General features: G+C 41.6%; 2 protein-coding genes, 1 long non-coding RNA gene, 1 other non-coding gene and 1 pseudogene across 5 annotated transcripts; 2 read left to right on the forward strand and 3 right to left on the reverse strand.

Moving 5' to 3' along the window:
• The first annotated feature begins 201 nt into the window (after positions 1 to 201).
• Positions 202 to 12,341, forward strand: Samd7 (sterile alpha motif domain containing 7). Its single transcript, XM_027392043.2, has 7 exons — positions 202 to 302; positions 1,859 to 1,983; positions 3,038 to 3,116; positions 4,645 to 5,234; positions 7,342 to 7,460; positions 10,686 to 10,796; positions 12,147 to 12,341. The coding sequence occupies exons 1-7, from the start codon at positions 202 to 204 to the stop codon at positions 12,339 to 12,341; spliced, it is 1,320 nt and encodes a 439-aa protein (XP_027247844.1).
• Positions 12,342 to 12,346: 5 nt separating this feature from the next.
• LOC118239465 lies at positions 12,347 to 40,691 on the reverse strand. Its single transcript, XR_004771655.1, has 3 exons — positions 40,567 to 40,691; positions 15,319 to 15,398; positions 12,347 to 12,660 (listed from the first exon to the last, which is right to left on the reverse strand). It is a non-coding gene; the product is annotated as an uncharacterized LOC118239465 (long non-coding RNA).
• A 91-nt stretch (positions 40,692 to 40,782) lies between these two features.
• Sec62 (SEC62 homolog, preprotein translocation factor) lies at positions 40,783 to 69,114 on the forward strand. 2 transcript variants are annotated; one of them, XM_027392045.2, is made up of 9 exons: positions 40,783 to 40,939; positions 47,441 to 47,549; positions 48,436 to 48,541; positions 58,610 to 58,814; positions 59,205 to 59,297; positions 61,102 to 61,162; positions 63,590 to 63,709; positions 67,556 to 67,987; positions 68,593 to 69,114. In XM_027392045.2, the coding sequence occupies exons 1-9, from the start codon at positions 40,904 to 40,906 to the stop codon at positions 68,709 to 68,711; spliced, it is 1,281 nt and encodes a 426-aa protein (XP_027247846.1). In that variant the 5' UTR covers positions 40,783 to 40,903; the 3' UTR covers positions 68,712 to 69,114. The 2 variants fall into 2 exon arrangements, with proteins under 2 accessions (XP_027247846.1, XP_027247845.1); XM_027392044.2 differs by having other exon boundaries at positions 67,556 to 69,114.
• Positions 55,077 to 55,182, reverse strand: LOC113833037. Its single transcript, XR_003480583.1, has one exon. It is a non-coding gene; the product is annotated as a U6 spliceosomal RNA (small nuclear RNA).
• A 6,605-nt stretch (positions 69,115 to 75,719) lies between the features above and the next one.
• On the reverse strand, positions 75,720 to 76,853 carry LOC100766889 (annotated as a pseudogene).
• Positions 76,854 to 140,480: the final 63,627 nt, after the last annotated feature.

Genomic DNA, 140,480 nt, shown 5'->3' on the forward strand with positions numbered 1-140,480 from the left:
AGACACAGGTCCCCAAAACACAAGGTGGGCAGCCTCCACACATTTCTCTTGAATGGGTACACACACACACACACAAACACACACACACACACACACACACACACACACACACACACACACACACAGAGGAAAATATTTTTCAGTAGGTATTTGTTAACGTACTTGTTTCTTTTTAGAACTCTGACAGAGTCAAGAAATCTGATGACAAACCCAGTGATGTCTGTGAACCCTCTATTGACAGCATCAGGACATCAGAGGATCCCACTGGTTCCCCCGCCATTTGGGCCTCCAATTGTGGACAGGTATTTCTTTCCAATGTAGTAGTTCAATCAGAAGAGAAAACGAACCACCGTTAGAGTTGGGATGATGTTAACATTAGATGAGAAAACAACATTGGGGTTATCTCAGTGAACTGTGCCATGACTCTTGGCGCTCTGCTGGTCTTACCTTCAAAACTTAAGGCTCTACTTTCCCTTTGAAGCTTTGTTTGACCCATTAATTGATAATAACTACACTTACTTGGAACGTGACTGGCAATATCAAGTGTAAATCTGCTAGGTTAGTCTTCTGAGGCTACCACAATAAAACACAAAAGACAACATGGTTGCCACATAGGTTCAGGGAACAGATGTTCAGGGCTGGAGACATGGCTCAGCTGTCAAAAGCACTGTCTGCTTTCCAGAGGATGGGATTCAGTTCCCAGCAACCACATGGCTGTAACTGCAGCCCCAGGGGATGCAGTGCCCTTTTCTGGCCTTCCTGACACTACACACACATGGTACACAGACATACATCAGACAAAATATCCATACACATATTATTTATTTAAGTAAAGAAAAAAAGGTCTCCATTTCTGGAAACTACAAGTCCAAAATCACATTTCTGCCCAGTTAGTTTCTGGTGAGTCCTGGATTATAGATGCTATCTCCTCACTATGTCCTCGAATGGCCATCCTCTGTGTGTACATACAGGGTGCCCTCCACAGTCCACTCCTCTCCTTAAGAGTGTCCTATCAGATTAAGGTTCCATACTAAGTCTATAACATGTAGATCCCCTGGATTGCTTGTCACTAAATCATTCTTTCAATATCAGGGAAATTATAAGCATTTGATTGTACATTTGGCAATATTCTAGCTTCACTTCTTTGGAATATTTTGACATTCTGAAGAGAAAATAAAACCCAGCATTCGTCCTTGTTCATGGAATGTGAACAATAAATAAGCTGTCCACTGAGGTGGCCAAACACTTACCCTAAATGGCAAATGCCACCAAGGGGCCATTAAATGCAAACAAACTGTGTGCTCAGAGCATAATGCCCCTTGTGAATAGTCCGACCATGGCATTAACTTGAGTGGGACTTTCCCCAAGATAGCCCTAGGCTATCGTGCTAGCTGTGGCCCTTCCTCCTCATCTTTCTCACCACACTTCTCCATTACCAGAGAGACTTCAGAGCATTTGAACTTCAGTTTCAACGGAGACCCAAGCAGCTATTAAAAAATCCAGCACCTAAATGAATTACTTACTTTTGTGTGGCTGAGACCACACTACCTGATCTTGGCTCACACTTTCAGAGGATTCTGTCTGTCACAGCAGGGGAGGCATACCTCAGCTGAATAATCATGGGGAATCAGAAAAGGGAGGGCACTCACAGATTCCCACGAGATCCCAGCCACCTCTCCTGCCCTCAATAACCCTCTTGAAATGCCCTAGTGAGCCTGTCAAGAAATGTGCCTCAAATTTCTAGATGATTCTAAATTCAACTAACTTAACAATGAACTTAGATCATCATACTGAGCAACAAAACTTTGTTTAATTCCAGCCATATCCTACCTATTTTATGTCTTTCTTTCCCTCCTAGAGATGTCTTGTCTTCCAGTATAGCTCCAGCTGACACAAGCCAGTTTTGTATACCTTCCCAATTTGGATCCTCTGTTGTCCCAAACGCAAATATGCCAAACCCACTGTCCAGTCACTTCTACTCAGGTATGAGCAATGAGTGTGTGGCGCCAGTGTGTGGAGCCGTGCGAACGGCAGCTATTTGAGTGTGCTGCTGATGCTCACCACTGGAGACCTGGGCAGTGGTTGCCCTTTGCAGTTTGTGCACCTGCTTTCTGGGTTGAGCTTGTGGTGGTACCACTCACTGTGTGAGCAAGATTGAGTTGCTTAACCCATCCAAGCACCAATTTAATCACAAATGAGGGCGGACTTGCAACATTACCATTTGTCTTATCTTTCATGTGAAGAACTGAGGGGTTTCAAAGAGAATTAATTATCTGAGGCTTAACTGCTTCAGGCAGTTTATGACTTGAGATGAGGGTAGAGTATAGCCCCATGGTAGAGCATTTGATTACATGCATGAGGACCTGGATTCAGTTCTCAGTACCCCTAAACCAAACCAAACTAATGAAACAGCATATGTTCTCATAAGTCATCGTGAGAATTTAGCTTTTATTCTGATTTCATTCTGGAGATGTTTAATACATGATAGCAGTCAGAATTTATATAGTTAAAATGTTGATGGATTTCAAATGTCTACATCATAAAAATAATAAAGATATGAGATAGTAGATGTATTATTATCTTGATTTAACCATTCTTCCAATGTAAGCAATGTAACCAAAACATCACATTGTGCCCTTAGAAATATATATATATATTGCCCTTAGAAATATATATATTGCAATATATATATATATATATATATATATATATATATATATGAGACAAGAAAAGACACATCAAGGAGGCATAGGCCTTTCTTTTCTGGTTTGAAGTATGACAGGAAAATGCCACCAGTCACGAGACTGACAATTCAAGAAAAAACTGAAATGTTATCTGCTGTTGATCTGGTGATGTTTATCAGGTTCTAACCAAACAGTGTAAGATCTGATACCATTTCCCCCATTCCAGTTCAGCTTAGGGGTTTCTGAAGATTCTGTTTTGAATTTTTTATAATTATTTTCAAATGCATGCTTCTAATTTGTTTGTGGGCTGGGATGGTTCTCTCTTTCCCTCCCTTTCCTCTCCCTCCCTCAAGGCTGGGGCATTTTACCACCTGAACCCATAAAGGCAGTGACCACAAGGAATGAGATGATGGAAAGGCATCATGCTGCCAGGTAACTTAATGATATTGTTAGATTTGTCTCTTACTCAATCCCAGGACCATTTGTTCATCTGAGTTGTTTGAAGTAAATTAACACATATAAATACAATAGAAGCACATAGGTGATATCATAAAGAACACATGCCATCTATACACACACATACTGATCATTTACAGAAAGGACTTTAGGTACATTATAGAATAAAGTATACAAGCTTTTTAATAATAGAAAGAAGCTTAAAAAGCAGACAGTGGGGACTGAGGATTAAAAAGTTTAGTGAGAATGCTTGCTGTACAAACATGAAGCCTTGAGGTCAGATCCTTGGTATCCAAGAACAAAGCTGGGTGTGACCACATGTGTTTTTAATTCCGGGGTAGAGGCAGGGGTCACTGATAAAGGGTTTGATGTCCAGCCAGTCTAGCAAAAAAATGGTGAGTTTTGATCTGAGTAAAAGACCGATCTTGAGGGAACAGGATAGTGAGATAGGAGGGCATAGGATAGGAGCACACCTGAGGTCCTCCTACAGCCTCTGCATGCATGTGCACACTTTCACTCAGGCACGCACCACACACAACACATGTAATACTGCCCCATGTGCACTCCACAAAGTGGAGCTAAGAGTGGATGGGTCTGCATATTCTATAACTTCCCGTCGACCCACAATTCAAACTCCTGGCTATGAATCCTCTGAAATTCCCACTAATGGCTTCACCCTTGCAGACAGGAGTGAAGCTCACCAACTCCTCTTCAGAGTATCACCAGAACCCAGGAAATCTCATGCCAACCCAACAAAGGTCTTCATCTGCAGTGGCCAGCAGCAAATAAAGGACATCTATAATGAATATGGTTTGGCCTCTGGGAGATGCAAGGGTCCAGGTGATCACAGACCAACAGGCAAAGGGAAGTGAGCAGAAGCAGGTCTCCCTTCCTTGCCCACCCATCCATGTGCAGTGACTTAGACCCATGAGGACAAGCACTAATTGCTTGAGTCCCATGATCACTGTGCTGAGGAATTAAACACCTTTATGAAGTTTAGTGTCTGGCAAGTAACTACCGCTGCTACATCACCCACTCACCTGCTAAGGCTCAGCACACAACAGGCAGCCCCTGTCGGACCTCAAGTTTGCATTGTGTCTCTCAAACAAACCGTCCACTTTCAGGCCTCCTTCCAAAGCCCACACTCCCTTTGCCTCTGAGGGGTTTCCTGTCTCCATCAAACAGGCTTCAGACAAACACTGTAAGCATAGGAAAAGCAAAGCGGGGAGCTTAGGGAAGGCAAGGCCTGTTAAAATTACATTTCTGGACCTCCAGGATGGCTCAGCAAATCAAGGTGCTTACTGCCAAGCCTGACCATCTAAGTTTGATCCCCAGCACACACAGTGGAAGGAAAGAACCAACTCCCTCATGTTGTCCTATGACCTCCACACATGCACGATGGTATGCAAGCACCTACCCCTGCACACTCAAAATAAATAAAGGTAAAAAAGTTCAATTTCTAATGATTCCTGGAGTCATGTAAACTATATAATTTTGGTTTTAGGACAGAAATGGAAATGTATTCTCTTTACCAGCAGAGGAGGATGGAAAGAGTTAATCCCAAGGGACTGACTGGCCTGGGGATGCCACTCCTTTATGGGTCTAGTTGCCTGGGTGGCCCTGCAGGCTTCCAAGGCAGGAGCACACTGCCTGCCAGTGATCTGCATTTACACAGAAGCACCCTCAGACACCTTCAGGGAAACCCTATTTTGCTGGCAACCAGACCACACTTCTCAGAATGCTGGGGCCAGAAATACCGACTCAGGAGAGGCTCGGTTTATCAGAAACCTCTGGAGAATGACATTGGGAGTTTCAAAAGTCAAGCAGAAGAAAAAAGCTCAGGCCAGATGCCTATGGCTCCCTACGAAGAGGAAGAGGATACCAAAGAACCAGAAATCGAGGTAGACAACAACCAGGAGTCAAGGGAAACTGATGAAAACCCAACCTCGGGCCTCACCAACCCCTGCGGAGAGCTCCAGGCAAGCCAGGCAAAGGCATGGGATGGAGGGAAGGAAGAGCCCTCTAAACAGGGCTGTGACGGCTGTGACGGGACGAACGGAGTTGGCCTGCCAGTGTCCATACTGCCTCTGCCAGGTAGGTGCCTGGAATCTAGGGCAGGTCCTCAGCAGCTCCAGGGTGACCAGGTCTTCCCATTATGGAGGGAACTGCTACAGCCATGCTTATTGTGGCCTTCATTCTCACTTGCAGACCCTTTGTCTATCTCTGTCTCTTACCTACATTTTTAAAAAGATGTATTTTTATTTTTATTGTATGTGTATTCCTGCATCATCTAGGAGACAATCTGTAATCCATAAGGTCAAGATATCCTTATTGAGATAAATACCAGCCAAACACAAGCCAGAGCAGCAAGAAGACCCACGGTCTTAAGAGTCCCTCCCCGTCATCATGACCTCACGGTGACCACGCCTTCACAGGCGTGGTCAGGCACACCTGTAGCCAGCCCTTAGGAGGCGTGGTTACAGTGTCTCCCTACAGTGTATGGGTGTTTTCCCTACATGTGTATATGTGCACCATATGTGTGTGCAGTGTTGGCAGAGACTAGAAAAGAACATTGGATACTCTGAAACTGGAACTACAGGTGGATGTGAGCTGCCTGGGATCCAAACCCAGGTCCTCTGCAAGAACAGCCAGGACTCTTAGCTGCTGAACCATCTTTCCTGTCCTTTCCACCTCCATTTTCTTAATCTTGTTTTAAATGACTTCTTGAAGTGACTTTATTATATCACTTCTCAAAAGTCATATTAGAAACACCAGTCTTGATATTGCTGTATAAAAACCAGACTGAGAGGATAAATATGAGAAAGTATAAAGATTATTAATTAAAATTTTAATTTAGTTGTGAATTTATTTAAGACAAAGTAGAGGGCTTTTTTGTTGTTTGGGGGATTTAGGGTTTTTGTTTTGCTTTGCTTTTTATTTGTTTATTTTTTACTTTTATGTTCATTGGTGTTTTGCCTGCATGTATGTTTGTATGAGGGTGTCAGATTCCTAGGAACTGGAGTTAAAGATAGTTGTGAGCTGCCATGTGGGTGCTGAGAATTGAACCTGGGTCCTCTGGAAGAGCAGCTAGGGCTCTTAACAGCTGAGCCACCTTTCCAGCTCCAAAGCCTTTTGTTTCAAAGTATAAATTCTATATCCCCTGTATCCAAGTATAGGAAAACTGACAAAAGTATAAATGATCAGTTTTGAAAGTAATGAACTATGGAGAAAATCTCATATTGGATAGCTCCCTAGAACTTATTTAGAAAAACAAACAAAACAGAGATTTGGTGTGTCCCTGATTGTTGTAGCTTCCTTTCTGTTGCTGTGATAAAATGGTTTGATCAAAAGTAACTTAAGGGAAGAGTCTATTCCAGTTACAGTTCTCAGTCACAGGCCACCACCCCGAGAAGTCAAAGTAAGAATTCAAATCAGGAACTTGAAGGCAGGAACTCAAGGCAGGAACTTGAAGGCAGGAACTCAAGGCAGGCACCTGCTTGCTATTCCACACAGCATTACTTCCATGAGGGAATTCACTTCACAGATAAGAAATGTGGCAGGAACCCTGAAGAATAGTGTTTGCTGTCCAGCAGGAAGGTTTATAATAACTGCCTTTTTTATATGGTTCACGACCACCTGCCTAGGGAATGGTAATGCCCACAGTGGGCTGGTCCCTCCCATATCAATTAACAATCAAAACAATCCCCCCATAGACCCACCCACATATAATCTGATATAGGCAATGTTTCCACTGAGATTCCCTTAGATAATTTTGTTTGTATAAACTTGATGTTAAAGTGAATGAGGGCACTGAGGTAGCCACCACACCAGCTGCTTCACTATGAAGTTCTGGGCTCCTGTTCAGGACATGATGGTCGCAAGAGACCAGAGAACATGACATAGTAGCATAAATATGAAAAATGAAGTTCACGGAGCCTTTCTGCCAGCACCTAGATATCATAGAGTGAATCTGGAACTTCTCTATTCACTTTGAGTTACATCACTGAAGAGAGGGGACACAAAACACCTGTGAGTGGGACTGAACATCTTCAGGGAGTTCAAAACTTGGTCCATATAAATGGAGCACTCTGTGGTGACAGATGTTAGTGAGTTCATAGAGCTAAACGCAAATCCGTGTTCTAAGCATCTCCTTCTGAATAGAAATTTCATATCACATAATAATTTTCTTTTCATGTTAAAGGAACACATGAACTGGTTGCACTTAGGGAAAACCATTCTTTGGCTGATATTCAGAAATGGACTGTAGATGATGTGCATAACTTCATCAGAAGTCTTCCAGGCTGTTCAGACTATGCCCAGGTAACTTTGTATTTTTGCAAAACTATGAAAGTTTGAAACTATTTAATGCACAGTAAGTTTTGTCAAACTTGTATTTTGCCCCTGGAAGGGATTCCTGCAAAAATCCCCACTTTATGACATTGTCTCTGATTGGAGAGATGTCTGTGACTGGTAGGCACAAATACCAGAGAAGCCCTGGGAAGCCACTATTTAGCTTAATTTTCACTCCTGTCTAGACTCATGAGAGGGTGACTCAGATGCTAAATATCCAGAAAGAATGAGAAATATTTACAACAGTACCTAAATAACAGAAATATGTACTTTATCCTAAAAGACAAAAGGGACTGAGGTGACAACTCAGTCAGCAGACTGTCATGCAGCAAAAGGACTTGAATTCAACCCCCAGAACAAACACACATAACACACACACACACACACACACACACACACAAGCCAGGCGTGCTGGTGCCTGCTTGTAACCTCAGCACTGGGGCTTGGGGTGGAAACAATGGATCCCTGGGGCTTGCTGGCCAGCTAGACTAGTCAGTCTACTTGGCAAGTTATAGGGCCGTAAGAAACCCTGGTTCAAACAACAAGTGGGTGTTATCTGAGGAATTAGATTCGAGGTTGTCTTCAGGGCCTCATGTGCATGCACACACATGAGCAAGGGACCAGGAATGACGCACAATCTGTCATTGCAGCACTTGAAAGCCTAAGGCAAGTAGATTATGAATTTGTGGCCATCCTGAGCTGTAGAGTGAGGACTTGCCTCCACAAATGAACAACAGTATTACATGTATGTTATGCTTCATATCAGTTGTGTCTTGGTGGGCACACAGAAGTCATACAAACATCAACACCTCAAACTTTGCTGGCTCATTGTCTGTCACCAACAGGGTATCAATAGTCCAAGAAATTGTACCACTTATTTCTGGAAGTTTCTCAAATGTATGTAGGATGACCACATTTTGGAGTCTTTGCGCTTTGAGCTACTGCATGTGACATCATCCGCAAGACCCAGCCGCCCAGCTGAACACCCACTGCTGCTCTCTGAGAAACAACTGTGCAGAAATGAGGAGATTCCAGTGCAATCTGGGTACACAGCCCGGAAGGACTGTTTCCCACATAGCTCTCACAGGGAACTTTGCCAGAAATGCCTCCTTGACTTTTATTCACAACCCCATGAGTTTTTGTTTGTTTGTTTGTTTGTTTGTTTTTTAAACTCCCAGGACAGGTCAGCTTTATACCCACTATCCTTCCCTCCATACCCTTGTGTGAATGAAATTTTTAAAATGTGTCTAAGGTCAGGTGTGATGGCATATGCCTGGAATCTCTACACTGGGAAGCTGAGGCACAAGGACTGAGTTCAAAGCTGGCCTCAGCTACGTAGTGGGACCCGCCCCCCCCACATCTGAAACAACCTTGAGAAAAATAGTTACATGAGAAGTTCATTCTTTAAATCACACATACTTTGTCAATGCTTTGCTGCTTCATACTTATTGTAATTTGTTGTTATATTCCCTAAGAAAGAAACTTTATCAAAAATAATAAAAGAAATAAAGAGATAACAGTGAGAAGATTTGTGTCTTAGCTGTTTAGGGATGACCAGAAAACACTTCAATAGTTTATTCTAAGTAAATATCTAGTTCAATGAACTTGGCATATAAAATATTCATCTCTAAAAATATCTGAAATGTGCACATTTACATCATAGACATGGCTCAATGTGCACCAATAAGAAGGGTACCCCAGGTCTAGCATATGCAAAGCCTTGTGTTCAATCCTCAGTACCACACAAACTCTAGCACACTGGTGTAAGCCTATAACCCCAGCACTGGGAAAGGGGAGGAAAGATTACCAGAATACCAGGGTCATCCTTGCTACATAGCCAGTTTTGTGGCCAGACTGGGCTATCTGAGACCCTGTCTCAAACAAAACAAACAAACAAACAAACAAAAACAAAAACCCCAGCCAAGAATAGCTATGCAGAAGCTTTAAGAACCTAGGGTGGTCGCTTCACAAAGGACTGGTGGACATTTCCGAATGTGGCTGAAATGTAAGCAGCACAAGCAACTAGAGCTGGAAGAGAGCCGTGTGTTTGGTACAGCACAGGCACCTAGAGAAGTGAGAAGGCAGGGTTAGGGGATGATGAGGAGCAGAACTCTGGAGACAGAAGAATGGCCAGGAATTGACAAAATAAACACAAGAGCATCCAACTGCATTTGATCCGTGGGGCTGTTGGAAGGAGAGGAGGGACAGTAGAGATGGAATGTGTATTTTCATTCCCATGAGTGTTTAGGGCTGGTGGTGGCCCACTTAAATGTTACTAGGACAGTAAAGAGAGATTGGAGACTAAAGAAGGGTTCCTACTGTGAGCCCCTACCATGGGGGCGGGGGAGGGGGTGCTGCAGCAAGCTCTTACTTTACTCGGAGAGGTGGGAAGAAGTATCCGATTTTAGGTTTAATTGTCCAGGTTTAGAGGGAATTCTACCTACTATTTTCTTTTCCTCTTCTTTCTAAATTAGAAGGTTGTCTGAAAATGAAGGGGAACCCTGTAAACTGTGACGTCTGAGGTGGGTGGAGAAGACTTAAAGAGAAAGCTCAGAAGAGCATGGAAAGAGTGTGAGGCAGGGAGGAGCTGGACACTGCGTTGAACCACTAGCACACATCTTCACACCACCTTCTCACCTGCATGGGTATCTACCTCAGCAGGCTTCCTAGCTTCTGGGAGAAAGGCATCGTGCACTGGCTGGAGTCAGAGCAGGCTTTGCTGGAAAGGCTGGTGGACAGCAATTACCCAGGATTTCCTTACCTCTTTCCACCATACGCTTAACTCAGAAGACAGAGGCACTGCAGCGTTGACCACATGAGGGGCCATGTTGTCTGTGATGGCTCCTCCCCCACCCCTTTACTACAACCATTTCCCCATTTATTGATTTACCCAGGGAGTACTTCCACAACGCTGCATCAGGGCTGCACAGTAAATGAGACATAGATGCTGCCCTCAGATAATTACTCCAGGTTGAAGTGAGTCCAGCAAACAGAACTACAGAGCATTCCACATATTAGACAACATGGCACTGGAGCCCAGACAAACCAGCAACCAAAGAGAGGTTTCTATGTCTCTGTGTCACCTTCATGCAGGCTTTTATATGCAAATACTCCAACACCAAACTATCTGCATATGAGACACAGGCTATACTACAAGACTCAGCAACTAGGCTAATGATTTTTGTGTTTCTTCAGGTATTTAAGGACCATGCAATTGACGGAGAAACACTGCCCCTTCTCACCGAGCAGCATCTTCGAGGCACCATGGGGCTGAAGTTAGGGCCAGCACTAAAAATTCAGTCTCAGGTATGGTGATGGCACATAATTTAGTATATAGCAATGATGAAAAGCCCAAGAGAAATGGGCCACATCATGGCATTGAAATATTAATATATAGAATACTTAATTAGCCTCCTTCTTAGCCTTTCCCCCTCTGTAACAGAGGATGTGGTAGAAGTGGGGAATCCTGAAAACACTTGATGAGTGTGTTACATATTTCTAGGTGTGATGGGAGGCAATAAATACAGCTAACATTGATACAGTATGGAACTATTTTTGAGTGACTCATTTTTCATTAGTGGGTCCCCATGTGATAGCTTTTCCTCCGTGAAAGCCATCGGAGTAGTCAGATCCCAGGTACCATTTGCCAACTGTGGAAGGCCCCATTAGTAGCAGTTGTCAATCAAAGAAACAGTCATGAAGTCATTGTCACTGGGAACCTAAGTAGCAGAGTTGGAAGGCTCTGGTTAACACTTGGGGATTCAGAGGGCAAACAAGGAAGGGTTTGCCATTGAATAAGTTAATAAGGTTTGGGTACCCAAGATGGAAGTTGAGGGAAATACCCATGATAGTGGGCACAAGAAAGAGTAAAGAACCACCCCACTGCCAGTACAGAGTCCTAGAGAAGAGTTCCGAGTTGGGCATGCAAGGGAAAGAGCAGGATCTGTGTATATATATATATATATATATTATATATATATATATTATGTGTGTGTGTGTGTGTGTGTGTGTGTGTGTGTGTATGTGTGTGTGTGTGTGTGTGTGTATCTGCATGTATACATGTATATATATGTGTGTGTGTGTGTATCTGTAGGTATATATGTGGAGAGAGAGAGAGAGAGAGAGAGAACAGGCAGCTTTGGAGTTTGAATTATGCAGATGTGGCCTGGTTTCCATCCAGGGCCAAGTTTATTGAAGCAAGAGCGGTGGAACCGCAGTATAGGGGCCCAACGGTTAGCATCAAGGTGTCCACTCCCACAGCAACCCCGTTTGTATCTCACTGGCAATCAGTTATGTGCTGGCATTATTTGGGGAATTTTGGCCTGGTCTAGAAGAAAAGCTGGTTGTCTTTTGGTGGAGGTGTGGTAGAGGGAAAGGAGGGATGGACCCAGAATGAAATTGACACAGGGCAGATGAACCAAAGCAGAACCAGAAGAGAAATGGAAATTTGGAGCCACCAGAAACCCAGTTTTCCAGCTGTAAGTATCACCTGACTCTGCAAAACAAACAAGGCCTTCCACATAGTAGAAGTGTGACCGCCTTCATCTATATAGATGTTCCATGTCTGAAATTACCTCAGCTTCTCTTACCCGTTAATGCAGGGTTAGTTATCAAAAGAATTCAGACTCAATTACTATAATTATTTTGTCTTCAAAGGTATCTCAGCATGTGGGAAATACATTCTGTAAGAAAATTCCTTCACTTCCCACCCATGCAAAGCAAGCATTTGATCAACCAGCAGGCACGTCACCTCTTTTGGATATTAATTCCTGGAGTGATGGTTTGAGCATTCCTTGTTCCCAGGATATAATGGTTCCTAAAAGAACTGAGACAGGTAGTATGAGAAATTAAAAATACTCAGTTTTCCAGAGTTTTCTAGAGTTGTAGATGTTACCAGCAATATGTGAGAGCTTCCTGGGGCCAGGTAGAAGACAAGGAGAATGACTTCTAGCATTGTCTTGGGAGGATCTCACCCAACAGGCTTCCTGCCAAGCTGGAGTGACCCAAGCACCAAGGTTCCGGAGATTCATCCTTAGACAAAGAAAATGCTAACAGGGATAAGAATACCTCTGTGAAAACACTCTGAAGAAGCTGAGAGCAGAAACTGAAAAGGAATTCCTTCTCCTCATTCCTTTCATCATCCAGTTTTGATGGGGACATAGGCTGTGATCTGAGGAGGCAGAAGAGAAAGGCAGAGAGAAGCTGACCACACACGCCCACCTTATAAGGGTGAGGTTAGGATTTGTTGGAGGGGTGGGGGAGAGTTATCTGCATGCAGCAGGCTGGAGCTAGCAAGAGGGGGTCATGATTGAGGTGACTGTATCTGCTCCATGTGGAGTCCCACTCTTTCACTTAATGTCTGGCAGAATGACTCTAAAAGGACATGGATAAAAATGATAACAGTTCAATCAAAGAGGCGACTAGCTGTCAGACATAGGAAAAGGTCTTATGTTGAATGTTTTGAATTGTAAACCATGAGAACATATCTATTTTTAAAATTCACAGTTCAAGTGAACGAACCCTAGCAGGAAGCCTTTCAGATAGCCACACTCCCATTGTTTAGTATGCTTGCCCTTGTGTAACCCTTGCCCTTAGAGTGGGCTGGACCAAAGAGCTCTTCCTAAGGAAGCAGAGATCACTCCTGTGGCTTCTGTCTGTTTTCTATGTTAGTTTCCATCTCTAAGCAGCCCTGGGTAGAGAGTTCCATGTGACTAACCTTGAAAATGGACACTTGGAAACGTGCAACAGCCTCGTGCCATTCGGGTATGTGAAAGTGCCATAAATCTTGGTCAGCTCACAAGACCCTGGTCCAGGCTCTCAGCCAAGCCTCTGTTGGTTCCTGATGACAGAACTACCATCGCAGATGTGCTGCTTTCAAATACTGTGTTTTGGTGTCGTTTCCCAGCCATGGGGAATTTAAACACACAAATTCAACTTAGCAACACAAAGAGCACACTACTGGACCCACTGATCTGCAAGGTGGAATTCCAAAGTCCTTTCCCCAGAATCCTTGCTGATTTAGTTGAATTTCGAAGCCTTTTTTTTTTCCCCATGACAACAATTTTTTTCTGGTATAAAACTATTTTATGACAATCCTATGTGCATGTGGACATTAGTGTGGGTTTAGACTTTGAAATTAGAAAGGAGTAGGCGAACAGAGATATAGAGGAGTTCAGTCAAGGACCATGCACATGTGTGACATGAGAGTGCAAAGAAGACCACAGGGAGTGGAGGGCATATGAGGGGATGAGGGGTTGGGGATGGGGGGATGAAAGATCAAAAAAACAGTCTTTGTTTAGAAATTTCATTATCAAACCTAATACTTTATATGCTAATTTTTTAATTAATTTTTAAAATCCTGTTATACCATCAAATACACTTGTAATTTTCTAGCTTTGTCTCTTGATCCCTTTGCTGAAGTTCATTCAGAAAAAGAAAACCCCCAAAATTTCAAAATTTTATTAATTTCAGTCTAGATGGCAATAAACTGGTGGATAACATGTATTAGGGTTTTGATTAAATGTAACTGGCAAAATACCTCAGTCTCTTTCCCTTTTTAATTCATCTAATCAATCCTCAATGTACAGGACTATCTGGACACACAACTTTCTATGATTCCCGGGTTTCAGAAGTTCCATGAAATGGCCACTGTGAGATAGCAGATAAGAGGTCAAAATGGATGCTTAATTGATACTCTCGAGTGGAAAAGGGATCACTGCTTCAATCCACAGCTTAAGTTTCTTATTCCTGCTGATGAGTCTGCCAGGTTGGAGATTTGAGCAGATGTGAGCCAGTGTTGTTCAGAGGAAAACACTCAGATATGCCAGCCATAGCCTACCACCACAAAAAGCACTGTGCTTAATTTTAGATCTGTGTGTTTAAAAAAGGAATCAAAGACGGTTACAGAAGTCTGCCTGGCTCTGGTGCCTCCTTATCAGAAAAGAGAGTGAAATAATCTGCCCAAGAAACTCCTTGTTCTCTTTCTAGCTAGAGTCTACTTTATATTTTTAAAAAGTTAGAATTATTTGTTTTAATTTTATGTGTAGGAGTATTTTGCCTACGTGTACATATGTACTCACAGGCATGGCTGTTGCACTTGGAGATCAGAAGCGGCCATCAGATCCCTGGAACTGGAGTTATGGGTGTTTGTCAACCACCATGTGGGTGCTGGGAACCAATCTGCTGTCCTCTACAAAAACAAGCTCTTAACCCCTGAGCCATCTCTCCAGCTCCTACTGGGTACTGTTTAATAAAAGGGATACTTCAGTGACTGGGATGATTTTGAAGAGTGAAAATTTCACTTGCATGATTGTATTACTCACTGTTCTATTTCTGTGAAGAGACACCATGTCCAAGGCAACTCTTATAAGGAAAGCATTTAATTGGGGACTGGCTTACAGTTTCAGAGGTTTAGTCCATTATCATCATAGCAGGGAGCATGGCAGTAGACAGGTGCTGGAGAAGTAGCTAAGAGTTCTACACCTGGGTCCACAAGCAGCAGGAAGAGAAACACTGGGCTTGGCTTGCATTTTTTGAAGCCTCAAAGCTCACCCTCAGTGATACTTCCTCCAACAAGGCCAAGTGTGTTAATCCTTCTCAAATAATTCCACTCTCTCATGACTATGCATTCAGATTCATGAGCTTATGGGGCCATTCTTATTTGAAACACCACAAGTGTCATACAGAATTTTTAAAATTTAAACATTGTATGACATTTTTGTCAGTCTATCTGTGTGCTCAACAAGGTGTGTGAGTGAAGGTCATAGGGCAGCTTGCATGAATCTTCTTCTACCCTGTGAATCTTGGAAATCAAAGTCAGTGTGTTCACCTGCTGAGCTGTCTCACTGGTCCTGGGAAACGTTTTTAATTCCTCCTCTGATGCTGTTTTGGTCTTGAGCAAACTCCACTCTGTAAGCATAAAATCAAAGCTAAATCACAATGATAGAAAACCTTTGTTTGAAAATCAATTACAATAAGAATTATTTAGTAAATAGGATATTAGGATTTATGGAATATTTTGCTCAGAGGAATTCAGTAAGTCCTTTTAAAAGCATCAGGGGCTTGCTGTGTAGGCTAGTCTGGTTCCAAACCCACAGTCCTTCCCCATTCGCAATCCTTCTGAAAGAGCCTGAGTTCTGGGGCTACAGGTGCACCCCATTACTTGCAGCAGCACACAGACATTTCACTACAAATATATTAAAGTTTTGTTTAGAGAGAGTTGGGGCCATTCACTGTTCTTGTCCAGCCTCTTCTCTGGAAGACGGATCCATCTTTCCACCCAAAGTCAAAGGTATCTGATGTGTCTGCTAGCAGCTGTGAGGTGTCATAGTGTGGCTGTGAGAAGCTAATTTCACCCGTAAAGGAGATGATTCACATGAACATCGCTGGCTGTCATTTTTAACGAGCTTGTAGGCTGTGCGAATACTTTTTAAAAATCACCTTTCTAAGTCTGGTGTGGGTGGCACAACCCTTTAATCCCAGCACTTGGGAGGCAGAGGCAGGAAGATCTCTGTGAGTTCGAGGCCAGCATGGTCTACAGAGTGAGTTCCAGGACAGCCTCCAAGCAATACAGAGAAATCCTTTCTCGAAAAACAAAACAAAACAAAATTACCTTTCTAGTAAATTTGGAATCTTTGGCTCATTCTCCAGTGATTTTTATTTTGAGAGTTGGAATTTTTTGAAGCATACAAAACTGATTGTTAAATTTAATTGAATGATTGTTTTATTCCTAGTGTTAAGAAGATATTCTCATCCAACATAATAAAGCAAGAGTTTCAAACTTTTCACTGCTTAAAAAAATATTATTATAGTCTTAGTTTAGATTAGCCCTTTGTCCTTGGTATGAAAGCAGGGAGACAAACTACAAAGTATACATTTCTATTTGTTTTCAAATTATTTGGGGGAAACATAACTGATACCTTTTCCCAAAACAGCTATCAAATTAAACTAATTGGTCTGGGGTTGGAATGTAGCTTAGTGGTAGAGTAGGCTTACTAAGCATACTCAAGACCCTCAGATGTTAGTACTTTAAAATGTTTTGGCAAACTTAAGCTAAATATTCTGCGGTAACTACTTGAATGTGTTGAAAGTCTCTTGCCAATGCTTTCAAAAATAACTGGGAAACCATTAGTATTGCAGGCCTACAATTGCAGTAGAGAATTACGGAGCCAAGATCTGAAGGCAGGTTTAAAGGAGTCCACAATTACCCAGATAAAGAATGAATAGGTATTTATATGGGGAGCACTCACACAATGATGGTAAATAACCACCCTGGTCTTCCTGCTCCTGGAGATGCACCCTCTGCTCTTCAGGATGCTCCAACCCAACCCAAGAGAGCACAAGCCAGCCCCTCCTCTTCCTTATAAGGGGTCATGTCCACACACCTGAAGCCATGGCCTAAGGTGTGGCCACTACCCCAAGTCCACTGGTGGAACAAGATGCCACCTACATCTCCCCCTTTTCTCTAAATAAGAGGGTTTTAAATACAAAAATTATATCCAACAATAGTATATCAAGTATTGTCCAGGAGAAAGAAAGGTAAGAACATACACAAATTTAGACCTACAACCAGCAAGAGCAACATTAAGTAAGAAATATATACTAAATGTTCAGTCCAAGGGTAATGGCATAAGACAGAGATTACTCCAATAGCTGTCCTATTCTGGAAAGTCTAAGTCTCATATCTAATATGCTCTAGCTAAGAGAGGACATTAGCTATGACTATCTGGTCTTCAACCTCATCAAAGACCTGAAAAGGAAAATAACATTAGTAGGGAAAGCAGGAAGTACAAGCGGGTGACTTCCAAAAGGTGCAAGAAATGACAGAAACAGCAGGCTACCTGGATAGTCACCTAAGGTCTTGCAGTAATGTCGGGACAACTGATCAGTGCAACTGGACAAGAATGAAAGCAGGACAAGTGCATTCTACCTTCTCCGAGCTCATGGTCTGGGAGACTCACTCATGTATCAGAGCATTTTTATTATAAGCAGGAATAGTCTCTCTCTCTCTCTCTCTCTCTCTCTCTCTCTCTCTCTCTCTCTCCCTCTCCTCTCTCTCCCTCCCTCCCTCTCTCCCTCTCCCTTTCTCTCTCCCTTTCTCTCTCTTTCTCTCTCTCTCTCTCTCTCTCTCTCTCTCTCTCTCTCTGTGTATGTGTATGTGTAGCTAAATCAAATTTAAGGAAGAGTATCAGATAGGCTCAAATCGTTTCTTCATCCATTCCCTCAGCCCCTTCTCAATTGTATAATAAATAATAAAATGTCCTTAGCCATCTCAGGCACCTCTCTGTGCTCCTTCTGAAACTGCAAGGCTTCTACACACTTTTTTTTTTTCTTTCACGGTTACACTACTATATAGAGAAATAGCCTGTTTCACCTCAGAAAGGGTGAGAAAGTCACAGAAAAGGTGACAAGGCAGTTGTTAGAAGAGTGTAAAACCCTTTCTTCTTAACTTACATCTCTCCATATCCCAGCTGAAAGCCTGTCTGGGGAGCATGCCTCACACCCTAGCCCCATAGCCACCCTGGGATCCTAGCTCACTGTGGTACTCCTGGCCAGGAGGCCTGAATCCTCACCAACATTGGGGACCCTGCTTTGTTTGTACAGAGTCCACCTTCACTGGGTGGCACTGAGGGTTGTCCACCGAGGACTCATGGGTCTGGGGCAGGGAAAGAAGCCTCCGGCAGTTGTGTATCAGTTTGTGCTTGGAGCAAAAGCTGCCTGGAGAGCCTTTTCTCTTCAGAGTTAGTATCTATCTCCAGCCTGTCGGTAGCCTGATCAGAAGCATCAAGAGAGTTGTGAAAGGACAAAAACCAAAGGAAAGACACGTAAAATGGGACCCTTGCTGACCACCGTTCACTTTCACCACCTGTAGCAACAGCAGAGCTAGGCAGTTGTATTACCTACCAACTAAATACACAAGTCTCTTAAACCATTCCAATCACCACAGCGAAAAAAGAGCACTGAACACCCTTACCCAGAGTTCATTCTGTTCTCATCCCCTGCCTTGGTTCATGGCTAAGGGGAGGGGGGCTTTTGGTGGCATGCCAGTGGAGAGGAGAAATCGCTTCAAATTCACCATTTCTAATTGTACCCCAGGACACCTGGCAGACACTGGTCATCCATTTTGCTTCCTGGCACCTCCCTTTTCCAGCCACGTCTTCCTGATGAATCCTTCTTGCAGATCTCCTAATTTAGGGTTCTGAATTCTCTCTGTATTTCCCTTGCAAGCAAACACTGTCCAAAGAGCTATCGCCCAGCGTGATTCTTAGGAGGCTCTCCAATCTCCCTCTGTGGAGGGATGTTTGTCCCCGTCCTCGTGGTCATTGCGTCTCCACGTTCTAGATTCAGAGTGTGCCATTTTGTGGTGTTTATACGGCAGTAGGAGACCCATCCTTTCTGTGAGATGGTTCAGCTTTCCTATAGTGCTCATCTCAGTAAGTCTTTTACTTTTGGCCCCATGGTCTGGAGAAATGTATGCAAATGGACTTAAAGGCATAGGATCTCTTTACTCGAGGGCATGAGCCTCTTCAGACACACTAAGATACACAATCTATGAACTTTTATTTATCATAGGGAATGAAGTGGCCTTTCTTTTGTAACTGTAAATCCAACCTGCTGCTTCTGTTGCCTTACGTTGGTCTTTGGATTTTCCATCTTGTCTTTCTAGGTTTTTCTTCCTGGAGTTATACTTCTGTTTAATCAAGAATCCTTTGCACAGAGTCTGCAAGACAGACTTTACTCTTGTGTTACGAACCAGAAATGTGTTTATCTCCCAAGATGGACTATGCATCTAGTACTTTGGAACAGTGACTACAAGTCCCCCAGGTTTTCTCTGAACCTTGGAAACATGGAAACTGTGGAGATCTCTGTCCATCTCCACGGGTCAGGCTGCTGATTTGCTCAGTGGTCAGTCTGTTCTATGACATTTTCATGAGTAAGCTAACCAGTTCTGCAGAGGCCACCGTGTTTGCTGGAGTCAGTTCAGAGGCAGTGAGTGCTCTGCTGTGTGCTTTAATACTGGAGCTTTGCTGCAGCTTTCTCTCACCTGTGAAACAGATATTCCCTAATATTTACAGAAAGCACCAGTGTGGGGTGAAAAGTAACAGTTGAGAAAGGTTCTCTGTTACTTCCAAGACTTCAACTGGTGGCCTCTAGTAATATCAACACTTGCTTTTCAGACATGTATGAGTGTAGGTCACCAAATAGCCGATGATGAAAAAAGTGGGGGCAGGGGGTTCCCTTCAAAGCAGAAAAAGAAATTTTACCTGAAGTGGCTTCTTTCTTTATGGATAAAATGATGGTCACAGTTAATTGCTGTGACACTGAAGCCACTGCCATGCCACAGTGTAACAGTGTTTCAGGATTCTGTGGCTGAAGCCACAGCCACAGTGCAACAATAATTTCAGGTCCTGTCACTGAAACCACCACCACAGTGTAACAGTGGCTCAGGGTCCTGACATGAAAGCCACCACCACAGTCTAACAGTGGTTTCAGGTCCTCTAAAACTTAGTCTCCCCTCTGTGGTCAGGTTGGTTGTCTGGGCTTGTCACAAAACCACTCATTTAATTGAGCAGGCAAATAGATAAGTATCCAAAGCCCAGGAACAGAATGAATCAATCAACATTCGTTAGTTCACATGGATGTGAGAGGAACATCTGCAATTTTGAAGCACAATTCTGAACATGACTAACATACAACATTTTCAGTCCTCAAAGAGTGTGTGTGTGTGTGTGTGTATATGTGATTATTCCAAGCCTGACGATTTTTCTAAAGGCATAATATTATGCTAAAGGCATAATACAAACATGGTTAGATTTTTTTTCCACCAACTCTATAGGCAAATGGCATCCACAGAAGTACTCAAACACTACTTACTATTCAAACTGCTTCCCTGCTTTTCAGAGAATGTACCTTTGTGTTGTTTGTTTCCTTTTGTGGTGTCTTTTTTTTTTTTTTTTTTTACAATATTTGAGACCAAATGCAGGACCTCACATATGCTAGGCAAGGGCTCTACCCCCCAAGATACTATGTCCCCAATCCTAAGAAGTTTACCAAATGAATAGTTTAATTGGCCTATTTCTTATGAGATACTAGTTACTAGCACCATAGATCATAAATTTGGGCTTTATTTTTTTAATTAGGATAAAGATAATATGAATTTTATTTAAAAACTGACAGGCATTAGCATATGAGTCTGGGCAGATGCTATAAAACATAGTAACTTTAAAGAGAGTATTTTGTTGTTGTTGTTTTTTTCAAGACAGGATTTCTCTGTGTAATTTTGTAGACCAGGCTGGCCTAGAACTCACAGAGAACTGCCTGCTTCTGCCTCCCAAGTGCTGGGATAAAGAGAGTATTTTTAATTTATGGTGTCAACTCTTGTCCTTCTGGTTGCTACCTACTAAGAGCAGCGACTGACTTTAAATTCTTTTGTACATTTTCAAAGTATCTAAAAAACCTAAATATTCAATAATTGGAACTGACAGAACAAGGTAAGGTGATCTTTATATGTTCTAATGATCATAAAGGTAATTTCTTTATAATTCATATCTAACATCCCACAGCCCTTTGTAAAGCAGTGTAGTAGGGTCTAGAGTAGTGGTGAATGTTGTCCATGGCCCTTCCTGGTCCTCCGCCCATCATGGTCACTGCCCATAAGGCTGATTTCACTAGACTATAGCAAACAGCCTCCCTTCCCCTGAATTCCACTCAGGGTCAGCCATGGGAACCAACAAAAGATCAAGTAAGAAGGAAGCATTAATTCCTTCATTCCCCTCTTCATCCTTCTTAGAGATTACAGCTCCAGCCAATGGTCTCCTGTGCTGACGGCTGCACTTTACCCAAGTCCTGGATTCTGGTAAATCAGTTTCTCTCCCCATCCTCTCACACCTAGGTCTGAGAAGGCTCCCAGCTACATCTTGACAATTTTCCTTGACCACCCCAACACCTGTGCAAGTGTGTGCCACTATATACTGCTGGAATCCTGCCTCAGATTGCAGTTAGGAAGGACTCAGGCTTAGATAACAAATAGTTTATTGAATCATGTAACTGAAAGATGCAGACATCTGGCTTCAAGTCAGTAGAGTAGCTTAAGTGATGTCCTCAAGGCTATTAGAACTGAAGGAGACTATCAATCAGACTGTCATTTTAATTATAATATCATTAAGTCTTCGTGCCCCTGATTTCAGCATAATCAGGTGTGACAGCAAGAGGCCGTTGGCAGACAGCAAGCTGCAAGTGACTTCAACAGCATTCAGGGCATGAAGCATCGAAACACCAACTACCTGCTTCCTGTGGGACTCGACACAGATGAGAAAAAGCGGAATGGTGCAAAGACACAGATGGAGAGGAGAGAAACCAATAGAAGGGACAGGGCCAGCCTGGGGGACAGCTGCAGCAGCAGAAGGGAAAGGAGCAGAAAAACTAAGTGAAGGTCTTTCTTGCCACTGGCAGTGCAGGCCTCAATGGATAACTGGAAATGGTTCTCCAAGAAAACCATGGAGCCAGCGGCAGTAGCCCGAAAAATGAAAAGCAGCCAGAGGAGCCAGTCCAAGAGGGCAAGAGGGGTTCAGAAATGTGAAGCTTGTGCTAGGGTGGAGGTCCTGTGTTCAGCCTGTGAGAGTGCTGGTGCCTGGACGCCACCCCAGTCACCACCACAGGTGCTCCCTGTTGCAGCTGCAAGAGCTAGAGAACATTTTGCAGTGCAGTCACTACCTGCAAGATGTCTGGTAAGATGCATGGGTGTGGCTGAAGCCAGAGTGCAGAAATGGTTTTGGAAGAGGAGAGAGCAATACAGGAGATATAAGATGCTATAAATGCTCGGGGTGCCCCTCCTGCTTCCCATTACATCTTCCTCCGAAGATTGTGGAGGAGCCCTAGAGAGCCACCCTTGCTTGGTAGCCAGATGCACCCTGTTACTACATGCTGATTTCCTCAGTATTTGTATTTGCAATAAAGAGGTGAATCCTCAAAAAAAAAAAAAAAAAAGGCAGATGACCCTTACAATGGGTGCTAAGTCCTCTTCTTGTCCAAGAGGTTACAGATCTGGCAAGACAAGTAACAAAAGGCAGTAACAATCTCTTTTATGAACATCCTAGTCATTGCCCAACTAGGGCTTCATGAAGCCACACCTTTAGACTAGAGGCCACCAAAACATAAAGGCCTCAGTCACAAGGACACAGATCACTGATATAATAGGCATTTTGGTCCATCAGTGATGTTATAGCTAAATATCTGAGTCTGGGTGATTGATAGACAATGAAATTTTCTTCTCGTGTTTCGAAGGGCTCTTTCTTTGCTTCTAAGACGGAGCCTTTTCTGTGTCCTTACAAGAATGGGCAGAGAGCAAAAAGGGCTAAACTCTTTCCCAGAAGACCTTCTGAGGGCATAAAGCCCATCTATGAAGGCAGAGCCCTCATGGCCAGGTTCTGTCAAGTTGGCAACCAATATTAACTATGCCTCCATGTTTCTCACTTGTGAAATGAAAGCCTATAATACCTCTAGCCATTATTGTCCCATGCCATATTTACCCATATACATACTTGTATATATGCATTTGTGTGTTTATTAATTATGAAGAAATGAGGCAAGGACATGAGTCTTGGTGCTACTATGACAAAGTCTGGTCTAGTTTGCATGTACTAAAATGTGAATATCTTACAGGGAACCCAGCCAGTGGTTTTCATGCCTACAAAAACTTTCTGCTATGTTGAGAAAATTAAAAGCAGAAAACTCAGCAAAGAAAAACAGAAAAAAAATAATAAGATACTCCTTTGTATCTGTGGCTTTAGTTGCTTCTAAGTCAGATTCTCCAGTTATGATGCTCAGACACAAGACTGGTGCACATATAAACTCACAGAGACTGTGGAACATGCCCAAGACCAGCCAGGGTCAAACCATGTAGGGTCCCAGCACTGAGAGGGAGAAATTGACACAGGTTCCTACTGGCAACCAAGAAGCTACCTGCAACTGATATCTGTTGGCAACAGGGAAATCAGTTTTCTCTAAAGGAATCTCACTGGGTATATTAGCCACAAGCCCAAGCCCAGGAGCAGCTGGCCAGCACAAAATGAACTCAGTGGTATTGTTTTATCTTTTTTTGGTGAACTTTTTGTTTCATTTTGCTTTGTTTGGGCTTTTGTTTTGGATTTATTTATTTATTTATTGGTTTTTCAAGACAGGGTTTCTCTGTGTGGCTTTGGAGCCTATCCTGGCACTGGCTCTGTAGACTAGGCTGGCCTCACAGAGATCTGCCTGCCTCTGCCTGCCAAGTGCTGGGATTAAAGGAATGCGCCACCGTGAGTTTTATTTTCACTTTTGTGCTTTTTGGTTTGTCTGGTTTTTCGCTTCTGTCTTTTTTTTTTTAGCGAGAGAGAGAGAAAGAAAGAACATGAGTTGGGTTGATATGGAGGCAGGGGGAATCCTGAATTGGGGGAGGGGAAATATGATAAAAATATTGTATGAAAAAATTTTCCAATTAAAAATTTTAACAACCAGGGCAGGCACAACCAGCAGCTGCTTGGTGCCATCCAGGTCTGATTTGGCAGAGGAAACAGGTGCTCCCCATCCCCAGACTTCTTGGTCTGGGCAGGCACAGTCAACCAGGAACCACCCCTCATCCAGTGCCACTGGCACAGGGTGGACCTAGCACCATCATACCAAGGGCCACCTGAGGTTTCTATGCCTGGGCAACGACAGAGAGGAAACAGCTCCATGTCATGCCTTGAGACTTGGACAATCAGGATTCAACCAAGCACCACCTGTGACCCAACTAAGAGCCCTGGCACTGGGTTGTTGGGTACCATTGTGGTGAGAGAGTACAGAGTGGGGAGGTAGGAGAGAGAGAGAGGTGGAATGGTCATGGGCTGGGAAGAGAGGCAGATCTGGAGGGGTGAGGGTGGTAAGGAACTGGCTGTACTTAATGACCTCCTGAGTCCAAGGTGATGTCCAGTCCTGGGCTAACATCCAGGGTCAATATGGGTAGCCTGTACAGCCTCCCAGGACCATGGTGACATCCTGGCCCAGGTTGCTGCCAAAGACCATGTATAGATCCATGGTCCAGCCATAGCCAGGGTCTGTGTTTGTAGCACAAATAATAGACACCCAGAGACAGATATTGGGGTTCAAGCTGAAGATCAGAAAAGTGGCCAAGTCACTAGAGAATTCTTTTTTTATTTAAATTATTTAATTCCTACTCATATTTACATATCTATCCTCTCCAATCCTCCAATGTTCCCCACTAACCCCCCAACCCATCCCCCAACTCCTCCCCAGGGATAGTGAGGCCCTCCACCGGTACCTTCAAAGTCTGTCATATCATTTGGGGGAGGGCCTAGGCCCTCCTTGCTGTATCTGGGCTGCAAGATACAGCCCATAGGGAATGGGCTCCCAAAGTCCATTTATGTTCTAGGGTTAAAGACTGGCTCCACTGTTAGAGATCCCATAGACTGTCTTGGCCTCCTAGCTGGCACCCACATTCAGAGGGCTTGGTTTGATCTAATGCTGTTTCCCCTGCTTTATGACTAGGGTCTCCATGCTCTCACTAGGTCAAGTCAACTGTTTCTGCAGGTTTCTGCAGCACTGTCTTGGCTCCTTTGCTCCTCCCTCCCTCTCCACAACCCCTAGAGAATTCTTACCTCAACCAAGGCACAGACAAAAGGATCAACCAAGGGGTGACCCTGACCTCAGGGTGACTGCAGACTGCAATTCTCTCCACCAAACCTCAGACTGCCCTGAGCTGCTGCCTTATATTGCTCTCTAGTACTGGGAGCATGCTGGGATCAAAGGTGTGAGCTCTGTTTCTCTTTTAGACTGATTCACTCTCATGTAGCCTAGTGTGGCCTTGAACTCACAAAGATCCATCTGCCTCTGTCTCCCAAATACTGGGATTAAAGGTGTGGCCACCACTGCCTGTCCTCTATGGCTAACTAGTGGCTTAGTGTGTGTGTGTGTGTGTGTGTGTGTGTGTGTGGTTAAGTAGTGACTTAGCTCTGCACTCTGATCTTCAGGCTAGCTTTATTAGATCATAAACATAGTATCACCACATGTGTTGATGTCCTTAACCCATTTTGCCCCAAGGGCCAGAGGGATGCCTTGGGTCTGAGTGGAAACCTGTGACCATGTTGGTGTCTGAGGGCCATAACCAGTGCTGTCAACTGGAGCCATGGTATTATCCAGATCAGGGCTATGCCTGACAGCCATGTCTGGGTCTGTGGCCCTGCCTCAGCCAAGGTCTGGGTTGATGTCTGTAGCTCCTGAGACCATCAAAGACCAAGTCAATGCTGAGGGTCTAGGCTGCCACCTGGGGCCATGTCGATGACCAAGGGCCATGCAGCCTTGGGGGCCATGCCTGTCCAAGTGGCCTGCACCAACACCATGGTGACATCCAGGCCCAGGCTGCTGCATAGGACCATGTCTGGGTCTGTGGTCCCACTATAGCCAGAATGTATACTGATGTCTGTGGCCCATGTTGCCACCAAAGACCACATAGATGCCTGGGGTCTGGGCCACAACCTATGGCCATGAGGATGTCCATAGAGCCATGCAGCAACATGCTGATCCGAGTAGCCTATGCTGTCACCTGGGGCCATGGTGTAGTCTGGACCAGGGCTGCTGCTGAGGCCATGACTGGGTCTGTAGCCCTACAGTAGCCAGAGTCTGAGTTAATGTCTGTGGCTCCTAAAACTACCTGAGACCACATCCGTGTCTGAGGACCATGCCACTGCCGAGTCATGCTGATTTAGTGTAGCCACCTGGGGTCATGGAGACATCTGGAGACTGGCTGCTGCCTAAGGCTATGTCTGGGTCTATGGTCATGCAGTGGCGAGGATCTGGGGTGGTGTCCATGGCTCCTGTTACCCCTGAGGACTGTGTGGATGCCCAGGGTCTGGTCAGTCACCTGAGACCATGTTTGTGCCTGAGAACCAAACCTGGGTCATACAGATCTGGGAGGCCTGTGCTGCCACTATGCTGTAGTGATGTCTGACCTGAACTGCTGCCAAGGGCCATTCTGGGTCCTTGGTCCTGCTGCAGCTCTGGTCTGTGATGATGTCCAAGGCCTGTGTTAGCACAGAGGCTCATAGGAGCAATGCTGTGCTGAGCCAGCCCTGCTCTTCACTGGCCCTGGGATGGCTGTCCCAACCCCTTATTGGTAATGGAACAGGAGAACTGGTCCTGCCTCCTCAGGGGAGACTTGGCCCACTCCACTAGGAATGATGACACCACCCTTCACCTCAGGCATGGACCTCACCTGTGAGCCAGTTCTGAGGGCATGAGAGCAGGAGTACTGACTCCTGGTTTTTTACCTGTCCTCCAGCATGTCATGCGCCCTCTAAGTCTCCTGGGGACCCCCACTTGTCTTCTTTCCAGCATCCTCTGTGTTTGGCCGTCCTCCCTATACGTCATGCCCTGCTAATGGCTGTTTAGCCATTTAGCTTTTTATTAAACCAATAAGAAGTCATCTTGGCAAAGACACATCTTCATAGTGTGCCAAAAGATTATTCCACAACAGATCCCATGATCCCCCTGAAGAGCATGACTCCATGACCTAAGGACTTCCTGCCAGCTCCATGTCTGAAGGTTCACGGTGTCTCCAATGCTATTGTCCTGGGGAACAAACCTTTAACAGGCGGGCCTGTGGAGGAAAATCTACCTGCAAATCACAGCATTCTTTATGATGATGATGATGAATATTAATAGGGTCTCACTAATTAGCTTTGGCTGCAACTTACTATGTAGACCAGGCTGGCCCTGAAAATCAGATATCTCCCTTCCTCTACCACCTAAATCCTGTGGTTAAGATGTAAGCTACCACACCTGACTGACATCCCACTTTAATAAATGAGAAATCATTTGATGGGTAGAAGGCCTTATGGTGCAAATAAGGACCTGAATCCAAAACCAGGAGTGTGCATGAGGTTCCGCAATCCCTGCATTCCTAGAGGAAGATGAGAAGCAGAGGCAGCAAACTGCAGATGCTCCTGGGCCAGCTTGCTTAGCGCATGCAGCAGGAGAGCAGCAAGACTGTCTCAAACACAGGCAAAGCATGGACTGTCCCCCAAGATGATTGTCCTCTGACCTCCACAAATCTGCCTGCATTCACTCGCTCCTGCACTCACACACAAAGGAACACACATTGTAAATGCATATTGCACATACACAAATATAGAAATAATAAAATTTGAAAAGAAATACACTCTTACTGCAGATGAGATTTAATGTCTCCTTCCTCTTCAGACCTTTTCCTTCCCGGTGATTCTATCTGTGCGAATAGCTACTTCAGCTGGGGCTCTCACAGAATGAATTAGCTAAAGATTATTTTAAGTAGCTATCTAAACCTTTTCCTTCTTCTTTCAAAAAGCTGCATAATATTCCATTTTGTGCCCCAACCATGGTTTATCTAACCATGGTTCTCTACTGGTAGACTTTTTTTCATCCTTTTATTTTTTTTAGGAATACGTACTTGCAAGTTCATAAAGGTAAAAGTACATCTGTAGGACAAGTTGCTGAAACTCATAGACTGGACCAAATGGGTTTATGCAATTACAGTTTTCACCTGCATCATAAAGTTGCATTCCATATAAATTGCACTAATGTAAATTCTGCCAGCAAGGTGAGTGTCCATTGCTCAGCACCCTCATCAACAATTCTACCAAAAGTATTGCTCTTCCTTATTCTGGTTATGACCGAGAGTCGTTGGTGCTGATAGACAGGACCATGTCAGAGTTTGGCTGTGAATTCCCTTACATAACAAGAAGTGCATTGCCTCCTAGAAAGCTCTGCCTGTGTCTCCTCCTCAGGTTGAAGCAGCAGGAACCTACCCCATGTCTATGCCCAACAAGATAGGAAGGAAGCCAATTTCAAACCCCGGTAAAGGAAGCTGACTGGAAAGCTACACAGCAAGAGCTATGATCCTCAACCAAGGACACAACAGACCACTGCCTCCTCACAGGCAACACCCACAGACTGAACAGTGTGGTCCCCCTTCAGTCTTTCCCCAGGCTTTCTATTAGCTCAGCCTAACCTGAAGCTAAAGGCAAGGCAGGCATTGATGCCTATAGTTCCCTGCATGCCAGCCACAGATGGAGAGGTCAAGAAAGGTCTTCATGGACTGCCCTCCAAAGACCAATGCCTTATTTCTTTGAAATCTGATCTCCAGATTCTTTACTTTGAGAGTCATGACTGTACAAGCTTCCCCTTGTAGATTTTTTTCCTGGTATGTGGCCACGGCCATTCATTTGCATAGAAGTTACAGTTGTTTGGGGGTCACTAATAAATATGTTAAAGTTCATAATTTAATTCTTGGATATAATTTATTAACACAGAATCATGAAGAAGAAAGAGGCATTAATACTCATTTGCACTAAGAACATTTTTATATTTGTACAATTCGTGAGTGCATGTGTGTGTATGTACAATTGTGTGTGTCATTCCCACTCACTAAGTTACACACAGAGGTATTAAAATGTTAAGGAGTTTATTTGAGCAAAGAACAATTCACAGATTGGGCAGCACCAGAACCGGAAGAGTGTCACCCTGCTGCCTTGGCACTGATAGTGAGCTTCACAAGCTGAAGGCAGAAACATGACAAAGAAAATATACTTAACTCTTTAGATAGAAAGACCCAGGCTGGAGGTCACTTGGCAGTTTCTTATTGGTGGTTTCTTGTTTCTTGTTACAGTTGTGATGGGCATCATTTGGGTTATGAAAACTTAATATTCTGGTGCCACTCTAGCTTGCAGGGCCTCTGACTTTTAAAAGTTTTGCATGGTATTGATGTCCAAATCTCAATAGCACTTCATTCCCCTTGCTCAACTATGTGTGAAAGGCCAGCTGTGTTTTGTATTTGTTTGTTTGTTTGTTTGTTTACCAATGTTCCTATTTCTGGAAAACTGCTAGAGTCTTCAAGGACCTTCCATGTCAGTCATGATCATTATTTGCCTTTCTGGTAGCTGGACTGTGCCTCTCCGAACTCAAGGGTAGTCCGTCTCACAGAGGAATACGTTGGAACTGAAGCGGCTCTGTGCCTGCAGCTTTCTCTGTGTATTATGGAATGGGGACTGACCTAGCATCCTACTGGTGTGGGGGTAGAAATAGCACAGGAATGCTGCCCTGGAGGCTAGTCATCCAAACAGCTAGCCTTTCCAAGTTAAAAGAGCATACTCTCTGATGGGTACCCAGTGGCGGTAGCACAGAGTACCCCCACAAGTTTGCTTGCATGTTCATATCAGACATGGTATTCGTGTCCCTCACTGAATGCAGTGTCTTTTTCTTGGAAGGATGTTTAGCTCTGGGTAAACATCTGTTGTATCAATATATTATGAAACCTATTATATCAATAGATACAAAATGATTCAAGTTTCTCTCCACAAAAACCACCCAAGCTCTTTCCGGGCCCTACCCAAAAAAGGAGGCAAAAACCATTCCTGTCATCACTGCGGACTGTACAGGTTGGGTGAAGTGAGAAGTTCAGTACAAATGTCACCATGGCAATTCTCATTCACAAATGGCTCCCAAGTGACCATCTTTAGGTCAAGCCAACATGCAATTTAATAGTAACTTAAATGAACAAATCAATAACTGTTAAAAATGACAACAACAGAAGATCAGCATTGGGCAAACCCCACAGTAATATTCCTGATGATGCTGAAGCTGGTAAAAGAATGATGAAAAGCAGAATGTCTCCATCATTCAGAGTATCCCTCACAAGATGCTTAGTCACCTCAGGGGAAACAGCTGTACAGTGATGCTAACTTATGAACAATGCCAGACAGGATGCCAGAGCAACTAGCATTCTAGAAAATAACTGCTGGATCCTCATTAAGGAGTTGAAGTCATGAATGACAAACTGAGCCATTCCACAGTAAAGGAGACCAGGGGTCCAAGATGACAGCATGCAGCTTAGGAGCTGTGGATGAGTTGTGAAAGGGCTGCAGAAGGACAACTGTCAATTTTTTAACGAGGGGCACGGATTAGTTAGAGATGCCATGATGATGGTATTTCTAGTTTTGAAATGGTGCAGTAATGATATAAGCTGCTTGAATCTGCAGAACCCATGTTTTCAAACCTCAAGAGCAGGTGGGAATTCATAACACTATTTTTGTAAATTTTTAACATTCTAAATAACTCTGAAAGTATTTCAAGTGAGAAAATTGTAAATGATTAAAATTGAATTTAAAAATTCAGCTGACCCAGATGTGGTGGCACACATCTTTAATCCCACTATAAGGTTGGCAGAGGCAGATCTCTGTGAGCTGGAAGCCCACTTGGTCAACGTAGAGAGTTTCAGGTAGTTGCTCTACAAAGTGAGACCCTCAAAAGGGAGGGGTCAGAAAAGAAGGAAGAAAGAGAAAAAAGTTCAGTTGAACAAAATTCACTTGCTACAATATTGCTTTATATAGAGTTTAAATACATATTGAGAGAAATACCTTTACTCTTTTAAAAAATATTTTAATTTTTTATTTTTGAGACTATAATAAAATTATGCCTTTTCCCCCTTTCCTTTCCTCTCCCCAAACCCTCCCATATATCCCTCCTTGCTCTCTTTCAAGTGTATGGCCTCTCTTTTCATTAATTGTTATTATAGGGCTGGAGAGATGGCTCAGCCATTAAAGGCTAGGCTCACAATCAAAAATTAATTGTTATTATATATGTATGTATACATATATACATACATATTTCCAAATGCTCAAAAGCAACCTGCTCAGTCTATATAATGTTACTTGTATGTATGTTCTCAGGGCTGACCATTTGGTGTTGGTTAAGTAGCTGGTGAGCTCTTTCCTGGAGAAGACCGTTTCTCCTGCTCTCAGTATTCCTAGTTGCCTGTAGTTCTTTGTGTGGGGTTGCGGCATGGAGGACTTTCCCCGTCCACTTTTCCATGTCTGTTGTTGTTGTCCTTGCTCAGCTCATTTTTAGGCAGTAATGTTGGAGAAATTTTATGGGTGCAAACTTCTGACATTCCTAGGAGACAGTCTCACAGCAAACTTCACCTCTTACAATCTCTCCATTTTCCCTAATGATTCCCGAGCCCTAGGTTTGAGAGTTGTGTTGTAGACACATTCCTGAGGATTGAGATCTACAACTCCGTATTTTGATTGGTTGTAGTTTTCTGTAATGGTCTCCATCTGTTGCAAAGAGAGTTTCTTTGATGAAGGATAGGGACTACTCTTGTTTGTGGGTGTAAGGACAAATATTTAGAATGTAGTTGGGGACTCTACCAGTTTAGTAAAGTGACAGATGTAGGTCTCCTTGAAGACACACAGCTTCACTAGGCCTAGGTAGGTGGCTAGGTTTCCAGTACCAGCTCTGATTTCCCTCTTGTTGAGTGGGTCTTAAATCCCATTAGAGAGCTGTTGGTTACAGTCAAGGTATGTGTGCCAACACTGCACTGTTAGGGTTACTGTGCCATGCTTGATCATTGTGATTCACAGGCATCACAGCTGGATAGGACTGTTGGTTGCTTCCCTCCTTTGTAAGTTTAGACTTAGCCTAGACAAGCAATCATTTCCTTTGGTTAATCATATGTTAAATTAAAAGGGAATTTTAAAAAGCATATTCTGAACTTTCAGCATTTATTTTCTTACCAAAAACTGAAAGTCAAGGTAACAACTATATATGAAAGTACTTTAACGATCTTGGTCTGTCCTAAAAGCAATGTGAATAGATTCCTATTTGTAACTACCATGTTCTAAGTACACTATCCTTCAAATTGTCGGTTCCCAGGAAGAAGGTATATAGGGGAGAAACTCTGTTATTTACCCAGTGATAAAAAACAAAATTCCAAGTCCCTTTCCTTAAGAGTTACAAGAAACTACTGGGATAGAGAGTTATTTACTTCTCTTGTAGAGGACCCAAATTTTGGTTCCCAACAGCACTGGGTGGTTCATAATTGCTTATAACTCCAGATCCAGGGAATCTGGCACTCTCTTGTAGCCTCCAGGGGACCTGCACTCATTACCATACACAAATACACACACAATTAGAAGCAAAATCCTTCAAGAGTTATATGACAGTACCAACTATTTCACTTCTCTGTTTTCCCTGAGGTATAACATTTCAAATGCATTGAGTTTTAATTTACCAGGGGAAGTGGAAAACATGCACAACCTAGAGGTAATGTATGGGCTAACTACAAAAACAAGTGGATCAACAAGAAGCAAAAACCATACATGCATGTAAGAATATAAGACAAAGAGCAGGAGAGATGGTCTTCAAGAGGACCCAGGTTCAATTCTTACCCAGCATCCACATGGGGGCTCACAGCCATCTTTAACTCTAGTTTCAGAGGATCCAATGTCCTCTTCTGGCCTTCACAAGTCCCATTCACACTTATGGTACAAAGATAAGTATGCAGGCAAAACACCCATACACATACAAATAAATTCTAAAAATAGAATATAAGACATCTTATTTTAGCAGTTTCCTAGATAGACCCTTGAGGGAAATACATGAATAACTAATAACTTAATTTGAGGGTAGATTACTAATTGCTAATTATAACAGTCTGCAGAAAATGATTTAGGTAACTAGACAAAACACCCCACCTGTTTTCTGCCCTGTTACTCTACACTCCTGAGATACACAAGGTGAACATCAGCACTTCGGCAGAAGTTGGGAAATCATCTAAGGACAATGGAAGGTGACAGGGTTACTCTCCACATGATGTCCAGCTGTAGACACCCTGGTTTTCTTGGTCCCCACAACTCCTAAGAACTCCATGCCAGTTGATCACCTCCCCTCTCTCTCCCCATATTATTGTAGATGTTTAGTTTGAATAGGAAAAAAGTCCTAGATTCTACTAACTTTTGAGGGCCAGTTGGCCTCTCTTTTCAAAGAAGTTTTCATGATTTAGGATTTCCAATTCTTGCCTCTCCTAAGTTTCTGGGTAGAAAACAGGCTGGGGTGGGGGTGTTTTCCACAGGTCTCTGTTCTCAGATAAGTTTGCACTGTGGGAGGTCAAGCAAAAAAACGACAGGTTCCTAGCCTCAGGAGCTTTACACAATGAAATCTTTCTTTAGCCAAACGGGACCTCTTAAAATGGTTCTCTCTAAATTCCATGAAGGATTACATAGACCGAAGACCTTGGGCAATAATAAAAGCATCCCAACAGAATTATTTCTGTTTTCTAAGAAAAAAAAAAACACAATTGACTGAAGTGCCAGAGGATATTTTCATCATTTCTTATTTTCCCACCAACACTCATTTAGCTGAGCCAGATGACAAGTAGGAAGTGGAAAGAAAAATATCAGAAATGCATGGTCATGAAAGAGAAATGCATAGACCTGAGAAGAGGACACAAGTGTGTTTAAGCTGCTAGTGTAACCCTAGGAGTGACGAAAGGTGGGAGGATCATCACTCTAAGAAATAAATCGTGCTGTTGGGAATAGAGGAGTGTAGCTGGCACTCGGCAGAAGGTGGAAAGTCTCGCTTACCTTCCCAGGCTGCCTTTAGACTTCCAGATCTGATAAATGCATTGAACAGATATCAGGAGGCTATCCAAATAATGAGCTGGTCAGCTACCTGCTGCTGATGACTAACAGGGTCTTTGAGTCTGGGTATTTCTCTGCCCGGGGTCCATCTTATCTTTGCGGGAGAAAGAACAACCTCAAAAGTGCTAGAGGCAGATTTCCAGTCTTGGCTTCCTGGTAGCTGGATCATGGCTTCCTAAGCCAGCATTGCTGTCTTGAATTCACTCACCAGCCTAGACTCCTCCCTGGGGTCTGACAGTCAGCCAAGCAGGCCCAGCCTGCTCCTTCAATCTCTACATGGTTTTGAAAGCACTCAGTTTCTTTCATTACATCTCTTTCTTGTTGAATACCTGTGCTAGTTTCTCTTTCTTTACCAATCTTAACAAATACAGAATAAAAAGTTACAAATCAATAGAAACCTATATGTAAATGAGAATATCACTAAGTTTTTAAATGATATTAAAACAACATAACAATTACTACTTCAGTGTGAAGAGACCAGCTCCCCTTTCGGCAGCCATAATGGCCAAACACATGCTTGTCTGACCTTGTCCTAGACACTAGAAAGTCAGATGCCTGCCTCGTGACAAGGAACCAATCAGAAGTTAGCTGGTGGCACTATGCTTTACGACCCTGGGTGTACTTTACAGACATTGCACACAGCAATGATGCACAGAGCATAGCAACCACCCTGGAAGGGCCTATGGGCCATAACATCCAGTTGACCAATCAACACAGGGCAAGCCCTCCAAGCCTGGAGGCACACCAATCGTGAGCCTGTGCGTACCCCTAGACACTCCCCTTACGCTGTCCTACAAGATCTCTCGGGAGCCCCTAGGAGTTGTCTTTGCTAGCCATCCACCATGGCGGGTGGGTGAAAGACCCGAGCTAACATGGGGTTAGCTCGTTAAAAAAAAACAATAAAGCCTCATGCAGTTTGCAGCAAGCTCTCGAATCCGCCTGGTGATTGGGGTGACCAATCGTGGCCTGGGACCCCGGATACCTGAGTTTTCCGGGGGGGGGGGGGTCTAACAAGTGAAGAGCACAAAATGATTTTGTGTATGTTCTTAATCTCTGCAAAAATGTGGTTAATATTACAGCTTTCAATGGTACATTTCATTGTGGATTTTTGTTTGTTTTTGTTTTGTTTTGTTTTGTTGTGACAGGGGTTCTGCATAGCCCTGGCTGTCCTGGAACTCATTATGTAGACTAGGCTGGCTTTGAACTCAGAGATCTGACTGCCTCTGCTTCCTGAGTGTTGGAATTAAAGGCATGTAGCATCTCTCCTGAATGTCATTTTTATTAGGAATTCAAAGAATCAACTATTTTAAATACGTAAATTAAACTTTCAGACAAAATTAGGCTTATTATAATTTACATTAGACTTGTTTTTGTTTTGACAACAGTATTATTAACAACATATTTCTTTTTTTTTGCTTGTTTGTTTCTCTGTTGTTTTTATTAACCATTCTGACCAAAAGCAACTTTGGGAGATAAAGGTTTATTTGGCTTACAAATTACAGTCCCTCATCAAGGAAAGCCATGGCAGGAACTCAAAGCAACAACATGGAGGCAGGGACTGAAACAGAGGAGGAATTGGACTTACTGACTTGCTCAGCTTTTATTATTTATTTATTTATTTGTGTGTGTGTGTGTGTGTGTGTGGAGAGAGAGAGAGGAGAGAGAGAGAGAGAAAGAGAGAGAGAGAGAGAGAGAGAGAGAGAGAGAGAGAGAGAGAGAGAGACTCACTATGTAGCTCTGGCTGCCCTGGAACACACCAGGCTGGTCTCTAACTCACAGAGATCTGCCAGATTTTGCTTCTCCAGTGCTGGGATTAAAGGCATGAGCCACCAAGTCCCTCTAGCTTTCTTTTTTTTATGGCCCAGGACCAACTGCCCAGGAACAGCACTGCCCACAGTAGGCTGGGCTGTCCCCCATCAATCATTAATAAAGATAAATGACCCTCACATATGCCCACTGGCCAATCTGATGGAGGCATTTCCTTGACTGAAGTTCCCTTTCCCCTGAGTAGTTTGTGCCAAGTTGACAAAAAGCTAATCAGCCTGCTTTATTTTGTTTTGTTTGTTTTGTCTTGTTTTGCTTTAATGGCAAAGGTGGCCATTGTTTACTTCAGGTCTTATACATATTTGTTGATCATATAAAATAGTCCCTGTGAAAGGATTTAAAACAAAAAACTAAGTTTTATCAGTTTCCAGATGCTCTAAACTGATCAAGGGGACGAATTTTTGTATTCACTTCTGCTTACTGAAATAGTATAGCCTAGGAACCTGAACTTTCCAATTCCCCTCTATTCTTTAGTCATCCAACAAAGAGGTCCAGACTGGAGAACTTTGCTTAGCAGAGCATGGTAATGAGTTTTTTTAACTTTCAAAAATATTTTCAACAAAATCAAGTCTAAAAAGTGAGATGTATCTATTCCCTTAAAGCTGAGGAAGTTTTGGGTTTCCGAGGAAATCCAACATGAAATGAGAGGGGCCAGAGACAAAAATAGGAAACAGGGCAGATGAGAAATCTGCCTGGAGATTTCTCTCTCCCTGGAGAGAGTGAACAGAGCAAGTGTGTAAGGGGAGGACCTAAAGTGACGGTCAGGGAACTGTGGGCATCCCAACATTGGCAGGATGAGTGGAAGAGGAAACCCAGAAGTATGAAAAAGAAATGACTAGAGAGGTAGGAAGAAAAGCAGAAGGCTGTGAGAGTGTCCAAGGAAAGAAAAAGATAGCTTGTGTTCTTAGATTTCAATACCATGCATGCTCTAGTGGTTTTCCCTGGCCCTCCTAGGTTCTATAACAAGGTTCTTTGACAAGAAAAAGGATTAGCAGAAGAAAATGCTGATCAGTCACAAAAGGTTAACAGAAAATAACTGAGAGCCTCACCATTCAGTTCCCAGCATGTGCTTCACTCATAAGGGGGGAAAGCAACCAGTAACTTGGAGATTTTATTATCATTTTAACAGAAAGATAAAATTATGGAGAATGGCTAGGTTAAGGGCAAGGAAACTTTAGAGGGTGGTAGCTGCATATGGGCTTAGATAGTCCTAAGAATGTAAGGTCTCATCTCATGTATGTGGACTCATCCCAGTGCTACCTCCAACACCAGTTAGATAAGGGATGTTTCCCTCGTTCCAGTACAGGGCAAGGGAAGGAGGCACTGTCAAGGCACATGTATGTCCTGATCTTATAGGTGGATAATGGAAAGGCAGAGAACTCTTCCATTGTCTGCTTTTTTTATAATTCTTTCAGGTCAAAACAGTCCTTATACCAAGATGGTATATTCTGTTTCTCATCTAGCCAGCTAAGCATCCACGTAATCCACTTTAGCTGTTCACTAGACTTCTCAACATCAGCACCCCATTCTCAGCAGCAAAGTCTTTTATACTTTTGTTTTAGGGAAAAAATGTAAGAAAGATAATGATACTCATTTGGGAGAGAAATGGCAGCCAAAGAGGAACAATACTATAAGGTGAGGACAAGAAATGGCTCAGAGGAATTCCTCACTACTATCATCAGTGGCATAAACACACTGAGCCATTGAAAATGAGTAATAGAGAGAAGAGGGGATGCAGAACTTTAACTCTTAGGTTATATGTACAAATATTCACCAATGTACATGTTTCTGAACACAATAGGGAGCTGTGTGGGGTGGTTAACCGAGTATAAAAGATGGCATGGTGTGCAGAGGGTAGTTAAGGACAATTAGGAGGCTGTCACAGTAATTGTTCAGTGAGTAACCATGATCTGATGAAGACAATGATAATGAAGAGAAGAATTACAAACATCCCAGTTGTACAATCTGTAGGTTGGTAAATGACTAACACTAAGACATGGTTGGGATACTTTCAAGGTTTCTAGCATGACTGAGTGGATAATGTAGTGATCAAAATTACAGATATGTAGTGAAGGGTAAAGGTGTTGCTGGGGAATGGGGATTTCTAGTGCAATACCCAGTGCAGACATCCAGAAGAAGGTTGGAAATACATATTCATGCAGGATGTTAGCATTAAAATGAAAGTGTGCCTGAGTCTCCAGAATATGCAAAGAGGAGAGAAACGAAAAATAAGGAAATTTCTACAGAATACTCTTTATTCAAAATCCTCGTGAACATAATTGTCTCAAATTTTGGATTTTTATGGGAAAACTGAATCTTTGTATATACATGAGCTCTATTGGTTTCAAATACATCTGGTATATATAATTAGAAATTAATGTTACACACTATTTCCAGTGTGCCTGCATTTTTCCTGCAACTCATTACTTAAAGTCAGATATGTTCTTTTCTACTTGTAGCATTATGCCAATATTCAAAATATTTGAGATTTTGAATGTTTGAATTAAGGATGACCGGCCTGAAATTGCAACACCATCTTGGCAAACAAAGCTCAGTATGTCTGCCTTGTAGGACTGAGAGGCAGATTTGCAAAAGTGCTAGAACTATGTCATTTCCTACTCCTCCACATTTTAGAAGATATCTGCCTAATGGGGAGAAATTTTAAAACCAAACAACGCAGGGTGTTTCATAAGGGGAGATAGGTATAGGTGAGGAGCCCCTTCTTCAGACCCATACTAAAAATGAGTATTCAAATTTCTCTCATCTAATTTTTGCCCTATCAACATAATTCTTGTACATTTCCTTGTCTCATCTAAACTGACCCTCTAAACACTTTTTAAAAAATTGACTACCACTACAACTGAAATACAAGTATTACTTTTCAAAGACAGTATACTGTTGCCTTGGTTGGAACAAAAGCGGGAAGGATGGGTTAAAGACATATTGTATCATAAAGGCCAAGATGGAGAATATGTGAACAATCAGTATTGTCAAATACCAAGTATGATGCTGGCTGAAAGAAAACACTAGACTTTGGAAATGAAATTTAATGGATGGGAGAGAGAAAGAAGAAAACAAATTGTGGTCTATAGTGCATGGCAAGGAGAACATGTGGACAGTAAATTAAATCTCTTCTGGAGGTAATAAAAGCCATAGTTTGAGAGGGAGCTCATAATGGTTAATCTTGGTTTTCTACTTGGTTGAATCTGGAGTCAACTAAGACAAGCCACTGGATACATCTACAAGGGATTTCTTTATCAGGTTTTTGAAATGGGAAGACCCACCCCAAATGTTGGTGGTACTTTTTTGTGGCAGCCCTTACAAAAGGAAGTAGAAGGATGCTTTTGCTTTTGCCCGCTTCCTTTGCTACCACTGGGAAGCTCACCTGCCCTATTGATGCTTCTGCTGCTGCATTCCTTGTTATCAGGGTGCAGATTCTTCCAGGTGCTAACATGTACAAACACCAACACATCTCTAGGAATCCTCCAGACTTTCAGGACCAGACTGGGATGCTTAGCTACACAGCCTCACAGACTGAGCAACCATGAGGGCTCTTATCCTCTCCAATGTGAGACAACCATTGTTGGACAACCCAAATGGTATTATGTAACCCGATGTAATAAATTCCCTTTTAATATATATTCAAGTGGTCTGTTCCTCTAGAAAACCCTGACGACACAAGGCCACAAAGGAATTTCCATTCCTTGTCATATATAGTACTAACCTAACCCTTTGTATTTAGTAAGCATTTAATCTGTATCAAGTCAAATAGCATGATTTCAGTTACAGATCAACTGTCCTATAAAAACAGTTCAGTGTCTTCCAAATAAAACAGCACAGAATAGAATCATCATTTGGGTAGGAAGAACTAGAAAAAAAAAAGGTATTTTATGTTCTAAGCACACACCCAACTTACAGATCACAGTGGGAAGGAAAAGTGGCTCCCTTGAGAATAGAATCGTATGGTTTTTAAAAACACCTTCAGCTATCTTACTTTACAAAAAGATCAGGCATCAAGTTGCAGCAATTCACCCTAATTATATATTAGTCATTATGTTAGACATAAGAAAGAGGACTTCAAGGATTTTGAAATTATGTGTTTACAATGCAAAAGTGAAAAAAGTCGACAACCATGTTTCATGTTTGTGGACAGAGAAAATGGATAAATTCAACTTACACACACCATGTGTACACATAAAGTGGGAATAAAGGACAAAAGAAAATTAAAATAATTAACAGACCTGAATGGTAGAATTAAACTGTATTGTCTTTACCTTATTTATATCTCCCAATTTTCTACAGCTACAATGGTTTGAAATGCCCAGTGTCATGGGAACTTGCATCTAAGCACGTCCCACCTATCTGACCACCTTCTGTTTGGTCCAGAAGGTCTAAAAATGACAACAGTCACCTAGTAAAACGCCAGACTAGAAGAGGTCTGCAGTCCCCTACATCTCAACTCAGCCTTGCTCTTCCATCTTAACTTCCTTCCCTGGGCTCTTCCTGACTTCTGGAGGCTGAAGATGACTTCTGAGGAGGCACCCGGGGAGTGGGATACATTCCCAGCTCTTGGAAATGAGCAGGGTAACCCACCCCTCACCCTGAGAAAGGGCTGTTGACCGAGGTCTCCACCTACACACTCATTACACGTGTTTCTATCTCTGACTCTGAGGATGTCCTTCACCAAACTCAAGAGAGGCGCAGCGGGCTGGCTGGGGCAGGAAGCGCCACAGGTGACGCTGTGGGCCCCTCAGGAAAGGCCTCACCCTCGACGGTGACTCTGAGGGGTGGGGCGGGGCATCTGCATTTAGAAGCCATCCAGGTGACTCCGACGTCCAGTCAGGGGAGAGCCTCTTCCCGGCCTGCAGCCCTGACCCTCTTCGCGACAGCCTCCGGGTGCCAGCCTCCACTGCCCGAGGCCACGCGGGCACGACCGGCCACCTCAGGGCCTCCCCTAGCCTGAGCGCGCGGCGGCGAGTTACATAACGGGCCGCGAGCCGCCGCGCTCTCGCGAGATTTACTCCACCATCACCTCTTCCTCCTCCTCCTCCTCCTCCCCCCCTCCTCGCTCCACGTCAGAAGGAACCGGGCGGAGCGGACAACATGGCGGAACGCAGGCGACACAAGAAGCGGATCCAGGTAGCTCGGCGGAGCCGTGGGGCCGGGGGGCTTGGACGCGCCGGGAGGCGGAGGGAGCGGGGAGGACGTCCCGACCGACCGGGCGGGCGACGGCAGGGTGTCCCTGCGGGGTCGCGGCGCCGGGACGGGCCTGAGGCGGGCGGTGCTGGCGGCCGCTCGGCCGCGGGGTCTGCGGAGCGGCGGGGGGAAGGAAGGGAGGGAGGGAGAGAGGAGGAGGAGGCGCGGCGCTCGGAGCCCCGCATTCCTGCGGCGGCGGCGGGCCCGGGCCTGCGCTGGGAGGCCGGCCTCCTCCGGAGCACGGACGCGGGGCTCCGGGACCTCCGGTCCCTTCCCGGTCCTTCCTGGCGCTCCCGAAATTCAGGCCACGGTAACTGGGGTAGGAGGCGGCGGAGGGCTGACCCGAGGCTCCGCAGCCGGGCTTTGTGCCCCCGGGACGGCGGGCAGCTGCCCCCGGCCGGCCTGCGGGCCCTTCCAGATGTTCCGTGGCGTCTGCCCTCCTTTCCCCATCTCCGTAGTTCTTGAACCGAATAGTCTACTTGACGCTTGCCGGCTCTCTTCCAGGCGACGCGATGTAAACAAACCCTGCCCCGTCGGTGCTGCAATGAGCTGGTGGCACCCAGAGCCTTTGACATGCCAGCTTGTCAGCCTCATGCCCTACATAGCATCCCTCCCTCGTCCATGTGAATGTATGTCACCTGTGCACGTCTTCCCCGCAGTCCTCCCCCCACCCCCCACAGTTGTCTGTTCTTTGTTTAATGTCAGTGTGGGGTAAACATCGATGTGAGTGAGGAGCGCCTCATGAGCTCACCCAGAAACCCAAAGGCTCGATTAAGTGACCGCCTGTAGTAAATTGTTAATCTATCTGTCACAGCTCATCCTTGTCTTTCTGTCCCTCGCTTAGGATGACTTTTCCTTTTTTTAAATTTAATATCTGTTTGTAAAGTTTTATTGATTCATTGGCCTGCGGGTCTTTTGAATTATGTAAGTTAAAACTTTTAAAAGTTGAAAAACTTAAAAAAAATACTGTAGGAAAGATACCGGTGTGTTCAGTAAGTTTGGAATTTGGCAGACATTGACCAAATAATTTTGAACAGAGTGCATAGGGAACTAGAGGCATATTCCAAGTTGACACAGGTCTTAACACCAAAGTGTCCAGACAATAGTAGAAGTTTCTAAGTATGCTATTCCTAGGCTTTTGAAATTTAGTAATGTGGTTTAACATAGATAGTTACTTTATGATAATTTGTATTGAATGTCAGATATGCATCGCCTGTACTCCTTATTTGTAATTACCCCCGGCAGTACAATTTTGTACATTTTTGCCCTTTAATACACATCATTTTACAGTTTTATCCGCTCTTCAATATTGTCATAAAGGTGATAGTAACTTTTTAAATAGCTGCTAGTATTTCAGTTATGAACTTAGGTTAAACAGAAAAGTAGGTAAAGAAGCTTTATGGTACCTTAAGGTAGTGGTCAAAAGCTGCAACTTAGTCATCTTGTACCTATTTGTACTCTAGCTCCACCAATTAGCAAGGACTTTGAAGTTTTGTTTTTTCACCTCAACTTCTGCATTTGTAAGAAGGATTGTTTACCTTGAAGAAAATTCTTTTTAAGGTTGTAGAGTTGGCATGAGAACATTAAGTAAATTAATGGCATTAAAAATTCTTGAAAATGCTTAGTGCATAACCTCTTTCTTGCCCTCCTTCACCAGAATAAAAAAATTAGGTTAGGTTATATTGGTTTTTGTTAAGCACTCCTTAATAAGCTTAAAAATAATTAACAGCCACCTATCCAGTAAATTAACCATTAGGCTATAAGTTATATGAAGTATGGCTATTTACTTTCTGTTTATTTGAGACTCTGAAAACTCAGCTTGGTATTGTGAAATTAAAATTTTTTCCCATCCTCCAACTTAATTTCTATATGGCAGTATAGAATGTTTGTGGAAGATATTACAGTACTACTTTCATACAGCCCAACACATATTTTTTGGTTGTGTGTACATGTGTGTCTATGTGTGGTTATGTGCGCATGGGTCCAGGTGCCAGTGTAGGCCAGAAAGGGGTGTCAGCTCCCAAGGAGCTAGAGTTACAGGCTTCCTGACAGTGTGTGCTAGCATACAAACCTAGGTCTTCTGGAAAAGCAGCCAGTGTTAACCTCAGAAACATTTCTTCAACCTCTTCCAACTGTCCTAGGAGGGAATTCCTCATTTTTATTCCTGTCAAGAACCAAAAACTCTAATATTGGCATTACCTGAGATAAAAAAAGATCGAATGTAATAACAGTTCAGAGTTTGTTACAGAAAAAAGTCTGTTCAAAGACTTTAAAGCAGAAGCATTTATATACTAACAGTTGAGCTTCCTGTTGTTACTTGATGTTTTTGTTTAGAAATGAGTTTTAAGTAGATTCTATTGACCTTGAATTATAGTGGCTTTTTGGGGAAGGGAGGGATATTCGATAGAACCACTTAAGTTGAGAGTTATGTTTCGTTTTGTTTTTATAGCCAATTCATTTGCTTTTCCAGGACAGAATAATTTTAAAATCTGGTGCCCTAACAGAGTTGGAAGCAAGGGGACTGTTATCACATTTCTTTTTTGGACTCAGGACACTGTAACTTGGAAGTGAGCTTGTATGTTAATTGACATTGTGTTGAAAATGTTTAATAACTAACTAGAGTGATGTCAGTCCAAACTAATGAAATACTTAAAACAAAAAAAATCTTGTTTAAGAAAAGCTATTATGCTACACAGAGAAACCCTGTCTCAAAAACCAGAAAAAAAGAAAAGCAATTATGTATTTTTAGGAAATACAGTGACTTTATAGATTAACAAGGCACTAAAAGCATTGATTTGGAATTCTGGTATCATGAAACTTAATTGAAAAGAATCTGATAGAACTTATTTGGAAGCCTCTGTCCTAAGTGAGCCTTGGGAGGGGAGATGGCTCAGGGGCAGAGGCAATTACCTGATGGCTTGAGTTTGATCCTGCAAGGTGGCAAGAGAAAACTGACCTGTAGAACTGTCCTGACTTCTGTTCTACATGCACACACTTACACAGAAAAAAAAAAAAAAAGTTTAGTCCATACATAGTAGGCTTGAAGCTTTCTGGTCTCACCCTCATTCTTACTGACAAACTCATGTCCAGTGAGGTTATGTGATTTGAACTAAGATTGCCTTTAAGTTAATAAAACTAGGTTTAGAGTAGTCATCTAATTTTCAGTGGAATATTCTTTCCACTTTATCATTGACTTAAAAAAGATAAGTTTTGAAATACTTTAATCCCAAACCATTTTACACATATTTAATTTTGTGTATTTCTGTGTACCTTTGTAGAGATATGGTGCACCTTAGTGCATCTGAGGACAGAAAAGGGCATCAGATCTTCTGGAACTGGAGTTACAGGCAGTGATGGGCCACCCAATATGGGTGCTGGGAAGAATGCTAGTGTGTGTTCTTAACCACAGAGCTATCTGTCTAGCTCCCCAAATTCTGAATATAAACTTTTGTAACAAAGATAGTATGACTTATTCCTGCTCAGAGAATCGTCATGTATAGTATTCTGCTTGTATATAGAAATGAGTTCAGTTTTGAAATCTTCAGATGACTTCTGTATCTTAGGACTTGTATAACCTCCATAAGTTATTTTTGTTGTGCCCATCTGTCTCCCTGGCAGTAAAATCATGACATATCATGGGTTTATATGCCTCATTTCATGAAAGAGAAGAAAAATGTTGAGGACTGTTCAGCGAGACTTCAGGTCTGACTTCTCAGGACCTCTGAGGGATAGAGAAAGAACCTAGAAACCTCAGTCTGAAAATTCATCCTCCCCCCACCCACAACATACTGGGCTTAATAGAGAATTTTGCAGTATATAGCAAACCTGTTACCACAGGAAATATGATAGAAGCAAGTTGGAGAGGGGACTGCTATTGTTAGCTTACAGAGCTGTATGACTTTAAGCAAATAGTTTATTCAAGATCCCCTCCAGTTTTCAAAATATCTCCTATTAACCTGTTGGTATTTTCATAAACATACTACTTTTTTATATCTGTGTTCAAATTTACAAATTTATTCACCCCGCTATTGACAGACCAGTAAGTTTATTTCTTTTTAGCAGCAAATTATTTGAAATTCTGTAAGAGTAAAGTCGTTGGCTTGCTCTGGATCTTTTCCTATTTCTTTGTAGTATTTGGGTATTGATATATTCTAAAATATATTAATTAAAAATTTTTATGAATATTCTACCAGTCTTCCTGTCTAAGTAATTTTGGGTTGTGATTAACAACAACCAGTAAATTGGTATCTGGATGCAAAGAAAAGGCAATTTAGGCCAAACTTGTTCGTTCTTTGACTACTTATTCAAAGACAACTGAGAGTTAATGGGGCTAAAAAGTTCTTTTCATTTATTTCAGAGTTGAGCTGTTTTTGTATGTTTTATAAGCATTTACTAATACTCTTAAAAGGCTTTTACTTAATAACAGTGTAGCACAAAAGCAGAAACATATTCTCTTCACAATAAAAGGGAACAAATAGGGAAGATAGTATAAACAAGGTAAGTGTATTTTATGCTGTGTTTAGGCTGCAGCAGGGCAGTCACACAGGATCTCCCCATGTATCCAGCTTATAGTGTCCTAGCTGGTGCTGCTCTCTCTCTCCCTTACAGCAGTCTTTCTAGTACTAAAATCCCAGCAGATGCTCCAAATGATATGTTTTCATCAAGAGCTCTCTGTAGTAACCAGTATCAGTCACTGATACTTTAGGAGAGTACAGTAGACAACTGAATTTTGTGTCCACTTAAAAAGGTTATTCAGTTGTCACTTTTTCTTCTGTCCATTGTTTAGTAGTGCCTTTATCAAGGAAAATACAGAGTTAGGGGAAAAGTTAATTAACTTCATTGTTAAAGTGAAATGTAAAGAATTTTTGCAGATACTTAACAGTGTCTGACTTCCTATAACATTGTCAACCTTCTGAGTTTTTGTATCTTGATATTTTTACATGTGATGCCTTGGTCAGCACTCAGGAAATTAGCACATTTATCTGTGCTGATGGTTTAATTTAAGATTCGTGTACCAAGCCTAAAATGATGATTGTTCTCTAGAATCACTTTTCTTACACATTTCCTGTTATTGAAACTTTCTAAAAAAAATAATATTTTGAACATATTCAACCCAAATCCTCCCGATCCCTTCCTACCTCCCTACCCACCCAACTTTGTGTTTCTTTTTTACTAATTAACATAGAAATCTGACATTTTGTGTCTACTCATTTAATTTACCCTTTACCATTCATCCTATGTACTCTACATTTGAAATGTTTCAAATATGTGTTTCCTTCGATTTGTAGACCAATGTCATATCACATTTATTTGACTGTTACAATAGTCTCCTAACTACTTTTCCTCCTTTGCATGTTTTTCCCTATTCCTCTTGCCTACAATCATAAAAACAATATTTGTTACTTTCCTATTTCTGATCTATTAAAAAACATAGTAATCTTTCTGCTTCTTATGGAATAAAGTTAAAGTTTCCTAGCTTGCCTTAAGGGCTCTTTATTCTCTTTGTACAAATTTAACTTCCTTGTACATTATAACTGATCTCTGTAAGAGTCAATTCTTTGCTCATTTTCAGCTTCATTGTTTATGCTGTTCATTCAGTTTACTCAGAACTTGTCTTTGAAAATCAAGTTCTCTGTAAGACACCTTTTCTGTACACTGATAATTTCACTTCTACTTTTTCTACTTTTAAAATATTTTTATTTATCATTCCTTTGGGAAAATAGCAATTGCTGTTTGAGATATTTATGTAACAAAGTACAGGTATCCTGCTATACTAATATACATTGTAGCATCCAAAGATTATAGGATAAACACTGAGGCAGTATGTATTTGATTGAATGAATGACTTAGATTTATTGAGATATCATTATTTAATCAACCTTCCTTCTTTTGATTTCAAATCAAGTTCCATCCTTGTAACAAGTTACCATTAAATGGATAAACTTTTAAGTTGAAAACAGATGCATTGAATGAGGAAAATCATTTGTTATTGTGCTGCCGTTAATAGGGATAGCCCTTTGACATTTCCCTTTTTGTCACAGTCGTACCAGGGAAGAGAAAATCCCAGACAGCATCTGTGTCCTAGTCATCAGCACCTCAGTTCTTCTCGTCACTACCTTGAAGTAGCTACCTTAGGTTAACTGGTGAATTTTTACAAGCTGTCATCCATTGGTCAGGACACATATCTTTGACTGTGGTTATAACACTTATTTATAGTAACTGTTTCTACTTACTTTGCCATTTAAGCAATCATTATTGGCAGCATCTTATCTTTTAAATTAATGCTTTGTGAGTATTAAAAGGAGCCATACAAGGGTGGGTGGTGGTCTGGAAGCAAGCCTTCTGTAGCACTTGAAAAGGGTTTACAGAACAGATGTGAAATTATTCTAGAGCTTGATTTTCTTACATACATAAGCACACTAAATTAATATTCCTGTGTTGCAGGAAGTTGGTGAACCATCAAAAGAAGAGAAGGCTGTAGCCAAGTATCTTCGATTCAACTGTCCAACAAAGTCCACCAATATGATGGGCCATCGGGTCGATTATTTTATTGGTAGGATTACATCTCTAAAGTCTTACTACTGTACAAATCCTATGAAGTTACCTAAATTAGGATATGTAGAAGTTATGAAAGAGCTTCCATGTGTGATTATTAAAGTTGGGTGATGGGCATATGGCAGTTGATTATCCTGGTCTTACCTTTATGATTGAAAAGTAAAGATAGAGTGCTTTATAATTGGTTTTGTTGGAAATTTAAAAAATAAGATGTATTTTCAGTGTTTGTTGTGAAATACTACCTTTTGTTCAGATAGTGTGATTACATGGAACTAACTAGGTACATTGTTCATTTATTATCCATTCAACCTCATGATAAGCTGGTATCTATAATATAATATAATATAGCCCAGTAGCTTATAAATGGTGGTTGTATTTCTCTGTCTCATCAATTAAACTTCAATTTCCTTACACAGAAGAAATGCCTTCTTTTTGTTATTAATGATTTGATACTCTTAAAATATTAGAAAAATAGACATGCTAATCTCTAAATCTAATGTATTTATTTGCTAGTCACAGTGGTAGATTTCTTTGGTGGGTTACAACTTGAGAATTTTCATTACCATTGAGGGACGAAGGAAGTATTTAGGGTTATTTTTTTATTGTGATTGATGGTTATATACAAATATTTTTGAGAGGATTTTTTTTGTTACTAACATTTCCCCATTAATTTATCTTGCTTTGAGTAATATTATTTATTAACCAATATTGCTGTGAAAGTGCGTATCAATATATTTCATGGGTTGGCCTTAAAGAACGTAGTGGTAGTCATTAGACTTCATTCTATTGTTTTATTTTCTAATATCAGAATGTTGACATTTATAACATGTTTCTTTAGACATGTTTACGTATACTGAATTTTAAATAACAAATTTCTTCTGTAGCTTCAAAAGCAGTGGATTGCCTCTTGGATTCAAAATGGGCAAAGGCCAAGAAAGGAGAGGAAGCTTTATTTACAACCAGGGAGTCTGTGGTTGAATACTGCAACAGGTAATGTTTCTTGGTGAGGGATGACAGTCAGTAATGTCCACTGTTTCCGGAGTGCTGGAGCCTTTTAACCATTTTTTTTTTTTTATAACTAACCACAATGAGCTTTATATGTAACCTGGATTTTATCAGTGGAAATATATTTGTTCTTAGACTTACTATGTTTTTAATTGTGTGTAATTTGTAGTTCTGTTCTTTTACCTTTGTGTATTTTCTAGGGCTACTAAATGAAAGAATCAAGAAAAAATTTAAATGTGTCTACAATTGAACAAGTAGAAAAGGGTCAGAGAGGTTTTTTCCAGATCCTTTCCGGGGACGGCTGCTAACTGTGTTATCCTTAGTTTTTAGTGGCTTTGCCCTGGACTAAGCCAAACTTACTTGCTGTTTTCAGTGACTGTTAATATAGTATTCCTCTTAAAATCAAAACAGCTGCACTATCTGTTCTTGAAGACTTAGGTAAAGTACCTTGCTAACATACATGTTTTTCATTTAGTTACTTTTCTTTGTAAAGAAACTTTTGGTAAAGAATTTATACCTAAAAAAAAAAAAAAAAATCAGTTACCTAAAGAGCATACTTAATAATCTTAATAATCTGTATTAGCTAAATCTTGCTTTATGGTACCAAAGTTTAACATCTGAATATTTGAGATTTTATATTATGTGTTTGCTTGGGAGGTACATATAGCATTTAATAATGGCTGTGCTTAATAGCACTTTAAGTCCACCATCAACCCAATCACATAAAGACAAACATGATATGTACTCACTCATATGTGGATTTTAGACATAGAGTCAAGGATTACCAGCCTACTATCCACACTGCCAGAGAAGCTAGTAAACAAGGACGACCCTTAGACATACTTGGTTCCCCTGGAGAAGGGGAAAGGGTCAAGATCCCCTGAGCAAATTGAGAGCATGGGAAGAGGGGGGAGGGAGCTACCAGAATGAGAAGGGAAGAAGAGGAAGGATGCAGAGGTCATGAGGGAGCAGAAAGGTTGAGTCAGGGGAAGAATAGAAGAAAGGATATGTGATAGGTAGGGTTTTAGTTGGGGGGGTGGTAGGGGAGGATGGGAGGGAGAAGGGAACTGGGATTGTCATGTAAAACAATCTTGTTTCTAATTCAAATTTTAAAAATCTGAAAAAAAAAAAAAGAGTCCACCATCTACCAGGTGTAGTGGCACATACTTATAATCTCCCACTGGAGAGGTGGAGACAGGAAGATCAAGAATTCAAGGTTATTCTTGGGTTAGTCTTGCCTACAAAGTGAATTGGAGGCCAACCTGGACTGCTTGAGATTCTGTCTTTTAGAAAGGAAGGAAGGAAGGAAGGAAGGAAGGAAGGAAGGAAGGAAGGAAGGAAGGAAGGAAAAAGAACATTATTCATTAGAGAACCCTCTTTAAAAAGTGTTAAAGTTTAGATTTACATTTCCCGATGGCTAAGGATGTTGAGCAGTTCACTATGTCTTTCAGCCATTTGAGTTTCTTCTGTTGAGAATTCTCCGTTTAGATCTGTACCCCATTTTTAAATTGGATTATTTGGTATTTTGGTGTCCAGTTTTTGAGTTCTTTGTGTACTTTGGATCAGCCCTCTGTCAAATGTGGGGTTGGTGAAGATCTTCTACATGTCAAACTCCAGTTATGCCAGCACTATTTGCTGAAGATGCTTTCTTTTTTCTATTGTATTTAGCTTCTTTGTCAAAAACCAGGTATTCATAGGTGTGTGGGTTAATATCAGGGTCTTCTATTTGGGTCCATTGGTCCACCTGTCTGTTTTTATGCCAGTACCAAGTTGTTTCGTTACTGTGGCTCTATAATAGAACTTAAAATCAGGGATGCTGATGCCTCTAGTAGTTCCTTTATTGTACAGAATTGTTTTGACTATCCTGGGTTTTTTGTTTTTCCATATGAAGTTGTGTATTGTTCTTTTAAGGTCTGTGAAGAATTGTGTTTGGATTTTGATGGGGATTGCGTTGAATCTGTAGATTGCTTTTGGTAAGATGGCTTTTGTTAATCCTATCTATCCAAGACCATGGGAGATCTCTCCATTTTCTGATATCCTCTTCAGTTTCATTCTTCAAAGACTTAAAGTTCTTGTCATACAGGTTTGTGGCTATTGTGAAAGATGGTATTTCTCTGATTTCTTTTTCAGCCCATTTAACATCTGTATATAGGAGGGCTATTGATTTTTTTGAGTTAATCTTGTATCCTGCCACGTTACTGAAGGTGTTTACCAGTTATAGGAGTTCCCAGGTATTTTTTGGGTCACTTATGTATACTGTCATATCATCTTCAAATAGGGAGAGTTTGACTTCTTCCTTTCCAGTTTGTATCCCCTTAATCTCCTTTTGTTGTCTTATTGCTCTAGCTAAAACTTCGGATACTATATTGAATAGATACGGAGAAAGGGAAAGCCTTGTCTTGTTCCTGATTTTAGTGGAATTGCTTTGAGTTTCTCTCCATCTCATACCTGTCAGAATGGCTAAAATCAAAAACACTGATGAGAGCTTATGCTGAAGAGGTTGTAGAGTAAGGGAAACACTCCTCCATTGCTGGTAAGAATGCAAACTTGTACAGCCATTTTGGAAATCTGTATAATGGTTTCTCAGAAAATTGGGAATCAATCTACCTCAAGACCCAGCAATACCACTTTTAGGTATATACCAAAAGGATGCATACTCATTTGGTCAACTCTGTTCATAGCAACAGTGTTTGTAATAGCCAGAACCTGGAAACAACCTAGATGCCCCTCAACCAAAGAATTGATAAAGAAAATGTGGTACATTGACACAGTAGAGTCATACTGAGTGGTAAAAAAAAAAATAATGACATCTTGAAATTTGCAGGCAAATGGGTGGAACTAGAAAAAAATCATCCTGAGTGAGGTAACCCAGACCCAGAAAGACAAACATGGTATGTACTCACTCATAAGTTGATATTAGGCATAAAGCAAAGAATAACCAAACTATAGTCCACAACCCCAGAGAAGCTAGGTAACAAGGAGGACCCTAAGAGAGACATACATGTATCCCCCTAGGAAGGGGAAATAGACAAGCTCTCCTGAGTAAATTGGGAGTGTGAGAGGGAGGAAAGAGGATGGAAAGGGAGTCAGGAGGAGAACATGAGGGAACAGGATGGTCAAGTTGTGGGAAAGACAGGGAGAGCAAGGAAAGAAATATCTTAATAAGAGGGAGCCGTTATGAGATTATCGAGAAACCTGACACTAGGGAAATTCCCAGGAATACACAAGGATGAGCCTAGATAAAACTAAGCAATAGTGGAGAGGGTGCCTACTGGCCTTCCCTTGTAATCAGATTAAGGATTACCGTAATTGTCAAACCTTCATCTAGTAACTGATGGAAGCAGATGCAGAGATCCACAGCTAAGCACTGGGCCGAGCTTCCAGAGTCCAGTTGAAGAGAGGGAGGAGAGATAATATGAGCAAAAGGGTCAAGACCATGATGGGGATACCCCCAGAAACAGCTGACCCAAGATAGTGGGAGATCTCTAACTCCAGACTGACAGCTGGGGAACCTGCATAAGACTGAACTAAGCCCCTGATTGCAGGAGCTAATGAAGACATGTAGCCCCAGAGTTCAGGACTGTTGTGGTACAAGGGACTACTCAGTGCCACGCCCATGACCTGTTCATCTTGCAGAGAACAAAAGTGCATGGGCACTTGGGTCCCAGTTACAGGGATTCACTAAAGTTACCTTGGGCCAAGAAGATAAGAGACTTCTTTTGATGCTCAGCATAAAATGGCAACATAGCCAGGACTATAACCATAGTTTTCTTTCTTCAGAGTGGAAGTGAGCCTGAAAACCTCCTCTGAGAGCACATACTGGCATCAAGGCATACAGGACTGAGTTCTCTAACATACTGGGATACAACCACACAAAAAGACAGGAAAGCAGAAGGGTGACTAGCTGTGCAGAGAAAAGGGGTCAACAGGAGTGGGAGGGGAACAAGAGTGGATAATGGGGACATATTTGGTTGAAATGCATTAGTACATGAAAATGTCACAGTGAAAAACAATATATGCTAATAAATACAAAAAAACTTAAAGTTAATAATTATCAAATATTTCTTAGTTGCTGAATGACCAGAGATGATGCATTTCAGAAACAAGTTTTATTTGGGGATTAGTGCTGAAGTAACAATGATAGGTTTATATTTACTATGTTGTATAGTAATTTGTCTGATGAGAATTTCAAAATATAACCTTCCCTCTCTGCTTCAAGGAGAGTTTGTTTCCACGTTTTCGTGAGAGAGAGAGAGAGAGAGAGAGAGAGAGAGAGAGAGAGAGAGAGAGAGAGAGATGAGAATATGTGTGTATGACAGTTGCAGGAACTGGGATATAGCAAAGTTAAAAGCCTGTCCAAGGTCAGATCCCTTACTTTCCATCCTTGCATCATGTCTCCTCCAACAAGTTAATGGTGCATTTATTGAAGCAAAAGTTAATCTGTGTCACTTGCCAATATTACTGTTAAGGATATTAAATCTGTGAGCCTAAATCTCTTAGGAGAGCAGCCAGTATTAGTTCACACATTGTGGTGTTTTAGGAGCCTTAATACCTTGTTATATAAAAAGTTTTAAAAGATATGGCTTAGGGGTTAAGAGCCCTTGCTGCTCTTGTAAAGGAATCCAGTTTGTTTCCCAGCACCCACATGGCATATCATAACCCTCTGTTACTCCAGTTCCAGAGGATCTGGTACCCTTTTCTGATGTATGTGGACACCAAGTACACACATACACTGTACTTACATAGTGTAAGACACTCAGCATACACATAAAATTTAAATTTAAAAAAGGGGGAAAAAAGAGAAAAAAAAATATGTATCTTTAAAAAAAGAGAGAGACCTGAAACTTGAAGAATGTCCTAGAGACAAACTCACTTTGAATTATAAGTTATTCCTACTCATGTCTGGTTGTTTGTGTTCTTTCCGCACTAAAATAAAGGACTGGACCTAAGATGGTATCAGCTACTTCTGATAAACCATAAAGTCCTCATGATGACAGTTCTCATGGGTTCTTGCTCAATCACCACAATAAGACTTGTCCAGTTTCATTTCTAAAGCAACTAAGTGGAGTCTGCCAGAGTGAAAAATGGTATGCTAGTATTTTAGGAATATTGTCTTCTCTTTTTTTTAACATTTAGTTATTTTTATTTTATGTGTATGAGTGTTTGGCTGCATGTTTGTGTACTGTGTGTACCTGGTACCTGTGGAGACTAGGAAAGAATATTGGCTTCCCCTGGAACTTCAGTTAGATGGTTGTGAGCTGCCATATGGGTGCTGGAAACCAAACTCTTGTCCTCTATAAGAGGAACCTCGTCCTCTAGCAAGTACTCCTACTTGCTGAGTCATCTCTCCAGTCCCAATGGTGTATTTTTTAGTCTATATACATAAACTCTTTAACCCAATTTCAGTGAGGTGTTGTATCACCAACCCACAATCTAGTATCTAAATGTTCTCTTTACTCTTGTTTGTTTGCTACATTCCTTCTCCAATCTGATCTTTCTGAGGTGCTAACTCTCCACTTTCCCTGCGTGATTCTCTTTTTCCCTCAGGCCACATTAACCTTCATATCTGTGGTTCTCTGGTCTCAAACTCAGATCTGCCTGCCTCTGCCTCCCAAGTGCTGGGATTAAAAGTATGCACCACCATCCCCTAGTGATTTTATTGTTTCTTAGTGGCTGAGTAACACTCTATTGTGTAAATGTACCACATTGTCTTTATCTATTCATTTGTTACTGAACATCTTGGTTGTTTATAATTTCTGGCTGTAGAGAAGCAATAGACATGACTGAGCAAGTGTCTCTAGTAACATAAACCTTTACCTTTATGTCCAAGAGTGGTATGGCAGGATCTTGAGGTAGATAGATTCCCATCTTCCCGATGAGCTGCCACACTGATTTATTTCCAAAGTGGCTATGCAAGTTTTCGCTCCTACCAACAATGAAGGTATGTTCCCCTTGCCTCCACATCCTTGCCAGCATGAGCTGTCATTGTGTTATTGATCTTTTCTGTTATGTTTGGTGTAAGATGAAGTCTCAAAGTATTTTTGGTTTGCATTTCCCTGATAACTAAGGATGTTGAACTTTTCTTTTAAGTGCTTCTCAGCCATTTGGGTTTCTTGTTTTGAGAATTCTGTTTAGATATATACCATATTTTTTAATTGGGTTGTTTTCTTGATTTTTTTTTTGAGTTTTTTATATATCTTGGATATTAGCCCTCTATCGGATGTATAGTTGATAAAAATCTTTTCCCATTCTGGAAGCTGCTCCTTTATCCAAATGACATTGTTTTATGCTATGCAGAAGCTTCTCAGTTTCTTGAGGTCCCTTTTATTGACTGTTGTTGTTCTTAGTGCCGGTGTCCTGTTCAGACAGTCTTCTTTCTGTGCCATCGAGTTCAAGGCTATTCCCACTTTCTCTTCTATCTGATTCAATGTATGTGGCCTTATGTTGAGGTCTTTGATCCATTTGGAGTTGAGTTTTATGCAGGTGGTAAGTATGGGTCTGTTTGGGATTTTTTTTTTTTCCTTTTTTTGAACACTACATGAATTTGCAAGTCATCCTTGCACAGGGGCCATGCTAATCTCTCTGTATCATTCCAATTTTAGTAAATGTGCTGCCGAAGCAAGAACTGTTTGGGATTCTTGTACATGCAACCATCCAATTTGACCAGAACCATTTGTTGAAGATACTTTCTTTTTTTTCAGTGTGTATTTCTGGCTTCTTTATCAAAAATCAGGTGTCCGTAGGTGTGTGGATTTTTCTGGGACTTCAATTTGAGTCCATTAATGGACATGTCTGTTTTTGTGCCAATACCATGCTGTTTTCATTACTAAAGTATTATAGTACAGTTTGAGGTCAGAGATGGTGATACCTCCAGTAAGTGGTGGTGGCTGTTTTATTCAAGATTGTTTTAACTATCCTGGGTTTTTTGTGTTTTCCGATGAAGATTAAAATTTTCCTTTCAAGATATCTTTCATGAATTGTGTTGGACTTTTGATGGGGATTACAGTGAATCTGCAGATTACTTTTGATAGGATGGCCAATTTTACTATATTAATCCTACTGATCCATGAGCATGGGAGATCTCCCTATTTTCTGATTGTCTTAAAGTTTTTATCATACAAGTCTTTCATTTGCTTGGTTAGAGTTACCCCAAGATGGTTTATATTATTTGAGGTTGTTGTGAAAGGTGTTGTTTCCTCAACTTCTTTATTGGTCCATTTGTCATTTGTATATAGGAGGGCTATTGATTTTTATGAGTTAATTTTTTTATCCAGCTACTTTGCTGAAAGTGTTTATCAGCTGTAAGAGTTCCCTGGTGGAATTTTTAGGATCACTTACTTATCCTGTCATATCAACTGCAAATAATGGTACTTTGACTTTTTCTCTTCCTATTTGTATCCCCTTGATCTCCTTCAGTTGTCTTACTGCTCTAGCTAAAACTTCAAGTACTATATTGAGTAAATATGGAGAGAGTGAACAGCCTTGTCTTGTCCTGATTTTAGTGGAATTGTTCTTAGTTTCTCTCTATTTAAGCTGATGTTAGCTGAGGGCTTGCTGTGAAGTGCCTTTATTATGCTGTGGTTACATGCTTGGCCTTGCTGGGTGTGGGCAGCCATGCCTGAGGAGCAGCAGAAGCAGCAGTCCTGGAAGTTGCAAGGTCTGTGATTGAGGAAGTAGTTTTTTGCTTAAATGATTGAGAATAGTTTTTTTCTAATGATGTAGAGAAAATTCTAAATAACTATAATATTACTTATAGTTAGTCACATTACTATTTTGGGAAGAAGTTTTTATATGTGGGCGTCTATAATATAAACTAAAAAAATTTGGGGTTTTCTCATTAAAATTATGTATTTCTGATTCAATATTGAGTGATAATATAAACAAAATTAGAATATATCTTTAACAATTTAACAATTTTTCAAGACATTCTGAAGTTAAAGATCATTCCTCTTCATATTTAAGTAACTCACTAGCCTACTATTATTAAATTCCCCTTTGTACTTATAAGGAGTAATCATTAAAGTTTCATTTCAAATTTTTATTTACACATTACCAAGCAGATATAAATAGCATTTATGGGGAGGGCAGTTGGAACAGTTGTACAATTATATACTAAATATATGCTTCTGAACAAGAATACGCCAAATGAGGAAATCTTGACATTCACTGTGTAGGATGCCCATGAGCTAGAATTAATTGGGCAGCACATGGAAACCCAGTCAGTCACATCGTAATGACTAAAACAAACTAGTCATCTGGACAGAGAGGGGAAAATGTACTAATAAGCAAGGGCTATCGAGCATGCTGGATTATACACCAGGGAGGCATAAGTAGCAGGGTGAATAGTTTCTCGTGTAGAATTATAGTGTTAGAAAGAAAACAAAATAAATAACAATGAGATTGACTTACTTTGGAATCAGCTAAACTTCTGAATTCATTAAAGAATGAATGTGATCTATTTTTTAGTGGTTTAAGTCTAGAGAAGGAGCAAACATATAATAAATAATCCAGTAAGGTAAGTACTGTTGACAAAATAGCAGGAAGTGAAAGGGGATAAAGTGGTCTTATTTTAAACAAGTTAGGTTGTAATTCAGAGAAAACTTGAAAGAAGTAAGAGTGAAACAAAAATGCATGCCTTTTTAGAGGAAGACTATTCCGAATGATGTGAACAGCCTTTGAAACTACTGACCTAGGATTACAGCATTTTGCCTCAAATTTGCACAGTTTTTAGATTCTTCTTGTGTGGATTGAAGTTTCTGTCCTCACTAGTCCCACAGCCATTCAGTCCCAAATAAACACACAGAGGCTTATATTAGTTTAAACTGTTGGCCAATGACTCAGGCTAGCTCTCTCTTAATTATGAACCCTTTTCTATTAATCTATGTATCTCCACATGGTCTTGGCTTATTGGAGAATGCCCAGGCATCCTACCTTCCCGGTAGCTCCTTGGTGTCTTCCTGGCGACTCACTCTCTGCATTCCTCTCCCCATAATTCTAGTCTGGTCTGGTATCACTGCCTATACTTCCTGCCTGGCTATATCCTGTCTTTCATTGGCTGAAACAGCTTTATTCATCAACCAGTAAAAGAAACATTTATTCACAGCATATAGAAGCGCATCCCCCGGTCATCCTTGTGAGAATCCTTATCAAATTGTAGAAATGTCTTAGTTTATGTAATTACTCATCACTTACTTGAAGATACACAGCATGGTTGACTGAATAATGAAGTACATGCTGAGAAACAGCCCTCCATAAAATAGCTGGAAAGACATGAATAGTACCAGGCAGTCATGAATACATTGTTCTCTGTTGACTTTTTTCTTTTGAGACAGGGTTTCTCTGTGTAGCTTTGTAGATCAGGCTGGCCTCAAACTCACAGAGATCCACCTCCCTCTGCCTCCCTATGCTGGGATTAAAGGCGTGTGCCACCACTGCCCAGCTTTTTTTTAAAAAAAAATAATTTATTTAACTTTTTATTTTATATGCATTGGTGTGAAGGTATCAGACCCCCTGGAACTGGAGTTACAGACAGTGCAAGCTGCCATGTGCATGCTGGGAATTGAACCCTGAACCTCTGAAAGAACAGCCAGTATTCTCAACTGCTGCGCTATCTCTCCAGCCCCAGACATTTCTTAAATAAACTATTTTCCTCGGTATTATTTTTACTCCTGCAATAGAGACATAGCATTAAGTGAGAATTAGTCTTAATTACCGACAGTGTATCTAGCGTAGTACTGCTATGTCGTGAGTCTCAAAGCAGTAATGTCCCTTATGTTAGTTCAACTGACAGTTTTGACAGCTTTTCATAGTCTGGCTGGCTATTGGGATTTTTTCCTTTGTAAAATTTCTTATACTTTTTTATGCTTATTCTATTTCACTGTATTTTTCCATAGGCTTATTGATTGTAATTTCTTTTATGAGTTGCCAGTTCATATCTTCCTTTACTTACTTTATTTAGGTCTTGATATTTTTGCCTTTTTTTTTTTTTTTACAAAGTTTGTATATTTGTGATTGATGGGAAGTGTAATACTAGAACTGTCACTTTCCCCCAAGGCTTTTAAAGAAACAGTTTTTTCATCGAGCCCTAAAAGTAATGAAAATGAAGTATGATAAAGACATAAAAAAAGAAAAAGATAAAGGAAAATCTGAAAGTGGGAAAGAAGATGATAAAAAGAGCAAGAAAGAAACTGTAAAAGAAGAAAAGACAAAAAAGGAAAAAGAAAAAAAGAAAGATGGTGAAAAGGAAGAGTCCAAAAAGGTAAGTTTCCCTGGAGTTAAATTACAACTTTAAAAATCACTGTGGGGCTGGAAAGATGGCACCAAATCTGCTCTTCGGAGGACCCAGGATCAGTTTCCCCACATGGAGGCTCATAATCTCTGTTGACTCATGTTCTGTGGTGTCTTCTGGCCACCTTGAAAGTTCTGCATGCACATGGTGCAGGCATAAATGCAGGAAAAATGTGCATACACGTAAATAAGAAAGTAAAAATCATTCGTAAGGCTTTTACAGCCACGTGAGATAACTATCAGGACTATTTGTAAACACTGATCTTAAGGGTTTTTACTAGTATTGAAAATAGGACTTTTCATAAATGTCACAGCTTTTGCTGACTGAAGTGTTTTATTCTATTCACCTGTCTGTTCATAGGAGGAAACACCAGGAACTCCAAAAAAGAAGGAAACTAAGAAAAAATTCAAACTTGAGCCACATGATGATCAAGTTTTTCTGGATGGAAATGAGGTAAGATTAGAATACTGGATTTGAGTATGATAGAACTCCAGTTTTTCATAGAACAAATCTTAGAAGTATATTTGATGCCATTACTATGAGAAGAAATAATTTAGAAAAATCTAGTAATACATTTAATTACATGAAAATAACTAATCTAGTTTTATAAGAAGTTAGAATCAGAGTTGACTGGGTGAGTGATAATGAAACCTGAAATCACAACAGTTTAATACAAAATAGATGCTTACTCCTTTCTCGTGAATATACTGTAGGGGTGAGCAGCTCAGGCAGGAAATGCTCCATTGCAGCCCAAGTTCCTCCTTTCTTTTTTCCTGTGTTAGAATCTTTTTGCCAAAGTGCCTCATGGTCCATGATGACTGTTAATCTTAAAACTACATCCACAGAGAAAAAGGAATGAGAGGTGCGTGCCTTCTTTTTTAGCAAACCATCTTATGAACACACTTGTATTCACTGATTACCTGAAGTGAAGTCTTGAAAATGCACTTTTTATATTGAGGGTTTAATTTGCCCAGTTAAAATACAGAATTTCTATTACTATCAAAGAAGCAACAGAATGGTTCTTGAGGATCACCTACTGTTCTCTGGCTCTTCAACAGTGTCTCATCAGACATAGCTGTTGAGAGGCCTGAAATTTGCAACATTGCTAATGCGTTGTTCAAGGAGATAGTTCCATTATACCTTTTGTAATGAGGTTTGTGTGGTGATGGCCTTGCATGAAGACTGTTATGGTAGTCACTTAACTGCTATAGAAATAGTAACTATGTCCTAGTTGCTGAACTATTGTGAATTTCAAGATATATTCTGTCTTGATACACTTATGCCAATTGCCAAATATATAAAAAGCAGAGTCTCCTAGGGACCTCTGTTTAAAATTCTGCAATGAGAAGAGCTCATATATCTTGAGTGAAGTGTTCAGCATATCAGTATGTGCCAAATACTTCACAGGTGCTGAATGGTCCAGTAAAATACATTGAAATTGTCTGCAAGGAAGTTTTCATAGTCTGGTAAATACATAAACACATAAACATCTTTCTGTATTACATTGTAGTAAGCATTACTGGTGTGAGAATACCAATTAGCTTGATTTAATTAGGAAGGATAAGTAGAGTCTGGACACTGTGGACACCTGACTTAAGCCTTCAGAACTGACTGGCAGATTGCCCATAGTACCAGGAAAGAATTATAGGTGTTAGGGAGGGGGCAGACTGAACAAAAACTTTATGCTTGTCATCTTGAAAAGGTTAGGTTGTGTATACACACTCATACACTCATTCTCTCTTTCTCTCTCTCTCTCTCTCTCTCTCTCTCTCTCTCTCTCTCTCTCTCTCTCTCTCTCACACACACACACACACACACACACACACTCAAGAAACACCCTGTCTCCAGACTTTTAAAATTGGAAAATGTCTCCTTTTAAAATATAAGGTTTTATTTAATAAGTGGTGATTAGCAAAATTAATGTTTATGAATCTAATTCCCAGGGAAAATGTAAACAGTAAAATAGAGATTGAATTAGAATCCCAAATGTAAGAAATATAAATTAGTCAGAAAAAGAAAACAAAAGGTGTTGTTCAAAATAGTACTAGGAAATGAAAGAATACTGTAATTTACAGAACCTAGGATCTAAAACTAAGTGTCTTAGTGATTGAGTATAATTCTGATCTGAAAGGAAAAGGTTGTTAGTGTGTTAGAAGTTAGGGCTGCCTTTGAGGAACCATTCACAGTATGGAAGTAGACTTTACTTACAAATGTGACCATAGACCTTTTAAGCACTGAGGTTTCTTGATTCTTCTAGGTTTATGTGTGGATCTATGACCCAGTTCACATTAAAACATTTGTCATGGGATTAATTCTTGGTAAGTAGGAGGATATAAGTAGCTTTTCAGTATAATCTAAAGTTTAGAGGGCAAAATGTAGGCACCCAAAGGAAACTAAAGTAAGACCTGTTTAAGAGGGAACTGTTAAAGAGGATACTTTACATACATAAAGTTAGAATATAAGTAATAAACTAAAATTATTTGTAATAACTAAAAGATTTTTAAGAGATTAACATGGTAGAACAACCTGTTTTGGGTTTTTTTGTTTGTTTGTTTTTTTGTTTTTTTAAAGATAAATGTAGCTCACAGAGGAAGAATCACACTGACCATTCATTGTGAATTGAAGACTTGATCATAATACATAGTGAAGTAGCAAAGATGAAAGTTATAAAAGATAACAGTGAAAGTCCTGGGGGAGGGGTGACCATACTCCACCAATTGATAATATATTGCTTTTTACCTTTACAGAGGCAATTTGGCAATATTTTTCAAATTGTAGATATAAACACATTGACCCTGTAAGTTTTGCAGGAATTTATCCTATATCCACACATTTTGTGCACACAGATGAACACAGTGTATGCACTTACTTGTTTACTATTTTAATCCACATGTTACATTTAAAGAAAACAGTCTAGTAAAATATTGCTCAAATTTTAAATGCCTGTGTCTTTTAACCTACCAATTACATTGAAAAGAATTCATTGTTATGCTTTTTTCAGTGTTGTTGGGTTTTGTTTGTTGTTGTAGTACCTGGAATCAAACACAGAGTCTTATACATGCTAAGCAAGCACTTCACCACTGAACTATACCCCCAAGCCTAGAACTCATTGTGTTTTATAATCCCAGTCATGCAATATGCATGCACAAGTATATTTGCAGGAGTATTGTCTCTTACCAAGTGAAACTGAAAGTAATTCAAGTTCCTCAGTAGAAGAATGACATAATGGCAGTGTAATAGAAATTCATGAAGCTTTTAAAGAATAAAAAGAGAAAACCACCAAAGAGGGAAATTACATAAGTTCATTTATTTAGAAAAGGTTATTTGTAACTAATTTTTATTGTACTTAAGTAGTCTCTGGGAGTAGAATAAGCTTAGTAGTGTTTACCACTGAACAGTGGGACAAAAGCTGAATAATTTCGTCTTCACTGTAGCCTTTAACTCATTTTTTATATGGATATTAAACTTGTATATGTATTTTTTTTAAAGTTTGGGGGCAAGATTGGGTGGGAAAGAATAATTTAACAAATAACAAAAACAGATACTAGTTAAAATATGATTGGTCAATAGGATGTTATAGGATCCCATTTAGAGGAACTTAAAGTAAGAATTGAAAATTAATTAAACCCAAAAGGATAGTGCTGTAGATTGCTTACAGTGTGGGAGTCACTTGATCATTAATTCCTTTTGATATCTCATTCCAATAAAAACAGGTATTTATCAGATACAAAGTAGATTAGTTTTGGAAGGGTGACATAGCTTATATAGTATATAATAAGAATATACATCTTAATGGTAAAGACCTAAGAACCAGGATTCGAATTTCTTAACAGTTTCCCCGGAGGCCCTACTATAATTGAAAAAAGCTAGAGGTGCTTATGTATAGTTGCCTTAACCACTCTGCCCATTTTTTTTAAGAGTCTGTGAATCTGATTCCCCAGGGGGGAGGGGTGGGGAGTCTTCAGAATTTTGAGACTAGGGTATTGTTTTGTTGATTTTGTTGTTTTTTGTTTTGTTTTGTTTTGTCTTGTCTTGGTTTGGTTTTGATTTTTCTTTGTTTTGTTTTGTTTTTTTTTGTTTGTTTGTTTTTCGAGACGGGGTTTCTCTGTGGCGTTAGAGGCTGTCCTGGAACTAGCTCTTGTAGACCAGGCTGATCTCGAACTCACAGAGATCCGTCTGCCTCTGCCTCCCTAGTGCTGGGATTAAAGGCATACGCCACCAACGCCTGGCTTTGGTTTTGATTTTTCAAAACAGGGTTTCTCTGTGTAACCCTAGCTGTCCTGGAACTCAATTTGTAGACCAGGCTGGCCTCAAACTCACAGAGATCTCCCTGCCATTGCCTCCCAAGTGCTAGGATTAAAGGTATGCGCCACCACAGTCCAGCTGGGGGGTTTTTTGTTTTGTTTTATCTTTTAAGCTTCCTTACTCCTAATATTTTTTTTTTAAATAGCTTCAGAATGACAATAGTTGGTGATTCAAGGAATAGTTTTAATTTATAGACAGTAATTTTTATAACTAATGTAATCTGGACTTTTAAAACATAATAACCTAGTTTAAGAACAATATTGAGTGAAATTGCTGATAATTCATCACTTTTATGCAAATAGTACTTTCTTGCTTCAGGTATTTATCAGTTCCCCCCTAAGAAAAGAATATGTTCACTGTTAATTGTAATCAAGCCATTAAAACATTTGTTCTAAAAGTTTCAGCTTTTTTGTGTGTAACTTTGTCATTTCTTATTCTAGTTATTGCAGTAATAGCAGCCACCCTCTTCCCTCTCTGGCCAGCAGAAATGAGAGTAGGTGTATATTACCTCAGTGTGGGCGCAGGCTGTTTTGTAGCCAGCATTCTTCTCCTTGCTATCGGTAAGTGTCTAATAATAATCATCTTGGTATAAGGTAAGTGTTGAGCACTTAGACCTTAACCCTGAACTCCAATGATGCTGAATAGCAAGATTAACACAGATAAATCAAGACGTGTTCAACCTTCCTTTCTAGGTCAAATCTCAGAGCCCAGAACTGACTATATTGGCTCTTATTGGAATTTGCTATATCTTTTCAAAATTTAATCTTTTGTTAGTATTGCATTTGATAAATGAACATAATTCTGTACAGAATAAGTACAATTTACTTATTTAATTATATGCATATATATCTATATGTGTGTACACATTGAGGGATGATTAAATCAAGTTAAAATATCCATTCCCTTGTTTAGCCATTACTTTTATGGTGAGACTTTTGAAATTTACTCTTAGTTTAAACATATATTACTATATTTTAATCTGCATGTAGTTGTGTTTTAAAAATAGCTAGAATGAAGATTTATTTTTGTAGTGGTGAATCATTATTAGATATTTGAGGTAAGGTAAATGTAACTTATATTAAATATTTAAGTTTAATTCATGTATTCAGTTAAGTGGTTCTAAACAATTTGTTTGCCACTTTAGGGACAATTACAACTTTTCACTTGGGTATCAAAATTAATTCTAGATAATTAAGAAATTAAGTGACTAAAAACCAAATAGGAAAATAAAGTGAATGTATTTTAACATTCAGAATTATTGAGCTCTTTTATGCCTTTAATTTTTAAAGACAGGATCCCACTACATAGCCCTAGCTGGCCTAAACTCACTCTATAGACCAGGCTGGCCTCAAACACACAGAGACCCACCTGCCTCTGCCTTTCCAAGTGCTAGAATTATAAGCACATGCCACCACTCCCAGCCAAGAGTAGTATTGTTTTATAGAAAAATAAATCTATTGTTGAAAGACACAACTTGACCAACATTAACTAAACTAGATTCTTACTCTCTGATTTAATTTTTATTTCTGTAAAGTATCATTGCTATAGCCCTAAACAGTTTTTCTAATCACACCTCCCCCTGGTCACCAGGGCATTCTGAATTGGTGCTACCATCCACATGAACCCAGGAATTTGTCTGCTACTTTTCAGTCTACTGTGGTGACAGACCTCCCCTGCCCCCCATTTCATCTGTGATCCCTGACTAAATGAGCCCTTTTCCACCTAACTTTCATTTTTTTTCCTTCCTCTAGCTTAGTCACCTTGAGAAAAATCCCTTGCTGCTTCTGCAGACAGCACAGCACAATTGTAGGCCAAGAAATAATACCCAATCCTATTAAACAGGTAACTAGTGTCAGTGTGATGCCTATATCAAGGAGAAAAGCCATAGACTTTGAACTCACATTTACATACAGTAAGATGGATGTCACCTGGCTGTCAAACCAGTGAAATTTACAGAAGTTCCTTGAAGTTTTTCAGCAGAGGGTTAGCTCTACTGAATAAAATTATTCTAGTTGCTGTATTTAACTCATAGTCAATGTAATTTGTTAGATTGTTTTGATCTTTAAAATGTTGTTTCTTGAGTTTTGAAAATATTTTTCCAGGTTCCTATGTATATAATATTGTATGGATCAGATAGCCTTCCAATTAAAGTAAGAAACAAACCCAACATGTAATTACAAATATATATTCTAAGACAAGGTCTCATGTCTTGAGACCAAGCTAGGATCAAGATTGCTATGTATCAGAGAATGACCTTGAATTTATGAGCCCCTGTTTCTATTTCCCAAGTGCTGTGATTAGGCATGCCTCACCATGCCTGGTTTTATGTGGTGCTGAGATTAAACCCAGGGCCATTTCCTGCTTACTAGGCAAGCACTCTACCAACTGAGCCCACCCTCCAAATTTTTCTTTGAAATAGTTTTGATCTATGGTCCACTTACAAATCCTGTGGTTTAGAATTGTTCAAAATTAGGAATTTTTTAATATGCATGGTTAATATCACTGGCATTAAAATAAGACTGGCATTTTTCTGAAATGTGGCGCTTTCACTACAAGAATGGTAGGGTGGTACATGTTGTTTTTCTGTGGCTCATTCTTTTATCTATTGGCATATAAAACTGGAATGTAAAAATTCTGCTATGTGCTATGCTCAGTTTACGTGTCGTAAAAAGTTCAGTGTTATTTACAACCTATCTAAAATGGTTTTTCTTGGATTTGATAAAATATTTCACATGTCTTACAACTTTGTGAGTCAACTAAAACATCATAATTTGTATTTGAAGGAAAAAATGTATTGCCTCTTTAAAAGTTGCTGATTATCTCTTTTATCGGTGTAATTTACTTGTAAATTATAAATATACTTACCTTCTTTGTGTCATAAAACTTATTTGATATATTTTTAGTCTCATGAAAATAAAAATACTACTTTATAAGAAAGATAACTTACAAGTACTGCTTTATAAAGTATGGCATATATAAAACTCATTGTCCTTTAATTTATCCAAAGCACAATAATGAAAAAAGCATGGGTCGGCTATTTTGTAAGCTGTCTTTAAAATTGAAAATATGTGATTAAAAAAAAAAAAACAGAACAAACCAAAACTGGTTACCCTAGAACATTTGTATAATCATTGAGACCTTTTAAAAAAGAAAACAAGCCAGATGTGGTGGCACACACCTTTAGTCCCCACACTCAAGGCAGAAGCAGGCAGGTCTCTGAGTTTGAGGCCAGTTTGGTCTACTGAGCAAGTTCCAAGAGAGCCAGGGCTATAGGAAACCCTGTCTTGAAAAAAGAAAGAAGAGGGGAAATCACTAATCTGTACATCCTTGTTAAATACTAGAAAACCATTTGAAATACTGAAGTTTTTGATAATATACTAAGTCATCTCAGCCATGCATGATTACAAAACCCTATGATCCCAGGTACTTGGAAGACTGAGGTAGGATGACAGGTAGGTCAGGCCAGCTTGGATTAGGTAGCAAGTCACAGGCTCTGGACAGTGTAGCCTGTCTCAGAATTTAAAAGGGTTGAGGATACAGTTTTATGTTGCCTGGCTGACAGGCTGACCAGATTCAAGCCCAAATACTAGCCAGTCTTACTGTGTTAGCATTATGTTTTCTGGGGTTTCTTTGGTTATTTCTCCAAATGCACCACCACTATACCTAGCTTATATTTTAGATACATAAGATTTTTCTTAATATTGAGGCAGTTGGTACTTAAATAAACATGATTTACCTAATTAGTAAAACAAGAATTTGACTATAAGAATTTTCTAATGTCTAAATTCTTTTTCCAATACTGAGCTATCTCTAAATGGATTAGTACATGCTTTAGCTCTACAACATATTTAGGGGCCACTGAAGTGTTTAAATTAAATTTATTTTAAAATCAGAAATAATATATATTTCTGTGTATATACTTGTTCAGCATTATGTTTGCTTTTATAACATACTATGTGTTGAATGTAGTTTTAGTATTTTTTTAATCAAGACAAGTACCAGGAAGTAAGACCATTACATTTTCCTTTTTTACCAGTTGGTTTCTTAATAATATCATGCATAACTCTTAAATTTTCTTCTCTCATGAATGCATCAACTTCCAACTGAGTACTATGTTTACTGAAGTACAACATCACAAAATACATAAGTATATGTCTATGAAACAGCACCCAGATTTGAAAAAATAGAATTTTTTAAGAGTGTTATTTCAGCATTTGTGCCATAAGTTCAGAGCAGATACTCTACTATTATAATATTCTTATCTGCTAAGCTAATCTGATTTTAAATATTCATCTTTATGGTGCATAAATGTGCAAATAAAGCTATTATCTCAGTTTCTTACTCACAGATCTTCCCTGTAGTTGATTGAGAGCTTAATTTATTCAGGAGACACTTTTCTCCCACAGCTCGCTGTATTCTGTTCCTCATCATCTGGCTGATAACTGGAGGAAGGCACCACTTCTGGTTCTTGCCAAACCTGACTGCTGATGTGGGCTTCATCGACTCCTTCAGGCCTCTGTACACACATGAATACAAAGGACCAAAAGCAGACTTAAAGAAAGACGAGAGATCGGAAACCAAAAAGCAGCACAAGTCTGACAGTGAGGAAAAATCAGACAGTGAGAAAAAGGAAGATGAAGAAGAGAAAGCATCAGGAAATCATGGAACAGACGGCTCAGGTGGAGAGCGACACTCAGACACAGACAGTGACAGGAGGGAAGATGACCGATCCCAACACAGTAGTGGAAATGGGAATGATTTTGAAATGATCACAAAAGAGGAACTGGAACAGCAGACAGATGGAGATTGTGATGAGGAAGATGATGACAAAGATGGAGAAATGCCTAAATCTGCACATGAAAAATTATAATCTGACTAATTTGGGGACTGAATAAGTGCAGCAGGTTGGGTTTTCTATGTTGGGTGATCATCATAATGTACACGTGACATTTGTAGCATTCTTTAATCCATTTTCTGAAATGTATTTGACATTCAATTACAGTCAGCCTTTTGTTTTGTAGAACATTGGTACTATTGGCACAGTCTAAAGCCATTAATAACTTTATCCATCTGATAATTTTACAGTAAGTAGGCCTCAGTTTTGATAGTCATCAAAGAAACATTGTCCACCGTGACATTTAGATTAAGGGCATTTTTAATAGTTGTATGGCTTTTTACTGTTAGACTAATGGAAATCACTAAAGAAACTGTAGCATTTCAAATTATGCATAAGTATATAGCCATTTTGCAGTTTCTTTATGATGAAATACTTAAACTCATTGTTCTTGGTAGATATGCTTTTGTTTTTCTCATAAAATTATACCAGAAAATTTCTTCTTTTTAAGATTTTTGAGTTAGCAGGGATCAAAAGCATTTTGTGGAAACAAACCAGCTAGTAACAGTGCAGCAACACTTTTAATTTAGCTACAAATTCTCCTTTTCCAACTTAGGAAATCCAAACTGAATTGTACATTCAATACAGAGAAAGGTGGTCATCTCCAACAGAAAGTGAAGAGCACTGATTGTGAGGACTCTTCCTTCATCCCCATCTCCTTGTCATAACATAAAATGTATTCTGTACATAATTTACAAATAAAACATTTTATTTTAATTGTTACTTATTATTTAGACATTTCTCAACACTTAAATTTGTAAAACAAAAACCATGTAAGGGTATGTTTTTAGAGAGTTTCAGTAACCCACAGAACATTTGATCTTCCTACAGCAGCTTCAGTTTTGTGCCAACATTCCATATATTTTAATGAGTAAAAATTATACTTATTTTAAGTAAGAACAGACATAAAGTAGCTGTTTGTACGCCTTAATGTTCATTTTGACTTATTTTAAATCTTTACATTTAGAAATGGGGACTATGTTATCAGACCAGAAGGCACTGCTGTCAAAGAAAATTTGCTGTTCTAAAATACCAATTAAAAATAAAGGATATAAAAGAAAACATAGAAAACTATTGGACTCTAATTGCTTCAAACTAGTTTTGCCATTTTATATTTTTATTCACTTTAGTTACAAATCTTTTTTTAATCTTGTTTACTTAACAGGCATTCATTCCTTGGAGCTGCATACAGTCTTATACACTGATAGTGAGCTTTTCCTTCAGTCACAGTGATTTTGAGTTTTGTTATTAGTAAATGGTGGACTACGTAAGGTCTTCGTCTCTCTCTAGGCTGTTTTCCCTCTGAGTATTTGACTAAAGTTGACCTTTAATTGTGAGAAAGTGCATTCTGTGTGTATTGATATCTGATGAAATGTGGCTTGTTTGTTTCTTTAGTCTTCCCTGTGTGGTGACAGAACTGTGACTGCTATCTGTAAGGGTTTCCTCAAAGCAACATGTGTTGATTGTAGTGCCTGGGTACTTTTCATCCACGTTTGCAGAGCCCTGCTGCTTTATTTCCACAGTGAGGAAAGGGTAATTACAGCTTTGAACATTCTAGTTGCAGTAGATTAGTACCCATTTGTGGCTATGAAATGGAACCAGAATGTTTTAACAATAAAACTAACTGCTTTGTTAACCTTTACTACTATGGTAGCCAGGCACTCAGTATTTATGTGCAGGTTCTTTATATGTCCTGTGTCTAGTCTAAAAAGTGAGGAATGCTAGCTATAAAGTCCACCAGTTGATATGTGTGGATTTCTACAGGATGCTAGTAAAATTTTTATAAATATTTGATGACCTTGGGGCGATATTCTTACTGTAGTTAAATATAAGCTAGAAATTTCAGCTTAGTTTCTATTGTATGCTTCAAGGTTGAATACTTTAAACAAATATAAAAATCAAAATTCTTCCTCTGTCATAGTCTTCAGAAGTCTTTGTTGGCTAACTAAATATCCTCGTGTGGAAGCATGGAGAATTGTTTACAATAGCCAATGGAGTGGTGACTCTTACAAATTGGTTTCATATGCTGCTGTAAGTAGAAGCACAAGGGTTTTGAATAACGTGGGATTTATTGTGGAGTTTGTACATTGACCTAAGCAGGATTGAACTAATGAGGGCCCGAGTCCAGATGGAAGAACAGTGCATATGTGAATGTTCTCAAAATTGTGTTATTATATAGGGTGCTTTTCCTTTTCCCTCCTACTGAATTCTTTAATTTTTAAATTATAAGGCCTTCTAGAGAATGTTAATTGATAATCTCAATACTAAGTAATAAATTGTAATATATTACATTGAAATATGCAGTAGTGGTGGATTTTGGTGTTTTCTCCCTCTTCCTTTTTTTTTTTTTTTTCTTAAAATTTTGAGTACTAATTAGCTTCTAGCTAGAAAAATCCTGTCATTTGTAAGTTTTCTTTTTTAAAACTTTTAGGAATTGAAAAACATGTACAGTTGTTTTTCATTATGGCTATATTTTATGAAGTCTGTGAAACACAGGATTAGCAAATCCTGAACCACCATATCTGAGGAAAGTAGGGGGCTCAGCCACTACAAACCTCTTTATAGCATTTAGTCAACCAACAGTAAACCTGCTTTAACTGTCTCTGCTTAAAAGATATGTCGATATATGTGATTGACTCCTTAGCATTGAATGGAATATTAATTACTACCTGAGTGAAGATTTTCTACATATTTTATCCATAATTTACATCATTATATTTTTGCCCTTAGGGAACAATGTTAACACTACCATTGGTGACTATTTTAAACAAACAACAAAAAGCACAAAAGTGAAAAACAGACTTAAACAGCAAAACAGTCCAAGATCTAGAAGAAAACAGCCCTGGAATAGAATTTATTGATGAATCATGCCTGGAAATAGTTTCTAGTCGTATCGTTAGCAAATTGCTTTTTTCTCTGTTACAGCAATATTTCAGGTCTATTCATTGATTGAGTAATACTGAGCTCTTTGAAATGTCAGAATCTGCTAAGGCACACCCATGAATGGAAATGCAATTCTGCCACCATGGAGCTCCAAGCAGTGTGGTGAGTGCTGTGCAAGTATTTGCCAGAAATGCTGGGTGTCTCTTACCTGCCCAGCTCTTCTTGGGTTCTGCCCACTGAGGGTAACTTGAATGGAGATGAGCAGTAGACTCCTGTCTCTTCTGGCTTCTGGGCGTTTGTGGCCCAGAAGTGTCAGCCAAAATTCAGGGAGGCTGTCTTCTTGGCTGGCAAAGGTCACCACTTTTCCCTGTTGTGCTGGCACTCATTTTGGTCAGGGTAATGTCTGCTCTGATGCTGTCTCATGCAGTTTCCAAAGCAACAGTGTTTTCCTCGTGGGTTCCCACACTCAACAAAACTACTAGTGTTGAATGAAGCTGTGTGTTGTTGGCAGTAAACCCAGACAACTAACTACCTGCTTGTCAGAGCCTCATTTGCATATTCTACCTTCAGCTGACCAAGTGTGTGTAACAGATAAATGCATAAGTACACGTGAACCAGGGGCTGGAGAGATGGCTCAGTGGTTAAGAGCACTAGCTGCTCTTCCAGAGGACCTGGTTCAATTCCCAGCACCCATATGGCAGCACACATGTGAACCAAGTACACAGTCCCTTTGAAACTTAATTACATGGCTTTTCTACCCTACCATTTCAACATGAAGAGTACATTGTTAAGTTGGTCATCTTAGAATTGGAAGAAAAAAAATACACTTCCTTTCAAAGATCTAATTTATTAGATCTTTGAAGCCAGGGCAGGAACCTGGAGGTAGGAACTGATGCAGACGTCATGGAGGAATACTGCTTAATGTCATTCTCTCTCTGACTTGCTCAGCTAGCTTGCTTGCTTCCCCCCACCCCTTTTTTTTCTGGAGGACTTTTGGTGTGTGTGTGTGTGTGTGTGTGTGTGTGTGTGTGTGGTGTGTGTGTGTGTAAGAGGGTGTCAGGTCCCCAGGAGCTTGAGTTACAGGTAATTGGGAGCCACCCAGTGTGGCTCAGGTCCACATTCCTGTGACCTGTTATCATGGCATTAGAGGGGGAGGACAGGCTATTTCTCTCAAATCAAATCATACCAAAGCCTCATTTTTATTTTAAGGTAATACCTACAACACCTCACCTTTTTTATACCCACAGACCCTATCTCAAAATAAGGTCTCTTAGTGTTCTATTGCTGTGGAGAGACACCACGACCATGACTTCAGCAACTCTTAAAAAGGAAAACATTTAATTGGGTGGCTTACCATTCAAAGGGTCAGTCCATTATCATTGTGGTGGGATATGGTGGCATGCAAGCAGACATAGTACTGGAGAAGCTGAGAGTAGTACTACATCTTGGTCCAGAAGCAACAGGAAGTGAACTGTGTCACTTGATACAACTTGAACATAGGAGACCTCGATGCTTACCCCCACAGCAACACACTTCCTCCTAGTAGTGCCACTCTCTTTGGGGCCCTTTTTCTTTCAAACCACCACATAAAGTTTTTGGTTTTTGTTTGTTCATTTGGTTTTTGTTTTTCTTTTTTAAGATTGTGTTGCTTGTAGCCATATGGCAAAGTATGGACTTTGATTATGACTATTACCTAAGTAATCATATTTGTCAGCATTGCATTCCAAAAGCCAATGATATTTATTTGTAAGATTAATGTCTCGTCTCCCTACATTTATTTGTTACTTAATCCTTAATATCTACACCTTGCCTCCTTCGTTAACACAATAATCAACTTCATGTATGTTTATAGGGTTTTGAGTAGATTATATCTTTTAGATTATAGTGAAGATTTTTCTTGTAGTAACTTTTTTAAATAGGAGAAGCAGGTCAGAAACCCATCCTGAGATAATTCTTCAGTCATTCAGCAAACATCCCCACAACAACTATTGTTGCCAGGTACTGTGTAATCACCTAAATCAAGGTGCACAAACTCATACAAAAAGTCACAACAGAGTGTAGTGTGATGATGAGAGTATCTGTGGCTTGGCCTGTGTCATCACATAAATGAATGCAAGCATAGACTGGGGAGGTCTAGAAAGGTTTTCCCTGGGTGTATCTTGATCTGAAAGGATGAAATAGTATTGTCTCAGGTCAGAAGTAGAATAAAGCATCCAGATAGGTGTCTAGTTAGTGTTTCTAGTGCTAAAATGATCAAAATCAATGTGGGGAGGAAAGGGTTTGTTTCACCTTACAGTGTAAGTCCATCACTGAGGAAGCCAGGGCAGGAACCTGGAGGTAGGAACTGATGCAGACGTCATGGAGGAATACTGCTTAATGTCATTCTCTCTCTGACTTGCTCAGCTAGCTTGCTTGCTTCCCCCCACCCCTTTTTTTTCTGGAGGACTTTTGGCTTTTGTTTTGTTTTGTTGTTTGGTTTGGTTTTTGATTTCCAAGACAGGGTTTCACTGTATAACAGCCTTGGCTGTCCTGGAACTCACTCTGTAGATCAGGCTGGCCTCAAATTCAGAGATTTGTCTGCCTCTGCCTCCCGAGGGCTGGGATTAAAGGTATGTGCCACCAAATCCTGGCTTCAGCCTGCTTGCTTTTTTTTTAATTCTGTTTTGAGATTATAATTATAATTTACATCATGTTTTGAGACTATAATTACATTGTTTCCCCTTCCCTTTCCTCCAAACCCTCCTCTATATCCCTCCTTATTCTTTTTCAAATTCCTACCCTCTATTTTTATTAATTTGTATTATATACATTCCCAAATACATAAGTAAAATCTGCTTGTTCTATATAATGTTACCTATATGTATGTTTTCAGGGCTGACCACTTGGTATTGGATGACCAGTTAATGTGTTCTTAGGGAAGACCATTTCTCTTGCCTGGGCGTATCTGTAGTTCTTTGTGTAGGCTAAGGCCTCATGGAATTTCCCTATCCAATGTTAGCATGTCTGTTATCCTTGTTCATGTTTAGGCAGTCATGTTGGTGACTTAATGTTGTAGCTTCTGACCTTACTAAGAGACTCAATCTCACAGCAAATTCCCAAATCCTCTGGCTCTTACAGTCTTCCCAACCCCTCTTCTGCAGTGATCCCTGAGTCTTCAGTTCCAGGAATTCTGTTGTATGTATACTGTTGGGACCTACCTAGCACTACAATTCTGAATTTTGATTGCTTATGATTTTCTGAAAAAAATCTCTGTCAAAAGGAGAAGTTTCCTTATCTGTGGGTATAAAGACAAGTATTTAGAAAGCAGTTAGGGATTTTGCTCATTTGTAAAATGGCAATTGTAGGTTCTCTCCCAAGATTTATGACTTCATTAGCCCTGGCTTGCTTAGCTAAGTTTCTGGTACCAGGCATGCTTTTCTTCTTCTTGAGGGGGTCTTATGTCCAGTTAAGAGAGTTGTTGATTACCACCAAGATACGTATACCCCTACACTCTTAGGGTTATCATGCCACACATGCTGGTTCATAGCCATTTTAGCTAGGTAGGACTGTTGGTTGCTTCCCTTCTTTGGAAGCTTGCATAGCACCTTCTGGTACCATGAAAGTTAGTTCTCAGGCATTCAGGTCACTTCTGGCTCAGGGGCCTCTGGGCCCTATGTCTAAATTATATGGCGTTTTCAACAATAGGAACTTACCTTCCAACTCTGGTAGGATAACCTGTAGTGTTTTGGGAGTCTCTTGGATAATCAGACCAACAACTTAAAAAGAGGGCTTCTCATGCCTGATGTTGGTTTTTTGTTATATTATCTTTGGCTCTTGAGACCGTTGCCAGCCCAGATAGGAAATTTGCATTTAAATTATATATGTTTATTTATATACTGACTTAAGTGTATTATTGATATTTTTAGGTAGTTATTAGTATGATTCCTTATGATTCCTTCTTTTTCAGAATCCTTACTGTTACTCTACCCTCCTTTTTCCTGTGTTTATCAGCCTGCTTTGTTACAGGTTGTAGGACTGCCAGCACAGGGGTGGTACCAACTATAGTGCGCTGGGTCATCCACATCAATCATCAGTCAAGAAAATGCACCACAGGCTTGCCTCCAGGCTAAACTGTTAGGGGCTATTTTCACTTCCCTCTTCCCAAATGACTATACCTTGTGTCAAGTTGACATAAAACTAGCTAGCACAATGCACAGATTAAGAACCAGCATGAGCCTGGGATGCTCCTGGAACTACAGACAGTTCAAGTTTAGCTAGACAAGTTTGTACCACAAGAGATATTGCTGCATTGGTCCATTAGTTTGAGACGTTATATGCCTTTCCAGTGAGAAAGCCCCACTCTGTACTTAGAATTAAAAGGAAAGCTTTTTAATAGTGCTCATTTGGCTGGAGCTAATGTCCAAAAAGAGCTAACTTCAAATAGAATAGTTTACTGACTTACATATACCTTTGGCTCATGCATTTTGAACACATTGTTATCCTTAAATCTCTTTTAGGTTCCACTCCCACGTTACTAGAGTCTGACCACGTGGGAGATTTACACAGCAGATAATAAAAGAATTGCTTCTTAAGCTCACCAGTGTTTTCTCTTTCTTTTTTTTATAATGAATATTTGTCTTTATTGTATTCTACACATGGTTTTTACAGTATGAGCTATAACACTTGATGAGCCAGACCAACGAACTGAAAATATCATTCGAATACACTTGTGCAGAAGGACGACAGCACCACTAACTCTTCATATTTCAATCCAAATGAGGTGTAGCTTGTGTCACAATGATGTCCTGTGCATTTTAAACCACACGAAGAGAGTCCCTGTCTGTCTCAGACAGGATGATTATTGATTTTATTCTCCAAGTGAACACCCAGCATTTGTTGAAGATCAGAAAGGAAACCTCGTTCAGTGTTGCTATGTTCACAGAGAATGACATTTATTCCTTTGGAAGCAGCATCCAGAACTTCATTGTGGGACATTTCACCTGTGAGGTAAAGGTCAGCCTCCACTCCTTGTAGAATGCTGCCCCCAGAACCACAGGGCCACAACTTTGACTGGGGACTCTAAGGTCTTCCCTACTCCAAGAGCTAAGCAAAGATGAGAGAGCTTTAAGTTTCCTTTGATTCGCTCTATCATTGTTGCCAGGGAGACAGATTCATCCAATGTGCACAACCGTCCCATTCCAGTATCCAGAAGCAAAGGCTTCTCCAGTGAAAGAATTTCAGTTTTCTGATACTCTACATAGTTGTCTCTTCTGGGAGAGAAAAGCTAGCACCTGCATCAAAGCTTTCTGAGTACAGTTCAGACTAATCCGTGTTTGTTCCTCATCATCACACCTAGCAGCAAAAGAAGTGACAGAAACATCTCCAATTCCTTTCACTGCATACATGACTTTGTCCAGGTCTTGGGTGTGGTTCACACTGAATTCTAGCCAGTGAGCTCTCTCTGTGGGATAGTTAGGAGCTTTGGAAGGGTGGATGGGCCTGGAAGTATAAGTTCCAAGCCCTTTGGCCAACTAGTTGTTGATTCCCTGGGGTGCAGCATCATGGGCTGTGTGGGGAGAGTAGATGGCGATTCTGTTCTCCAGTGCCCGGATCACCAGGCACTCCTTCCAGGTTTTCCAAGTTATGTGCTTCATGGCCTGGAAAATTGGTGGATGGTAGGAGAGAATGAGATCTGCCTTCTCTTGCGGAGCCTCCTCCATGACCTCCTCAGTCAAGTCGTTAGTCAGGAAGAGTATATTTACTGTATGGGGAGGGCTTGGTTCCACCAGTAATCCCACATTGTCCCAACTCTCAGCAAATGAGAGCGATACAAAGTCATTCAAGGAGGAAAGCAGAGCCTTCAGATCCACGAAGGAACGAGAAGACCTGCAGATCTAGGACAGGGCCAGCCAGGCATTTGTAGGTAGCAGGGGTGCAGATGCTAGCATGTAGAAACCAGGTAAAACTGTGTCTGGTGTTAAAACACAGGAAATGGCATTTATGTAGAGTTCAGTTCTGCACTTTGAGGCAAAAAGCATGTGAGTAAAAGCTGGTTCAAGGTCTTTTCCAGAGTAATCAAGGGCCATGTGGCACAGCTTTAATCCTTGAGTCAGGACCCTTGCTCCTGCTGCAGCAAGGGAGTATCCTGCCCCCATCTCCACTGTCCTCATCCCCCATGGCACCCTGTAATCGCTACAGGCCTCCCTGATGTGTATCTTCAGCAAGAGGAGAAGATAGCCCCGTGAGCCTTTCGCTCGCCCACTGCTCACCAGTCTCTCTCTTTTCTAATAGTTGTTACCTATGGTCATCTTGCCCACCTGGCAGACTTACATTTTGTTTTGTTTTGTTTTCCTGATAAGAGTACAGGGGACATAATGGCAGACTAGGACTTATGGTTGGATGTAAGTCAGGGCTGACTTTGTTATGGAACATAGCCTAATAGCTGGTGAATCCTGGTAAACAAACATTTACATTCTAGAATTATAATTGTGCTTCTGTAAGAGGCCTGGTTAGTAGACTACTTATGTTTGGGTATTTTGGAGGCAGTATTCCTTAAACTAAGTTCCATTTGTGTGGCTTAGTGTCTCGTACGCAGATCTAGTAGTACAAGCTTTATAGCATCATTTTTATTAGAGTTTCTCAGAAAGCATACCCTCTCCTGTACAGCCACCATGCCTCTCTAATCCCAAGACTGGGTGCCCAGCCAAGCCTCTCACCTCTTTAGGGCTTCTTGAGTTCCAAGGACACTGTGGACCAGAAAATGGCAGGAGCAATGTTACCGTCCCATGAATGAAGCTTATCCATAAATAAAGCCAGCACAGAACAAGCAGAGCCAAGGATAACAGCAGAACACATGGATAGCAAGAATGAGGTCTTTGAGCCTCAGACTCTAGCTCTGCCCAAAGCCCCACTGAGCCTTTCAGTCAGTAAGTCAAGGAATGATCCACTTTTGCATAAGCTACTTCCAGTGAGATTTCCATCTGGAACTGAAAGATGACTTGCATACACAGTAATAAGTACCAATAGTGACAAAAGATTCAATCAAATTTGCATTTTAAATCATGTGTCCTTACCCTGGAAATTCTCACTGCTCAAGGGCAAATGATTTTTGTTTTGTTCTCCTTAATTTTAGTTTTAGACAAGGTTTTGTAATCTAGCCATAGTGCTTGACTAGCAATCCTGACAGGCATGGAGGGAATCTTGGAAAGAAAAGGATACTGTTCAGTAATCATTAAACTCCCCCAAATACTTGCAATAAGTGTTAAGTTGTACACATTCTAACTACAATGTCTATTCTTGACTTTAAAATTTTTAGATGTTATTACAGAAAATACTTATAAAAATAAACAGGAAACTTAGCCATCCCCTCCAGAGACAACAACTCATGTTCTTTGAAATGCCTGTATGTGTGACCTGTGTGCCTGTGTTTTCACAAAAGTGAGATGAGATCATGCCATGGGTACCTTACTCTTGTATGGAGAAGTTAATGATCTGGGAAAATAGTATGTGGAAAGTCAGCACCACCAGCTTCAATCTTTGAAGTATGAACTCAACTCTGGAATTTGCATAAGCCAAATATAGACTGTTACTATGTTAGAATACGTGTGGTAATTGGCATAGAAAGGTAGAAAAGAAACATTTTATGATTAGCTCTTGAGCACACATACATTTTATTATTGTGGCATGCTTCAAAGAAAACATAAATCTGTGTAATAGGCATATTCTTTTACAATAAAGACAAAGCAATTGTGCAGAAAGTGATCTATGTTCATAGAGTCCAGACATTTGATAGACTTCACAGCTGTAACACCTGTTGAGTGTTAGCAAAGCAAGGCCAACTGCATCTCCATTTCTAATTGCAAATACTCTGCAAAGTTTGAAAAATTGAAAATATTTCTAAATTAATATTTTAGTAAACATGCAAGACAATGGTTTTCATTGTAACAGTTTCATACATACATACTATTGTACTTTGTTCAAAATCCTCCCTCCCCCAACATCTTCCCTTTTTACTTTTGGTGAATTTGGCTAAAAGCTTGTCAAGTTTGGTTTTTCCTTTCAAGAAACCAACTCTGTTTTACTTATTTTTTTTTGTATTGTTCCTTTAGTCTCTCATTGATTTAATTTGTGCCCTGGTATTTATTGTGTCTATCTGCTGCTCTTGTTTTTAGATTGTTTTTTGTTTTCCTAAAGTCTTCAGGCACATTGTCAGCTTGTTCACTTTAGATCTGATTTTTAAATATAAACTTTTTCCCAACGCCTGCCTCAGAGGTAGTAAGTTGTACTTTCAGAATTTTCACTTCATTCTAGGAATTTTTAAACTTCCTTGCTGATTTCTTCAATGATCCACTAGTCAGACAAAAGTAAATTGTTCAGTCATTAAGTATTTATATAATTTCTTTTTTAAAAAGATTTATGTATTATTCATACAGTGTTCTGCCTGCATGTGTCCCTGCAGGCCAGAAGAGGACACCAGATCTCATTACAGATAGTTTTGAGCCACCATGTGGTTGCTGGGAATTGAACTCAGGACCTCTGGAAGAGCAGCCCCTCCTCTTAACCTTTGAGCTGTCTCTCGACCCTCATTTATGTAATTTCTGTTGCTGTTGGTTTCTAAATTTATCCCACTATCCTTTAATAAGGTACAAGAAATTATTTTGATTCTTTTGTATTTGTTAAAACTTAAGGACTAGGATATGCCCTGTTCTAGAGAAGGTTCCATGTGCTACTGAGAAGAATGTGTAACCCTGTATCTGTAGAGTAAAATACTTTGTAGATGCCTATGAACTCCATTTGATCTATGGTGTAGTTTAACTCTATAAAGATGAGAGTGGGTATTGAAACCATCTACTATTACTGTATCAATACCTCTCAGCCCTTTATGTCCACTAGTATTTGTTTTTTGAAATTGGAAGATCCAGGGGCTGGATTGATGGCTCAGCAATTAAGAGCACTGGCTGTTCTTCCAGGTCTTGAGTGCAATTCCCAGCAACACATGGTGGCTCATATGTAATGAGATCTGGTGCCTTCTGACTTGCAGGCAGAACACTGTATACATAAAAAATAAATAAAATCTTTTTAAAAATTGTGACATCCAACAGGAAATACAAAAATACACTTAAATTATTACACCTCCTTGATTGGTTACCCAATTATCAATATGTAATGGTCTTCTTTATCTATTCTAATTTTAGCTTGACATCTATTTGACCCAGATACAAGAATCACTCTCCCTTCCATTTGCTTGGTGTGCTGACTTTCATTCTATAGTCCTGGAGTTGTGTATGTCTTTGTCAGCTGTATGTGTTCCGTGTTTCCTGGAGATAATGCAGGCATTTGGACCTTTTGTTTAGTTAGCTAGTCTATGTTTTAATTAGACAATTAAAATTATTTTATTTATGGTTATTTTTGAGAGTTTTGCTGATTCCTGTGATTTTGGGTTTTTTTGTTTTTTGTTTTTTGTTTTTTTATTATTGGTTGGTTGGATAATTTCTTCTTTTTCCCTATGATGGGGTTTTCTGGTTTACTGCATTGGATACAATGATTCTTTCCTAATTCCCCTTCATTTGTCTTAGGAGATTTAGTCCTATTAGGAGATTCATTTTTTTTCCTTTGTTCTCATGACAGACTACCTCCTTTGTGCTTAGGGTCTCTTTAAGCATCTTTGCAGTGCTGACTGCAGGTCATGAACTGCTTTAATCTGTGCTTGTCTTGAAATGTCTCTATTTCTCTTCCAGTTTTAAAAGCTAGCTTTGCTAGTTTTACCATCTTGGATGAAGGTTAGTTTCAAGACTCAAAATATATATCCATGCTTTGTGGCTTTTAGTGTGTTTGCTGAGAAATTTAATGTTATATTTCTTTAGTATTGATTTGCAGAGTTGGCATAGTCACTATAATGGGTTCACATCTGTTTGAGACTCTAAATGTCTATTGTGTTTGAATAGAAATTTACTTCCATTGATTGACCTTCTTTGCCTGTAGGTGTGTGTGTGTGTGTGTGTGTGTGTGTGTGTGTGTCTGTGCAAATGTGTGTATGCACACATACACATGTGTGAATGTTCATGTGTGGTAGTATACATGGTGGGGTATATGTACAGATGTCTAAAAATTCATGTGTGGAGGCCTTAGGTGCCACCCACTCTATTCTCTTTGAGACAGGGTCTTTTACTAGCCTAGAACCTGCTAACAGCTGGCTAGCCAAAGCTCCAGGAATTGCTTGTCTACATCCTCTAACTGACTACTTAGCTTTGTCTATCAACTTGCACAGCCTAGAGTCACCTGAGAGAGGAATTGCCTGGATCAGATTGGCTGGTGTACATGTCTGGTGGTGGGAGAGGTCTCTTGATTGTTAGTTGATACAGGAGGGCCCAGTTCACTGTGAACAGTACTGTTCCTAGACAGCTGGTTCTAAACTGTGTAAGAAAACTCACTCAGTGAGGAGCTAGAAAGACGGCTTAGTGGTTAAGAGCACTTACTGCACTTCCAGAAGACCAGAATTTGATTCTCATCACCCATAGAGCTGGAAACTTACAACTGTCTGTAAATCTAGTTCCAGGGGATCCAATGTCTTCTTTTGGCCTCTGTGAGCACTAGACACTTACATGATGCCCATACAAACATTCAGGCAAACATTCACACGAATAAAATAGAAATGAATCTTAAGGAAAGAATGAGACTTAAAGTTGAGGACAAGGCAGCTACCAAGTCCCAGCATCCTTCATAGATCATGCTGTACTCTTGGCTGTGAAATGAGTTGCTTGGCTGAGGGTGCTGACATGCGGAATAGCACATGGGCCTGCCTTGAGCTCCTGCTCTAACTCCCCTCAATGACAGACTATGACTTCTCCTCTCCTAAGTTGCTTTTGGTAATGGTGTATGTCACAGTTACAGAGAAGAAACTAGAAGATTAACACTAGGATTGCAAGGGCATAATAACATGCCCAGCCTTTTTATAAGAGTTCTAGGAATCAAACTGAGCTATCTCCCCATCACGAATGCATGAAGAGTTGTGTAAGCCAGTACTATGAATGCCAAGCCACAGTTATATACATGAATGATTTCCTGATAGCAGAGAACAAGCTCCTGCCAAGTGGGAACTCAAATTGCTACCCAGATCATATTCTTATTCCACCCAGTACACCCTGAGAGGTTGATTGGCAGGTGCTAAGTTCTGCATAGCTTGGTCCTGGAAGCCTGACTGGAGTGATATGGGAATGAACTGACAAACATAAAGAAAAGCTAGGATCAGTTGGGCTATGCTTACTCTTATGGAACTCTTACTCATAGGACTAATATGGAACCCAGAAACTCAAGACATTGATTATGTACAACATAAAGATGTGGGGTTAACTAGTCTCAGTGGCAGGTCTCTGTGGAAGAGTGGTCTCAGCTGTCACTACTCCTGAGTAGGAAGCTGTGGGCTATACTATTCATACACTGGCCTTAGCTAATGGTCAGTCATTGGTCAATAATACTTGGACCCAAAGAAGGCTTTGTCATTTCCATAGATCTGATGCTTTAGAGTTATTGATGTGGATACAATACACATCAGTCAGGCCTTCATCCATTCTCCACAGACAGACATGAAGGAATGCCAGGTGTTCTCAGTACAGCCCACAGGTTGGTTTTTCAGGATACAGGCACAGTGCTGCAACACCAAGGCAGAGGGCATCCTGAAAGTGATTCCAGGCCACCAGCCTTTCCTGTCTTCATTCAGCAAACATCGAGTGAGCCTCTGTTATAATCTGAACAATAAAGTTAAAAATGAGCCCTTTGTAATCTTTAAACCCAGGCATCAATCCAGGAAGGAGCCAAGGGCCAACATCAATGTCATGTAACAACAAAACAGGAAGTGGTCCCCTTTTGCCCCAAAGTTGCAGTCCCTGTCATCTGAAAACTGTTAAGGACGAGGTAAGTCAAGTACAGAGCAGAGCCCTGTGTGCACTGGTGAGCTTTGAGAAGGAAAGGGACATGAAGCGGGGGTTCGGGAAGGGCCATTAGCTACCACCCCTCCTGATTCCCTGTGCTTCCTTCTTAGCATTGGCAGAAACACTTCCCAGATTTGGAAAATTGCCTTCCAGGAGTTTACAAGCCCAAGTGAAAGAGACCTGTGATAGAGGGTAAAGGTACAACAGAGTAGCTCAGATGGGCTGCTTGGTTTCAGATGCGCCAGCATAGAGTCCCAACATTTGGGACAGTATCAGATAAATTCTGTGTGGTTTCTCTTAAATGGCTGGTGTTTCACCACTACTAAAGTTAAGCCTGTGTTAAATGAAATCATAACTTCAGAACAGATATCTGTTTACTCTCCTCTTGCCACCTTAAAAAAGGGGGTGGGAGAGCGCAAAAGATACGTTCTGTGTTGCTGAGACCTGAACAGTCCCTTTCCTTCCTGTTGGCTGGTTCTTTTGTTTTTCTTGATATATCTAATTACAGAACTTTTAAAAATTTCCAACAGATGTGTACCATACAACTCAGGGCCTCCAGTGGACATCAGTTTCTCCCAACAGGCAAAGGCAACCAGGAACCCAGGAGTTGGCTGTAATGTGTACAACTCATTTTTTGTTGTCTTTCTGCTAGCACATCATAACTGGGAAATTAATTAAGAAATACTAATTAATATTTGTGTGATACTGGTTTTATTTTATTAAAGTTAAAAGTTAAGCATTTGAAACACCGAACTGATTTTCATTTTCCACTATAGCCTTTTTAGTACATGACACATACACTACTTATTTTTAATAAGCTTTTAAAATTATTACATTTTCTGATTTATTACATGAAGGCATGTGTTGATGGTCAGAGGACAACTTTTGGGAGTCCTCCCTTCTATGTGAGTTCCAGGAATGAGGTTTGGTTTCTGGGTTTGTCCCTAAGCACCTCTGCCCATAGTGCCATTTCCTTGGCCCTAAGTAAACTCTTAGAGTAAGGTCAGCAAACGTGCACAAGTAATAATCAGAGTTTCAGTGCGTTATCAATACGTCAGTCCACCCCAGGCCCTCCCAGTCTCCCATCTGGCCCCTCCAACTTTTGAAAACATGAATTAGATTTGCCTCTGTTTGAACTTGGTGCAAGTGAGATTATTTTAAGTAAGGCTTTGTGTGCTTTGGCACTTGTTTGGTTCTGTTTTTGTCGTGTGAGAGCCTGAGCCCAGTGACTTGCACATGATGTGCTCTGAGCTGCCTCCCACCCTTTCCTCTCCCCACCCACTCCCACGAGATAGAACCTAGGAGTGCCTATCAAGCACTCTACTGCGGAACTACCTCCCCCAGCCCTTCTTCACACTTTCAGCAAATGTAACCTCTATACTGTGTGTAGAAACCTTTCCTTCATTGCCTTGGTACAATGATTATCACTTCCTGGATGAGAGGGAACAATGGTCCTCACAGTCTGGGACTCATTTTTTGTTTGTTTGTTTTCTGTTTTTTGTTTTTTTGTTTTTTGTTTTTTTGTTTTTTGAGACAGGGTTTCTCTGTGGCTTTGGAGGCTGTCCTGGAACTAGCTCTTGTACACCAGGCTGGTCTCGAACTCACAGAAATCCTCTGCCTCTGCCTCCCCAGTGCTGGGATTAAAGGCGTGAGCCACCAACGCCCAGCTGGGACTCAATCTTAAACTTCCATTTCCTTGTCTTCCCAACCATTATGAGTACACACAGCCACCATTGTTTACTGAGGGTGTGTTCCTGCCCAGAAGAGTAAGTTCAGCCATGGGAAGACTGTTTCTTGCTTGTCACTGTGAATTCATCCAGGACCTGCTAAGCCCTCCTCTGTGTGCACTCTTGTCTGTGTGAGTGTTGTTAAGCAGAAGGAAGCGCGGATATAAAAAGCATCAAATCCGCTACACAGGGTATTCAAGGGCACACTCTACTTACAATGGTAAGAGTAGCGGTTTGAGAATTTTAAAGCCAGCAGCAGCTTCACTCATTTGGGTATCAGAACACTTTGAGATGGCGTTTAGGCTGTGGAGGACCAAGGCAATCAACAGGATGATCTGTGGACATAATCTAGGCCAACAGCTAAATTCCACCTACCTTGCTTCTTAGTGGAGTATCAGTTTTTATTATTCTTTTGAATAATGCTCTTTTTTTTCTCTTTTTCCATTTTCAAGTGTGTGATGTGCATGTACTTGTAGGCATGTTTGCATGTGATCACCTGTGTGCACAGGTGTGTATACACACAGGTGCATGTGCATGTAGAGACCTTATTCTTTGAGACAGGGTCTCACAGTCAAATCCAAAGCTTGTGGGTGTGACTAGTCTTGCTAGTGAATTGCTCTGGGAATCTGCTGTCTCTACCTCCCAGGGTTGGAATTACAAGCAGGGCAGCATAGCTCATCTGGCATTTAAATGAGCTCTAGGAATCTTCACTTCGGTCCTCATGCTTGTGTGGCAAGTGCCTGTCTTAACCACTGGCTCATCTCCCTACTCCTCTGTTGAGGAATTCTTATTCTCCACTTTAACTAGAAGCTAGATTCTGTGCCTCACATTCTTCTGAAAATATTCCTGTTGGGATATTGTGTACATCACTGTACTTTGTTTCAGACAACTGGACCCAGTCTGTCTAGAGGAAGAAGAAAGGGAATTCACATAGAGAAGCATTGAATTATTCCCAATATTGAGTGGCAGGCTAGGAACATGAACACAGAAAATAGAACAGAAGAAAAATCTCTGGTAGCAAGCTTTCTTGTCAGACTGTCTTTGGATTGCCAACCCTCAAATAATGACCCGGAGACTTATTAATTATGAAAGCTTGGCCTTAGCTTAGGCTTTCTCCCAACTAGATCATATAACTTAATTAACCCATATTTTTTTAATCTATGTTCTGCCATGTGGTTCAGTTACCTCTTCTAGTATGACACATCCAACTTTCTCTTAGTCTGCTGATAAAATTGCCCACCTAGATTCCTCCTCCCAGTTTCCCTCTCTGCCCGGAAGTCTTGCCTGTTCTCTCCTGCCTTGCTATTGGCACCTTAGGTGGAGACACATCTTTACAATGCAGACAGATATTCTACAACAATTAAACCTCTCAGGGCATGTCTGTATAAGTTGACCAGGCTGCCCTTTGCAGAAGAGTCAAGATCCTCAGTGAGAAAAGTCATCTGCTTGATCTGGTGTTATACTTTGGCCTCAGCCCTGGAGCCAAGAGAAAGAACAGGCAAGAGTTTCTCTTGATGATTAGATTTAATTGTTAGCTTTACACAATCTAGAATCACCTGGAAAGAAGAACTTAAAATGAGGGTCTGGTGCTTTGGTAAGGTGGATGCATTAATTAGTTACTTTTCTCCTCGTGTTACAAAATTCCTGACAAAAGTGGGTTAAGGAAGGAAGGGCTTATCCTGGCTCACAATTTGAGTGTGCAGACCCCTGTGATAGAGAGTTATGTGAGCAGCAGCATGAGGCAGCTGGTCACATCGCATCTGTAGTCAGAAAGCAGAGAGAGATGAATGCTGGTGCTCGATTCTCTTCACCCCAGGACCCCAAGCTGTGAAATAGTGCATGCCCAGTGAGATGGCCTTCCTACCGCAGTTCAGTCTAGAAACTCCCTCACAACATGCCCAGAAGTTTGCATCCCAGGTTCTTTCAAGTTGAAAGTTGGTATTAACTACCACAGTAGGGTTTGTTCACACCAAAACTGCTCTGCAGAAAGCCACTGTTAGAGAATGAAAACCCAAGCCATGGCCTAGGAGAAAATATTTGCCAAGTGTCATCTGATGAAGGGCTCATATCCAAAATAGACAAAGAACCCTTACAACTGAACAGTACAAAAAAAAATAGACAACTCAACAAACAGGACATAGGGGTGGTAAATAAGCACAGGAAAGATGTCCCCATTATATGTCACAAAGAAAGTTCAAGTCTATTAGTTATTAGCATCAGCTTTGCATGGTGTACTGAAATACTTACCACAACTAACTTATAAAGGCAAAGGTTTGTTTTAATTCAGGGTTCTGGAGATTGCACTTCATAGTTGAATGACTGTCATTCTGGAGAGGATGGCCACCTTGTGTAGGAGCATACCACCATGACCAGACTTTTACATGGGTGACTGGGATTCAGATTCAAGTCTTTGTCCTTGTGTTTCAGGTGCTTTGCCAGCTGAGCCATGTCCCCAGACTCATTTTCAATAGTTTTGAAGAGCAGTTTAGGGAGTCAAATGACTACAGCACGTGGGTGCTGCTATTGTAGAATGGCATATTCTTTATGAAGCTAACTTAAAATGAGGGTCTGGTGCTGCCCACAACCATGTAGAAACAAAAGAAGCATCAGAAATTGAGGCTGCTTCGCTGGTTCTGGGAAATTTGTCCTTGCATCTTGCTGGACACTGCCTCAAGAGAGCTGGCCCTGACCCTCACATGAGAACTGACCCCTGTACGGAAGAGATGCCCCGCCCACCACAAGCAAGGAAGAACTGACACTGATGGCATGGGGAGCTGTCTCCAACCCTTGCCTGAGTGGGGCTGTCCCAGTGGCCCAGACTGACCAGCTCAGCTACCTCCCAGGCACACAGCCTGCCCTTGGGTTGGCCCACTAACACCTACCCCATCTAGGACCTGCTGGAGCTCATGAAGGGAGTGATCCTGTGAAATGATACACACAGGATCTCCATGACTCCAGTCGGTCACAGGATATCTGGGAGGTGTTTCCATGAGGATCCAGTGATGGTGGTGTACCAGAAACCAGAGACCTTGAACCAGACCAGTGACTCATTGCAATAAACATTTGCTAGTAAAGCTGATTGGACAAAAGGGTATATGCTATGTGACACACCTTGGCTTCCAATGCCACCAGGACAAATGAAGAAGTGTTGGAGAGGCAGAAAAGATGGAGAAGAGGGGTTTTTTTTGGGGGGGGGGTGTTTTGTTTTAGCCTTGTTTGTTTACTATATTTGTTTTGGTTTGATTTTTGGGGGGAATGCTGCAGGGGTGAGGGGAGAATATGGGGGGACAGGGATGTGAGCGGAACTGGAGTGCATGATGTGAAATTCCCAAAGAATCAATAAAGAAGTTATGTTATAAAAAAAAGAAAAGAAAAGGGAATTGGGGCTGACAGAATAGGGCCACGAAACACAAGCCGGAGGGGAGAGCGCCAGAGGGGCCTGCTGAGACTGTAAGGAGTTTGCCTGGGGCATAAATCATTTACCTGCTCAGGTGAACCAGTGTGCCTAGCAAATAGAACTGCCTGGCAACCGTGGTGATCAGTTGTTTGAGACAGATATGACTGCAGACTACGGTTACATTTAATAATGATGCCACTTAAATTGTATCTGCCACTTCAAGAAACATCCAGATCCCTTGTAGTATCATTATCCACAGCCACTGTGTATCCATTCTGTTTACAAAGAAAATGCCAATTTATAGAAGGAAAGAGTGGGGGGTGGATTTAGATAGCCCTGGATGCAAAGCCCTGCCTTACCCACCTCTGTCTGCAAAGCAGTTTGCCTGGGAAGGGTCTGGGTCCTCCACACACAGCCCCTATGCTGTGATTTTTGCCTTTAGCTTGGACTACCTAGCTACTTACAAAATTACCCAAAGTCTGGGCCTGGTGCCCCAGCTTTGCACAAGTCTTAGAGGGGTGTGTGTGTGTGTGTGTGTGTGTGTGTGTGTGTGGTATGTGTACATATCTGTGTGTATGCATCTGTGTGTGTGTGGTGTGTATGTGTGCTTCTATCTCTGTGTGTTCTGTGTGTGCTCGTGTGTGTGTGTGTGTGTGTGTGTGTGTGTGTGTGTGTGTGTGTGTGTGCGCGTGCGCGCATGTATCTGTAATTCCTTCTTACTGAAATGGGTGAGGCTCAAGCTCCTCCCACATTTCTAATATTTCTTTTCTCCACACTCTATTACAACCATCCCTACCTGATCTCCAGAGCGAGTGCCAGGATAGGCTCCAAAGCTACACAGAGAAACCCTGTCTCGAAAAACCAAAAAAAAAAAAAAAAAAGAAAGAAAGAAAGAAAGAAAGAAAGAAAGAAAGAAAGAAAGAAAAAGAAACCCTGTCTCAGAAAACAACCATCCCCACCAGGGTTGATTTCCACTCTTTGTAGCTGATTGTGGAAAATCTCAAAAGAACTAAATCTTAAACCTTTCAGATAACACCTCTCACCATTGTTTACAACACTTCAGCTTTGGGGAGGGGATAACTGTATTCCCTGACAATTTCCCTGGTCACACTTGCCTCCCATTCTCTTACCACTTAGACTAACCTCCCGTCCTCCCAACAATTCCCCCTCCAGTTTTCATGCTGTTTTATTTTGTAGCAAGGGTAACCCACATGAATGTAGTTATGAACTATCTACTGGACCATGGGTAACACACCAGAGTTATAAATACACTGACTCCTCTCCACAGCAGCCCTCAACAGCCACAAGTTCCCCAGGAAGGAACATGATACCATAAGACCATTACTTATTTTTTTAATTCTAGGAACTTTTTGACATAAGAACAGAACATCAAGAAGTCAATATACCGTAGGAATACACTTGAAGTAAATAGACCCTATCTGGGCCCTAGTTGCAAATCTTAGCACTTAACATTCCCAACCAAATCTAGTCACAAGCCCTGGGTTATTAATATATCCTGGAGAAAGTCTGAGACCCAGACTGCTGGGAGCTAATGGGTAGACAAATTCCTCAATTCTTCTCCTGTAGGAGAGTAATTTTTAAAAATATTTTATCTCTTTAAAACTGAGAAAAATGTGTAACAGTCACACAGTTCTATAATTATTATCACTCTGAACAAGCAACAGCAGCCCACTGCCATCTGCCCACAGACACAGCTGCTGGACTTTGGATGGGTTTGTCTATGCTGGAAATTTCACATAAACAGTGTATTGTGTGGCATTTTTCGATTGGCTTACTTCACTTAACATGATATTTTCTGTCTCACTTGTTATATTATTTATTATATTAGTGCATTAGTAATCCCTTCCTTTGTACCACTGAATCCCATTTCAAGATGTGGATAATTCAAATTTTGTTTACTCATCAGCTCATGGACATTTGGAGTTTTCCACTTTTGGTATCTCTGAGGAATGTTGCCATGGACATTCATAGACAAGTTTTTGTGTGAGCACACTTCTCCAGTTCTCTCAGGTATATAAATAGGAGTGAGCTTGCCAGGCCCCAGGGTAGGTCTGTGTTTAGCTGAGAATGGGAAAACTGTCCTTCAACGAGTTGTGCATGTTTCATTCCTGCCATAATAAGTGAGAAGAGTTCTAATTCCTCTATATTCTCACCAACACTTCATGCCATAGTTTTTTCTTTTCTTTTTTTCAGACAAGGTCTCCATATGTAGTCTTGGATGGCCCGGAACTCACTGAAATCCACCTATCTCTGCCTCCTGAGGGCTGGGATTAAAATTGTGTGCCACTACACCCAGAAGCACCATCAGTTTTGAAATCATCTTTTCATTTATACAGTAGGTGTGGAATAATTCCTGGTTGTGGTTTTGATTTGCATTTCTTTTAAAAAAAAACAAGTAGTATTTTTTTAAGATTTTATTTATTTATTATGTATACAACATTCTGATTCCATGTATATCTGCACACCAGAAGAGGGCACCAGGTCTCATAATGGATGGTTGTGAGCTACCATGTGGTTGCTGGGAATTGAACTCAGGACCTCTGGAAGAGCAGTCGGCGCTCTTAACCTCTGAGCCATCTCTCCAGCCCTGATTTGCATTTTTTAAAGAATGAATGATACTAGATGTGTCAATCTTTCCTTTCTTTTCTTTCTCCCTTTATTCCTTTATTTTTTTGTTTTTGTTTTGTTTCTCCAGACAGGGTTTCACTGTGTAACAATTCTGACTGTCCTGGAACTCACTCTGTAGACCAGGTTGGCCTTAAACTCACAGAGATCCCCCTGCCTTTGCCTCCCAAGTGCTGGGATTAAAGGTGTGCACCACATGGTGAGATGTGTCAATTTTGAATTTACTGCCCATTTATATTATCTCCTTTGGAAAACAAAGCAAACATGCAAATTTTCACCCATTGTTATATGGTGCTGGTTAATAGCACATTCGAGAAGTTCGTTCCTTTGAGTTGTGTGCATTGTGCCACCTCCTGTGGTTCGCCAGTGGGATTGCATGCAATTTGTTCACACTGATAACTTGCTTGATGACATGTGTTCTTGTCATTTCACCATCTGCACTGGTTTTCTAAGACTATTGTAACAAGTGCCACCAATGAGGGGCCTGAACCGTAAAGCTCCACAGTCTCGGTCTGAAGCCTCAGATTAGAACCAGAGGGTGGGGCCTTCGAGAGCTGTGAGTAAGTCTGCTTCATGCCTCTCCTTGATTGCAGTTATTTTCTGGCAGTCTGTGGCAGCCCTTGCCTAGTGGAAGGATTGGCCCACTCTTTGCCTTCCTCTTCTCGTGGTGTCCCTCTGTATGAATATCTGAGCCCTAATTTCCCTTTTGAGGATGACACCGATCACACTGGATCAGAGGCCCATCCTACTCCAGTATCATCTCATCCCAATTAAATACATCTGCAATGACATTCTTTCCAAATAAGATGCCATCTGAGGTCCTGGGGTCAAGACACCAGCATGTGAGCTTGGGTGAAGGATTCATATGAAAGCCCATGATCCCTTCCTTGCCTCACTTCCCAGCACCAGCTTGATGCTTCTCCGTCGTCACTGTTTGATATGCTGCGTGCACTCAACTCCTTATTGTAGAGCCTGCCTCTGATATCAAAGTTAAAGCAAAACCAGCCAACTTCTTGTCAGGATTACTGGTTATCAGTATCTCCATGGCCTTCTGACAGGTCGGGAGTTTCCAGTAAAACTCACTATTCTCAAAAAGGACCAGGGATTTGACTGCAAGTTCTCAATCATGGGTCTTTCCCAAAGAATCAGTTATGATAGTAATCCCAGGAATAGAATTTCATTCATTAAAGTTTTGCAGTTTATATTGTAACAGGGTCCCAGACCTTAGTAGGCCCCCAGACATTAGCACAACTGACACCATGATGGAAGTACCATTCAGGTCATAAAACTCAGCACATAGACAACACTACCAGCCAAAATAAAAACAAAGGCTTAATCCATCAAAGTCCATAGTTCTGGGAAAGTCTCTAAACATACTAACCTTGCTTTTTGGCTTCGATAGTTCTGCTTCTGACTAACTGTTCTTGTTAGCTGAAGTATGTCAACTCAGGACATGGTTTTTGTGCTTTAAAGCTCACCCCGAGAAAGGCTCAGGGCTACCCTGGGATCCTGAACACCCAGTGTAGATGCTGGCAAGCTAATAAAGACTTTCTACTGGCTTAATTCCCTGTCTGAGCAGTCTTTTTTGGTGGATACCCCACAAATATATGGGGGTTTTCAAGACATGAGAATAATTACAGATGGGGTAGTACTTTAGGAGGAAAGGTTTGGGGTGAAATTATGCAGATTGAATCTGAATCCTCACCACACAAATTAGATTTTTGGGTCCACAAGCACACCAAACTTTGCCAGGTCTTAGCCCAGGGTCTATCATCCACAACATTCTTGCTTTCTTTCAGTTACAGTTCAGATGCCTCTTCTAAGTTATCTCAAACTTAGTCTAATTAGATTGAGATCCAACAGTGATATAGGAGCTCTACATCATGTAAGCGGGAGCCTTCTAGACACTGGCCACCATCTTGCCAAGTGTAGAACCTGAGCATTAAGCCAGTTCACAGAAGGGCAGACACAAAAGAGGTCACAAAGAGATTACTGAAAACTCTGGATCAAATTGTACCAGTTTTTTCTTTTTTCTTTTCTTTTCTTTTTTTTTTGGGGGGGGGGGTTGAGACAGGGTTTCCCTGTGGCTTTGGAGGCTATCCTGGAACTAGCTCTTATAGACCAGGCTGAACTCGAACTCACAGAGATCCGCCTGCCTCTGCCTCCCGAGTGCTGGGATTAAAGGCGTTCACCACCACCGCCCAGCTTTGTACCAATCTTTTTCAATCCCTTCATTGTTCGGTGTTCTGTAGAGATAACAGGATTGTAGATGGATTTTTCTTTGGGCTGCCAGCACACCAAAAAATGACATGGAGACATTATTAATTATGAAAGCTCTGCCTATAGCTTAGGCTTGTCCCACTAGCTCTTATAACTTAAACTAACCCATTTATACTAATCTATGTTTTGCCTCATGGCTTTTTACCTCTCTTCCAACTTGCACCTCCTGTTTCCTCTCTGTGTCCTCTGTTGCCTCTCCCATGTCTTGATACATCTCCTCTTCTCTCTCTGCCTGGAAGTCCCACCTAACCTCTTCCTGCCTAACTATTAGCCATTCAACTCTTTATTAAACCAATCAGAAGGTGCCTTGGCACAGACACATCTTCACAATGTACAGAAAGATTATTCCACACACAGGGTTGCTTTAGAAACAATTTTCAGTAGACTCTCCCATACCTGGGTTTATGATGTTCCACCCTTACCTTGCAAAGAAACTAGCAACACTGCCCAAAAATGCCTTAGTTTCCTATGCCTGCTATAACATATTAGCACTATGTCAAAGGCTTTATTCATTTAGCTATATATTTCAAAATATTTAACATACACAATTTTAAAATATTCAAGGGCAAAAATGAGAAATGTGTGTCATGGAGTGAAGATCAAGCTAGGTGTTGTGTGCTAGTTTCTATAGGCTCTGGAGAAGAATCTAGAGGCTTCTAAGGGTTTCCACATCCCTGGCTTATGGCCTCTTTTCTCCATCTTCAAAGCTGGCATTGGCATCACTCTATCGATCACCTCCATCCTCATAACTAATCTGGTTCTCCTGCCTCCCTCCCTCAGTTATGAACACTAGGAGCATCTTGAATCTGTCAGGATAATCCAGGATAGTTACTCAGCATAAAGCCATTAACTTTTCACATCCACACCATAAAGTGACAGACATTCTGGAGGGTTCTTGGGGCCAGAATGTGGTCATCTTTGGGGAAAGCATTAATCTATCCATCACTGATTTTCTCCTTTGCTACATGTGTTTATTGTTATATTTAGCCCTTCATAAAACTCTGGAATTAATTCATTTAGTATTTGTTCTTTCTTTCTTCTTCTTTCTGCCTTGTCATCCATTCAATGGCCACTTTCTGAGCATCCACTCTATGGGCTGAGTGCTAAGCTAGGATGTAGGATGTAGCCATGCATCCAAACCCTACCCTCCAGGGACCTACAACCAATTTCTCTGGATTGTCTTGATAGCGATCCAAATAAAAATGAGCCAGCCTTTGTGACGGGACATTGTAAACAGGCCAGTCACATGCTGTGATGGCTAATCTTGGTTATTAACTTGACTATATCTGAGATCAACTGAAACCCAAGCAGCTGGTCACACTTGAGGGATTTTCCTGACTGGATCATTTAAAATTGGAAGACCCACCATAAATCTCGATTGTTTGAGGTCAGAAGACCCACCCTAACCCTGGCCATACCTTCAGATGGCATCCTACATAGAAAGGACATGGGAGAAGAAAGCTTTTTCCCTTTACCTGCTTGCCCCTCATTCTTGCTGACAAGTTCATCTGTCCTGCTGAAGCATTCCTTTGCTGGTATTAGAACTTATTTCTAATCTTCAGGATTCTATGGCTAAGGACAAGCAGCTCTCTAGGATTTCCTTGGGACTGCAGCACCAAATCAGGACTGCTAGAACATCTGCTAGATCCTTGGCCTTTCCATCAGGAAACATCCTTTGATGGCTATTCTTGACAGTCAACTTGGCTACATCTGGAATTAACTAAGACACAAAACTGGAGGGGCACACCTGTAAGGAATTTTTTTTTTCTTACTTTGAAATGGTAAGATCTTGAAATGGGAAGACATACCTTTAATCCAGATTTTTGAGCTGGGAAAACCAACTTCCAACATGGGCCATGCCTTCTGCTGGAGGCCTATATAAGAATTGGAAGAAGGAAGCTTTTGCTCTTTGCTATTTGTTTTTGCCTCAGCAGCAAGTCCATTCCTTCACTGGCACTAGAGCCTGAATCTTTGAGATTCCAGTGAATACGGAAGACAAGCTGAGCTATCTGGCCGAGTGGACTGATTAACTGCTGGATTCGTAGACCTTCCACTCATAAGCAGCTATTGCTGGATTAGCTGGTCCACAACCTGTGAGTCATTCTAATAAATCACCTTTCTATATAAGGAGAGACTCATTCTATAACTTCTGTTACTCTACAGAACCCTTATTAATATACATCCACAGTTGGTCCACTGAGACCACAGCCTGTGAACCACTTTAATCCTATAAATTCATTCTACCAGTTCTGTCCCTTTAGAGAACCCTGACATAGACCTTTGCTGACTTCCTACCATGGGGTCATCAGAACACCGACTATGTGGGAACAGTCAGCAAACATGGGGAATACTCACACAGAGGGATTGCATCGAAGGTTCCAACCTTTGCTTTTCAACAAGAACAAGACTAACATTCTTTCCCTAAACTGCTGAGGCTATGGAGGCCACTCTACCCTCACCCAAAGGCTCTTTGTGGAATTCATCATCACTTATAGCCTCACTACCATCCACTCCAAGGACAAATGAAGCTTGCTTGCTTATTTTACGTATTTAAATTATAACTAACACATACTCACGTATAGTGACATTTGCATACACATGTATCATCTACTTTGCTCCTATTCACCGTTCATTGCCCTCTTTTGTTCCCATACTTGCCTTCTGCTGTTCTCCTTCTTCCCCCAAGATAGTCCCACTTTCACTTTCTTGTTTGTGTGTGTGTGTGTGTGTGTGTGTACCTACACACTCGTGTAAGATGAGTTCTAGTAAAAGCCTGGTGTCAGGTATAGAGGGAAATGCTGGGAGATCAGAGAGAAGAAGGAGCAAGCCACAGCCACTTGTACCTCACCAGCTTCTCAGCAGAAAAGAGACCAAGTTCCTGTCTCCTCCTGACTATATTCCTTTCTCTGCCCAGCCATCTCACTTCCTATCTGTCTGTACAGACCTCCAGACCTCTATGGTTAGCTAGTGGCAAGCTCCACCCTCTGATCTTCAGACATGCTTTATTTGTACAAACAAAATATCACCACACACCTGCATATGCTTGTGTATGTGTGCATATGTGTGCATGCATGTGTGTCTCTATACATTTGGAGGCCTGAGGTCAATATCAGGTGTCATTCCTCAGACACCATTCACTTTGTAGTTTGAAACAGGGTTTCTCACTGACCTGAAACTCACACAGCAGGCTAGACTGCCTGGCTACAGACACCAAGAATCCACTTGTCTTTACTGCCTCAGCACTGGCATTTCAAGTGTGTGCCACTATACCCAGCTTTTTAAGCATGCATTCTGCTCTCATGCTCAGGCCTTCACACTTATACTGCAAGCATTTTAGCAAAAAAAAAAAAAAGTGATTATCTATCTTTCTGTGTCTGCCTTATTTCATTTAACAGTATCATCTCCATTTGTACTCATTCCCCATATGCAGGTTTTTTTAAATATCATAGCCATTTCTTGGCAAATGTACCCACAAACTAGTTTCAGGAAATGCTTGACAAAACACTTAACCACTGAAAAGTTTTTATCTTTTAGAGACACATACTGAAATCTCTAGTGGGATTGGTTTCAGAACAAAGCGCAAGGGAGGAAGTGGGTGGCATGGAGCTGAGCTCACCCCTCAGGTGGTAGGTTAACTGCTGAAACCTCAGGAGGGGAACATGGGGTCTTATTACACTACTTTGCACATTTAAAATTTCCATAATGAAAATAGTTAAGAGAGAACATCTTCCTACATTCTATCAGGCATCATGCAGAGATATTTAATGGCTGAAATAATTGCTGAAATTTAGTAAGTAAATGTAGGTTTATGAATATTAATGAGTTATTTTGAGAACTCTAGTCAAAAACAATGAGGAGAGAGTGCTCAATATTACATCTGCTGGTTGCCTTGAGACTACACTATCCCTTTTCTCTAAAGGGTAAACAAGCTAAGGCCACCTAATATAGGGGACTATTACTAAAAGATAATTGTGGTTTGTTGTGATGGAGGTGAAGAAGTGGCTTAACCTGTCTTCAAATGTTCATCTATCAATTTCCCAGTGTCACCACTGGCTCTGTGTCATGAAACATAAACCAGGACAAAGCTGAGAATGGGCAGACTTTCCTTTGCGGTATCTTCACCTGAGTCTCAGCACCCTCTTAAATCCACTAAGTAGCGGAAAGCTATGAGCACCAGAGCCAACACCTAAATTGACTTCCATTGCAAATAGAAACTGAAGGTTTTCCATTGCTTCTTGTTCTGTTGACAAACTGAAGATAGGCACTAATGAATGAAGCAGGTTTATTCAAGACCAGCATCGAGAAAGCAGAGTAGACAGTCTCTCCCAAACTTCCATCTGGGCAGAGGGTAGGTGCTATGTTTTGAGGGCTGTAATGGTTAATTTTCATCATCAACTTGACTAGATCTAGAATCACTACAGAAACACACAGTGTTTGCAGAAGCTTAAACTGAAGACAAGAAACACTCCCTAAACATGGGCAGACCATTCTACCAGCTGGAGCCCTGGCGTTCATCTCACCCTGCTTGCTGATCATGAACACAATAGGACTAGCTGCCTTGCTCTCCTTTGCTCAAGTCTTCCCTCGCCTGATGAACTGTGTCCCAGGAAACTGTGAGTGACCATAAGCCTTTGCTCCCTTAAGTTGCTGTCTGGTGTATTGTCACAGACAAAGTAAGGACATCAGAGCTTTCACAGGACGCAGGCTAGAAAATGCCCCCACACCAAACAGAACGTTAAAAAAAAAAATTGAAGTGTGTGCTTTCCCTTATCTTAGCTCCATAACTTTGCTTTAGTCAGTCTGAAATTCTGAACCCCTTTTCTGGAATATAGCCAAGGGCCCAGCATTCCCTAAGTGCAGGTCCCAGGCAGGAAGGGAGCTCTGGCTTCTGGTGCTGGCAGCAATGCTGGGCTGGGGTAGGCTCTTCACCACCCAGAAAGGAGGTCTGGAGACTCTCCCAGGACCTTCTCTTGGGAGTTCACTTGGCCTGCATTCATGATGACATCCTCTTTCTCTTTCTCACACTTAGCTGGTGAGCCAGTCCTCCATGACCTCCATGTTCCTAGAATATGAGACCTCAAAGTTCACCTCCACAGTGACACACTTCCTCCAACAAGGCCACACCTCCTAATAGTGCCACTCCCTTTGGGGGCCATTTTCTTTCAAAACACTACAAATATTATAAAGGAAAGCATTTTAGCTGGGGCTGGCTTACAGTTCAAAGGTTTAGTACATTATTGTCATTGTGGGAAGCATGATGGATGCAGGAAGACATGGTGCTAGAGAAAGGAGCCAAGAATTCCATATCTGGATTGGCAGGCAGAAGGAAGAGAAAGTTAGCCACTGGGCATGGCTCGAGCTTCTGAATCCTCAAAGCCCAACCCCAGTGGCACACTTCCACCAACACCGCACCTACTCCAACAAGGCCATGTCTCCAAATGGTGTTACTCCTTATGGGCCTATGGGGGCCATTTTTATTCAAACCACCACACATCCAATGGTATAAATTGCTCGTTTGTATATTTAGCCCAATTCCTTAAACATATAACCACAGAAACAATACTCAAAACAGTTCTTTCATCTTAAATATATATAATTAACCTTCAAGTATATATACATATATATATATATATATATACACAATTAACATATATATTAGTTTTTTAGAGACAAGAGTTTCTCTGTGTACCCTGGCTATCCTGAAACATGCTCTGTAGACCAGGATGGCCTCAAACTCAGAGATTCACCTGCCTCTGCTTCCCAAGTGCTGGGATTAAAGGCATGCGTCACCACCACCCCACTTAAATTTTTATTTTTTATTTTTCTTTTTTATGTATGAGTTTTTATGCCTGTGCATATACTCACAGAGGTCAGAAGAGGGTGTTGGGTCACCTGGAACTGGAGTTACAGACAGTTATTAGCCATTATATGAGTGTTCGGAATGGAACCCCAGTCCTCCAGGAGAGAAGCATATGCTCTTAACCACTAAGACGACTCTCCAGCCCTTAAGTATATTTTATTATAGTCAATATTGTTGCATGCTATTGATCTATGAACCCCAAGACTATGTTATTTATTGGAAAAACTTGCTTCTAGCTCTGCTATGGCTGAGCCCTATCACACACCTATAATCCAAGAATTTTCTGCTTGAATATTGTAAACAGGACTAAATAAAATCAACTGTAGGTCAAGAGGTAGAGCAAACAGCCAGTCGACAGGAAAAAAATAACATAGAGAGAAAAAGGAAGCCAGGAAGACGGGGAGGGGGGGAAAGCAAGAGAGGGGGCAGAGAGAGAGAGAGAGAGAGAGAGAGAGAGAGAGAGAGAGAGAGAGAGAGAATAAAGGAGGGACATCCAGTTAGAGGAGTTTTTGTTTCAAACAGCATAGAAAGAAGCTCTCTTTCTGGGACAATGGCAGAGGAGGGCACACAAAGCTGGGCACTTTCTCTGCCTCTCTGAGCTAGCAGGGTTTCACCCCAGCATCTGCCCCCCTAGTCTTTGTTGATAAAATAGAACAATAGAGACTTAGCTTAAAACAACATAATATGACTTTAAAAAAAGTATGAGCAAAGCAGAGTAGTATAATGCCTACAATCCCAGAACTTAAGCTTCAAGGCTGTGGGATCATGAATTTGAGGATTCAACCCATCTTTAAGCAGAGAGGTTAGGAGCTGCATAATATGCCAGGTGTTTGAAGACTCAAAGGTAAATAGTGAATGCCTTGTACTCAAGAGTTGAGGCTAGAAGAAATGAGTCATCTAGTTGAAAATTGCGCACACCATGTGTAGAACACAGTATGTTTAATTAGCCAATGTATGTACTTGTGAAGAATCAAATCACAAGGGATAAACAGAACATCTAATATTTAACTAGACCCAAAGCATATTTTCATAGTTATTCCATTTAATTCTTATACTGTCCTTTGATAGAATGAATATCCTCATTATTCTCATTTAATATGTTAAAGAACTGCCATGGTCTTAAAATTTAAGATAAAAGCATATTATGAAATTTTCAAATAATACACTAATTTTTACAAATTAAGGTTCTCTTTCTAAGACATCTTAGAATCTGAAAGCAGTCTGACCTCAAATGGAGGACTTCGAGGCTGAGTGTTATAGTGTGAGCATGAAATTCCTCCTATAGGCTCATATATTGAACACTTCATCACTAATTGGTTCAAACTTGGGAAACAGGGAAACTTTAGAAACTGGGGGCACACCTTTGAAGATTGTATTTGTCCTTGGCACGTTTCTCCCATCTTGCTCCTTTATGAGTGTTGTGCTCACATGCATGGTGCCCATGGAGGTCAGAAGATGATGTTGGAACTGGAATTGAAATTGTATATGGTTGTGAGATGTCTTGTGCTGGGAATTAAATCCAGGCCCATTGCAAGAGCAGCCAGTATTCTTACCCACTGGGCCATCTCTCCAGTGCTCAAGGCAAATGGTTTATAATCAAGACAGACTAGACACAGCTAAAATTCCAGAGGCTAAATAAACTATGGTTTATCCACTTTTCAATTGTTTACTTAACTTCTAAACTGATAAAAGTATGCATTTATTTTAATTTATTTTTACATCCTAGCTGCAGTGCCAACCCCAACATCCACTCCTCCTCTGTTTCTCTTCAGACAAGGGCATGCCTCCCGTGGATATCAACCAGCCATGGCACATCAAATTGCAGTAAGACTATACACCTCCTCTCCTATTGAGGCTGGACAAGGCAACCCAGAGTTGAAGTTAAAGTAAAGATCCCTGAAGAGCTGAAACCATGGCTTGTGGATGACTGGGACTTGATTTCCAGACAAAAACAGCTTTTTTATCTTCCTGCCAAGAGGAATGTGGATTCCATTTTGGAGGATTATGCAAATTATATGAAGTATCTACAAATTTGGGAGATATGCTGAGATTCTTGCAGATCACCCTGATGTACCCATGTCCCCCGTGTATGGGGCACCAAATTGACTGAGATTATGTGTGTGCATTGGAGCGATGTTGGCCTATACACCTCTAGATGAGAAAAGCCTTGCTTTATTATGAACTATCTACATGATCTCCTCAAATACCTGTCGAAGAATTCTGAAACTTTGTTCAGTACCAAGCACCATCGGAAAGCCACGTGAGGTGCGTGCTCTCTCTCTCTCTCTCTCTCTCTCTCTCTCTCTCTCTCTCTCTCTCTTTCTCTCTCTCGTGCTTGGATCTCTGTAAACAGTTTGGTTCTTAGTCCTTCTCTTATACAAATGCTGTATAGCATTTGAAGAGCATTAGTGTATAACAATTGATGTTTGTTTTCAATTTGATTTTAAACAGCGAAAATAAAAGGAGTCAGTGCTCCTTTTCTTCTTTCTTTTCATTTCAAAGTTTCTACCAGTGAGGGACAACAGGAGACATGCTGTAGAGTGTTTTATTGCCTAGTTGACAAAGCTGCTTTTGAATGCTGGTGGTTCTGTTCCTTTGACACTACGCACTTTTATAATATGTGTTAATACTCTATGGCAAAAATGTTCTAATTCCTAGTGCCAAAGGTTCACTTAAGTGTATATAACTGAACACTCATCCATCTGTGCTCTTTTTTTTTTTTTAAATGATACTTAAAGAGCTCATCCTTTGCAAATCACCATGTTGTTACTTAGGCATTTTATCTTTGCTTAATTGTTAAAGAATGGTGTCTTGTTTCATGGTTTTTGTATTTGTGTCTAATGGACGTTTTAACAATGATAGACACAATGCATCATGTAGCTATAGTTTTATGGAAAAGTTAATCTTGTAAGAGTTGTTTTTCAGATCTTCAATAAATTTTTTCTTTAAATTTAAAAAAAAAAAAAAGATGGAATCTCAGAGTCGTTTTGACTTGTATCTCCCTGATAGCTAAGGATGTTGAATGTTTCTTTAAGTTTTTCTCAGCCATTTTTGTTTCCTCTGTTGAGAATTCTCTGTTTAGATCCAGGCCCCATTTTTAATTGGAATATTTGGTATTTTGATGCCTAGTTTCTTGAGGGTTTTTTTTTCTTTTATGTATTTTGGATATCAGCCCTCTGTGAGATGTAGGGTTGGTAAAGATCCTTTTCCATTGTATAGGCTGCCATTTTGTCCTTTTGATAGTGTCCTTTGCCTTACAGAAGCTTTTCATTTTCATGAGGTCCCATTTATTAATTCTTGATCTCAGTGTCTGTACCACAGGTGTTCTATTCAGGAAGTTGTCTCCTGTGCATTCAAGGCTATTCCCTACTTTCTCTTCTATCAGGTTCAGTGTATCTAAATTTATGTTGAGGTCTTTCATATGCTTGGACTTGAGTTTTGTGCAGTGTGAGAGATATGGACCTATTGGCATTTTTCTACATGTCAACATCCATTTAGACTGGCACCATTGCTTTCTTTTATTCATTGTATAATTTTGACTTCTTTGTAAAAAAATCAAGTGCCCATGGGTGTGTGAATTTACTTCTGGGCCTTCTATTAGATTCCATTGATTAACTTATCTGTTTTATGCCTGTACCGTGAGGGTTTTTTTTTTTTTTTCTTTTGATCTGTAATACACCTTAAAACGAAGGATGGTGATACCTCCAGAGATTCTTTTATTATTCAGGATGGGAATCTGAATACTATTATGTTCCTCTATTCCTATTATTCTTTGGTTTGGTCTTTTCATAGTGTCCCATATTTCCTGTATGCTTTGTGTTAGGAACTTTTTAGACTCAAATTTTTCTTTGACTAATGTATCAATTTCTTCTATCATACCTTCAACACCTGAGATTTCTTCCATCTCTTGTATTCTGTTGGTGATGCTAGAGTCTGCAGTTCCTGTTCACTTACCTAGATTTTCCATTTCCAGAATTCCCTTAGTTTGTGTTGTCTTGAACAGTTTTATTCATTTATTTCACCTGTTTTGGGCCAGTTTCCCTAGATTTCTTTAAGGGATTTTTTATTTCCTCTTTAAGGGTCTCATCTTCATAAGATTGTATGTAAGATCATTTTCTCGAGTGTTAGCTGTTGCAACATTCGGAGCCTGTTGTAGTGGGATAGTGGGGCTCTGGTGGTACCATATTGCCCCTGCTGTTGTTGATTGTGTTCTTATGCTGGCCTCTAGTCATCTGGGTTTTGGGCTGTTATAGGTTTGGATGCTGATTTCTGATTTTATCATAGATGGAGGAGATGTTGGGGAGTTCCAACTCAAAACCCTGAATGTGGGCCTGGGTGGTAACTGAGTTGGTTGGACTGGACAGAGCCAGTTCTCCAGCACCCATGCCAATAGCCAACAACAACAAAAAAGCAAAGTGAATCTCATCAATTTTTAATGCTATTTAGCATCAATTAAATAATGTTTCTGAGCCACTAAAATATCTTTAGCAATTAAAAATACAAACCTATGAGCACTGATGTTAGAGTTTCAGACTTAAGAAAGAGCTACAGTCTTGTGTGGTAGTGCACACCTTGCTTTTAATCCCAGCACTCGAGGGGCAGGTGTATCTCTGAGTTGGAGGCCAACCTGGTTTACAGAGTAAGTTCGAGGACATCCAGGACTTGTCTTGAAAAACAAAACAAAACAAAACAAACAAAAAAACAGTCTGGGCAGTGGTGACACACACCTTTAATCCCAGCACACAAGAAGCAGAGGCAGGTGTATCTTTCTGAGTTCAAGGCCAGCCTGATCTACAGAATGAGTTTCAAGACAGCCAAAGATGCAGAGAAACCCTGACTCAAAAAAACAAAACAAACAAAAACACAACAACAACAAAGAAAGAAAGAAAGAAAGAAAGAAAGAAAGAAAGAAAGGAAGGAAGGAAGAAAGAAAAGAAAGAAAGCTTGTGAGATGGCTCAGGGGGTAGGGGGACTTGCTGCACAAGCATCAGGAACTGAGTTCAGATCCCAACGCTTGCATAAAAAGCCAGGCAAGGCTGCTTCTTCTAAACCCTCAGCACTGGAGCTCACTGGCCATTAGATTAGCTAGAAAAAAAACAAGCAACATCCAGGGTAGGGCAGAGAGTGACAGAGCAGGACTCCCACTATCCACCTCTGGCCACCAGATATGCATGCATGAGTGGTAGAACTTATACATAGTCACACCCGCATGTGCACACACACTTACAAAAAAGAAAAAAGAAAGAAAAAAAGAACCAGGAGTCAAAGAGAGAGATTTGCAGTTTACCTGTTAAACCAGTAATAACTCATGAGTGACCAAAATACAGCATGTTTTTGGTAGAACAGTCTAGGATATGAATAAATATGATATATCCTGGTTAGTTTTATGTCAACTTGACACAGGCTTGAATCATCAGAGAGGTTGGGAACTTCAATTGAGAAAATGCCTTTATAAAAGATCAGGCTGTATGCAAGCCTATGGGACATTTTCTTAATTAGTGATTGATCGGGGAGAGCCCATCTCATTATGGAAGGGGCCACCCCTGGCTGGTGCTCCTGGGTTCTATAAGAAAAGCAGGCTGAGCAAGTCAGTAAGCAACACTCCTCCATGACCCCTGCACCAGCTCCTGCCTCCAGCCAGGTTCCAGTTCTGCTGGAGTTCCTGTCCTGACTTCTATTGGTGATGGACCATGATGAGGAAGCTTAAACCAAAGAAACCCTTTCCTCCCCAACTTGCTTCAGTCATGGTGTTGCATCACAGTGATAGAAACCCAACTAGGACAGGATGCTAGGCAAAGGCTAGAAGGATGACTCAGTGGTTAAAAGCACTTGTTTCTCTTCCAGTAGATCCAGCACCCACATCAGGCAGCTCACAAATGCCTGTAAAGCGCTCCAGAAGATCAGATGCCTTCTTCTGACTTCCACAGGCACCGACACATGAGGCACACACAGACAGACACATACACATAAATAAATGGTACTAGGCCATTGGTGCTGTGTGATAAAACTTGCTGTTGTAAAAACATGTAAGATCTGAATAAGCAGCCGGGCGTTGGTGGCACACGCCTTTAATCCCAGCACTCAGGAGGCAGAAGCAGGTGGAGCTATGTGAATTCAAGACCAGCCTGGTCTACAAGAGCTAGTTCCAGGATGGTCTCCAAAGCCACAGAGAAACCCTGTCTCGAAAAAACCAAAAAAAAAAAAAAAAAAAAAAAAAAAAAAAAAAAAAAGATCTGAATAAGCAATTGCCTTGGGAATGAACATTGTCAGGTCTAAGGGAAACTCCACTCCCCCAAATTCTGGTGGTTAGGCAAAAGCTAGCATTCCTCAAGAACTTGTGAAGCTTGTTTCCCTCTAAAAAAGGAGCCAGTTCCATTATCACTGGCAGAAGGGACAAATGTATGTCCATGGTGCCTACTAGCATACCAAAGTGCATGCTGGTCTCCAGGCTCCCTGGAGCCTACCTCTTCTTGTCTCTTCCCTTAACATGAGCTTCTCCATCACAGGAACTTTCCCTGCCCCCAGCTACTCATTTCTCCTATAACCCTGCTATTTCAGCTATCTTCAATCTCTTTTTGCCCCTCTCTCTCTCCTGTCTTCCTCTCTTGATCATCTCTTTGTCATCATCTGCCACCCTCTCCCCTCTCCTGGCCAAGCCCAGTCTGCTGACCATGTCCAGTCTACCTCCTCTCCCTGCTCTGGCTTCTTCCAGGTGCTTCTGGCTATCCTCTCCCTCGTATCTACAATAAAAACCTTCACCTCAACCATACCTTGGAGGGGTCATGTTTTCAGTTTATACAAAATGGCGATGTTGAATTCTGCTAGAGAAAAATCTGGTGGAGGTTGGAAACTGGTGGCTTTCAATGGTTATTGATAAATCATCTTTATATGCTAAGCACTATGTGCCATGGGTCTTTATTTTTAAATGATAGCTATTGATTTTACAAAACAAAAACCTAATTTCACAAACTTAGGCACCATCATTAGCTAACATAATAAGCAGAGCTGAAGCTAAAACCTGGTCTTTATGATGCTGGAAAAACCCCTTTCTGCAATGACACCCTTTTAGGTAACCTGCCGAGAGTGATTTTTAGGCTTGTCTTCTGAAAGAACAGTGTATCGGCTGCTATGGTGTTCAATTGCATGAAACTATCTCGCCCATGAGCTAAACAAGGAAAGAGTTTCTTCTTTTTCCTGTAATAAGAAGCCTGAGTATAGCAGGTCAGGATGGGTGCAGCACCCTTTTCTGTTGAGTGTTGTTCTTAGTCTAAGATTTCTGTTCCACCCCCTGCTCACAGCAGGAAGGAAACTCGAGGAGAGGTGAGGTCTTCCTAAAGGAAGCAAGCCTTCCCCGGACTTTGTTCTGCATCTCCTGGCCCAGAATCACGTGACTATGCTCTCTCCCTAGCAATGGCATCCACTGCCCTTTAGCTTGGTAAATTGCTTCCAAGAAGTTGAGGTGAGGAATTACCAAGACAGTGTCTGTCTCTTGTAGACAGACATCTGACAATTCAGAGGTAAGATGGTTGGGACAGAAGCTTAGATCTAGGTTTCTAGAAGCTCTGGACACCTGCTTTAGCTCATTTCTCTGTTCCTGTAACAAAATTCCTGACAAAATAAGCAGGTAGGGCTTATTTTGGTTCACGTTTCCAGGCTACAGTGCATCATGGTGTTGAAAGCAGGAGTGGAGTCAGCTGCAGTCAGGAAACAGAGAGATAAAGGTTCAACTCGCTTTCTCTCCTTCATTCAGTCCAAGACCACCTGGATCATGTCACCGACATTCAGGGTGGGTCTTCCCACCTCCGTGAAGGGTCTCAGAAAATGTCCTCCCAGACACAGAGGTGTGTTTCCATGGTGACTCTATGTCCAATCAAGTTGTCAAGGAAGGTTAGCCATCATAGCATCCTTCTGGATGAATTTTGTTGCAAGGGAGGCAAAAGAGGCCATAGGAGAGAAACTGGGAAGCAATGGACCTGTCACAATTGCACCACCAGAGCCCAAACAGGGTCCTGCGTCTGGGAGGAGTGTGGTATATAATCATTCTAACACCTCCAGACGGAAAAGTCTCAGGATAGTATTGATAAGAAATTTGGGCATGGAGGGAGAAAGTGTGCGTGTGGGGATTCTTGGGAATGCTAGGAACATTTGCAGACCAATTCTGCCTCCTGGATCATCTCATCACTATGAAAGTGTAGGCTGGCTCATAAGTGTCACTTCTTCCAGCCCTGATGCTAACAAAGCTCGTCTCCCCCCGGGATCATGCTGCCGCATCTGGTAAGCCCAGCATGTAAGGTTGGTGTACACCTACTTTAGGGAGCTATTATGGCTGGCCCTGTTTAAAGTCCACAGTCCACAGGTGGTGGCTGTTGTTTTACTTAGGACTATGATCTGACTGCACATCCCCTGCCCCCCCCCCTCTGGAAAAGGATTCCCCAGCCATTTCTGGTGCTCTACCTCCTCCCTGCGGGGGGTGGGGAGGCAGACACCGGATGAGACACACAAATCTCTGGACTGAAGCACCTCAGAGCTTCATTTGATTTCATTCATTGCTCCTTCCCGGACTTCTCCTCTGAGCTGGGAGGCAGGCACGTCCCAGTTCCCCTTACAGCTCACATTTAACACCCAAGGAGCCTGTTTTTACCCTGTCAGGCCATTTCTGAGTTGCTGGCAAGGTCAGTTCAGCCCCGCCGGGAAGGGAAAAGGCCTAGACTACAATCCTGAACATGGATCTGTTTGGAGAGTGGAAGACAATCGTGTCATATTTAAATGTTTAAACGACTAACAGGTCATAAGTTCTCAGTAAATACTGAATTAACACTGGCCAGCAAAGAAAAAAACACAAGGTATGTTACTGCAGATTTTTCATTTTTAAAAAAATCAGAATTTATAGTGCATTAAGGCTTCACCACGCGTCTCAAGTCATATCGCCTTGGAAACATACTCATCTGCATACAATTGCCAAAGGTAAACTTGAGAAACTGGCCGTAGAACAACAGCATGTTGGGAACACCTCAGGCTGGGCTTGGGTCCTCAAGGTCTGGCACCAGGAAGGGTTCTCCCGCACTCCAACCCCTGCAGCCTTCTGCCAACTCAATTTTTTTCCAGCCTTCCCGGGGTGGCAGCCTTGGTCGCCTCTCGTCGCCTCACCGGCAGGGGGCGAACTACACGCTGTCTAGGGAGTGCTTGCTCGCAAGCTATTGGAAGCCAGAGCCTGCTTTTTCCAGTGTGAGCCAGATGGGCGATCTCTGGGAGGATTCGGGCAGTTTACCCGGAACGCTCCGGGCCTGGCTGGGCTGAAAGAAAAGGGGAGCGACCGTTTACTCTGGGAACAACCTAGGACGTGAAGGGGTGGCAGTGGGCGGGACGAGCGGAGGAGAGCAACGCGCGGCTCCGCCCCGTGGGGCGGGGGGCTCACCTGGGGCAAGCGGAGCGGAGGTGGGCGGGGCGAGCGGAGGTGAGCGCGGCGCCGCCCCGCCCCGCCCCGCCCCTCGGGCAGTCACGGGTGCAGTTGGCTACTGGAAGCTGCTCGCCCCGTGCGGGTGCTGAGGAGTGCAAGCTAAGGTGAGCACCCGACTCGGGGGGTGTGGGGGCCGGGTCATTGGACTGTCGCGTCGCGAGGAGGCTTCCCTTCCTGGGACTCGGGTTGTCGCTGCGCGGCGGTGGGCTTCAGCAGAGCGAAGCGCGGAGCTCTACGGGCGTCGGTGACGGACGAGGGGCAGAGTTCCACGGGCGCCGGGTCCCCACGCCGCGGTTCCGAGCCTCCTGCATCAGGCCAAGGGGTGATGTGGGTGTGTCGGGTGTGTCTCCTTCCTTGCTGGCTTCCCGGCACACGCCCGGGCGCACCGGGTCACGGCGACTGAACCTTGGGCTCTGCCGGGAGGTTGGTACTGGGGCGCGGCGGCTGGCTGGAGACCGCACTGGGGAGCGCGGAGCCGAAGCCACTTCTCTCCTGCAGCGGTGGGCGAGCAGTGGCACTCCCCCACCCATCCCCGGTTGCCACCGCATACACCTGGCTGCAGGGAGGAGGAAACACGGCCGCTTCGCCCTCAACTCGAGCAAAAGATCTGATAAGGGCGTTGTTGCTCAAACCCAGAGGTAAATAATACCCACGGTTATAGAGGACACCCGAAAGGTGGTTCCGCGTGTGTTTTATGTTCATGAATGTCTACGAGCACATTGACAGAGCCTCTGCCTAGCGTTGCTTCGTGAACCAAGTTTTTAAAGTTACTGGGGTTGACTCCTGTGAGAATCGCAGGGATTGGAAACCTGTACGATAAAAGTTAGCCTAAAGGAGGAAAACAACTTGTGGGCCTTGATGGATTGTGTCCTGGTTTGGGAACGTTCTGGAATTTGAGGACATGTTTTCAGTTTTAGAAAGGGTACCATAATTACATTTAATTTTTTTTTTAACATTGTGTATGTGCGCGTGTAGGTGAGAGGACAAGTTTCGGGAACAGTTTCTTAACGGGTGATCCTGGTTGGAACTCACGTGTTCTGACTCCATAATTACATTATTTACAAACTGATTTTGTTTTACGATTACTTACTTAAGTTGAAATATAAATTGATGATTTGCTTCGAAGTTTGGGGGGGTGCAGGAGTACACTGAGTCATGAGAGGTTAACAGCCAAAGATGAGTGTTAGGCATGCAGGTCTTTACTGTGTCTATTTTTACATATATTATTTCCCTTCAAAAGTTGCAACACTACTTGACTTTCCTTTTTAGAAAGTAAGTTCAGCACTATACAGGTGAATCTAGTTTCAAAGCCTTTCACATATCATTCTTTTTCATAAATTGGATGTGAATGCTGCCTCATTCAGACTGATCCTAAAAGAGCATAGTCTGTCATGCACAGGAGGAGGCACAGGTGTTTGTTAAGTGGATCAAGTTGATGCTGGTGGGTGCTGGCTCAGCTTTTTCTGAACACACATCATTAGCAGACCCGGAGGTTAGGCCGCCTCCAGTCAGGCCATTTGTATCAAATGTGTTAGCATTTTCCCCAATGGCTCAAATCCCTTCTAAGTTATACTCAGCAGAAAAACAGGCCGGGCTTTGGGTACAGCTCAGCAGTAGACCATTTGCCTGGCATGCTCCAGGACCAGGGTTGGGTCTCCAGCACCCTTCAACTCCCCCAAAAGAGACAGAGTAGTGAACTACATGTGGCCACTGGGATCATATGTGCTTCTGGAACATTCTGTGTGTCAGTAGTTTGTATAATGATGAAGACAGCATATAAAATGAGTGGAGAAGTACTTAACCCTTGAAAAAAATCTGTATTTTTTTTTTTTATATTTATTCCACCTTGCTTTCAGGATCAAGAAACAAACATCCAGCTAAGAACTGACTCCCACAGTGTTGCATGGTCCATGCATTCTTTTCTTTTTATTTGTGTGGAGAGATAGTTCTACTCATCTAACTTATTTTTCCTTAGCCTTTATCCTGTAATTCTTACTGTGTTCTGTCATTCTTGAAAGGCAAATTGTGTAAGTGTAGGTTCCAAGGAGGAACCGTTGAAGTCCAGTAAGTAAAGAAAGGGAACTACTTTTAAGTAACTTCACTATAACTGAATTTAATATACCTTTGGAAGTTAATACATTGCAAAGGATTTTACTTGAGAGTCAGAAGGAAGTTAGGTCGGACAGAATTAGGCAATGAGTGGTTGGTTAAGGGGACTAGAGATAACACAGAGTGACTCTAAATCTACAACATCCTAGCTCTCTACAGTCACAGAGTTCTAATCAGTTAAACTGTAAACATGTATGGTGGGTTTTGGTGGTTTTCTTTTTTTCCCCTTCTGGGAACTTGGTTCACAGTATCTCAGTAAAATCCTTTGACATATGGTTCAGTTTTCATTGTATGTATAAAAGAAATATGCAATGGTTGTCAGGCTCTTAGCTTCATAAACCCACACTACCTTAGTTTCCAAGAAAGTAGGAAACCAAAGTTGATAGATTGATTTCCAGTTTTGTCAGAATGATGTGGGGGTCTGTGTGATTTTTCACCCTACTGCTGTGGCCGTCTCACAATTGATGGCAGGGTGGAACATAAAGGCCACCATATATGAACAATAACTGCACACTGTTAACTAATCTTTCCTGTAGGGAAGGAGTCCTAGGCCACAGGTTACCTCACAGCCTCTGCCCTCTGTTACCGGATGAAAACGGACCTTGAAAGAGCCCCATTCTTTAAAGAAAAGAGTTTCAGTGGTTTGGGGTCTAGTGTGGTAACACCATTTCAGGCCTGTCACAATTCTTTAATAGATACAGAATAGCTTTTTTTTTTTTTTAATAAAACCGCTCAGGACAATTTATTTTAAATTGCCTACAAACTAGAAAGATCAGTTCTCCATCAACAGGTGAATGGATTAATAAATTGTATTTATACAAGGGAAAATATTGATATACTATATAATACTAAATAATATGTATAATATAGGTCTCAAAAGCATTATGCTATGTGAATTCATTCATACATAAACACCTACATTTAAAATGCTTTATTCTTTGAGAATTTTATAGAGTATATTTTGATCATATTCACCCTGCTCCCCACCTTCACCTCCCTTCCCACTCAACTTCTAGTCTCCCTCCCTCCCTCCCTCTCTCTCTCTCTCTTTCTTTCTTTCTCCCACCCAGTCCAATCTATGTTGCCCAACTACTCCAGGGTGTGAGTTTGCTGTGGAATGTGGCTGACCTACCAGTGGTCACACAAAACCGACTCTCCTCACCAGCAGCTATCAACTGCCAGTGGCCCTTTGGCTAGTGGTAGGATTTTATGCTCCCCCTCCCCCCACACTGCAGGAATCTTTTTCTGGCTTGAGCTTGTGCAGTTTTGTGCATGTTACAAATGCTGTGAGTTCATGTGTTATCACCCTGGTGTATCTTGAAAACACCGTGTCTTTGATGTTATCCACCACCTTGGTATTTACACTCTCTGCCGTTCTTCCTTGAAGATTCTGGTCTTGGGGAAAGGAGGTTGATGTAAATCTCCCATTTATAGTTGAGCACTCTTGTCTCTTATTCTCTGCATGTTGACCAGTTGAGGATCTCTGTGTTAACTGCCATCTGCCGTAAGAAGCTGCTCTGAAGATGGTCGAGAGATGCACTCATTGATGGGTATAGCCATAAGTAATGAGGAGTTGTTTTAATACTGCATTCATTTGGCAGAATAATAGTACCAGGTTCTCCCCCTGGGACCTGTCTAGCTGTAGGTTCTGGGCCCACAGTGTCAGGTATGTGGTCTATGTCACGGAGTGGGCCTTAGATACCATCAGAAAGTGGTTGGCCACTCCCATAACACTTTCACCACTATTGTATCAGTGGGTGTATCTTGTCAGACTGTTTATGATTGGTTCTCGGGGTCCACAGTTTGGTGAGCTTTGGTAGTGTGAAAGCTAGCCAATTGGGGTGAAGCTTCCAGTTGAGTACCAGCTGCCGGAGTCCCTGTTCGGTGCCACTCTGTCAGGGCTGTGGGAAGGGCCTGTCTAGCCCGTCGGCCTGAGTGGGATGGTGTCAACAACTCAGACCCCCCTCCTAGTTACCAGAGAACCACCGTGAGCCTGGATAGAGTTGCGGAGACCTGTCAAAGCAGAGTTTAGCTTTATTGTAACAGACATGCGCTTATATAGAGTTGAGAAAGTGGGTGGGGCCTCAGGATGGGGTGAGGTGTAAGGGCCAATAATATCTCACCATGCCAGCAGTAGCTGGGCAGAAGCAGTTTTGCTGAGTCAGGTTGCCAAACTCTATCCAGGCTCAGGAAATTCCACTAGGCCTTGCATCCCGGCCTTTTTAGGCACAACACTAGATTTCCCCATGTTCCATGACTCAAGTATGTAGTGTTTTCAGCAACAGGCCCCTACTGTCAACTTTTGAAGAGTAACCAGGAGCACTGGCAATAGCCTGTACTGGTTAGGGATCTATGGAGCTCAATTGGCCAATACACAGTAGCCTTTTGTTTCTTTTCTTTGGAGGTCATCAAACTTAGGATCCTTAAAGCCTGTTAAACACACTAATTTTTGTTTTGTTTTCAAGACAGGGTTTTTCTGTGTAGCCCTAGCTATCCTGGAACTCGCTCTGTAGACCAGGCTGGCCTTGAACTCTCTCAGAGATCCTGTGTTAACTGCCATCTGCCGTAAGAAGCTGCTCTGAAGATGGTCGAGAGATGCACTCATTGATGGGTATAGCCATAAGTAATGAGGAGTTGTTTTAATACTGCATTCATTTGGCAGAATAATAGTACCAGGTTCTCCCCCTGGGACCTGTCTAGCTGTAGGTTCTGGGCCCACAGTGCCTCTGCCTCCTGAGTGCTGGGGCTAAAGAAAGGCATGTGCCACCACTGCCCAGCAAAACACACTAATTTTTTAAAAGAAAAAGATAGCGTCAGTCTGATAGCCAAAGTGAATGACACAAGTGTCTCTCTAAATTTTTTCCCAGAGTATTAGCATGAGATCACAAGTATATAACTATTCCAACATAGTTTTCTCCCTAGTCCTCTAAAATAAGATGTCGTAGAGAGAGGAAGTTGCCAGGTCCCTCTGTGACAAGGCGATGGCCTGATGCTTCCTCTCTTCTGATAGTGTTTAAAACCATTATATTCCCACACATGTGACACCATCTTTCCCAATTTGTGTGGCTAAAGGGGCTAAACACATTAGAAAGGCACACTGCTCCGTTGTTGGCCTGGAAGTGAGAGGGAGGAATGGCAGCCAAGTACAGGTGACTCATCTGCTCCACCTTATCTCTCCTGGGAGTGTAATGGAGGGGTGTTTTGATTTTCAACAAAGGGTGACATTGAGATCTAAGGGAGCCAAATTGGCTTTTTTTTCCTTTTTCTTTCTAAAGATTTATTTTTCTTTATGCATATATCTGTATTTCTGTGTGTTTGCCATGTATGTGTGGGTACGTGAAGTAGCCAGAAGAGGGTGTCAGATTTCCTGGACCTGGAGCTACAGATGATTGTGAGCTGCATAACAAGGATGCTGGGAACCAAACATGGGTCCTCTGGGAGAGCAGCAAGCACTTTTTAACCTCTGAGCCACTGCTCTAGCCTGCTTGGTGGTTGTTGTTTTTCTGATACAAGACCCATGTAACCCAGGCTAGCCTCAAACTCTGCACTCACCTGAGATGACCTTGAACATCTGCCACACCTGACTCTTACTCTTGGCTTTCTGTAGTTCTGGGGATTAAACCCATAGTTTATGGTAGGAAAGAACGCTACCAATGGCTCTAATGTTCTCAGCCTCTTGTTGCTTTTCAAAAGCAACAAGAAAAGAAAAGAAGAAGAAAAACTTAACTAAGAGTCCATGTAAGTCTTTCTGTTAATTACACACTTTAATTTTTGAGACAGGATTTTACCCTATAATTCAGGAACTAACTATATGTTCCAAGCTAGCCTTGAGCTTATGGGTAATCTTTCTCCCTCAGCCTTCTTTGAGTGTTAGGGTTACAGGCATGAGTCATCTTGCCTGGCCTCCCATTTGTTGTTGTTTAGGGCCAGGGGTGGAGGTACGTGTACGTACACTGGTGTGCTCACCTGTTCATGTGTCTCTGATGACTAGAGGTTGATATCTGGCATCTTCTACTGTCATTCTCTACTGTGAGTTTTGAGAGATGCTCCTATAGAACTTGGAGCTCACCATTTCAAGCAGTCTAGCAAGATTGAAAAGCCCCCAGGTCCACACATCTCTGCCCCAACTCCAGTTGCTATAGACACCCCACCACTTCTGGCTTTTCACAGGTATTCTGGGGACCAGAACTCTCATCCTCATGCTTTACCCACTGATCCCTACCCTGCGATTCCTTTCACAAACTTGTTTAATTCTCACAAATCTGCCTTTCACTGGGCATCACATCATAGCCCATTTTTAGAAGGGAATCTTGCTTATAAGACTTAGTAGTTAGCTTGATGGCCTGTGACTGGCAAAGTAGCGGAGCATGACCAAAGTTTTAGGGCACAAGCCTGAGTTCAGCAGTCTGAACAAGCTAGGCTTACTCCCTGCCTCACTTCCCCCCCCCCCAACATCCCTATACTCCAATTTTGAAAAAGCAAGCAATGATAAAACAAAGGGGATTCAGTCACCATATTGGGAAGAGAGACAGACAAAGGGGTCTAATGGCCCCAAGCTCATCTTCAGGGAAACATTGACTTTAGTTTTAAATGGAGAAGGAATTGGGGCAGTGGCAAGAGATATGTGTGCACAATTAAACAGCTCTGATCAAGGTGTGGTTTGCTTGGCCAATGTCTCAATTCTGGTTCTGCAAGGTAATCCAAAGAAGTTGTTACCTGTCATCACTTTAGGGAAGCAGTCTGGTTCCTACAGGGTGATTACTTCTGATCCCAAGAGAGCCTCCCCCAACAGAGATGTTGCCTTCATCTTGAGGGTAGTCTGTCATATGAGGCTTCCTTGTCCCTGATGTCTTCTGTCTAGAAAGGTATGAGCTAGCTTAGGTAAACAGCTACCCCTGGAGTAACACACATGTGGAGAGTTGACTGGGTGTCTGTGCCGAAGGAAGGAAGGAAGGAAGGAAGGAAGGAAGGAAGGAAGGAAGGAAGGAAGGAAGGAAGGAAGGAAGGAAGGAAGGCAGGAAGGCAGGAAGGCAGGAAGGCACAGTGACAGGCTTTTCTTCAGACACTCTGCTGGTCTCAGTGCCTTTTACCAAAAGTAGAGTCTGTCTGTTACACTAGCACCAAGAGTAAAACTTCTCTCTGTGAAAACTGAGGGCTGCATCATTCCCAGCCTCTCTTCAGTGCCATGCAGTATTCCAGAATCTCCATTATGCACCAGCTGTATACATTTAGGTACCAGCTCAATAGTACCACACCTCCATGGTGACACACTGGGGATATGAGTCACAGCCAACCAAATGTTTTATTAGGCCATCACATCGTTAAAAAGAAAACTGAACATGCAATGAACATCAGATTTGGACCCAAGACATGGCTCAGAAGGTAAGTTGCCAAGCCCAACAACCTGACTTTAGTCCTTAGAAGTCACATGGTAGGAGAGAGCTTGCTTTTACATGTTGTCTTCTGACCTCCACACACATGCTTAAGAGTGCATGTGTGCACATGAAATAGATGTTTAAAAAAAAAAGAAAATTACTTTTTTACATGAATTGTTCTAAGAAATATACCAGGGAGTACTGAAGCAGTACTCTTTAGGGAAAGCTGCTGGCTTCTTGTTCCCTCAGGTCTCCACTGTCCCCTAAAGTGTCTGCCATCCTTGAGTTTGTTTTTCTTACAGTAAGTGTATCAGACATCTGGGCAGGGGGCAGTTGCGTAGATTTGAGAATGGTGACCTGGTCAGGAAGCCTTGTGGCGCATAACAATAGAACCCAGTAACTTGTTTGTTTCCAGGCTATCAAAACTGGTGTCCTCTAGTATAATATCAGGACAGGCAAAACTAGTTGAGTATAGTGGGCACAAGCCTGTCTGTAATTCCAGTGGCCCTGGAGGCTGAGGCAGAAGAATAAGCAAATTCAAGGCCAGCCTGGGCCATATAGCAAAATCCTTTCTCAAAGAAATAAACACAGGGGTTGTTGGGGCTATACGCCAATGGTAGAGCACTTGCCTAGCAGCCTCTAGGCTCTAGGTTCCAATATAAGACAATGTTTTTAATTTTTCTGTTTGCATGAATGTGGTTGTGGGGTGGTGTGTGTGTGTGTGTGTGTGTGTGTGTGTGTGTGTGTGTGTGTGTGTGTGTGCATGTTTACATGTGGCACACATGTGGAATGACATATTGGCACATATGTTTGCATGCATGGGGGGCGGCTTAGATGCCAGGATTGATCCTTAATCACTCTTTCACTTAATTTATTAGTCAGGGTCTCTTAGTCAAACCCAGAACCCCCAGTGTGGTTAGTGTTGCTAGCCGGTTTGCTCTGGGGATCCTGTCTCTACCTCCTAAGGCTGGAATTGCAGGCTGGCTGCCAGTCCACCCGTTACTCACTTGGGTTCTGGACACTCAAACTCCAATCCTGATTCTCAGGCAGCAAGTACTTTAGCCACTTAATCATCTCCCCAGCCCTCCAGGACAGAAAACAACCTACAGGGACAACTGGAGGTAAGTAGGGGAGAGACTGGGTCCTCTGACAATGTGGACAGGCTTGCGTTTCCTACTGCACAGGCCTGTGTCAAGAGAACACAAGTTTGGTTGTTGTGCTGGCTGGCTTCATGTCAGCTTGTCAGAAGCTCAGGTCATTCAGGAAGAGGAACGCTTAACTGAGAAAATAGCCCCACAAGATTGGCCTGTGGGCAAGCCTACGGTGCACTCCTTAAACTTTGATGAATGTGGGAGGACCCCGCTTGCTATAGGTAGCGCCAACTCCGCACTGGTGGCCCTGAGGTATATAAGAAAGCAAACTGAGCAAGCCATGGGGAATAAGCCAGTAAGCAGCACTCCTCCATGACCTCTGCTTCAGTTCCTGTCTGACTTCCATGGATGATGGACAGGCTGTGAGCTGGAATCCCTCTCCTCCCCACGATGCTTGGATCTTGGTGTTTATCTCATCAAGAGCCCTGTGACTAGAACAGTCATGTCCTCACACTCATTTGCTTTTCTAGTTTACCTGATGTCTTAGCTTTGCAGAGGTGGAGTTGGTGTTGGAGGCCTCAGGGTGGGAAAGGATAGCACGTCAGAAGCTCCTCCTTGTAAGTCAGAAGGTAGGGCTTGTGAACCTTGGGACTCCAGCCTGATTCTGTGAGCAGATGGATCCTGAGGCTGGGTCTCTGAACTGCCCAGATCTGGTCCCGGGCATGCCAAAGGACTGCCAGAATTTGCCCTATCCCCATTTCTGCTCTGCCCACCTGACTCCTTAACTGTCAGCCTGCTTCTATCTGCTGCTTAGGTATGGCTTCTCAGAAAGCTTGGCCAGGATGAGGAACTGAAGCACTTGCCCACAGCCCAGCCTCCCAGATGCTTCCGCAAGTCAAGTCTAAGGTGGCTTGATTTCCTCAATTTGAAACTTTCAGTGAAGGGTCATGGTATTGGTGTTCTCATCTCTGCTGTGTCTGCAGTTTCATCACAGTTGAAGTTCCCTTCAGAGTATGGTTTCTTTACCCAGAGTCCTTGGGTTCCACAGGCCTGGGCACCAACAGAAATGAGCCTGTGGAATGGTTGGGGGGGGGGGGCAAGGTACTGTTTTGAGGTCTTTGTCAATAGACTGTCACTGTAGGCATGTCCTCGTGGGTAAGAAAGCAGACCATGAAAGGGCTGCAAATGGAATGCCTGCTTAGGCCCAAATACATAGCTCATCTTACAGACACAGGTGTTTTGTAAATGGCAGGCCATCGATCTGGTGGTGGTCCTTTCAGGTACTCTGGGATTCATGTTTGGCTGTGTGCTCCCTCATGGTCTCCTTGGCCAAGTAAAAGGGTTGACTGACTGTTGGCTTGAGAACAAAAGCAAGACAAAACAGTCCAGAGCGAGGACTCCGTTGTGTGTGAGACTGGGTTCCGGGGTTTCCATCACCTCAGCGTGTAGCATTGATTACTGTGATTAGCCACTCCACATCATTCCTCTTGGATAAAACAGGTAGCAGCAATGCTCTCCTTGCAGGTGAGCCTCTGTCAGTGCCTGTGTGGTATAAGATTCATTTCCCTGTTGTTGATGGCTGAGCCTGCATAGCTTATTTACTTTGTGGGCACTTTCTCCACCCCATAATACTAGAAGGAAGATGGAACGTTACAAATGCTTTCCAGCTCTAACCCTCTCTCTGGCTGCCTCATGACCTAGTTCTCCCTGACAAATGTATGTGTGCTTCGTGCATCAGCAGCTTTGAAATGGGTGAGAACTGCATGTGTGTCCTTGACTTTGGGAATGAAGATCCTCTCTGACTCTGAGCATGGAATCCCAGCCCCGTGTGCCCTCGTGAGAACATAAATGTTCCAGAACCCCCACTGTGAAGAGCAGGCTAACTGTCAGTATAGAGTAAGAACCTGCCAGGGCCTCGGGGGTTGACTCTTCTGGATTTCTGCTGGCTCTTATACCGACTGGCAATATTCGTACCTCACAGACGTCATGTAGGCCAAGAACATTTGATGGAATCCTGAGTTGGGCACAGTGAAGAGCCCCATCCAATTGCTTCTGACAGCAAATGAACAACTCCCACCTGAAGGGGACCCAGAGGGTGCATGTGCAGTCAACTATGAGTGACCGTGATCTGGGGACTCATTCTGTGTTTCAGTGTGAAAGCAGCCTTGTGAAGTTTTTATAGAAATAGAACAAAGAAAGCCACAAATCAAGTTTCTTTTCAAATTCTGTTTCAATAAGGAAGTAGCTTTATGACGCTTTTATGGTAGCTGCACAAAGACAGTCATAAATCAAGATTCCTTTCAAATACATCGTGGCTGCATCAGATAGGTGGGTTATAGCAAAGTGGAGGAAACTCTGCCATAGGCCTCAGATGCTACCACCATTCTCTGCCCTTTGATTGCTGAAAACTACGGGTCTGTTCATACTTTCCAGGATATTCTTACGTTAGTCACAGGATGTTAGGGCAGACACAGAAGTAGACAAGAAATGGCTATTTAGGGGAATTAAAGTAATTGTAATTAGGTTGTAGACTTGCAACATTCCAACCTCTCCGCAATACTGAAATTAGTCAGTCAGTTGGGCTTTGTGGACAGTTTATTTCCAGAAGTTCTTACATAGTCTGTAATGGGAACCTCTGGAGCAGATGTACAGTTTACTTTTTAACTTGGGAAAGTATTATATTATTAACTAATAGCCACACTTTAAGCATTAAACATTTTCTATCCTCTTTAAGGGCTGTCTAGTTTGACCTTCAGCCAGCAATGTGACTTTGTCAGCATCTGTCACTACTGCCGTTTGCTGCCTGTGAGGAGAGGAAAGTGAAGTGAGGTTCTAGAAACGAGCACACCAACTGGGCATCATCTTCTTTATCAGAGGCAGTCACATGCGTGTCTGTCCCTTGTCTGAGGAGTCCAGGAGGAGTGCCTGCCTCTGGGGAGTGAAAGGTAGGAATGCTAGCTCAGGTCTTTCTAGGAGGCTACAACCCTGCATTTTATTAGTTGAGTTAGGAGCAACCGGCTTGCTCCAGGCAGCAGAGCCCTTCCCTGTTCATAGCCGGTATCCAGACCCTGCCAGCAAATGGAGGAAAAGTGGCAGTTGTGAAAGTCCCCAGCTGTGCCTCAAGGTTCAGACAGCAGTGCAGCATATCTCCGGAAGCCTTGAGCTGCTTCTGCATCCAGCCAGGGTTTCTAGGAAAACCCTACCCTCCAGTTAACAGAACCAGGCCTGGTCCTGCCTTCCCAAACGTTGAATGGCTTTCCTTCTCTCCCTTGACCCTGCCACTTTTCAGGGATATCCTTGCCTCCTAACCCTAATCCTACCCTCCTTCAATTCTGTTCTAGTCTACAAAGTTTAAAAGGAAGTGAATCCTGTGTTTAATAAAATGTTTCACAAATATGTGTGTCATCCTTGTACTGGGACCGTGGTACACTGTCTTTCCAGCTTTAGCATACACACATGCTACTGAAATGGATCTCTAAATCCCATGAGTAACCATCTCCACTGACAGCTTAAGAGATGCCTAGGAGATTACTAAAGCTTGTCTCTGGAGTGACTGTGTTTCCAGAGAGGGATAGCAACTGAGGGTGGGCTTGGCCCAGGTGGAACAAAAGCTGAAGAACAGGGAAGCCCATGGCTACTGGCCTGCTAGCTGTTCTCTGTTTACTTGTGTCTCTCATAAAGTGAGCAGTCTCCCTGTGCTGTGCCCTTCCTCCAAGAGGCTTCTGTTTGGTAGAAGCCAGCTGACCATAGACTAAGCCCAAACCATGAGTCAAATAAATGCTTCCTCCAGTAAGATGGTTTTTTTTTTCAAAGATTATTATTATCCTTGGTGTGTGTGTGTGGTGTGTGAATATATGAATGCTAGCATACATGTGCCGTGGAGCATGTGTAGTCTCTTCTGGGGATTGAACTCAGGCATCAGACTTGTACAGCAAGTACCTTTACACACTGAGCTGCCTCACTGGCCCAAGACGATGGTTTTTCTTGCTCTTTTTGTCGCTGCAGCAAAAATGACTAACACACATACTTTACCCCCTCCCAAGAATCCAAAGATACTAACATCTTGGTATATTTCCTTCTTCATTTCTGTTTTGAGACAGATCCGTTCTGTAGCCCTTATGGGCCTCGTGCTCACGGCGATATTTCTGCATCAGCCTCTCCTAAGTGCAAGGATCGCAGATCTAATCTAGCTTTCCCTCTAAACTTAATACATTCCACATTTTATAAACAATGTTAGCATTTTTAGCCTAGTTGTCATGTTGTGACTAAAGCTTACTATTTTGTTTTTCCATGCCTTTGTAAATATTAGTAGCTTCATGCCCATTCAACAATTTTCAGCCATTCTTTTAAAAACTAGAGGGCTGGGACTATAGCATAATAGCAGAGCGCTTAGCAGGTGCAAGGCCCTGAGTTTGAAACCCAGAACTAAAATAATAATAAAATAAAAATTAGTTAACTATGCCATCACTTATTTTTATTGTAAATTATTCTGTATTGAATGTAATAAACATTTGATCCCATTTCACAGTATTCAGGATGGTTATTGGTGGTGGTCTAAATAGGTATGGTCCCCATAGACTAGAGTTTGACTTCTTGGCTATAGAGAGTGGCACTTTTAGCAGGTGTAGCCTCGTTGGAGGAAGTGTATCATTGTGGAGGTGGGCTTTGAGGTCTCATATGCTCAAGCTATTCCCAGTGTGGCACACAGTTCACTTCCTGCTGCCTGCTGATCAAGATGTAGAAGCCTCAGCTACTTCTCCAGCACCATGTCTGCCAGCATGCTGCCTTGCTTTCCACCATGACTATAATGGACTAAACTTCTAAAATTGTAAGGCTGCCCCAATGAAATGTTTTCCTTTATAAGAATTGCCATGGTCATGGTGTCTCTTCATAGCAATAGAAACCCTAAGATGGTTGCCATAAAAATAATTACAAATTAAACATTCTGAAGAATAGGAAGTTTTCTTCATTATTACAGAGTACTTTATGGAATATGTAAGATGGTATAAAAAGTAAATGTACCTGTGTTCTTCTCACCTGGAGATGACCTTCATTAGGGGTACCTTATGTGGGAACCTGGTAGAGTGCAGACTCTTAGGCCAACCTCAATATACATTGAATCAATGCCCTTCACTTAATTATGCCACATTCAAGTCTGAGAACTACAGGTGTGCATAGCCATGACCTTACCAGTTTATAGGCCTTTCCTCTCAAAGTTTTGCACAAATACCTTTGTTTTCTGGGAATTTAGGAGAGTTCTGTTATGCCTGCCTATAAAAGGCCTTGCTGCACATGGCTTTATGTTCTGTCACTGAATGCTGTATGTGACAGTGTTTTCCTCTTTGTTCACTTTTCCCTAGACCATGCATGTCATGGCTTCAGGAAATAGTCATCTACTGACTGTGTCATAGTTCACTTGACTGTCTCCTATTGTTTGCAGGGAGGGCATTATGTGTCTGTTGGAAATATACCAGAATGAGCTGGTCCAGCAACTCCTCACTTAAACTCCTTTTAGTTAAATCTTGGAATGCTGCTGTATGATCGCTTTAAATATTCTTCATATGCTCCAGGAGTGTGCATAATTCTCCCATACTAGCATAGGCCTGTGTGAGGTGGTCTACAGACAAATAGGGGAGCAGCCCTTATGTATCCATTCTTAATCTTGTCTCTGGCTCATAATATTCAAAGGTGAAAGGAGGAGGGGACATAGTAACAGAGGGACAGATGGTTGCCTGTGGTGGCAAAGTTCTTTCCTGGATGAGTCCTGTATAGTAACAGGTTACCTCATCCAACATGACCACATGTCCTAATCCTTTCCAAAAAGTTCCACCACGGGGGCAATTTTTTATTTTTTATTTATTTATTTTTTTTTTGAGACAGGGTTTCTCTGTGTAACATCCTGCTGTCTTGGAACTCATTCTGGAGACCAGGCTACCCTGGAACTCACAGAGATCCACCTGCCTCTGCCTCCTGAGTGCTGGGATTAAAGGCGTGCGCCACCAACGCCCAGCCTGGGAGCTTTCTTATTCACACCACCACACAGCCATTCTCTTGAGTAGGTGATAGTGTAGCATTACAGTTTTTTATTAACATAAATTTTTTATTGGTATGTGATAGATAGGGTTTTAGTTAGGGGGGTGGTAGGGGAGGACGGGAGGGAGATGCAAACTGCACGAGGCTTTATTGTTGTTTAACAAGCTAACCCCATGTTAGCTCGGGCCTTCCATCCATCCACTATGGCGAATGGCTAGGAAAGACAGCTCGAACCATCTGCATAGAGATCTTATAGGGCAGTATAAGGGGAGTGTCTAGGGGTACGCACAGGCTCAGGATTGGTGTGCCTCCAGGCTTGGAGGGCTTGCCCTGTGTTGATTGGTCAACTGGTTGTTATGGCCCATAGACCCTCCCAGGGTGGATGCTATGCTCTGCACATCATTGCTGTGCGCTTGTCTGTAAAGCACACCCAGAGCCGTAAAGCATAGCACCACCAGCTAGCTTCTGATTGGTTTCTTGCCACGAGGCAGGCGTCTGACCTCTTAGTGATTAAGACAAGGTCAGACAATCACATGTTCAGCTGTTATGGCTGCCGAAATGGGGAGCTGGTCCCTTCAGTTTAAACCTACATATTGTAGACCCAGCCGCTGATGGAGTGTTGCCTGTAGGGTCACGGGACCCAGATGAATTAAAATATCAGTAGATTCTTGTGCAGTCGCTAAGCCAACAGAAAACCATAAAACACCCTTACTTCACAGTCCTAGGTCACCCCTAGTCCCAGTGGACTTGCTCTCCTGAAAAGATTAAAAAAAAAAAAGTCCAATTTGTGTTATCCCTCCAGAATGTGGTCAAACTCCAGGTGGCCAGGCCCTTAAAGAAAAATGAATCATTCCCCCCCACCCCCCACTAGCCATTATTGTGAAGAGTTACAGGCCAGCCTGGTCTACAGAGCAAGTTTCAGGACAGGCTTCAAAACTGCAGAAAAACCCTGTCTCAAAAAACAAAACAAAAGCATTTAATTGAGTGATTTCTTAGTTTCAGAGGTTAGTCCATTATCATGGCAGGAAACAGACAGTAATAGTACATGAACAGTAGCTGAGAACTTTACACCTTGAACCAAAGTTTTTTTTTGGGGGGGGGTGGAGGGCAAAGACAGACAGCCTAGGAAACCTCAAACCCCACCCTGAGTGACACACCTCCTCAAACAAGGTCACACCCACTCCAATGCTACCACACCTAATCCTTCTTAAACAGTTATATTAGGGACAAAACATTCAAATGAGCTTATGGGACCATTCTTACTCAAGCCACCGCACACTTATATGTACTGTATGTAAAATAATATTCCCTGTGGCTATTTCAAACATCCCCAGGGTTGTCTATCCCTCCTCCTCCCCCGCTCCTGTATTTTCCTCTCTCCCCTCCCACTTAAAGCCTCTCAATTTCGACTGTTAATCACCTGTATCCTGCTGTTCTTGTCTCTGGAGCACCTTTTCAACCCCAAAGATTCATTTAGTTCAGGTTGTATACTCACATCTGAAGATTGGAGCTAGAAACCACAAATGAGAAAGATCACACAGCATTTGTCATTCTGGGTCTAGGTTTCCTCATTCAGTTAATATTTTGTAGTGCCACCCATTTACCTGTAAATTTCATTTTATTTTCTTTACATCTGAATAATATTTCTCTCTCTCTCTCTCTCTCTCTCTCTCTCTCTCTCTCTCTCTCTCTCTCTCTCCCTCCTCCCTCTCCCTCCCTCCCTCTCTCCCCCCTCTCTCTCACACACACATATATAAATTTTCATTATCAATCCATCAATTGAAGGACATTTGGGTTCTCCCATCCCCTAGCTACTATGAGCAGAGTGGCTCCATTGTCTTTGGACCTGTGGTGAGGGAGTACATCACGGAGGAAGAGCACACTGGAGCAGAGCTCATTACCTCAAGGCACCCAGACAGCAGAAAGAGACAGAGGAGGAGACAGAGGACTCCCTTTCTCAGCCGCTGTCACCTCCCACTACCACCACTAGAGGATGATGAATCAATGGATTCATCTTTTAATGAAGGCAGAGCCTCCTAATGCGCTCAGTTCCTAAAATCTCAGCTGCTGTCATCGAGACCTTTACACCTTTACGATCCTCCAGGGGACATTTCTGATTCAAACCCTGAGACACAGCGCCAGTCGTACCTCTTTTGCAGTATTTGGTATTACTGATTTTTAACTCAGCTATTCTGGGGAACGTGAAGTTGCACGTCATTGTGGTTTTAGCTTCTCCTGATAACTATTGTGGAGAGCTTCTAGATGTCTCAGGCTGCTTATTCATTTTTCTACTCAAGGTGTCTTTTCAGTTTCATCAATTCCATTAGGAGTGGCCTTCTTACTGAATGGTCTGTGTACATAGTGTGGCCACATGTCATTCATTAGATATATGTGTTAGAAATAATATTATTTGCTTTTAGTGTTATATGGTTGGAGTTTGGTTTTAATGAGTTCCTAATCAATTTCTGTGCTTTTAAAAACATTTTAAGGATTTTTTTTTCTTTTTTACCTGCTCCAAAGGTTGCAACGGTATCCTCCTGGCTGATGGCTGGGGAGAGGTGCTCATCACTCAGCTCCCCCACAAAGAAGAGCTAAAGATGCTCAGTTGTGTTCTGAGGTGAGTGATCATTGGAGCACCCTGGAGATTAGAGAGAGATTGGACTCCTGTGAGAACCTGAGATCCAGGACCAGAGCATAGTAAGGAAAAGAGTCTTGGTGCCTGCCACCCAACGTCCACAGCTAGAGGAAGACAAGCCTCCCGTGAGGGTGATAGAGAGGCCAGGACACAGTCAGTGTGTGCTAGCAATTTTCACTCCTGGAAGTTTGCCTAACCTTCATGCTTGCAGCTCACTGATGTCAGGAACCTGGAATGTGCACATATCATCTCCTTTGGAAAAGGATCTCACATATTCCACTGACTGCTACCCATGCCCCAGGGTGCTGTTGCTAAAGCCAGCTAGGAAAGATGTCTGAACTTAAACTGGCATTGCAGTCCTCATCTGTGTATTCCCATCATCGGGACTCCACAGGCATTCACTGTACCCTGTACTGTAGAGGACTGGCATTGTGACAGAACAGTGTCACCCTCTAGAATCAGGAGATCAGTGTGCTTTCCCTTTGAGAAGGTCATCCAGAGCATGACCAGCCACACGCATGAATTCTCACCGAAGGCCCACGAAGTTCCTGTCCCATGTTCCCAGTGCACAACACTCAAATGCCTGTTGTCAGCATGAATAGTGCAGTGTTCATGCTTCTCTGCCTGTGTGAGTGCTGAAGGGGCCTTGGGCAATTCCATGGAGTCAAGCACTGACCAGTCCCCAGATGGACATAGACAAAGAGAAGAGCGCTGGCTATATAGTCCACCTGGGTGTACTATAGAAGAAGCACAAAGGAGCACCAGGATTTTGCTTCCACCCGACCTAGCAAGTCCCTGCTGCCCTACCCATGCACCCTGTCTGACCATACACCACTGTCAAGACTGGGTACAAGTCCCTCCGAGTGAGTGTTGAGCTTTCCACCTTCCTGTGGGTGTCTAGTCTGCACCACTGATGGATTACAGGGGCAAGTTCTAACCTTTACCCGATGCCAGAGCCACCCATGCCAAAGCCTTTTCTATTAGCTAAGCTAGCATCAACAGATCCTGAGGACTTTTAATTGTGTGAGAGGGCTTGTAACAACTATTGTCACAGTAACTCACCCCCATCCTGTCTGTGCTGTATCTGCTCTGCTCTGGTGTGTCCCACAGAGGAGTCAGTAGGTTTCAACTCAGTGTGGTACACAGTTTTATTTTAAAGAGTGAGATCCTAGAGAATACAGATAGTAAGAAGATATTAAAGAGATACCACATATTATGAATGCAAATTTCCATAGATTGATAAAGAACCAAACAGTAATCTTGGGATGAAAAACACAGTAAATTAAATAAAAAATACAGTTGGTAGCCTCAACAGACAATCGAGATGAAGCAGAGGAAAGAATATCTGAATTTGTGACTTTATTCCATCTCACCACATGCCATATTTATCCTCCAAGGCCAGCCAAGCTAGAACACACTATACGCTGATCCAGCCCTTGGCTTGGTCAGGGTACTGTTGCTGTGAAGAGACACTATGACAACTCTTATGAGAGGAAGCATTAAATTGGGGGGTTCACTTACAGTTTTAGAGGCTGCTCCATGACCATCATGGCAGGGAGTGTGGCAGTAGGCAGGCTTGGTGCAGGAGCAGTAGCTGAAAACTTAGATCCTGATCCACAGGATGGAGGAAGAGAGAGCAACTGACTGGACCTGGCTTGCACTTTTGAAACCACCCCCCAGTGATACACTTCCTCCAACAAGGAAGGCCACACCTAATCTTTTAAAATAGTGCCACTCCCTGGTGAACAAGCATTCAAATCTGTGAGCCTATGGGGGCCATTCTCATTCAAACCACCACACTCCTTATCAAAAAAACTCCTCTTTGCAGGAGACACAGACCATCACTGAAAACTACAGTTAGTCAAAATGAAGAGAACAACTGACCATGAAGTACCAAACCCCAACTGATACATCTATAATACAATTCCTGCACCTAAGACTCAGCAACATAATGGAAGAGGGTAGAAAGATTATAAAAGGCTTAAGATCAGCTGTGAGATTGTGCCTCCTAGAAGTGACAAGGAAGCTATACCCAAGATACCTCAACAGGATGGGCCTAAACAAGACCTGAACAATGACAACACTAATAGACACTCTATTGAAAAATCTCATGATTCCTCACCCCCAGACAAAACCCAGGGATGAACACCCTAACTGGTTATCTAATACCAAGTGCTCAGCCCTGAAATCATACATAAACCAACACTAAATGAACTCAGCAGGTTGTAGTTATATATTTATGCAGATGTGTAACAATAATAAAAAGAGACTGAATTTGGGAGGGAGTAAAGGGATTTGGGTGGAGTTAAAGGGAGGAAAGGGAAAGGGGTAAATGATGTAATTATATTTTAATTCAATTTATTTTCATTTTAAAAAGAATATTTGAACTTGAAGACAGGCCTTCAGGGCAAGTTGTCAGGGCAAGAACAGGTCTTTAGGACTTCTGGGACACCATTAAATGAACAACAACAACAAATATATATATATATATATATATATATATATGTATATATGTATGTATATACATATATACATATATATATATGTATATATATTGAAGTTAAGGACACAAACAATTTCAACAAAATGGTTTGACAAGAATTCAAATCTTGGGTAAAATGCCAACATATATGTAGATGAGGTATATTAGAACCCCAATTTGACCAGAAAAGATCTCTAATACAGCATAAGTGCTGAAGTACAAGGCAAAGAAAAGATTTTAAAATCCTAGTTACAATCTAGGATGTTCCAGGTGGATTCATAGCAGATTCCTCAGCAGAAACTACAGGCCAGGAGGGGATAAAGTGATGTATGCAGGTCCTGAGAGAAAATCACTTCAGACTAAAGCTGCTGTACCCAGAAAAGCTAGCCCGTGGGAATGAAGAAGAAATAAGAGTTTCTGTGGTTTGAAAGAAAATGGCCCCCAAAGGGAGTGGCACTATTAGGAGGCGTGACCTTGCTGGAGTAGACATGGTCTTGATGGAGGGTGTGTGTCCCTGGGGATGGGCTTTGCTCAAGATACCACCCAGTGTGACACATAGACCACTTCCTGTTGGCCTATAAGATGTAGGACTCTCAGCTCCTTCTCCAGCACCATGCCTGCCTGCTGCCATGCTCCCTGTCATGATGATAATGGACTAAACCTCTGAAACTGAGTCACCCCAGTTAAATGTTTTCCTTGTAAGAGTTGACTTGGTCATGGTGTCTCTTCACAGCAATAGAAACCACATCTAAGACACCTTCCCAGGTGAATAATACAATACAAGAAGACATTCATGACCAGAACACAGCCTTTTTGACCTCTGGCTCCCAAAATTGACTGCCATCCCACAACACACAATGCATTTAGTCCAGCTTGCGCCTCCATAGTCTCAACACTTCCAGCACTATTCAAAACCCCAAGTCCAAACTCTCTTCTGAGACTCAAAGCTAAGTCTTTTTAACTGTAAGGCCCTGTAAAGATCAAAACAGCAAGTCACATGCTCCTATTAAATAGTGATACAGATTGAACAATCTCATTCCAACTAGGGATTTTGCAAGGTCTCCCAAAGCCAATAGCCAGCAGGAAGAACAGCAAATCCTACAATTCCATGACTAGTGTTTGGGATACATGGTGGCCTGATGCGATTCCCTGTGGGCTTGGGCAGGCCTGTCCTTATAGCCCTGTTGTTGCCTGTAGCTTTCCTTGGCAGACACGATACATTCCTGGTATGTCTAAGACCTGGGGTCTTCTCAGCTTCACCTTCACAATTCCACACATTGCCTAACCACACAGATTTTCTCCAGAACCTTGATGCAAGCCTCTGTAGCCTGCAGTCTAGCATAAGTAGCAAATTCTATTTAGTGGGAAATCTTCTCTTAAGAAGTATGGTAGAAGGTTCACAAGATGGCTTAGTGGGGAATGGTGCTTGACAGCCCCCAGGGTCTCCAGGGTAAAGGAGAAAACCAAACACGTTGTCTTCTGACCACCACATATCCTGTGGCATACACACATCTGCTCATGTATATACAATAACTAAATGCAACTAAAAACAGGCACACATGTGCCACCCACAAATTTTTTTTACATCAACAAACTCAAAAGTACCATATATATTTAGGTAGAATTGTTTGGCTCAAGGGTTCTGCTTATACCCGCCTCCCCCTAAAAAAGAAATTCTGTTAACCTACCAGAGTCAGATTTAGATACATAGGGATCATAAGGGAATGGAAATAAAACAGGTGCATATTTATGGCTGGAAAGCAAGCTGACATAGGTCCAGGGAGCTAGACTAGCAGTGATGGGGCATGCAACCCCATTGGGTGACAATGGAAGATCTCTTATCAGCAATTGGCTTGGATCATTTCTCAGTAATGATGATCACCATGATTTTAGACACTGTGTGCACATGAGCATGAGAAGTGTTAGGGTTCTGATGTAAAGTATCCCCCGAATAAGGCTCATGTGTAAGCCTTAGCTTTCAGATGTTGCTACTATTTTTAAGTGTGTGTCTTGATTTTCCTGCTTCTAGTTGTCATTGGCATCTCCCTCTCTGTCCCCAGTTTGTAAGAGAAACTGTCATTGAGCTTAAAGGTTTCATTGGGTTCTGATTTCTTGGCAAGTCTGCTTTGTAGGTAACTGGATTCTTTCTTCTCCTCCATTGGGGAAGGTGATGACCAGTGTGGCATATCTCTGTTCTAAACATCAGGGCTTCAAGATGACACTTTTCCAATTTTATCATCCTTTATTTTGCTGTTGCTTGTTTGCACTGCTTTGCTGTTCTACCTCCAGGTGGTGCAGTTAGTATAGGAGATGTAGCAAAAACATTGTCTCTCAGTATTTTAAGAAGCATCAGTAATCTGATTCTTTAGTGTCCTCCAATGTTGCAAATAAGGCTTTCTTCATTTTCTATGTGTGTATGTATGTACACACCTGTGTAGAAAAGACTAGTTGTGAACAGTGTTGTTGTTGTCACATATTGAGTCACCTATGCTTTCTTGGAAAAATCAATTGATCATAACTTTTTTGGGTCTATTTCTGAATTCTTTTCTCTATCACTGACTTATGGAAAAGTCCTTATGCTCATGCCATGCTGTTTTTGTTTCTGTACTTTACAGAGAATCTCAACTTGGGTTATATAAATTTTTAGATAAAATGTTATATCAAATTGTTAATGCAAATCATTTTTGTTCGCCCAGGATGTGTCTTTGTAGATATTGTAAATCTGTTTGTCAGTCTCTACAAGATAAGCTTTTTGAATCTTCTAGTCTGTCTCTGTTTTCGATGATTTAGGGCTTCTCTTCCATAATGATTTTCGGTTTTCAGAATATTGTGCTTATATGTGCTTTGTCAATTGTATCCTTAAGTTTGTCTTATTTTTCCTGCTCCTGCACATTTATTTCCTTTCCAAAGCTTTGTAGTACACATAAGTATAATTGTTATTGATCTGTGATAATTAGCCAAGCTTTTATTTTGATTTCCTTAAATTTCCCTAAGTACATGGTCATGTCACCCAGGAATAAAGATAGTTTTACTTCTTTTTGTCTCTATTCCTTTGATTTCCTGTTCTTTCGTATTGTGTGGGTGAGGATTCCTAGTAGAATGTTGAGTAAGCATGGAGAGTGGATTTCCAGCGTGATCTAGAGGGAAATTGCTACTCTGATGTCACTAAGCTTGAGGCATAGGTATGTCTTAGATCTTGTTTGTCTGATTGGGAAAGTTCCCATCTATTGCTTGGGAGTTTGTGTTCTGTTGGGTTTTCTGAAACACTTGCTGCATTTCCTCAGTTGATCTTGAGATTTTTCCCTTCCCTCTGCTAACATGGGGAATTAGTTACAAGATTTTCTTTTTAAGACTTATTTATTATGTGTACAATGTTCTGGCTGCATGTATGCCTGCAGGCCAGAAGAGGGCATCGGATCTCATTATAGATAGTTGTGAACCACCATGTGGGTGCTGGGAATTTAACTCAAGACCTCTGAAAGAGCAGCCTGTGCTCTTACTCTGAGCCATCTCTCCAGCCTGTTACTAGATTTTTCTAAACTAGTTGGCATGGGTTGTGTAGGACTTTGTTCATTTGTAGATTCCATTACTAGTGTTTTCGTAAGGGTTTTTGCTCCTATGTTCATAAAGCATGTTGATTTATGATATACTTTTCTTGAACTACCTTTGGTTTTGATGTTAGTGTAATTTTGGTCTTATGACATAAGCTAAGGTCTGTACTAAGTTTAGTACTTTATTAAATATTTGGTGGAATAAGTCAATGAAAACAACTGTGTTGAAACTTTTTGAGGGAAGTTTTTAAATAGAGTCTTTTAAGATTAAAATATTTTTATATGTATTGGTGTTTATGTCTGTATTGTGTATTGCAGCACAGATGTGCCTACTGTCTTTTGAGGCTGGAAGAGGGCATTGGATCTCCTGGAACTAGAGTTACAAATGGCTATGAGCCACTATGCAAGTGCTAGGAACCAAATCCAGGTCCTCTGAAAAAGTAGAAGTGCCGAGCCATGTCTCTAGTCAGAGGTTGGTTTCTGTAATAGATATTTAACGCTCTTTTGTGAATGCATTTTGGTAGTACCCGTAAACTATTTCATCACAAATGTTTAAATTATTGGAAAAATGGTTCAAAATAGTCATTAATTATCTTTTTAATGATTATAGAAGCTTCAGTAAGGTCCTGGCTTTCCTAATGCTTATAATGTCTTCCTTAAATTGCTCAGTTTCTCACCATTACTCCCACCCTCCCACCAAAACAACTAGAGTGCTGCATTAATTGTTCTGTTTGGTTTGTCTCCTGCAGCCCAGGCTGTGTAGTCCTCCTGGCCCCACCTCCCGAGTCCTGAGATTATAGGCATGAGCCATCATGCCCATCCTGTTGCTGTTTTTACATTTCATTGATTCCTGCTCTTTCTTAAGTCCTTCCTTCAACACTGTCATTTCTTGGAGTTTAAATTCAGATCACTGGTCATATGAGTGAGTCAGAAGAAGACCTAAAAGCTACTAGAATACCTAAATTGAAATTGAATAGTAATTTTAGCCCATTTTCTTACATTCATACTGTTGCTTTTCAAAGTTGCAGTTTCCTTTATAGCTTTTCTGTTGTGAAATAAGTCATGTGAGGTTAGAAACATTTTCTAAGGACACGGAACACTGAGGAATTGTACTAGTCCGGGCAGGATTAACAGGTCATCTCAAAATCTCAATGGCTTAATTCAGCAAAGATTTGCTCACCAGGCAGCAACTGTGAATCCTCAGAGGCTCTGCCCCACAGTCATTCAGGGACCCACATTGACAGAGCCTCCATCATCTTGAACTGTATCATCTAGTACGCAGCAAGGATGAGAACACTGAAGGATGTCCCCACATGGGCCAACCTAACAGCAAGAATCTAGGAATGTGTGTGTGTGTGTGTGTGTGTGTGTGTGTGTGTGTGTGTGTGTGTGTATGGGGGAGATGTATATATATGGTATTTGTATATATATGGGATGTGTACATGCATGTATGATGTATGTATGACATGGTTGTGTAGGGTATCCGAGGAAATGATCTGGGCTGGGTGTCAATGGACAATATGGACTATTGAAGGACTGAATAAAATAACTTTCATTGTGTATGTTTTAGGAACTTAAGTTTTGTACCTTATCAATTACATATAACAAGTTTCAAAACCACTATCAAGCAAGAATCATTTTTAAAAAAGAGTTTGCATTTATGTTTTGGAAGAATACTTTTCTTAACCAACAGCTAATTGCAGTTTACTATGGATGACAGCAGTGACAGAGTCCCTTGCATTTGGATGGTGCCTGTTTTTAGAAGGCTCTTCCATGTATAGATTGGGCCCCTTTCTTCATTCCACTTGGGATTTGGGCCATAATTATGAACCATATTTTTTCCATTTTTTAATTTAAATTGGAAACAAGATTGTTTTACATATCAGTCCCAGTTCCCTCTCCCTCCCCACCACCCCTGCCCCCCACTAGCTCCCTATTCCATTCCCTTTCTGCTCCCAGGGAAGATGAGGCCTTTCATGGGGGACCTTCAGAGTCTGTCATAATCTTTGGAGCAGAGCCTAGACCCTCCCCCGTGTGTCTAGGCTGAGAGATTATCCCTCTATGTGGAATGGGGCTCCCAAAGTCCATTCTTTTGCTAGGAAGAAATACTGATCTACCGCCATAGGCCCCTTAGATTTCCAAGGCCTCCTAACAATCACGTTGAGGGGGTCTGGATCAGTCCTATGCTGGTTTCCCAGCCATCAGTCTGGGGCCCATGAGCTCCCCCCTTGTTCAGGTCAGCTGTTTCCGTGGGTTTCACCAGCCTGGTCTTGACCCCTTTGCTCATCACTCCTCCTTATCCGGAACTGGATTCCAGTTCAGTTCAGTGATTAGTTGTGGTTGTCTGCTTCTACTTCCATCAGTGCTGGATGAAGGCTCTAGGATGGCATATAAGGTAGTTATCAATATAATTATCAGGGGAGGGCATTTGAGGTAGCCTCTCCACTATTGCTTAGATTGCTAGTTGGTGTCATCCTTGTAGGTCTCTGGACATTTCCCTAGTTCCAGATTTCTCTTTAAACCTATACTGGCTCCCTCTCTGATGATATCTCTTATCTTGCTCTCCTTTACTCTTCCCTGACTCAACCTTCCTGCTCCCTCATGTCCTCCTCTCCCCTTCTCTTTCTTCTAGCTCCCTCTCCACTTCCCCCATGCTCCCACTTAGCTCAGGAGATCTTGTCCCTTTTCCCTTTTCCAGGGGACCATATATGTCTCTCATAGGGTCTTCCTTGTTTCCTAGCTTCTCTGGCAGTGTGGATTGTAGGCTGATAATCCTTGTCTCTATGTCTAAAATTCATATATGAATGAGTACATACCATGTTTGTCTTTTTTGCATGCACCATATCATTAGAATTGATCTTAGGACTAATGGGTATAGGAAACCCCTGATAAGGCTCAGAATAGTATTCTTCAAGCCTCACACAAACAGCTGTAGCACTGATTCATTTCCTGCACCCCAGACCCAGTGCGGCCACCACAGCACCTGTCTTCCAATGCTGTAGTCAGTGCTTTACCCCAGACCCAGTGGGGACACCACTGCACCTGTCTTCCGATGCTGTAGTGGTGCTTTAAACTTGAGATCAGAAATGAGATTCTGCAATACAATCATTGTATTATAATAATACTTGAAGTTACTAGACCTTTTTACTCTCCAACTCTTAGGAATATACAGAGAATTTTCCAGAAGTGATATGGTATGTGTGATATCTAGACAAATTAAATGCAGATGAGAATTTAGCTGATACTAAGCTAGACACTAAAGCAATTGTGAAACAGTGTAAATTTACTCAATTGGTTTTTTGTTTGAGAAAACAGTGATTTCTTTTTTTCATTTAAAAATATTAAGAACAAAAGTGTTAGGAGATCTTTAAACCAAATAGTAAGAACTACTGGTGTGGACCCTGGGAAAACTGCACTATACTACAAGATTTCTTTAAACAGATGTTGTGTTAGGTGTGCCCAACTCAGCATCTCAAGTGGACTGTCAATTTAAGTACGGTCCTCCTCCCTGCTGCTCAAAAAAAAAAAAAAAAAAAAAAAAAAAAAAAAAAAAAAAAAAAAGCAGAGATGGGATGCAGTTAGGCTGCCTCTAGTCTCAAAATATTTGTATTCTCCACCAGGGACATATAGACTGTACTAAAATGACTGCTAATGATGGTCACTTTTGTTTCCTTTAACAGAGGTTACTCACACGTTTTGCTATAGTAAAACAACACACAAGGAGCCAACAGTAACGCAGTTGAAGGATGTAAAATGAAAACAATAACCTCAAGTCAAGAAGAGAGTAAGTATAGCATATTAGTACAGTATAGTAAGTATAGCAAGTATGGCATGTTAGTATAGTATAATAAGTATGGAGTGTTAGTGTAGTACAGTAAGTATAGCATGTTAGTATAGTAAGTATGGCGTGTTAGTATAGTATAGCAAGTATAGCATAATCTAAAGAGAGGAGCCAGGCATGCCAGCTCTTGGAGGCAGAGGCAGCGAAGTCTGGTCTACAGAGCGAGTTTTAGGACAGACAGGACTTACTACAAGGGTCTATGGATGGGAGATCACAAAAGGGTCAGCCAGGTCTGCCAGTGCTTCTATGCTGGGCCAGATCTCAAAGCAAGTTTCAGAGACACAGACGTCTGGCAGAGGCCTTCCATGGAGTGCTCTCTGGGTTGCACTTGAGGCGCATGAATAAATATGGGAACAGGCCTTATGCTGTACATCTCTGAATCCCTGTAGATACATCTCAAGGGAAATTCTGGACAGGCAGAGAGTATAAGACAATTTCGCTTCATCCTGGGAGCCTACTAAAAGGAGAAAATATTGGAATTGTGAATATTTATAGTGGACTATGGGAGAAGTGGGTACATATATAAAATTCTCTAAGAAATGTCTCCTCTGACTTCTGTAGTTTTGATTTCCATAGCATACTCAGGAACCACTGTGAATGGACCCCAGACCTCATTTTCTTGCATGCCACCTTTTAGTTGCTTTTATTACTCCCAGATGCGTGTCTTCCCTGAACTTTATCCCAGTTATGTGACTCTGCTACGTACTCTGCGTCAGACTCGTCTATGTCCAACCCTTCCAGCAAGTTCTCTGTTAGAGCCAATCTTTTCTTTGTCTTTCTGAGCCCCTGGGAAAACCCAGCTACTCCAGACATTAGTCAGCACTATCTGGCTTCACTAATTCCAGTCTAGATAGATGATAGAAGCAATAGAATCACTGAAGACTGAGCATTCTCTTGCTTCTCTTACTCCAAAGATAAACTTTTAAAGCTGGATTTTAAAGAAATTGTTAATCTTTGTTTATTTTGTGAGGAGCTGCAGCCTATGTGTGGAGGTCAGAGGACAACTTGAAAAAGTTGATTTTCTCCTTCTATCACATGGGGTTCTGGGTTCGACTCAGGTCACCCAGCTTGGCAGCAGACTCCTTCATCTGCTGAACCATCTCACTGGCCCTGATTTTTATGATTTATTTTTAATTTTGTGTGTGTGTGTGTGTGTGCACATGAGTACAGCTGCCCATAGAATTCAGAGGCATTGGATCCCCCTGGAACTGGAATAACAGGCAGCTGGGTGCCATTTAATATGGGGGCTGAGAACCAAGCCAGCTCGTCTACAGGAGTGTGTACTCTTTATCACTGAGCTAATCCCTGACCCAGGATTTTTATATATATGAAACTTCAGCCTTTTCTTCCCTTACCTCCATTTTAAACCAACATTGACATATTTAAATTTAAGCCAAGTTGTCTCTTGTTCCAAGGAGGGCTTTGTGTGGTCTGTTCTTCCCTCCAGGCTTCTTTATCCTTAAGCTACCACTCATTAGGCATGCAGTGTCAGTCAGGTGGACAGCTACATTTCTTTGTCCTTGTTTGTTAGATCTGGAATGGAACTTTTTCAGAGAGGCCAAATTAAACTGGAATGAACACAGGAAAAAAACTTGAGTGAAGAAAAGTACTTGCTTCTTTGGTTTCTTTTATACGTGTAAGTTATAAAATACTGTATTTTTATCACAATTTTTACATTTCATGTAAATAAACTGTATACCTTCATGAGTTTATGGCACAATAGGCTGATGGTCATGGAGAGTAATGATCCACACTGTGGACAGATTGATAGCTGCCTCATACTGGCTTCTTTGCCCTCAGTCTCTTAAACTAATCCCTTGAAATTATTTGTTCATCAGGCAACTGAGGACTGTCATTTTTCTTTACTCTGTAAAGTTTACAAAAGACAGAAACACCTATTAGTGTTAACTACTATACCATTTTTTACATTTTGTCTATAATGTATATAATTTTACATGAACTTGATATATTGCTGTTAATGTTTTAGATTTTTTTCCTTGAGAATCTCATGCAATGCATTTTGATCATATTCATCTCTCTGCTTCATCTCCCTTTCCACCCACTCGTTCCCTCCCTCATTCTTCCTTCCCCGGACTCCCCACTCTTACTCAAAAAAAAAAACAAAAACATAACAAAAACCATCAAGCCAGTTTATGTTTGTAAACTAGTTCTGGGCATGGGTCTTGTTCTGGAGTCTGGGTCAGTATATCAGGTGTCATCCCATGAAAGAAAATGGACTCTCCTCTCCTGGCACCAATACCATGCCAATAGCTCGTCAGCTAGGAGTGGGACTTTGTGACTCATCCCTCCTCCATCCTGGGATTTAGTGTGGATTGAGTTTGTGCAGGTCTTATGCATGTCTTCACAAGCTCCGTGAGTTACTATGTGCATCTGTCCTGATGTGTCCAGAAGACAGTTTCCTTGAACTCATTCACCACCTCTGGCTCTTCATATCTGTCTGCCCCATCTTCACATGGCTCTCTGTGCCTCGGAAGAAAGGAGAAGATACAGATAGCCCATTTAGCTGGGCATTTCACAGTCTCTCATTCTTTGCATGTTGACCAGTTGTGGGTCTATATGTTAATTGCCAACTACTGTAATAAGCATTTTGATGAGGGTTGAGTGATGTGCTGCTCTATAGGTATAGCTATATCCATTTAGCAGAATAGGAGGTTTCCTCCTAGGGCCCTTGACCATCTAGCCACAGATTCTGGGCCTCACTGATGATGTATGAGATATGAGTTCCATCTTGTGGATCAGACCTTAAATCCAATCAAAAAGTGATTGGCTATTTCTATAACATTTGTGCCACTATTACCAGGCAGGTTGTTGTTGTAGCTCACAGAGTTCATAGCTGGATGAGATAATTACCTTTCTCCTCTGGTAACATGCATAGTGCCTTCCAACAATATGAAAGGTAGCCAGTAGGTGTAAAGCTTCCAGTGCCAGCTAGATTTCTCCATGTTCTATGACTCAAGCGTGTGGTATCTTCAGCAATAGGGATTTTTGTCATCCATTTCTAGACAGCAACCAATACATTGGCAATAGGATGTAATGTTTCAGTGCAAATCTAGGATACCGTTGACCAGTAACTCAAAAAATAGGTGACCCATTCCTAGTGCTAGTGGTCTTATTTGCAATATATTGTGTCTAGTTGAGGTATTACCTACCACCCCCAGAATAACTCTGTTTAAACTTGTGCTTTCAAAGGGGCTTTTGTTTTTCAATACAGTTTCTCTGTGTAACCCTTGACTGTCCTGGAAGTCACTCTGTAAACTAGGCTAGCCTCACTCAGAATCTACCTGGCTCACTTTCTGAATGCCACAATTAAAGGCCTGTACCACCACTGCCTTGCTCAAAAGACCTTTAATATTAGCTGCCCCTCACCATATTCTGTTCTCTATCATGCCCTCCCAAGCTCTACCCCACTTAATCATTCCTGTTCCATTTTTTCCTTCTCCAAAATGTATCATGAGGGATGTTGTTTTTTTGTCACAGGCCTTTTCTACATCTGATAACCATGTAGTTTTTGTCCTTTATTCTATTTGTGTGGTGGGTTACATTTATTGATTAACTTCTGTTTGAACCACCCTTGTATCACTGGGAGGAAGCCAACCTTATTATAGTGAATAATATTTTTGATGTGTTCTTGGATTCTGTTTGCACGTATTTTGTTGAGAATCTTTAATGGTGGTCTTTAATTTTTTTTAGTTGATCTTTGTCTGGTTTGGGTATAAATACCAGCTTCATAAAAAGAGCTTGGAGATATCCATTCAGTTTCTGTTTTATGGAATAACCTAAGGAATATTGGTGTTTTCTTTGAGGGTTTGGTAAAATTCCAAAAACTATCTGGGCCAGGCCTTTTTTTAGTTGAGAGATTTTTAATTACTGCTTCTATCTCTTTAGAGAGTATGGGTCTATCTCAAATTTTAATTTTGATAAGTTGTACACATACAGAAATTCATCCGTTTCTTTTGTTTTCAACTTGGTAGAATACAGTTTTTGAAAGCATGTCCTTAAGTTCTGTGAATTTCCTCATTGTCTGCTGTAATGTCATTCTCATCTCTAATATTAATTTGGATCCTTCTCTTTTGGTTAATTTGGCTAAAGGTTTTATTAATTTTGCTAACAACTTTTTTGAAAGAACGAAAAAACTCATCTTTTCATTGATTCTTTGTATTTTTATTGTTTCTATTTCATTAATTTCACCTCTGAGTTTAATTCTTCCTGTCTACCCTTTTTGAGTGTTTTTATTTTTCTAAAGCTTTGAAGTATATCATTGTTATTAATATGAGAGATCTGCAGCCAGCCCTAGCTGGTCTGGATCTTCTGTGTAGACCAGGCTAGCCTTGAACTCAAGAGATCACTTGCCTGTGCCTCCTGGGAGCTGACATTCAACACACATGCCACTATGCCTATATATTGCATAATATTATGCCTTGAATTTCACTTAAAATATTGTAGAAATTTATCATTAACATTAATTTAGCTTTAATATGTGGAAATTTGCAGCAAGTATAGAAAAAGTGCTTTTCATTAGAAAACTAAATCTTCCTAGCTAAATAAACTTTTCAGTGTTGTTTTGTATAAGGGATCAGACCTAGGGCTATGAACACACAATGCAGATGTGCTACCACTGTGCTACATCCCAGCCTTCTTGATGTTTTTTAGTGGCTGCATACAGCACATCTTGATGATAGGCCTACCATGTGTTAGTTTAACCCATCTAATTGTTGACATTCCTCAGATGTGTTACTGTTAGGATTTGATTCTCCTTGTTGCTGTGTGTGTGTGATTTGATACATATGTTGTTGTTTAGGGTTTTTCTGTGGGGGATGAGGTGCCAGGGATCAAATCCACGTGGGATTTTGCATATTCTGGGCAATGAACTTTATCCCCCAATGTGTTTTTCTTGAAAGGCTGTTTCTGGAATCTTCCTTTCTCGACTTCTTCCTCTCTGATTTCTTTCCCACTTGCCCATGCATTAACACTCAAGCTTCATCTCTTGCCATTTGTCTTGTATTTATGTTCTTGGGTACCCATGCTCAATCCTGTTCTTTCCTGTGTTCTCTCCCTAGTTACCATATCTAAACAAGCATGTCCTGAAGAGAAAGCCTGCTCTTTCATGGGTTCCTGTTCTCAACCCAGCTATTTTTGAGCCTCA

This window comes from Cricetulus griseus (assembly GCF_003668045.3).
Source record: "Cricetulus griseus strain 17A/GY chromosome 1 unlocalized genomic scaffold, alternate assembly CriGri-PICRH-1.0 chr1_0, whole genome shotgun sequence".
NCBI classification, from domain to species: Eukaryota; Metazoa; Chordata; class Mammalia; order Rodentia; family Cricetidae; genus Cricetulus; species Cricetulus griseus.

Excerpts from the sequence above, each read along its gene's own strand:
- Samd7 (XM_027392043.2), top strand. The coding sequence starts at position 202 with ATGACAAACCCAGTGATGTCTGTGAACCCTCTATTGACAGCATCAGGA. Across the intron at positions 1,984-3,037 it reads GTCCAGTCACTTCTACTCAG|GCTGGGGCATTTTACCACCT; the intron begins GTATGAGCAATG and ends CCCTCCCTCAAG. Across the intron at positions 7,461-10,685 it reads GCTGTTCAGACTATGCCCAG|GTATTTAAGGACCATGCAAT; the intron begins GTAACTTTGTAT and ends GTGTTTCTTCAG.
- Sec62 (XM_027392045.2), top strand. The coding sequence starts at position 40,904 with ATGGCGGAACGCAGGCGACACAAGAAGCGGATCCAG. Across the intron at positions 47,550-48,435 it reads TCGGGTCGATTATTTTATTG|CTTCAAAAGCAGTGGATTGC; the intron begins GTAGGATTACAT and ends TTTCTTCTGTAG. Across the intron at positions 59,298-61,101 it reads TTTTTCTGGATGGAAATGAG|GTTTATGTGTGGATCTATGA; the intron begins GTAAGATTAGAA and ends TGATTCTTCTAG.